The sequence below is a fragment of the Mustela erminea genome, chromosome 1, assembly GCF_009829155.1.
Source record: "Mustela erminea isolate mMusErm1 chromosome 1, mMusErm1.Pri, whole genome shotgun sequence".
Classification (NCBI taxonomy): domain Eukaryota; kingdom Metazoa; phylum Chordata; class Mammalia; order Carnivora; family Mustelidae; genus Mustela; species Mustela erminea.
Window position 1 is genome coordinate 196665982 of NC_045614.1, and position 144179 is coordinate 196810160.

The following is a 144179-nucleotide window of genomic DNA, read 5'->3' on the forward strand; positions in this document are numbered from 1 at the left end:
TTTGGAAGTTGTGGTGCTCAGTGGACAAATATTTCCCCCTAGAAAAGATTCTTATCTACAATGGTTTAAAGACTCTCTCCTCTCATACCTCCCAACATCTTTGACTTCCCATACCACTAAACCAACAGGAATAAAAAAGGGTCATTGTACTTACTGGTCAAGGTGAATAATTCTAATTACTAAGTATGAACTGGAATGCTGTACAAAATGAGAGTAAATAGGACCTCAAGGAATTCACTGGTGTTCTTAATACTCCTTTGCTCAATAGATGTGGCCAATGGAAAATTACTTCTATTAAGATGGTGCAGAATTAGACCTAGATAATTCAGAAAAAAAAAAAAAAAAAACACAGTTTTAGGTCACCCTGGTCCCAGGAAATAGCCTATTTTTTCAGGTTTCCAGCAAAGTATAAAAAGAACATGGAAAAAATCACTGAAAAAAAATCACAACAAAATAAAACTATAGTTATTAAATAAGGAAAAGCAACATATGTGTGGCTCTAGGGAGTAGAAGATTTAAAAACATCAGCTATGTTTTAAGTTAATTTATTATATTTTGTTGAGTCTTAAGTTAATGTTTATTTCTCTCTTTTCCCAAGCACTGGACCCAAAGATTGAGACATAGTCCAGAGCTGAAAAAACTGAGTCAACTCTATAACTAATTTATCAACTCCAACTTCAGCTAACTTATCCTGGAGTTGATAAGTTAGCTATGGTACTTTGTGAATCTTATTTTGGAAAAAGGCACTTTTTTTTTTTTTTTTTTATCTTAAGAAAGGGGTTACACACACACACACACACACACACACATCACTCACGTACACATACAGATGCATTTATTTATATTTAATATATTCTTCATAATATATATTTACTTTTACAGATATTCATAAAGCACAAATATATGTGTATCTGTATATATTTACATATATATATTCCATCTATATTTATATTTTAATTCAAGTTTTAACCTAAAGTCTAGAAATAAACAACAGAATGAGGGCTCTGGGTATTTAATTTTCTTTCTTCATTCTGAAATATTTTATAAAATGCACTCTTTTTTTTTATAATTTTTTATTTTTTATAAACATATATTTTTATCCCCAAGGGTACAGGTCTGTGAATCACCAGGTTTACACACTTCACAGCACTCACCAAAGCACATACCCTCCCCAATGTCCATAATCCCACCCCCTTCTCCCAAACTCCCTCCCCCCAGCAACCCTCAGTTTGTTTTGTGAGATTAAGAGTCACTTATGGTTTGTCTCCCTCCCAATCCCATCTTGTTTCATTTATTCTTCTCCTACCCACTTAAGCCCCCATGTTGCATCACCACTTCCTCATATCAGGGAGATCATATGATAGTTGTCTTTCTCTGCTTGACTTATTTCACTAAGCATGATACGCTCTAGTTCCATCCATGTGGTCGCAAATGGCAAGATTTCATTTCTTTTGATGGCTGCATAGTATTCCATTGTGTATATATACCACATCTTCTTGATCCATTTATCTGTTGATGGACATCTAGGTTCTTTCCATAGTTTGGCTATTGTGGACATTACTGCTATAAACATTCGGGTGCACATGCCCCTTTGGATCACTACGTTTGTATCTTTAGGGTAAATACCCAGTAGTGCAATTGCTGGGTCATAGGGCAGTTCTATTTTCAACATTTTGAGGAACCTCCATGCTGTTTTCCAGAGTGGCTGCACCAGTTTGCATTCTCACCAACAGTGTAGGAGGGTTCCCCTTTCTCCGCATCCTTGCCAGCATCTGTCATTTCCTGACATGTTTATTTTAGCCATTCTGACTGGTGTGAGGTGATATCTCATTGTAGTTTTGATTTGTATTTCCCTGATGCCGAGTGATATGGAGCACTTTTTCATGTGTCTGTTGGCCATCTGGATGTCTTCCTTGCAGAAATGTCTGTTCATGTCCTCTGCCCATTTCTTGATTGGATTATTTGTTCTTTGGGTGTTGAGTTTGCTAAGTTCTTTATAGATTCTGGACACTAGTCCTTTATCTGATATGTCGTTTGCAAATATCTTCTCCCATTCTGTCAGTTGTCTTTTGATTTTGTTAACTGTTTCCTTTGCTGTGCAAAAGCTTTTGATCTTGATGAAATCCCATAGTTCATTTTTGCCCTTGCTTCCCTTGCCTTTGGCGTTGTTCCTAGGAAGATGTTGCTGCGGCTGAGGTCAAAGAGGTTGCTGCCTGTGTTCTCCTCAAGGATTTTGATGGATTCCTTTTGCACATTGAGGTCTTCATCCATTTTGAGTCTATTTTCGTGTGTGGTGTAAGGAAATGGTCCAATTTCATTTTTCTGCATGTGGCTGTCCAATTTTCCCAGCACCATTTATTGAAGAGGCTGTCTTTTTGCCATTGGACATTCTTTCCTGCTTTGTCGAAGATTAGTTGACTGTAGAGTTGAGGGTCTATTTCTGGGCTCTCTATTCTGTTCCATTGATCTATGTGTCTGTTTTTGTGCCAGTACCATGCTGTCTTGATGATGACAGCTTTGTAATAGAGCTGGAAGTCCGGAATTGTGATGCCACCAACGTTGGCTTTCTTTTTCAATATCCCTTTGGCTATTCGAGGTCTTTTCTGGTTCCATATAAATTTTAGAATTATTTGTTCCATTTCTTTGAAAAAGATGGATGGTACTTTGATAGGAATTGCATTACATGTGTAGATTGCTTTAGGTAGCATAGACATTTTCACAATATTTATTCTTCCAATCCAGGAGCATGGAACATTTTTCCATTTCTTTGTGTCTTCCTCAATTTCTTTCATGAGTACTTTATAGTTTTCTGAGTATAGATTCTGTGCCTCTTTGGTTAGGTTTATTCCTAGGTATCTTATGGTTTTGGGTGCAATTGTAAATGGGATGGACTCCTTAATTTCTCTTTCTTCTGTCTTGCTGTTGGTGTAGAGAAATGCAACTGATTTCTGTGCATTGATTTTATATCCTGACACTTTACTGAATTCCTGTATAAGTTCTAGCAGTTTTGGAGTGGAGTCTTTTGGGTTTTCCACATATAGTATCATATCATCTGCGAAGAGTGATAATTTGACTTCTTCTTTGCCGATTTGGATGCCTTTAATTTCCTTTTGTTGTCTGATTGCTGAGGCTAGGACCTCTAGTACTATGTTGAATAGCAGTGGTGATAATGGACATCCCTGCCGTGTTCCTGACCTTAGCGGAAAAGCTTTCAGTTTTTCTCCATTGAGAATGATATTTGCAGTGGGCTTTTTATAGATGGCTTTGATGATATTGAGGTATGTGCCCTCTATCCCTACACTTTGAAGAGTTTTGATCAGGAAGGGATGCTGTACTTTGTCAAATGCTTTTTCAGCATCTACGGAGAGTATCATATGGTTCTTGTTCTTTCTTTTATTGATGTGTTGTATCACATTGACTGATTTGCGGATGTTGAACCAACCTTGCAGCCCTGGAATAAATCCCACTTGGTCGTGGTGAATAATCCTTTTATTGTACTGTTGAATCCTATTGGCTAGTATTTTGTTGAGTATTTTCGCATCTGTGTTCATCAAGGATATTGGTCTATAGCTCTCTTTTTTGATGGGATCCTTGTCTGGTTTTGGGATCAAGGTGATGCTGGCCTCATAAAATGAGTTTAGAAGTTTTCCTTCCATTTCTCTTTTTTGGAACAGTTTCAAGAGAATAGGAATTAGTTCTTCTTTAAACGTTTGGTAGAATTCCCCCGGGAAGCCATCTGGCCCTGGGCTTTTGTTTGTTTGGAGATTTTTAATGACTGTTTCAATCTCCTTACTGGTTATGGGTCTGTTCAGGCTTTCTACTTCTTCCTGGTTCAGTTGTGGTAGTTTATATGTTTCTAGGAATGCATCCATTTCTTCCAGATTGTCAAATTTGTTGGCGTAGAGTTGCTCATAGTATGTTCTTATAATAGTTTGTATTTCTTTGGTGTTAGTTGTGATCTCTCCTCTTTCATTCATGATTTTATTTATTTGCGTCCTTTCTCTTTTCTTTTTGATAAGTCTGGCCAGGGGTTTATCAATTTTATTAATTCTTTCAAAGAACCAGCTCCTAGTTTCGTTGATTTGTTCTATTGTTTTTTTGGTTTCTATTTCATTGATTTTTGCTCTGATCTTTATGATTTCTCTTCTCCTGCTGGGCTTAGGGTTTCTTTCTTGTTCTTTCTCCAGCTCCCTTAGGTGTAGGGTTAGGTTGTGTACCTGAGACCTTTCTTGTTTCTTGAGAAAGGCTTGTACCACTATATATTTTCCTCTCAGGACTGCCTTTGTTGTGTCCCACAGATTTTGAACCGTTATATTTTCATTGTCATTTGTTTCCATGATTTTTTTCAATTCTTCTTTAATTTCCCGATTGACCCATTCATTCTTTAGAAGGATGCTGTTTAGTCTCCATGTATTTGGGTTCTTTTCGAACTTCCTTTTGTGGTTGAGTTCTAGCTTTAGAACATTGTTGGCTGAAAATATGCAGGGAATGATCCCAATCTTTTGATACCGGTTGAGTCCTGATTTAGGACCGAGGATGTGATCTATTCTGGAGAATGTTCCATGTGCACTAGAGAAGAATGTGTATTCTGTTGCTTTGGGATGAAATGTTCTAAATATATCTGTGATGTCCATCTGGTCCAGTGTGTCGTTTAAGGCCTTTATTTCCTTGCTGATCTTTTGCTTGGATGAACTGTCCATTTCAGTGACGGAAGTGATAAAGTCCCCTACTATTATTGTATTATTGTTGATGTGTTTCTTTGATTTTGTTATTAATTGGTTTATGTAGTTGGCTGCTCCCACGTTGGGCGCATAGATATTTAAAAGTGTTAAATCTTCTTGTTGGATTACCCTTTGAGTATCATATAGTGTCCTTCCTCATCTCTTATTATAGTCTTTGGTTTAAAATCTAATTGATCTAATATAAGGATTGCCACTCCTGCTTTCTTCTGATGTCCATTAGCATGGTAAATTCTTTTCCACCCCCTCACTTTAAATCTGGAGGTGTCTTCGGGCTTAAAATGAGTTTCTTGGAGGCAACCTAGAGATGGGTTTTGTTTTTTTATCCATTCTGATACCCTGTGTCTTTTGACAGGGGCATTTAGCCCATTAACATTCAGGGTAACTATTGAGAGATATGAATTTAGTGCCATTGTATTGCCTGTAAGGTGACTGTTACTGTATATGGTCTCTGTTCCTTTCTGATCTACCACTTGTAGGCTCTCTCTTTGCTTAGAGGACCCCTTTCAAGATTTCCTGTAGAGCTGGTTTGGTGTTTGCAAATTCTTTCAGTTTTTGTTTGTCCTGGAAGCTTTTAATATCTCCTTCTATTTTCAATGATAGCCTAGCTGGATATAGTATTCTGGGCTGCATGTTTTTCTCGTTTAGTGCTCTGAAAATATCATGCCAGCTCTTTCTGGCCTGCCAGGTCTCTGTGGATAAGTCAGCTGCCAATCTAATATTTTTACCATTGTATGCTACAGACTCCTTTTCCCAGGCTGCTTTCAGGGTTTCTCTTTGTCACTGAGACTTGTAAATTTTACTGTTAGGTGACGGGGTGTGGGCCTATTCTTATTGATTTTGAGGGGCGTTCTCTGAACCTCCTGAATTTTGATGCTCGTTCCCTTTGCCATATTGGGGAAATTCTCCCCAATAATTCTCTCCAGTATACCTTCTGCTCCCCTCTCTCTTTCTTCTTCTTCTGGAATCCCAATTATTCTAATATTGTTTCGTCTTATGGTGTCACTTATCTCTCGAATTCTCCCCTCATGGTCCAGTAGCTGTTTGTCCCTCTTTTGCTCAGCTTCTTTATTCTCTGTCATTTGGTCTTCTATATCACTCATTCTTTCTTCTGCCTCATTTATCCTAGCAGTGAGAGCCTCCATTTTTGATTGCACCTCATTAATAGCTTTTTTGATTTCAACTTGGTTAGATTTTAGTTCTTTTATTTCTCCAGAAAGGGCTTTTATATCTCTCGAGAGGGTTTCTCTAATATCTTCCATGCCTTTTTCAAGCGCGGCTAGAACCTTGAGAATTGTCATTCTGAACTCTAGATCTGACATATTACCAATGTCTGTATTGATTAGGTCCCTAGCCTTCGGTACTGCCTCTTGTTCTTTTTTTTGTGTTGAATTTTTCCTTCTTGTCATTTTGTCCAGATAAGAGTATAAGAAGGAGCAAGTAAAATACTAAAAGGGTGGCAATAACCTCAGGAAAATATGCTTTAACCAAATTAGAAGAGATCCCAAATCGTGAGGGGGGAGAAAGGGGATAAAAAGAGGTTCAAAAAGGAAGAAAGAAAAAAAAAGAGAGAGAAAAAAAGAAAAGAAAAGAATTAAAAAAAGAAAACAAATAAGAAAAATATAAAAAAGAAAAAAATATATATATTGGATAAAGTGGTTAAAAAACGTTAAAAAAGAAAAAGGTAAATGTTAGAAAAAAAAATTTACCTGAAGGCGAGAAAAAGAACAAAAAATGAAAAAGAAAAAAATTGAATTAACTGCAAGACTAAAAAAAAATCACAGGGAAAAAGCCATGAGTTCCGTGCTTTGCTTTCTCCTCCTCTGGAATTCTGCTGCTCTCCTTGGTATTGAAACCGCACTCCTTGGTAGGTGAACTTGGTCTCGGCTGAATTTCTTGTTGATCTTCTGGGGGAAAGGCCTGGTGTAGTGATTCTCAAGTGTGTTTGCCCCAGGCGGATTTGCACTGCCCTTACCCAGGGCCGGGGTGAGTAATCCGCTCGGATTTGCTTTCAGGACCTTTTTTTCCCTGAGCGCTTTCCGTAGAGTTCCAGAGGACGGGAATACAAATGGCGGCCTCCTGGTCTCCGGCCCGGAGGAGCCGAGAGCCCAGGGCCCCACTCCTCAGTGCGCCCTCAGAGAACAGCGCCCAGTTACTCCCATCTGCCTGACCTCCGGTCGCGCTCCGAGCTCACTGAGCCTGCGACCGGTTCAAGGTAACACCGAGCTGTGAGCTTACTGTCGGCTCTGTCTCTGTAGCCGGCTTTCCCGTTCCAATACCCGCAAGCTCTGCGACACTCAGACACCCCCGATCCTTCTGTGACCCTGCGGGACCTGAGGCCACGCTGACCCCGTGTGGGCTTCGCTCCGGTTTAGCCTCTGGAGCAATGTCCCTCAGCGGAACAGACTTTTAAAAGTCCTGATTTTGTGCTCCGTTGCTCCGCTGCTTGCCGGGAGCTGGCCCTTCCCCCCGGGGTCTGTCTTCCCGTCGCTTTGGATTCACTTCTCCGCCGGTCCTACCTTTCAGAAAGTGGTTGTTTTTCTGTTTCCAGAATTGCTGTTCTTCTTCTCTTCGATCTGCCGATGGATTTTCAGGTGTTTGCAATCTTTAGATAAGCTATCTAGCTGATCTCCGGCTAGCTGAAGTAGTCTCAGCCTGCTACTTCTCCGCCATCTTGACTCCTCCCCCCTAAAATGCACTCTTTATAACACTTTAGGTAAACAATATAAGACTACAAATGATTTTGGGGCACCTGGGTGGCTCAGTGGGTTAAAGCCTTTGTCTTCGGCTCAGGTCATGATCTCAGGGTCCTGGAATGGAGGCCTGCATCAAGCTCTCTGCTCAGCAGGGAGCCTGCTTTCCTTCCTCTCTCTCTCTCTGCCTGTCTCTCTGCCTACTTGTGATCTCTGTCTGTCAAATAAGTAAATAAAATCTTTAAAAAAGAAGACTACAAAAGATTTTAAACACCAGACTAAAATATATATACTAATCATATTTTACTGAAATTAGATAAAACTTAAAATAATATCTGTTCATCAATTTTTCTTAAGTTTGAAGTAAATAATGTTTTCACCTAAATGTCAACTCTGAATTTTCAGTATTTATTTGTACAGTATTGTGTTAAGAAAGTTTCTGATATCACAACCAGGCTCATCATCAAAATATAAAAAAAAAATCATTATTTGTCATAGGTTATGAAAGAAACAAGAGGATATTTTTCCAGGTACTTATGATTCTTGTATATATTGCTATTTTTTATAAGTATATTGCTATTTTTTATAATTATATAACATTTTTTAACCCCAAACTGATGTTAAATGTAAATAATGTACAACCAGTTCTGAGTATACTTTTGTTTCCTCAAATAGTGGGAAATTTTTATTAAAGTTAAATAATAATTATATGCGGTGCATTTAAGGTGTAATAAGTAAATTGGAACTTTGAACTTTCTTTCAAATGGATTAGTTAGTAAGACAAAATTTCGTTAAAGCTAAGGTCCCATTGTTCAGAAAGTATATTTATAATAATAAAATTATATTTTAAAAGTTTCTATGGGTGAGATCATAATTTATAGTGATAGTTCGTATAGTTATGAAACATACAAGAAAACTTCTGGATATTTTACTTGTTAACCTCAATGATTTATATTTGTGGTTTTTTTCTTCCTAAACAGTTTGAACAACTTTCAAATAAACTATGTTAAAATACAATAGGTGGTTAAGAGGTAATAAGTAAATGAATAAATGAATGAATAAATAAATAAACAACAACAAAAAACCTCATCAATGAGTCCAAAGTTTTATTTGAAACTTAAATATTCTTTCCTATCATCTAAGAGTCAGAGGGAGTTTTCAATGAATATTTATATTGAGTACATACACTGAGTTTAATAATATACTTTTACTAAAATGAATATATGTTATTTTTCCCAATACTTAGTATATACAAATACTGACATGTATAAATATATAAATATATATCATACATATATAAATATGTATATAAGTGTGTATACACACACACACACACATATTGTTAAGGGGTTGTTTTTAGCTTTTATCTATTTCAAGCAGTGCTACTACAAATATACTGAGAATGGAATTACTGACTACTTAATTCAAGTAGAGAAAGCCAAAGGGTTTCCCAAGCCATTTGTACTGATATTTTTAACTGTCATTAGTATATAAGATTTCCAGTTACTTCACATCTTGGGCAACAAGCTATTGTCAGTCTTTTTCATTTTGTTTGTTCTAGTGGTTCTGAAATTTATATCCCACACGTTCCTGTAGACTCATGTATAAGCTGATAGATTTCGTACAAGTTTCTTTCAGTTTCTTCTGAAAAGTTTCTTTCTTTTTTTCATGTTTCAGTCTGTTGGGTTATTTACCTGCTATGTGTTGAATTGTGTCCCACAAAAATTCATATAAAGTCCTAAGCCCTAGTACCTAATAATATATTCTTATTTGGAAATAAGTTCTTACATATATAATTAGGTAAGATAAGTTCCTACTGGCTTAGGATGTACCTTAACTTATTGTGCCTGGGCCTAATAAAAAGGGAAGTACTTGGACAGAGATGAGTACACTAAGGGGAAGACTTGCAAGTGAAAATGAAGACAGAGATCAATTTGATACAGAAAAAGCCAAGGAACACTAAAGATAGCTAAGAAACCACCAGAATCTAGAGAAGAAACAGGGGACAGCTTCCTCCCTCACAACCCTCAGAAGAAACCAATACTGCTGCCATAGGCTTTCTAGCTTCCAGAACTGGGAAACAACACATTTCTCAGTTTACAGTATTTTGTTTCAACAGTCCAAGCAGACTAATACACTTGTACCTATTGATTTATAAGAACACTGTATATATGCTAGCTATGAGTTCTTTATCAGTAATATGAATTCCAAATTAGTCTGTGACTTCCCTATTCATTCTCTTAATGGTATCTGTTGATGAATAAAGTTTGTTTAAACTAATAGTTCAAATTACCACTTTTGTCTTCATGTCCTGTTTAAAAAAATATTTGCTTACCTCACTATCATGAAGATCATAAATATCAAGATATATTTTTTCTAGATGGTATTGTTATATCTTTCATATTTAAGTGTACACTATACCTGGAATTAATTTTTGTGAATGCAGTGCTTTAATTCAGTATGCTTAATCCAGGTTATTAAACTGATTTTATTTCTTTTATATATTCTTCATTCAGAATATTTTCCCACTACGTCTCATTCATTAGATTGAAAATACAGAATAAATGCATCTGTTGAAGGTGACTTAAAATATTTTAAAAGCAATCTTTTGCTAGTGGTTACTGAACTGTCCTAGGGATGAATACTATTCACTAAAATCTCTGTGATATAGTGTACACTTGATTGTTATAAAATAGTTACATAGGGTTGCATTTGTCATTTTTATTTGGTAAAGTCATTCAGTGTGAAAATCAACAAACATTTATTAGGTGCCTTCTGTTTGCCATGTACCTTAACCAAATTATTTTCATGTAATAGAAATGCTAAAATGCGATTTTTTAATACTACAAATTTTAATAGACATTGAGTTTTATATTTTTAAGGGATCAAATCTAATATAATAAATAGGTTGACTGAAAGACAAAACAGGAGATACATCCAAAGAATGATGCTCCTCATCATCAACACCTGACCCCCACAGCCCTGACAGAACACAGAGACCGAGAATCCAGACTACGTATACCCTTTAGGTTTTGTTTCCTTCATTTTAAGGGATTTTACAATGCTAACCCCATACCTGGGCTGTGCAACACTTTCAGCGGCACTTCTGGCTCAGCATCCTCTGTTTTCTCATGACCTGGGGCTCGCTCCTGCACTCCACCGTTCAGCATGCATTTGATCACACAGGAAGGTGAAGGAAGGCTTTGAACCCACCTGTAAGGCACTGGTTATCCTGGGCGCAGCTGGTGAGTCCATGGTGTGGGTTGGCCTGCTGGAGCCCCTGAGCCCAAAGAGGAGCTGAGGTTCATGCCGACCATGGTTGGGCTCCCTCTGGAGCCATGTCTGGTAAACCCAGATTTTGAGGTCCTCTACTGAGATAGTCTCGTGCTTTCTGATTTTCTTTAATTCTCCATGAGTCAAGGAAATAAGTCACAAAACATTTTGTCTTTGAGTGAAGTGCTAACCCTTGGGCTGAAATCTCTCTACTGGCCAAGGTGGGGCCCTCCTCAGTCATGAAGCTAAGGTGGTGGAGACCAGCCAGGCCAGGTTCCACGTGTCTGCGTGGAAATCTGTGATGGAATGACACAGCTCATATTGCACTTAAATCTTGATCAAGTGTTGTATAAATTCTAGGAGGTTTAAAAAGATATCCTCTGGGAGGGCACCTGGGTGGCTCAGTGGGTTAAAGCCTCTGCCTTCATCTCAGGTCATGATCCAGGGTCCTGGGATCAAGTCCCACATCAGGCTCTCTGCTCAGCAGGGAGCCTCCTTCTTCCTCTCTCTCTGCCTGCCTCTCTGCCCACGAGAGATCTCTGTCTGTCAAATAAATAAATAAAATCTTAAAAAAAAAAAAAAGATATCCTCTGGGAAAAATCAGTCATCTACACTCATGAGGAGTCAATCATCTCAGGGCCTCGGACCACTTAAGTGCCATCCAAGAATTTGGGAAGGTGGCTCTCAGAATGCGCATAAGGCACCAGGTCTCTCTTAGTTCGAAGGCAGTCCTACTTCAGTCTCTAGGTCGCTGTCGTTGGAGCTCTCTGACTGTTAGTGTTGCTTGTCTCTCCTGGTTGTAGTGTGTGGCCGTTGCCTTGCTCAGGCTGCTCAGGGTGATAGATGCGGGGACTGACTGCAGGAGACTGGAGTGGGTGCAGGAGGTGCGCTGCACCTGCACCAGCCCCCTAACCACCACCGCCTCAGCAGTGGAGCCTCAAGATTCATATTTTTGCAAGTGGCTATCCAACTGGCCCACTCCCAAAAGCAAATTACTCTCCACTTCACTGCATATTAACTTTTTAATGACAGATTATTGGGTACTTTATTGTATTCCTCTTGTTTATTTCTTAACTAATGGTATACCATCATATTTATTACATATTTATTATTCATCTTTATACCTGGGAATAAAGGTTCTTCAGCTTTTTTATTCTTCTGCAAGATAACACAAGCTCTTCCTGAATATTTTTCATATAAATTTTGGAAACAGCTAATTTTGCTAACATACCTGCTGTGATTTTTATTGGGATTGCTTTGAATCAATATATTAATTAGGAGAAAATTTTTATGTTTACCATATGGATTTTCCCAAACCTTGAACCTGGATTAGCATATTTATTGAGATCTTTAATTAATGTTATTCACATTTTGTAGATCTTAAGGGAGGATTGCTTCTCCTCTTCTGTTAGATTTATTACTATGCACTTTGTTTCTTTTGCAGGAAATATTGTCTTGTATATTTTATTTCCTTGTTGTTATTCCTCATATATAGAACTTGATTTTAGTATATTGCCATTGCTATGTTCCATTGTTATGATTTGCATATAATTTGTTCACTTACATATATACATATATAGTTACATATACACATATACACAATCAAATTATTTGTGAATGAAATAGTTTCATTAATTGCCTTTCAATCTTTATTCCACATTAAAAAGTTTGTCTTATTGCACTGGCTATCCCTTCAGTATGATGTTGGTAAACAACAATATCATTCTTTAGCCTTAAAATGTTCTCAGATCAGAATCCATGTAATTCTTTTTAAGTAAGCATCCTCTCATTTTCTTTCGTCACAGTGCAGTCACTCAGAATAGCAGTTAGTATCCCTCGTTCCTTACTTCTCAATCATTTTACCACCACACACGTAAGGACTTTATCCTATCTCAGTGACACTGCCAAATACCATCCATCATTCCCTCCAATAGTATAATTTTCGTTTCACTTCTCTGTTGTATCTGTAATCCTTTTGAGAATCTTTATTGCCTTCTGTGAAGTCATGCTCTTACAATGTTTATGAGTTTTAGTTCTTAGGAGAAGAATTTCAGAATGAGGAAAGGCTTATGATGCTTCTGGCCATGTTAACTTACCTAAGCCTAATTTCTTTATCCTGATATGAGATTGTATCTTCCTAAAAGATTTTTTTAAGAACGTTGTGTGAAGGGCCTATTAGATGGCCAGGCACGTGATAGATGAGTACTTTCAGTTCTTTGAAGTGTCTACTTCTATTTTTGTACACCTTAAAACTAGAGTTTTCTATAGTTTCATTGAGAGCTTGGTTCTCATTCTAATCATTGCTCTTGAGTGATAGGGTTTTGTTAATGTCTTTTAAATTTCAGCTTGAGCTTATCCTCCTTCACACTTCCTAAGCAAATCTAACTTATATTTTCTTTGTGCTCTCATGCTATTCTCACATATTATGCTTATATTTTAATAACATATATTTCTTATTTTCTCAAGCTTATTAATTTGTTTTTTGAAAGGAAAAATCACATTTCTTTTTTTACCTGAGTATTTTGGGACTTGAGGATTTATCAAGCCATTCAGTCTTTCATTTTCAGATTACTTATTTTTTATTAAATTTTTCAGATTATCAGTTATGTATATGGCTGCTTACCTTTATACAAGACTTTCACTGTTATAATATAACAGTATATTGTAATATTTCCTGATATATTAGGGAACACATAAGTTATCCAGAAAATTTTAGAAGAAGAATAGTATATATACGGACTATGGAATTATCATTTATGTGATTTTCCTGCTCTGTGTTTTTCCATTTCTTTCTCTTTTTTTTTTTTTAAGATTTTATTTATATTTGACAGAGAGAGATTACAAGTAGGAAGAGAGGTGGGCAGAGAGAAAGGGGGAAGCAGGCTCCCTGCTGAGCAGAGAACCTGATGCGGGGCTCGATCCCAGGACCCTGAGACCATGACCTGAGTTAAGGCAGAGGCTTAACCCACTGAGCCACCCAAGTACCCCATGTTCCTCCATTTCTAATGAGAATTCTTTCCAACTTTGCTTTCAAACAATGCTACATTGAATCTTTGTTTCCCTATGGCACTCTTAATGGGTTTCGGCAGTGAGCACTTTAAATCATACCAGTTATTCAGGAAATTATCTCTTAAATATTTAGGAAATTTATGATCCCACCAGTAGTTTATTATTACTTCTTTCCTATTAACCCACATGCTGGCCAAAACATGGAATTTTGAGAGTACCTAATATATACTAATTTAATAGAATAAACTGTATCACTGTTGTAGTTAATTCATATATTCATTAGCTTCCGGTTTTTCCTCTTATGCTACTTCTTTTTTGTTGTTTGTTGTCCTTATTTATATATTTTTTTAAAGATATATGGTTGTTTTCAAATTTTGTATTTAAATTAGCTACTTGTTGTCTTATATATAACTATCTTTCAGCAGTTCTTTATTTTTTGACTTTACTCATTATGCTTTGGACATCACAGAGATCTAGAAATTTTAATAAAGCTTAATTTTGATACAGAATGCAGTGTAGCAAAGTTTTTCTTTAATTTTTGAAAAGTTTTTGTAGAATCACAAAATGTGTTATCTGCTATATTAAATGATACTTTTTCATGTTTTTTTATATATAAATTCTTTGTTATTGTTGATTTATTTGAATGCAATATTTTTATATTTGAAACAGTTACTCCGCTAAGTAGATTTTAACTGTCTCCACAGTGCATACTGATTTTCTTAAATTTTTACATCATTATATAATTTTTAAGAAAATCATCTTTTCCTTTCTTTTCTTGCTTTTTGGTCCTCAACTTTTTGTTTATTTTCTTTGGTGAGTAGTTTTAGTACTTTGCTGATTTATAATAGTGAACAAGCTGGCATTTTGCTTACTGTAAAGGAAATGACTGCATTTTCCCCCTTGAGTATGATGTTGCTTTGATTTTTGGCAGAGAAGTTTATCAAGTTGATAGGATTTATCATAATCGGTACATTTTTATCAGATGTCTTTTCTGGATCTACTCTGAGTTTTTCTTTTTTGTCTTCAGTTAATGTGGTGATTTACAATGATAACTTTTAAATACCAACCCATTCTTGTAATTCTAAGGCATATTATACTAGGTAATGAATTTAACAACTTGCAATTTTTATTATTTGTCCAAATTATTTGTATAATACATAGTCTTATCTCTGTCCATGGTATTTTCTTAAAATTAAAATTTGATAATTTGTGGAATACCTCTGTTTTCAGAGGGAAGGCTTTTGACTATTGATTTGATTTACAAAAGGCTATTTTTTTTTTTTAGAGTTTCTTATTATTCTTAAATCACTCCTGTACTCTTGGGTAATTGTCTTACTTTTCTGTTTCTGCCTAGCAATTTAGCACAAATTTATTAGACGTTTTTATCTCTGTTTCCATTGGTCAAGAATCTGGGTAGAGCTCACCTGGGGTCTCTGCTCAAGGAATCCAAAGGCTGCAGTTAAGGAGTCTGCAGAGTTGTATTCTCATTAGGGGCTTCTCCAGTTGGGAGACTATCTCCCACCTCAGGGAAAAACCCTATCCCTTCTTTAAGAACTTTAACATGTAAATCAGGTCAATCCAAGATAAACTTTTGATTTAACTCAAAGTCAACAGATTTGGGACATTAATTACACCTGCAAACATTTCCTTTTTCTGTATTTTTCTGTATACAAGCAAGTCCCAGGTTGCACTTGCACTTAAGGGGAGGAGACTGTATAAGGGTCTGGCTTATTATAGGTAACCTTAGGATGTGTCCACCATAAAATATGCCCTTATAAAAATGATTTTCTAGGGCTTGTGGAGAAGTGTCCCATTTTTATATGCCTAATATAATTGAACTCTACTTTCCTTTGTTTTCCATTGGTCTTGCTACTGGTTGGTGTATTTATTAAGAGTATTTATTGGTGTATTTATTAAGTCCTGGATTTTTGGCTTAGTTGATATGGTCATTTGTACAAGTAAACTGGAACATAATTATGAGTGTCCCAAGTTCAACTCACGTAGAACATTTTAGCTCGTGATTCAGATAAATTTTAACAGAATTTTATTTTTTAACAGAATTTATTTTTAGGTTCACAGAAAAATTGAGCAGGAAGAACAGAGAATTCCTAGATATACCCGGCCCCCATGTCCAAGCAAACTCCCCCCACTATCAACTCCTGAGCTACTGTGTACATTTGTTTTAGTTGATGCACTTGCATTAACATGTTATCACCGAAAGTAAATAGTTTACATTAGGGTCCACTCTTGGTGTTGTACATTCTGTGGGTTTGACAAATGTATAATGACATTTATCTACCATTATAATATCATAAAGAATGGTTACATTGCCCCAGAAATTCTTTGTGCTCCCTGTCTTTGTCTCTCTGGAAACCACTGGTCTTATTACTGTATCCATAGTCTTGTCTTTCTCAGAATGTCCTACAGCGGGAATTATATAGTATGTAACATGTTCAGATTGGCATCTTTCATTTAGTAATATGCCTTTAAATTTCCTCCATGTCTTTTCATGGCTGGTAGTTCATGTCTTTTGAGCAGTGAGAAATGTCTGCTGTGTGGATGTACAAGTTTATTTATCTCTGTGTATTTACTTGCTAAAGGACATCTTTGTTGCTTTCCAGTTTCAGCAACTACGTAAACATTTGCCTGCAGGTTTTTGTGTGGGCATAAGTTTTCAGTTCCTTTGGATAAATATCAAGGAGTGTGATTACTGGACTATAGGGTAAGAATTTGTTTGGTTTTGTAAGAAACCACTGTCTTCCAAAGAGGGTGTACCATTTTGCATTGCCACTAGTAATGGATAAGAGTTCCTCTTGTTCCACATCCTCACCAACATTCAGTGTTGTGAATGTTACAGATTTTGGTTATTCTAATAGCTCTGTAGAGGTATCTCATTGTTATATGGATTTGCATTTATCTGATGACAAATGGTGTGGAACATCTTTTCTTATGCTTATTTGCCATCTGTAGGTCTTTTGTGAGATGTCTCTTCAGGGTTTTTAGTATTTTATAAATGAGGATGTTCATTTTCCTATTGTTGAGTTTTAAGATTTTCTTGGATATTTTGGATAAAAGTCCTTTATCCAAATATATCTTTCGAACACTTTTTTTTTTTTTTTTCCCCAGAACGTGGCTTGTCGTCACTCTCTCTTGACAATCAATGTCTTTCTTAGAGCAGAAGTTTTGATTTTAATGAAGTCCCGCTTATCAATTATTTCTGTCATGGATCATGTCTTTGGTATTATATGAAAAAGTCATCATCATGCTTGAGGTCACTAATTTTCTACATTATCTTTAGGGGTTCTAGAGTTTCATGTTTTATATTTACAAGTGAGGTCTAGTTCAGAGTAATGTTTGTGGAAGGTTTAAATTCTGTGTCTAGAACATTCTTTTGTTTGTAGAGGTCCAGTTGTTTCAGCACCATTTTTTTTTCCTTTTTCTTTCTTTTTTTTTCTTTTTTTTTTTTTTCTTTTGTTTTATTTTTTCTGTGTTCCAAGTTTCATTGCTTATGTACCACACCCAGTCCAGGACCATTTTTTGAAGTGACTCTTTTCTCCATTGTATTATCTTTGCTCCTTTGCAAAGATTAGTTGACTATATATATGTGGGTCTATTTCTGGGTTCTCTGTTCTGTTCCATTGATATATTTATGTATTCTTTCACTGGTACTATAATGTTTTGATTACTATAGCTTTATAGTAAGTGAGTCTGAAAGTCAGATAGTGTCAGCCCTCCAACTTCATTCTCCTCCTTCAATGTTGAGTTGGCTATTCTGAGTCTTTTGCTATTCAAATATTTTCCCCTCAACTTTATTGAGATAAAATTGACATATAACATTGTGCAAATTTAAGATTTACACCACTATGGATTTGATACACTTTTATATTACAATATGATTGCCACCTTAATGACAAAACTAATACCTCCATCAGGTCACATAATTACCATTTCTTTTTTGTGGTAAGAATATTTAAGATCTACTCTCTGAGGAACTTTCAAATATATAGTATGATATTGTTACCTGTGATCACAATGTTGTGCTTTAGATCGTCCGAATTTATTCATCTTCTAACAAGTAGTTTGTCCTTTTTGACCAGTACCAGTAGTTTGTACTCTTTTCCCCCAACTATTCTACTGTCTTTTTTCTAGGAGTGTGTTTTTTTGGATTCCACATATAAGTGATACCTTACAGTATTTTTCTTTCTCTGGCTGACCTATTTCACTTAGCATAATGTCCTCAAGGTATCATCTATGTTGTCACAAATAACAGGATTTTATTCTTTCTCATGATTGGATAATATTCCACTGTATACAGTGGTTCCCCCCCACCTTATCTGGGGGAGAATATGTTCCCAAACTCCCAGTGGATGTCTGAAACCACAAAGCATATCAAATTCTATATATCTTATGTTATTTTCTATACATATGTACCTATAATAAAGTTTTATTTATACATTAGGCATAGTAAGGGGTTAATGACAATAACAACAGTAAAATAGAACAATTATACCAATGTACTATAATAAGATGTGGTCTTTTCTCTCTCTCCCTCCCAAACATCTTATTGTACTGTGTTCACCCTTCCTTTGGTGGTGATGTGAGATGATAAAATGCCTATGTGATGAGATGAAGTTAGATGAGTGATACAGGCATTGTGATGTTGTGTTAAGCCACTATTGGCTTTCTGACAGTACATCAGAAGAAAGATCATCTGCTTCCGAACTGCAGTCAACTGTAGGAAACTGTAACTGCACAAAGTGAAACTGGTTGGAAGGGGAACTACTGTATATACACATCTCTATCCATTTACCCAGACACTCAGTTTGGTTGGTTCCATCTTGGCTATTATGAATAATGCTATAATTAAATGTGGACATGAAGATATCTCTTCAATATCCTGTTTTCACTTCTTGTATGTATACCCAGAAGTTTAATTGCTAGATCGTCTGGTAGTTTTATTTTTACTCTGTGAAGAACCACCATACTATGTTCCATAGTGGCTATACCAATATACATTCCCACCAACAATGATCAGGAGTTCCCTTTTCTCCACCCCCTTGCAAACATTTGTTATATATCGTCTTTTTACTCATAGTCACTCTAACAGATGTGACATGCTATCTCATTGTGATTTTAATTTGCATTCCCCTCAGGATTAATGATGTTCAGCATTATTTTCATGTACCTGTTGGCCATTTGGATGTCTTCAGAAAAATTCTTCAGTTTCTCTGCCCATTTTTAATTGGATCATTTAAGAGTTCTATTGTTTTTGTTAGTTATTTTTATGAGTTCTTCATATTTTGGATATTAATCCCTTATCAGATGTAAGATTTGCAAATATTTTCTCCCATTGAATGGGTTGCCTTTTCATTAAGCCCAGTTTCTCTTGTTGTGCAGAGCCCGTTTAGTTTGATTTGGTCCTATTTATTTATTTATTTATTTTACCTTTGTTCTTGTGTTTTTGGTGTTATATCGAAAAAACCTTTGCCAAGATATATGTCAAGGAGGTTTTTCCCTATATTTTAGGAATTTTACAATATTATGTCTTACCAAGTAAATTTTAAAATAATGTTTACACATATTTACAATATTTCAAAATAGTGCCAATTTTTAAGAGAAAAAAAGGGTTCAGAGTCATTTAAGTCACAGCTATTAGACATACTATATCTATCATTATTAACTCAAAACCCTCCTTATATAAATTTTGAACTTCTTGTATGGAGAGTGTGTATTCTGTGAACACATAAACTTTTACTAGATTTTTTAAAATATCTGGGTGAAATATTTGCTTAAGAAAATTCTAATGACATAAGAATATACCATAATGTAACTTTTAAAAACCTAATATAAAGTATTTTTTGATCTCTGACTTAACTATAGCCTATAAGGTATATTATATGAAAGAAAGTAGTTTAGATGCCCTAAAAGATTTAAGAGTCATTGTGTTCAACTGCATTACTTTATTTTTGTAATATGCATCATAGGGGGTTTTTTTCTGTTTTCAGAGTACTTGAAATAACAATTTGGTTTCACAGTTTTTACTACTATGATCTATAACTGAATCTTATAATTGCAAGACAGTTATACATATAATTGGCAAGACAGGAGGTCAGTTGTACATATAATTGGGTTGATCTGAAGTCTTAAAAGTAAAGGCTAAGTTATGTCTTATTTAAATGTTTTTTTTCTTAAAACTTGTTCAAAGATATGGCATTGATGTTTCAAAGGGTAAAATAAATATGAATTTTATTTCTTTCTTTAATCCTTCAAATTAACAGTGGAAATATTTATATGATGCAAAGTATCTTTGCTTCTTAAGTTATAAATATATACTCAAGGTAAACCTATAGTCAAAAGATACCTCTGGAACTTACAGTTTTTCCATTTTAAAATCCTGTTTCTTACTTATATGTATTTTCAAAAGTTGTTCTACTTGAGGACTTCACAAAAATAATTTTCCAAGAAATGAATTATGATAATTTAAAATGCTGGATTTTTATCTTTTATTTTCACCCATGACTCAAGTAGTTAGTAAAAATATTTTACTGAACTGTGTGGCATACCTAACATCATCCATGTTAGATCATAGATCAATATGATTACAAAGTCTTATCTTTAAAAAATAAGTAAAGAACAAAGGAAAATAAATATAAAATAAAATATTACTGATAGTTTATGCCAACTGTAAGTTAAAGTTTAACATTATAACTTTTGTCAATGTTTGAATCAAGTTTTGTTATTAAGTTCAGCTAAAGAACCTATTGCGTACCATCTTGTTGATTTTGGCCATTCTAACTGGTGTAAGGCAGTATCTCAATGTGGTTTTGGTTTGAATCTCCCTGATGGCTGATGATGTAGAACAGTTTTTCATGTGTCTGTTAGCCATTTTCATGTCTTCTTTACAGAAGTGTCTGTTCATGTCTTCTGCCCATTTTTTGACATGATTATCTGTTTTGTGTGGGTTGAGTTTGAGGAGTTCTTTATAGATCCTGGATATCAGCCCTTTGTGTTAGTGTCATTTGTGAATATCTTCTCCCATTCTGTGGGTTGCCTCTTTGTTTTGTTGACTATTTCCTATGCTGTGCAGAAGCTTTTGATCTTCAGATGGAGTCCCAAAAGTTCGTTTTCACTTTTGTTTCTTTTGCTTTTGGAGACATGTCTTGAAAAAAGTTGTTGTGGCTGATGTTGAAGAGGTTACTGCCTATATTCTCCTCTAGGATTTTGGTAGATTCATGTCTCACATTGAGATCTTTTATCCATTTTGAGTATATCTTTGTGTACGGTGTAAGAGAATGCTTGAGTTTCATTTTTCTATGCATAGCTGTCCAATTTTCTCAGCACCATTCATTGAAGAGACTGTCTTTTTTTCCACTGTATATTTTTCCTGCTTGGTTGAAGATTAGTTGACCATAGAGTTGAGGGTCCATATCAGGGCTCTCTACTCTCTTCCACTGGTCTATATGTCTGTTTTTGTGCTGGTACCATGCTGTCTTGGTGATCACAACTTTGTAGTAAAACTTGAAATGAGGCAATGTGATGCCCCCAGTTTTGTTTTTTCTTTTTCAACATTTCCTTACCAATTTGGGGTCTCTTCTGGTTCCATACGAATTTTAGGACTGTTTTTTCCAGCTCTTTGAAAGTAAACAACAAGTGTTGGAGAGTATGTGGAGAAAGGGGAATCCTCTTACACTGTTGGTGGGATGAAATTCAGTGCAGCCACTTTGGAAAACAGTGTGGAGATTCCTTAAGAAATTAAAAATAGAGCTACTCTATGACCCTACAATTGCACTACTGGGTATTTACCCCAAAGACACAGATGTAGTAAAAAGAAGGGCCATCTATACCCCAATGTTCATAGTAGCAATGGCCACAGTCACCAAACTGGAAAGAGCCAAGATGTTCTTCAACATATGAATGATAAAGAAGATATGGTCCATATATACAATGGAGTATTATGTCTCCATCAGAAAGGATGAATACCCAACTTTTGTATCAACATGGATAGGACTGGAGGAGATTATGCTGAGTGAAATAAATCAAGCAGAGAGGGTCAATTATCTTATGATTTCGCTTACTTGTGGAGCATAAGATTAGGAGATGGAGAGGAGAAGTGAGTTGGGGGTAATCAAAGGAAGAGACAAGCCAGGAGAGACTGTGGACTCTGAGAAACAAATTGAGGGTTTTTGAAGGGAGGTGGATGGGGTTTGGGTGAGCCTGGTGGTGGGTATTAAGGAGGACAGGATACATGTTGCAGGGAACATAGGGTGTGGTGCATAAACAATCAATCTTGGAACACTGAAAAAAATAAATAAATAAAATTACAAAAAAAAAAAAAAAAAGAAACTATCACATTCTCTCTGATCATAACTCTTCCATGAGCAATAGTTTTTAGTACTTTTAGAAATGCTGATATATATTCTGTTTATAGTGTTAAAATTCACTTGGTTTAAATAATAATAGCTAATGTATGTTTAGCTTTTATAACATAACAGATATACTTCTAAATTCTTTGTATATACTATATAATCATTTAAAATAATACACATTTTTATTACAATGAGAAAAATGAATGAATGAAGGGGATTAATTAATTTATCTGCATGGTAGATTCTGGCTTCAATATCATGATATTCTGCTTCTTGCTTAAAGGGAAAATGTGTTGTTTGTACAGTTTAGTAACCATGAACCAGCTCCCCCATTTGAGAGCCTGCTGACCCATCTGTGATGTATACACTACACCATTTAAAGTAACTTTATTTACCATAAATTACCATGGTCTCTAATGAAGTTCTTTAATTTTAATCATAGTACCTACATGAAAATTTATAGTGTTTGATGAAGGAACAGAAGGCAAGTTGAGGACAAAGCAGAAGCTGAAACCCCGCAATCCCCCCCACCCCCCCCCCCGCAACACCATGGGATATATGTGACATTCCTCAGGCACTCTTGACTGTGCTAAAGCCAAGAAAAGGAAAAACAAATAGTTAATTTATAGAGATCACAATCCTGCAAGACATGAATCTCCCTCAGTTTATAAATGTTTTAGCAATCTACAAGAACAAAGCATTTCTATCAATAACATAGCTTCCAATTGAATAGATTGGATTGTAGATTGTAGATACCAATTGAATGTCCTTATAACCTGCATCCTACTGACAGATACTTGAAGCAGGCAGAGTGTAATCCTCTTCCAGGAAGTTCCCAACTATCTTCATGTTGATGTTTTGCTAGAGGGAAAACAAACAAACAACAAACAAACAAATAAAAAAAAACTTAACTTTACAATGGCAAGACCTTTGGTATCCTGTGAGTCTTCTTTAACATATGAAAATCATTTTGAAAACCTCCCTTTTCCTTACCTACCCAACACCATATTATATAATCAGCCACGCCTCACAGTCCGGATTCAGCAGCACTTTCTGCCCATGAAGTCCTGTCTATATGCTTTAATAAAACCACCATTTTAAACCAAAAACATCTCAAGAATTTTTTCTTGGTCATTGGCCCCAGACCTCACCCCACCTACCTCATATTTATTCCAAAACCCCATCAGTATTGTCTTAGAGAATGTTACAATCCTCTGCTAGATTTCTCTTTTTCCCTTTTATCTAAGGCTACATAAGCCTTATGTTTGTGTTTAGATTTGATTCCTAATACTCCATAGCACTTCCTCACCATGCGTTAATTGAACAAGATAAATTTGTCCATGAACAGAGGAAACATTGTTGTGGCTCTTCTAGATGTGGTCCTCATTTGAGCTGGCATAGCATTGTATCCAGGTTTAAATCTGAGGTCAGGAATGCAGTCCTGAAATATCCACATATTTGGTGCTTAATGTCCTGAAGTCTATAACCTCCACTGCCCAAGTACTATAAAATAGACTCCCCCTTCCCCTGTGCTGCCTGTCTCCACTCTTACGCTTTACTCTTTTCTCCTCAGCACTTATCAAAATCTAACATACTATGTATTTCATTTTGTTTCTTTTCTGATGTTCTTTGGATTAGTCTGTTTCCTCTGAGATACAGATCACAGGACAGAATTTGTCATGTAAGAGAACTAAAAGGGACAAAACTTACAAGGAAAAAATAAAAGGGAGCTGTGGTTTGACAAAAAGTTGTCAAACCTTGGTGGCACTTGGTTCTGAGTAAAGGAAAGAGGAAAGGAAGGAAGGAGGGGTGAAACGTCTTAGGCTGCTGTATGAACGTAATAGAAGGGCTGTGGTAGAGTCCATGACCAAAATGTCCCATCAGAGTAGCATCACATCTCCCAGGAATGGGCCCGTCTGAGTACCTCAGCTTCACTCAGTGATTGGCAGGGAGATACTCACAGAAAGCAGGGCCTCAAGTGTCACAAAAGCAGTGACAGATTTCAGAGTGCAACAGCTGTAGCTGGCAATCCATTATACTCTTCACAAATGGAATTCTGAGTGAGGTATGAGAGGCACATTTCAGGCCGCCTCTGCATATTCAAGCACAGGAGTTTTGCATATTGTTCTATGCCCATTACCTCCAGCAGTGCCTGGGTCATAGAAGCGGTCCATAAATATGTATGAACAAATGAAATTTTCCTCTGGAAAATAGATGTGTATATCTCCTGAAGTGTTTTTCGTGCACATTAGTGTTCTGCCAAGAGCTACTGGCAAGCTAGATCTAGAGACTAATTGCCTGGGAGAATGCCTGAATTCCAACCTAGACTTAACAAAAGGGAAAGTAAAATGTGTTAAAGGCACTATTTGTCAACGAATCCGAGGAGTGTCCTCTTAGTGGGTACACAGCTTATCCTTATCACTAGTTCCTGAAAAGTAGCTTCATGGAATTTCAATGGCAAGAATCAATATTGTTTATTTTCAGAATGGGGTGTGGGCCGTCTGAAGTTCAGAATCCTTGTGGTACCTGTGGTCTCCTTCATTAAACATAGCCGTAGTCTCAAACAATTTTATTACTGGAGTGCAATGTTTGTTTGCTCTATTGTTGAACACTGTTCACTTCTGCTAAAGATGATAAAAAACAAAAAAGAATGGTTGAAACTTAGAGAATGTGATAAGCCTAGAGTGAGTAATCAAGTAGCTTATGAGACAAAGAAAGAATTCATAATTGTGTTATGAATAGAAAGTAATGCAAAGTAAAAGATGGAATAAGTGGTCTATATAAAGGCATCAAGAAGAATGTCATAAATAAAAGGGGATTAAAGGAACAAGTAAATCTGAAATATTAATAAGGACAAATCCTGCCACCTCCTGTTTGACAGCAATCATTCTTACTTTAGACACCCATTCTTGACAGTCATTGTGACCCAATTTGGGACTCAATGTGTGCTCTATCTCAAGAAGATAGTAGATAAGCACAGCTGCTCAACAAAACATAGGAAAAGTGTAGTTAATTGGTGAGGTGTACTTGTCTCACATCTCCGTAAGAACTAGTGCACCTGGCTCCAGGATTTTTTTTTTTTTCCTGAGACTTTTTTCTTTATGCTCAAAATTCAGTTTTGATTCTTTTAAACTTGTCATTTTCAGGAAATAATTTTATAACAGATAACATAAATTGCTAGTTACACTTCGTGTCTTTGATTAATGAAGTAAAAATTTACTTGCAAGTAAAAGGTAACATTATCTAAAGTAGTTTGTAGAATAGAAGTTCTTGGCCCAAGGAGGATTGATAATGGTAGAGATGGTGTTAAAGATGTGTAGAGGTGTTGATTTCCTAAGCAGATAAGGGAACTGGTTTGGGACCGAGTGACCCAGAGATCTTTGTTCTGGCACCTCTACCTAGGAGCAACCTTTTACACACTGGTTTATATAAAATATTATTATTTTCTATTAGAGCTGTGATATGAAAAGTTTAAGATTCACTGGGTTGTGATAATATATTGGAAGGTATCTATGGCAGTAAGAGCCCAATACATAACAATAGGGTCCATTGTATCGATGTGTCATAAACTATTAGGCTGTGGGGGACCCTCTTAGCTACCGTCTTACTCTGCAATACTCCCAAAATGACCTTTGACATTTTTCCACTTATCATAGATATTAACTTTTAGAAATAGAGTCTATTATATTACTAATGTTACAAATCAGTAAACAGGTTATTCAAAGACTGCTAAATATCCTTTCTCCCCTTCTTTCTTAGAAGCAGCCTAACCATAATTCTTAAAATTTAGTAATGAATTATAATTGACAAACAATGTTATATTAGTTTCAGGTGCACAACATATTGATTCAATAATTCTGTACATTATTCTGTGCTCACCAGGATAAGTGTAGTTACCATGTGTCAACATACAACATTATTACAATATCATTGGCTGTATTCCTTCTGCTGAAATTTTTTATCATTGTGACTTACTTATTTTACAAATGCAACCTTGTAGCTCTTAATCCCCTTGATCTATTTTGGCAATCCCCCACCCAGCTCCCCTCTGGTAACCACCACTTTGTTCTCTATATCTAAGAATAAGTTTGAGTTTTTTGTTTTTTGTTTACTTGCTGTTGTTGGTTTGGTTTTGTTTGTTTGTTTGTTTTACATTCCTCATATAAGTGAAATTGTATGGCACCTGTCTTTCTTTGAATTATTGCACTTCACTTAGCGTAGTACCTTTCAGGTCCATTCATGTTGTCACAAATGGCAAGATTTCATTCTTTTTAAGGCTGAATAAGATTCCTCTGTGTGTGTGTGTGTGTGTGTGTCTCTGTGTGTGTGTGGTACATCACATATTCTTTATCCATTCATCTATCAATGACCACTTGGGTTGCTTCCATGTCTTGGCTATTGTAAATAATGGTGCAGTAAACCTAAGAGTGTATGTCATTTTGAATTAGTATTTGCACTTTCTTTGGGATAACCCACAATTTTTGCAAAGGTAAAATGCCCTCAAAGTATTGGATTTTTCCATGAGAGACTATGGACTCTGAAAAAGAATCTGAGGGTTTTGAAGGGGTGGGGGGTGGGAGGTCGAGGTACCAGGTGGTGGGTATTAGAGAGGGCACAGATTGCATGGAGCACTGGGTGTGGTGCAAAAATAATGAACACTGTTATGCTGAAAATAAAAAATAAATTTAAAAAAATGCAAAAAAAAGTATTGGATTTTTCTGAGATTCAAGAGTAAAAGCAGGAGATTGAATTTTCCAAAAATAAGAAAAATTATTTCCCACAATATGTAGTTTTCTACAAATGGGCCACTGCTCCACTTAGAGTGAAGTCTAATTCTGTTCTTCTTTATTGTGGGAAGGAAAGTTTTGGTATGTATACAGGAAAAGGTTGCATTCAGATGACACTGTGATACCCAAATCTAGATTAGAGAAGAATATACAGCTTCTTCCTGTTTTACATTAAATGCTTACTCTAGGATTCCAAACCATTTTCTAAGGAAGCCCGAGGCCCCCATGGAGATGACACAAGTAGATGTCCTCGATAATGTCTCAGTCGTCAGTGATTATCAGCTTCCAGATATGTTAGTGATGTCCCTCAAGATTATACCAGTCTACAGTCATCAAGTTGCTCCTAGGTTTTAATTCTCACTAGGTGAGGCAACAAACATTGTGGAGCAAAGACAAGTAATTCTTCCTATGCCCTTTGTAGATTCCTAACTCATGAAAACCATCAATGTAATAAAATAGTTGTTCCTGTATTCCACTTAGTTTGAGGTAAATGGAATAGTGGCTGATGATGTTCTGGTGAATAAGTTTGAGCCAATAAAATGTAAGTGAAAGATTGAAATCACATAAAGGTCCCCAAAGGAAAGAAATTGCTAGGTTAGGCAGTACAATTTGTCTTTCCCTTTTCCCACCTTTTTGCTTCCTGAAATAAAAATATAAATGCTGGAGCTTTAGCAGCTATCTTGCAGCTTTGAAGATGTAAGCTTGAGGATGGCAGTAGATGTAGAGAGATAGAAGGTGCCTGGTTTCCTTATGATTTAATGAAGTCATTCTAGCAATTCGAGATCTCTGGGCACTATAATTAAACTATTTGCAAGGTAAATAGCTATTTATGCATTTAGGACTTTATTGTAATGGGTTTTTTTGTATGTGTTGCTGGTCCTAAACCTGATTCATGCATCTAAAAAGACTGTGATTTGCCCAAATTAGCAAGTGGCACGAAAAGATTTATACTGCAAATGTCTGATTTAGGATATATGGTTTCATTGATGTAGTATACTGTTCTAAGGGCAAAAGTGCAATTGTAAAAAATGACAAAGAACATAAATATTTTTTAAGATCAAAAAGTGTAAAATACATCAGAAACAAAATTCTAAAAATATACAGGATATGGAATACCATAGAAGAAGAATATACAGCAGTATATTGGGTTCTCTGCCACCTGTACTTGCCATGCTCATTATTAGTCCCAAAAAGAAATCTTTAATATACTTCAAAACCTAGACTAGACAAAGCTTTTGGTATTCTATTCCATGGGTGCTCAGGAAACCTAAGTTTTATGTGTTAATGTAGTACTACTTATGGGAAATATCTTAAAACTTATTTAAAAGGAATATATATATGTGTGTATATATATATATACATATTTATATATAAAGGAATATATATATAATATATATATATATATTTCGATCAAATCTGTTTTGTTTTGTTTCATCTAAACACATTAAATATAGTTAAACATACAATCCAAAAGTCCTGGTTGTAATATCTAATTCTAAAATGAGAAACTTCCTTATGGCCCTGGGTCACAAATAATTAAAGAAACATCCAATTCTGTATAAGTGAAAAGTTCATTCTTTCTGATTTTCTGTGCACTTGCACATTTGTAGCTCATTAGTTTCATTTGCAGCAGAGACACTGAAAACACACTTCAAGTGCTCGTACTGATTTAAGAAATTTATTGTGCCTTAAGGGCTGTCAGAGGAAATTTGCGAATTACTTGCCCAAGTTATTTCAACAAGAAAACATAGTGTTATGTTCAGGTAATGGAAAGGGGAAAAAGATTAACATAAGTATCATAAAAAAGCTATTGTGCTGCATAAATCACAGGTAGTCAAAGATGTTTTGTAAGAAAGATGCTGTGCTAAAATGTGAAAAAGAATGTCTCTTGTATACTCTCTCTGATTCAACAGAGATGTTCTTTTGATTTCAGTGTTGAAATAGGCAATTATCTTTTTTGTCCCATGAAGAGGACTTTAAGTAAGTCATTTCTTTCTTCTTTGAAATACTATCTGGTGAATGAAAAAAAAACATTGTCTTTCACCTAAGTACCTATGGATGTATTTCTATATACATGAAAATCTTAATTAAAATATTTGAAGATTCAGTAAACCCAGGAGAGTCTATTAAAGTAGGCATTCTGTGTAACCTGTAATAGCAGAGTTTAAATTCGTTGTATTTTAAAGAAATAAGTTATATGATAATACTTTCTTTACAAATCCCGGTAGGAACAATATATATAATTCATCATTGACATGGTCACATATAAAATGTACTTTCAACACATACAATTGAGAAAAATGTTTTTAAAGTATTTTAAAAGTTGGCACCTATTAGTGGCAGGACCATTACTGAGTTAGGAGAACACCTGCAAGCCTATTTAAATGTTGAAACAATTAGACCTTGGCAATGTGTGAAAGGCAAGGGTGAAGGAAAAGCATTTCCGTAAGAACTGAGTTACTTTGCTTATAAAATAGGAAACTTTCTCTTCATTTCTATTTAGTTGAGCATTTTTTTAAAAGAAATTTCTTTAGGGGAAATGCCACTGGTGGTAGTGACAATGGAGATGTTGGGATGGTGGTAGTGACAATGGAGATGTTGGGATGGTGGTAGTGACTTGGAAGTAGGAAGATGGAAATAGAATCAAAAGGACTGTGGGCTGTCAAAACATGCAACTTTATTTTATGTTTTCCATGTTATAATTTAAATTTCCATCATCCATGATTTTAGTAATGTTTCCACAGAACAAAAGCTTAACTATTTATGATATGTTCCAGTGAAGGATGTACTTATTCGCCTTTCACATATTTAATTTTAAAGAATCCAAGCAAAGTGACTGAGTTCCATATGCAAACAGAAGCAAGGAGAAGATACCAACCAAATTGAGCAGAAGAAAGAATGTTGATTTGGAGGTGATTTAAACAGCTATGAAATTATCATCCAAGTCTCTCAGAGATTAGCAGGGAAGTGGTGCTCTCATGAAGCATTAGATAATCCTTGACTCCTGTACATTTCAAAGGAAGTGTTGTTATCTGGATTATAAAATACCCCCTACTGAAGAAACTTCAAAATCTTTGTGTTTGTATCTGTGTATATGTTTAACTAAAGAACCTTGAACTTTGGCAGATGTTTGATTCATTCAAAAGATATATATATTTTTTTAAATGGATCTATTTCACTAAGGCCACCATATTTAAAGTTGTCATGTTTCTTAAAATTTTCCAAGCAAACTTTTCTCTTTAATTAGGAAAAAAGTTTACATTGTTTTTCCCAGTTGAGAGTGATGATAAAGGTCTACAGCGTATTTCAGTTTTTAATTCATTTGAGTAATTTTTTGGTAGTGTCTAGATGCATGTATGTAGCAATTTCGAATGCATTATTTGGTGAGCCCTCATTGAGGCAGGCTGAGTAATTTCAACGAGATACTTAGAATTATCTTGGTCAAAATATATTCATAGGCCAGTCTATCTGAAGCACAGACCCAATTTGTTGAAAAGAATTTTATCAGAAAGGACAAATACCCAACTTTTGTAGCAACATGGACGTGACTGGAAGAGATTATGCTGAGTGAAATAAGTCAAGCAGAGAGAGTCAATTATCATATGGTTTCACTTATTTGTGGAGCATAACAAATAACATGGAGGATATGAGGAGATGGAGAGGAGATGGGAGTTGGGGAAAATTGGAAGGGGAGGTGAACCATGAGAGACTACGGACTCTGAAAAGCAATCTGAGGGTTTTGAAGGGGTGGGGGGTGGGAGGTTGGGGTACCAGGTGGTGGATATTATAGAGGGCACAGATTGCATGGAGCACTGGGTGTGGTGTAAAAATAATGAATACTGTTATGCTGAAAATAAAAAAAAAAAAGAATTTTAATAGTGGTTGTGATATATTATTGGCACTAGATGAAAGCAGCTCCAACTTACACTCAGTGCACTCCTCAAGGAAAAAATGAAATACTGGTGAAATACTGTCTATTAAATTATTATTCCTAATTTCTTATAATTAATAGTATTGTTAGAGTTATTAAACTATATGCATTTTAAAGAGAACAAAAGCACATTAAGACATATTTTACCTAAATAAGACCTTTAAATAATATCAAAACCTAATATGATTGAGGAAATAATATTTTGTTCTTAAAGTAATTGTTTGTTTCCAGAAACTAATGCATAGTATATTTGAAATAATTTTTGCAAGTTTAAACCAGAAACTTAAGATTGCTTCCTATTCCCAAAGTATTATTTTGCACTGATAAGCTTCCATGTACAGAAACACTCCTAAGTGCTAGAGGAAGTAAAAGACTAGTAACATTGGCCCACATCTTCTTGAATGTACCAAACTCATAAAAACAATGCCTCTATGACAATTAATTTGAATAATACATGGAAAGTTACTGTAAATACACTGTTGAGTAATATCATGAATTAGTGCTCTAGGAAGTCATTTTTAGTTGGAGGACAGGAGTAGGGGAAATTTATATAGGTCATAGAGAAGTTAATTTGGTGATTGTTAAAGGAGTTGTAATAGGAATTCCAAATGAATGAAATATTATGACAAAGTAACAAAGTGAGAGTGTTGCATCATGGTTGAAATGAGATTTGGGTTAAATTGTTGTCCATAGTTCATAATGTTTATACTCAGTATGTTAATCATATTGTTTGAATTTCACTATTCTTATTTCTATGCAGTCTAGTTGATCTCCTTAATATCTCAATATAAGAAAAATTACATCTCTATCCAAATAAACTTGTAATTAAGCTTTAAGCCTCTCATCTACTGGTTTGGTAAGATGGCTACTACAAGGTATTTTGTTGTATTCTTTCTCTTCGAATAAAATAGACTCAAGCCTAATTTCTTCTTCTGTTCTTATAGAATACTAGTTATTTAAACCCTTAAGTCTCAGTAATATTATCTGGAAAATGGAGATAATACTAGCTACTTCCTAGGATTTTTGTGATTTTTAATACAGGAAGTAGAAACAGACTGCTTATAGAGCATCTATTATATGGTAAATGTTTGATATATTTTAATTAAATTTTTGGAGAGTAAGGTTTTTATTATGTCATTTCATCAAGAAAGGAGAATTCCTCTAATTTATTCTCAATTTGAAGTTTTGAAAAAAAAACACTTAAAAGTGATTTTTAAGATAAAGTGCTTTTTCCTTCTCTTTGTTAGAGATTGCTAGATTGTAATACAAAAGCATCATACAGGATCCTTCACTTTTCTTTCAAAGATCAGAAAAATAGTTCTGAATTAACCTTGCCTCAGATATATTTCCTTTTTCATAGGTCATCCAAATGTGTAACAGCCTTGACGTTATACAAAGAGAAAATTATATAAATAGTTTGACTCTTATCTTGTATATTTAATGCTGTTTTAACTAGATGGTCTTTAATTTGGCTGGTTAAAGTTTTGTTGTAGCAGGGTTCTATTTTCCGGTGATATGCTCTCATAAGCCAATAGTTCTGTGACATTGGTAAAACATTTACTGTAGTATGTAGTAATGGGCATTCCAGGAAATCTTTTACAGAAACATCAGACAAACCCCCCCTGGCCAGGGAGCCGTAAGATTCTTCCACTCCATTTCCTGTCATCCTTTCCTGGTCCTGTGTAATTCAGTGCTGGTCACTGACTCATAAATTTTGAGTGGTCTTATTTTAAAATGGTGTTTTTCCTGTCTTATACTCTCTCAAAGTCATAAAGGAATAATTTCTCTTATTGTAGATAGTATACCTTATGTTAAGCTGTAGAATGATCATTGATAGTCATTTGAATTGGATTCAAGAAGAAAGGGAAGGTGGTTGAGGAAAAGGTTGAAGAAAGAGTTGGAGCAGATACTCAGAGAGAAGCAGTGAACCACAGACCTTGTGACTTCAGAAAAGATAGTGAGAGACATTGATGAATAATCAGACGGTAGAGGTATGTGTATATGCTTAAAAAAAGTGGACATCTTGCCATTGAGAAGGAGGATCATGGGCATAAGCATGGGCAGATGCTTAACTGCTATGACTATAACAAGGTGTGGCAGAAACAATGCTGTGTGTCTTTTGAGGATGAATAATAAAACCAATGAATGTTTCTCCCCAGCCACTGAAATGTTTAGACAGGGAGCCCTGAACCTCCACATAGGAAATATGAACATCCTAAGATCACCATGATGTGAGGAACTAGAACTAAGCAGTTAGTCAACTAGAGGTGTTCTGGTTGGCAGTCTTTGTCTTCAGGTCATTCCATTTCAGGTGCCAGACTTCTGAGTGAAAGAGCTTCTATTAATATCAGCCTTCAGCCACTATGGTACCTCTGGTCTTCAAATCATGTAAGCTGAAGACACATATGCTGTGGACCAGTGACTATCAACCTCTGCTATATCCTACCCAAATTCCTTATCCACAAGTACAAGAATATTATAAGAAAAAAAGACTGCTATTTTAACTCATTTTATTTTAGAGTAGTTTTCTCCTGAAGATACATTAATTGCTTTGAGGTATTCAGTTCACAATATCATTGGTAGGGCTTGTTTTCCTATTTTAGAATCATGGACTCTAGAGGTTTATAAAATTCTGTCTAAAATTGAGTTTCTATGTGATGAACTTCCTTTAACATATCTCATATAGCAGGTCTGCTGGTGATGAATATTCTTTACATTTTTTCTTTTTTGTTTTCAAAAAAAAATTATTTTGCCTACATTCTTAAAAAATAGTTTATCTGATACAGAATTTTAGGTTTTTGGTTATTTGTTTTGCATGACTTCAAAGAGTCACTTCGTTATCTTCTGACATGCACAGTGTTTGACAAGAGTTGGCTATAATTCTTTTTTGGAATTCCTGTGTGTGATGTGTCATTTTTCTGTGGCTGCTGTTAATACATTTTATCACTGTTTTTCAGAATCAGATTATCATGTTTCTTGTAGTTTGTTCTATTCATATTTCTTTTGCTTGGAGATCATTGAGATTTTGGATACGTAATAAGATTTAAGATTTAAGATTTTTCTCTTTATCACTATTTTTCAGGAATATGTTTATGTTATCCTTTGGTGTTTTTTCCTTTGTCTTAATTCCATATTTGCTGAGAGGTTTGTTAAGCTTTTTATTATTTATTTTTTTAAAATGTGAGGTTGGATATTTTCCTTCAAAATTTGAAAAATGTTAGCTATTCTTCAAATATATTTTCTTTCTACTTCTCCCTTATATCAAAGACCACTGATATTGTCCATCTGGTCATTTAGTATAAGGATTTATGTTAATGTGGCTAGGATCTAGGGTACCTTTAATGTTTGCTCTGTCTATACAGATGCCAGAGATATCACATTCTTCTAATGTCCTCATGTTTGTCTTTTTGCTTTTGTTCTTTCTTGAGCACAGCTCCCTAGAGACAGTCTGTGTTTTATATGCCCTTCAGCTGTAATCCACTGTTGTTATATAGCCAATTCATATTATTGACCATAGTCTGTGTCCTGTAGGAGTTATCAGGAATGCTGAATTAATGAATACTGAACTTTTACTACTGGGTTCATACAGGGTTAGGTTCCTATGCATTTCTGATCAGAACTTTTATACCAACTGAAATGCTCTTTGTGTTATGTTGGTCCATTTGCCACCATCTTTAAAGACAAGCCAGTTCTACAATACTGAAAACCTCCTTGTTTATGTAACCCCTTTACTATATAACATTTACCAGATAAATATTTTCTAAATGTTTTCCTACAGCTTCAGGGTTGCAGTAACATGTTTATGTTACAATTGGCTTTTGAAATGTGTGAACTAGCCAGCATTAACTGTGAAGGGCTTAACGTCTTCCTGAGCCTGGATTGTAACTTTTCTGTTGTTTTTCTCATGAATTCGAAAATTTAGCCACTTTTCCATATTTGTAAAAGTTTATCACACAGTGTAGATGTTACTTGAGCTTTAGAGGAGCAGCCTCATGCACAGATTGGTGAAATTCCTCTCCTTTTTTCACAAAGGTATCATTGTGATTCATTAGCAATGAATTCACAACCTACGGCATTACAACTCATGCCTGAATAAAGCTGATCTAACAATCATGTTTTTGTTTTTGTTCTTTTTTTGTTTTGTTTTTTGTTTTTGTTTTGTTGTTGTTTGTTTTGTTTTGTTTTTGTTTTTGTTTTTGGAAAGGCACATCACAGTCTCCTTGCATTTAGAAGCAGGAAGATCCCATTTTAGCACTTATCTTGGTAGCTATTTTATACAGCAAAGTCACCAAAACCAGCATAGCACTTTTTAAAGGGTAGCTTGAATAGACGTCCTCCCAAAAGGGGGGCATATTTACAGGATGAACAAAATGAGAAGGTAGAGCATCTCCTTGTTCCACTTCAGCATGGACACTCGTCTCAAGAAACTAAAATTCTTCACCATTCTGTGTATATCTGTAAAGAATCACACAGTCTCCGTGAGTCTTGATTTTAAGGTTACAAATAAATTTTAAGAAGTAGGTAAGTATACAAATACAGAATCCACAAGTAATTTTTTTCACATACAGAAAAGTATACACATCTTATGTGTTGGCCAATAAGTTGTCATGAACTGAACACACTTGTGTTCAAACAATTGACTGTACTTTTTTCCCATTGGTGTCATAGTAAGATGTGTGAGAAAAGAATCTTAAGATTAAATATCAGTCTTTTGTTGGGCTTGTGTCTCTGGGGTGTGACCTTCACAAGTCTTTTCTGCAGTGGTATAGTTTTTTTATACTTTAGTTGAGATAGGAAGGTAAAAGGAAGATATGGTTGGTGGAGAGCTCTTCCTCCGTGAGATAAGACTTGAGTAAAGACTTTCCTGATGAAAAATATGTCTTTGTTATTCATAAATTTCTGAAAGGATTTAAAAATGATTATTTGTCCCCTCCCTCTGTCAGAGACAAGAGGGAATCTTTCTGAGATCTTCATCTTAAGAACCTGGTGTGATTCCTGGAAGTTAAAGCCCATGCAATAGTGCATCAGCTTGACTGTCAACAGGGTGCTCAATTAAACATTATTTATGAATGTGTCTAGAAGGATATTTCTAAAAGAGATTAGCATTTGAATCAGTAGTCTCAGTAAAGTAGATTGCCTTCTGCAGTTGGGGATACAGTTCCTTTACATCTCACGTTCAGGTCCCAGCACACTTATTTCATCCCCATGGAGGGCTGGGAAGGGAGTGTAGAGTTAGCTTGAAGCACCAGCATTGAGACCCCCATATAGGTAGGAACTGACCTTTCAAGACCCCATCCTTGTAAGGGACTAAAACACAGGTGCACTGCCTGCCAGTCTCCCACAAAAGTACCCGCATGTCCTCATAACATAAGTGGACCAGGGATACTGAAATCACCTGTATGAAAGATCATATGGTAGCCTTCTGGATATTGGATACCAGAGCCAACCCTGCCCAGGCTGGGGGAAGGGGAGCAGCAGATTCTTCAGCTGCTATGTTAGCTCCCTTGCCCATCGGAGAGTCCACTTGCTCCCAGGACTAAAATCAAAAATTCCTGGAATATAGATCTGAGCTGGGCTGGGTTGAGAGAGGAACCCTGGGTCCTCAGAGGCCAGCAGATGCCAGCAGATCCTGCCCCATGCTGCATTTGCATTTGGTACTTGCCCAGAGCAGGTCCCTGCTGCACACAACCATAATTCTCAGCTGCAGACTGCATTGAACCCTATGCCAATGGCTGAGAAGGAAGGATAAGGCCAGAGGCCTGGTGGTGCAGCCTCCACACTGCCCAGGCCTTCAGCTGGTGGTGTACAGGTAACATGGTCCTTTCAGATGGCTCTCCAGAGTGCAGGGAGTATAGGACCAGTGACAGAGCCCCATCCAAGAGGCCTGCAGCACTCACATCCATGGGCCCAGCTTGCTTGCTCTGTGTCACATGTGTACATACATGCACATAAATACGTGAATCTCATTTGTGTAAGTATTTACATTTAAAATTTAAAATTTATTTTTTAGGGAACTGAAATACATCTTTATTATGTTCTTCTAATTATAAAAATACACATTTTGTGTAAAATTTCCGAATAGTACAAAAATAATAGCCTCAACTTACAGGCATGCCACAGTAAGGAAAGCACTGATGATGGTACTTATAATAGTATCTTAAACCTAATATAACAAAGAGGTAACTTTAAAATAGAAATTTGTTATGAGAAAATGAAAGAGGTATGCAACATAGTTAATTTGATTAGTGGTAAAGAATTATTCCAAACCGGGCGCCTGGGTGGCTCAGTGGGTTAAGCCGCTGCCTTCGGCTCAGGTCATGATCTCAGGGTCCGGGGATCAAGTCCCATATCGGGCTCTCTGTTCAGCGGGGAGCCTGCTTCCCTCTCTCTCTCTCTGCCTGCCTCTCTGCCTACTTGTGATCTCTCTCTGTCAAATAAATAAATAAAATCTTAAAAAAAAAAAAAAGAATTATTCCAAACCAAGGATGAATAATTGACATTGAATGATAAGGGATGTATAAATAACTTAAAAATCACTATGTCATTTTCAAAGCATCCTAACCACTTTCATGCAGGCATAATAACAGATGGGTATCTATTCTTAAGTGACAGATCTTCAGTAAGAGATATAAAACTTGATTTGGTAAAACTTTAAAAAATTATAATTTTTAATGAATTTAACTTATGATAATCATAATGAATTAACTTATCTTACATATGATATTTTTCTTCCTTCTTCTTCCAAAAGAAGCTTATTGTTTTAACTCACAGAACACATACAATGAAATGCATTAAAACGTGTAAATTTGTGCAACTACTTTAGAAAGTTGATTGACACTATCTACAAAAATAAAATATTCATGTAACTAGCCTAGCAATCATAATCCCAAATTATGCCAAAATATATAGGATTAAAAGTGGGGGGGTATGAATTGTCATTGAATAGCAAAAAAGTATTTGATTGTGGTATCTCATGCATAAATTTCAAAAGAAGTGATTGAAAGAGCCAGACACAAAGTAAATTGTGAATGATGTCACTTATATACATTACAAAAATAAGCGACACTCTATGAAGGTTGTAGTAGTATAATGGTTACCTTGAAGAAAAAGGACAGACTAGTGATTAAGAAGGGACAATAGGGGTACTTATGGGATACTGTACAAATTCTATAACTGAGTCACATTTACATAAATGTAATTACTTCATAATTATCAGTGAGATACACATTCATAATCTGTGTTTATCTTGGATTTCGTATAAAGCTACAATTTAATAATTTATTTAGAGAAATAATAGGACTTTAGTTTCACTTCTAATATGTAAAGATCTTGGAAGTCACCACTCTCATCCTTAAAAGAAAAACAAAACAAAACAAAAAAAACATAAACTGGATAAACTGAAAATAAATATTTTTCTTGGCTCATAGAGAACTGAAGTTGCAGGGTAAACATATATATAAGAAAAGATTTACTATAAGGAATTGGCTCACACAATTGTGAACAGTGGAAATTCCTACAATTTACTGTCTGTGAACTGCAGACCCAGGAGAAACAGTGGTATAATTCAGACCAAGCCTGAGAAGTCGGATCACGAAGGCAGAGATCAATGTTGGCAGCTGAAGTAATCAGGCAGAAATAAAAAGAGGCAAATTTCCCTTTATTGCATGCGTGTATACATATTTTTTCCATTGTGTTACATATAGCTGCATTCTTCAATAAACGTACTCAGTTATTGGCCATCATATACTAATCATCTATAGAACATGAGGTCAATTGCTTATAAGACATCACTGAAGAAATAGATCATGTTAAAAGTAAATTTCCATGACAAATTAAACACCAGAAGGCCTGAAGTATTTATATAACCTTTGTTCTAAGTGAGCAATACGTATATATGCATATTTCTCTAGGATGAGTTTATTTTTAAGTTTAAAAGTTTTAATATTCATAGAATGCATAAAATGCTAAAAGCCATTGCATTATATAGATTATATAGATTAATCACAAATACGTATTACTAACTTATTAATTTGGCAACTAATCCAAAGCTTGGCAATACCCTTGGCTAACAATGCTGTGGGGAAATAGGCATTCTGATACCTTGCTTGTGGCAGTGCAGACACACAGGCTTCTTTGGCAAGGTATTAAAACTGAATCACTAGGATATACCCATTTAGTCTTTGACCCAGCTAATCTTCTGAAAAGTTACCCAGGTAATGTCCCTCTAACATTACAAAAATATGTATGATGTCCATTGGGTCATTATTTATTATTGGGGAATAAGGAAAAAAAAAAACCTTACTTGACCATATATGAAATTGATTTAATAAATTATGGTGAATAAACTGTGAACTGATATGGAGTGATTTTAGAATATATTAAGTGAAAAAGTGAAAAAGAAAACAGGAAAATGCAGCATGCATAGCTTTTGAGGATTGTTTTTTGGAAAAATACCAAAAACTTATGAAATCTGTAAAGAAGTAGATAGGTAGAAATGGAGAGGAAGTTATGGGGTCAGTGTTCCTGTTCACCAGCATGGAGGAACGTTCATCTCATACCTGCCTTCTAAGCACAGGAAAACTCTAACTTAACTTCCTTTCTTTGCTTTTTTTTTTTTTTTTTTAAAGATTTTATTTATTTATTTGACAGGCAGAGATTACAAGTAGGCAGAGAGGCACGCAGAGAGAGAGGAGGAAGTAGGCTCCCCACTGAGCAGAGAGCCCAACGTGGGGCTTGATCCCAGGACCCTGGGATCATGACCTGAGCCAAAGGCAGAGGCTTTAACCCACTGAGCCACCCAGGTGCTCCCCTTTCTTTGCTCTTAAGCCACTTTGAAACCTTCTGGGAAGGCTTCCTTCCCCTCCCCGGAAAGCTTCATTAGGTGAGTAATAATAATGTTTTCCTTTCCCTCCTCATTTGTGTGTGTGATGACATCAGTTTGAACATCTGAACCAATATGAGGTGTGGGAATATATTCCATGACTATGTGGGGTAACCACAACAGTTTCTAAAATACCAGGCTTTTAAGAATTTATTGAATGCTCTTATATTTGCAGTTCAGATTATATTTGAATATTATGACTATCATTTTTAAGGTCCTTGAAGAAGGAATTCATCAGTTGTTAAATCTAAATGTAATGATAAAGTGAGGATTGGGATCGAACTGATTGTGTTGTTTCTGCAGAATCACTTAATTATCCTTATATAATCGTTAAATATCTATAAGTCAATCTAAAAGCACTATCTTGCTTAGACATATTATGCACTTTAATTTTAGCCTTTGGAAAATATGATTTATCTTTGGATGGTTTGAATCAGGAACTTTATTTAGGACAGTTAAAAGCATTTTGAAATTACATTCTTAAAACTAAAACCATATGCTGACTTACAAGCTCTGTCTTTGAACTTACCTATAAATTTAGAATTTTGTAGACGAAAATTTATTTCTTCCACATGGGACATATTTTTCTGTTAGCTGTGCCTGGTGAGCCACAAAGTCAAAGATTTGAACTAAAGCCACTATATTTTTGAAATACACTAAGCTAAAGTTATTAAGGTTGACTCAAACTCTAATCCTTATTTTCTCAACTTTCTCTTCTGTTATAAAAATTACCCTTTCTCTCTTGAAATGGATATATCTTCTCAGTAATGTATGAAATACAGACTTTTCACACATTTATACACTATTAAAAATCTTTATTATAAACTATTCTTGTGGTGATAGGCAAACCAACAAATCATTTAAAAAATACTACCATTTTTGTTCTTTAATAACTCTTACATGCATATAAATCAGTATTAAGGAAGGCTTTAGCCCACTAAGCTAGAATAGCTTGTTTGACTCTCTTATGATCCGTTTTGTCCATAAGGTCCTTTGAGATCTTCGAACTTGTGCTTATATGGTGTCAAAAACAAAGCTTTGCATATTGAACAAAATAAGGCAGAAAGATGACTTCATGGCAAGGTTTTTAACTTGTAAGTTGGAAAACTCAAGGTTGTAGGAGCAATCAATTCCGAGTTGCTCACAGACTAAGGGTTTTGACGTACATTTTTATGTAAATGTAGAAGTTATCAGGTGATTGTTTGCTGTTCTTTGCTATTTGGATCAGGGTAGCTCAGTCAAGAGAACCGTAAGTCCTGAGATAGCATGAACAAACTTGGTGTTTAGCAATTAGACGGTGTTCTCTGCTAAATTCTGAGATAAGCTGTAAATCTGTGAGGTTAGTTTAAGTTTCTTTTATTCAGTTGTGTCAGCTGTTTCCATTTTGTCCTTGACATAGGTAACTCCATTTTAGTCTGGTTCTACAATGGCTATTGGATATACACATTACACATATATTTTGAATTACTGTTTACAGCATGTAGGTGAAAAAGAAAAAAAAAAAAGAAACTTCTGTAATCTTTTAAGTCAGTTCATCTTAATATGCTAAATTTGCTAATACCAGTATTATTTTTAATAATATGAAAATATATTAATAAACACACCTTATTCTCTAGATCTTAACGCACTTTTAAAATATTTTCTAGCATATGGGACCTCTTAATACAGCATCTTCACTCTACAAATGTCATGTTACCTTGTAATCAGGAGATTTTATCTGTTTGTTAAAAGTTTAATCAGGTATCTTTGATACCTGCAGACAACATACAATGTGAGTTTAAAAGGTATTTATGAATAACATTTAGGTATAACATATTTCACTTTAAAGCTGATGGAAACAAAGATCCAACATTCTTAAGTGATTAAAAACAAGGATGCAAGTCCAAATTTCTCCTGATCCAATTTCTTTTCACATCTTTTTAAAAAATGGATGATTTCATTTATTTTAATAGGTTATTAATTTGTTAGATATATTTATGAAATCTTAACTCTTTATTATATTTCTATGTAATTGATATATTAAATAATATCAAATAATTTTTATTCATCTAATCATTAATTTTTTATCTATAAAATAAATACTTTTTTGACCTCCAGTATTGCAAAATATTATACTAGACAGCTAAAAATACAGACCAATAAGAAATGACTTTTTATTTTCTTCTCCATGTAGCATATTATTTTGTAGATGAGGTAGAACATGAAAGCAAATAATTACAATGGAGAAGTTGCCTAACTGAGACGTGAGCAGCACAGCCAGCATTGATAAAAGAGTAGAGAGGATAACACAAGTCTTTGTAAGGTAACACCTGATTTGAAAATTTAAAAACATTAATATAGGTGAAGAATCAGGAATCAAAAATATTCCATGCCAAAGACAAAAATGTTTAATTAATCTCTGGTGTTGTTTGATGAAAATGTTAAAATTCTAACTGGATTTTTTGATATCAAGGATAATTTGTATCCTGATACCCATGTGTACAGGGCATTTTTAATATCGGCAGGTGTTTTGATATCCTTAAACTTTGGTTTTATGTTTATGAAATAAAGATAATACTTTACATAGATTTTACTTAGATTAAGCAAGTTTGGATTAAGATAAAGTATGCAATGAGTGATGTATAGAAAAAAATAAGCTGATTCAAGGCAATCTTCTCAAGGGAAGCTATTTGCTTGGAAGTTACTATTATTGTTATTATTAAGCTATAATAGACATACAACATTGTGTAAGTTTAAGGTGTACAATGTCCTGATTTCATATATTTTATATATTGCCCTATGATTACCACCACTGTATTAACTAGGATCTCTATCAGGATACACAATTACCACTTCTTTTTTGTGGTGGGAACAGTTAAGGTCTAGTCTCTTAGCAACTTTGAAGTATTTGGTTGTGTGTGTGTGTGTGTGTGCGTGTGTGTGTGTACTCATTTGGGTGTATCTTTATTTTCTGAGATTTTGATAATCCTCTTCAAGTTGCAAAAGGTAGATCATTTAAGCCATTTTACTGTGAAAAGCCAGTATTTGATTGGGATGTGCTTTGAAATCAATTGGGTAGTGTCAAAAAAAAATGAATTATCTTGCAATGCCTTTCTGGTATTTCCTGTCTGCTTTGCATATATTAAAGTTAAGTTGGACAAACTGCTCAGTGATTAGTATTTCTGCCCAAAACTTCCTCAGAATCCTCTACATAACTTGGAAAATCCTCTGGGGCAAGTTTATAAAAAACTTTTTGCACATGTTTTTAGATACTTCTGCTTTTGACTTCAGAATCTGGAAGAAGAAATTATTGGCAGGGTTGACTGTCTGGAAAAGTTGTTGACATAATGGGTAATGTAAGCTTGAATACATTGTTTTGATGGTTCCCTTTGATTAAATTCATTTAATAATTCAATACCACAGTAACACATATTAGTGATAGAGAAGTCAATCATGGCACCATAGGACTTGCATGTACCATACACTTCAAGCACTACTTTTCCTGTAGTAGTACCTTGAACTTGAGTAAATCAGCTTATTTAAACTTAAGTTTTCCAATCAATACAATGCATATAATGACAATTCCTACTTCACTGGCTTGTTGGAATGATTAATACTGACATGAGATCTCATGGTAAGCACTAAGCCTAGTGTTGAACATACTTACTAATAAGTATGAACTTTTATTAAGTATTGCTGAAAATGAATGTTTTTCATCTTTGGGAGTTGCAGAGCATGTGGAAATAATGACAAGTTTTTGTTTTGTTTTGGTTTTTTTAGAGAGAGTGCATGTGAGTGGAGCAGGGGGTGGGGCAGAGGGAGAGAAGAGAATGTCAAGAGGCTCCCCACTGAGTGTGAAGTTCCACATGAGGCTGGATCTCATGCCCATGAGCTCATGAGCTGAGCCGAAATAAAAAGTTGGACACTTAACTGACAGAGCCACTCAGGTATCTCAATAACGACAAGGTTTGAGGAATCATTCTCTAGATTATTTGGAGCAAATTTATCTTAGACTCTGAGATATACCAATTAGTCAATTAATTGTGTACTAGTTAAGCACTTGTGGACTACAATAATTAGGTAGAAAAATTTCTCTCCATTTCACTAAACACTATGCTCCAGAAAGCTAATTTTACCAAAACAGTTAATTATAAGCTGTATTTACACCTCTAGATCACTAAATCTTTAGATTTTGAGAAGCTGAGGAAAAAAGAACAGATAATTCCTTCTCTTAGAAAAGTACTCCTGATCACTTAAACACTCTTTTCTCTAGAATGACTATAACTTACAAGATTCTAGAAGGATCAGTTTTACATTTCAGCCATAAAACCCAGTGTCTTTTTTCCTCCCTGTCCCTCTCTGGCTTTCTCTGTCTCTATCTCTGTCCCTCTCTGTGTGTCTTTCTTTCTTTCTTTCTTTCTTTCTTTCTTTCTTTCTTTCTTTCTTTCTTTCTTTCTTTCTCTCTTACAACAGACACAAAGACACACAACCTTTTTCCTGATTCTAGACTTCGTACTTATTGTTTCTTGTGTGATGGAAAACACTTTTTTTAACTTTTGAGTAATGCTAATGGCTACCCTTAATATCTTCTTTGACATCAAGAAATGTATTTATTGAGAGGCATCTGAGGAATAGTTTCCCTCTACCTGATATTATTAATTAATATTATAGCATTAATCAGACTTGGTGGTGACATTTCCTTCCGTAAGCAATGACTTTAAGATTCAATGTATTATCCCAAAACTAGGTATATAAGAAGACTTACAGATACTTTAGGTTAAAGAGGATTCTAGGTAATATTAAAAGAGAAATCAGGAAATCCAAAAGAAATATTATATGTTTATCAAATAAATTTATTCACAGTCATTGTTATACAGCTATGTTATTTAGTTAAACAGCAAATATATTTAAATTCATATCTCTGTTTAACCATGATACTTTATTGACTATTTTTATATATAGTAACAAAAATTAGGAGCTTTGACTTAAATTGATATTGATTTTTCATTGATTTCAGAAGCAAATAATTTAGCTATTTTATCCTTACATGGTTTACATCATTTTTACCTCATGCCATTTATCCCATCTTCAAACGGTCATTTTTAGAAAGAATACTACAAACATTAAAATGTTTTAAATCAAGGAATCCTCATGCATAGAAAGACCTTTTTATCAACACAATTTTCCATGGAAGTAGTACTTCCATGTATACACTTTTTTTTTTTTAAATAAATTCTAGGTACTTAGGAATTTCCAAGAAGGGAAAAATAGAAAAATAACCTTATGTTATGACTGAATGCATTGATAACTATGTACTATTAGGTTCAAGGATTTACATTTCTTTATCAAGTTTTCAGTTTGTGTTATTGCATAACACAAAGAAGCTAGTGTTTTATATTTAACTTCATCAGTTATAGAAGTATCCACTTCTAGTTACAGTGCTTTATTCTTCATTGCACCTAACACATAAATGGCGTATGTAGCTTGAATTCAGTCCAGTCATTTTAATGATGTTTTCTGTGTAATGGGTGCTACATGGTTAAATGGAGTTTTTTGAAAGCTGTATCACTAATAAGTTAGCAAGGGTGTCACTTACAAGTTAGATAAGACAGCTCAAGCTTCTAAGGTATTTTACTAGTTAAAAGTTACAAAAATGTATAAATTAAAAAAAAAAGACTCAACCACACATAATATCTGGTTTATAACTATAGTAATAGTATAATTTCTCTGATGCTTCTTTTGCTTGTTGTTGTCCAAAGCAGATGTAGATTTTGTGCAGTTGAAGCTTATACAATTTGAGAGGAGGGGTCTTTAAGTATGTGATTCACAAATGGGGACCATCCTCCCCCATCCTCTGGCTGGGGAGTTTAGAGCTATTTGGATATGTTTTTATTTTCATAGTTCCCAGAATCTTGTGGGTAGAATATATGGATGCTGCTATCATGCACAGAACAGCCCCCCACAAAACAGAATTATCCATCCAAAACTGATAATAGTGCTCCTGTTGAGAAATGCTGCTTGATATTACAGAATGAAATTTTTAAATAAAAAATTAGACACAGGAATAAGTAAGGGATTCTGAAGAATAAGCTGTTTTCATTTCATAAGTAAAAGTGTTTCAGCTATGGCTCCAGTACAAAATCCCAAATCAAATGTCTTTCTTTTTGGGTATGGCGTTAGACCTTATAAATTTCCACCTCTGGCTAAAGGTTTCGGAAGAGTGGAAGAACTAATGTGCTTTAAATGGAAGGTCTCTGTCTAATGAATTTAAAAGACAACTACATGATACATGATAATGAGTTTGGCAAGCACCAAGTTACAATGATTTGATTAAGTTAATGGAGTCTAGGGGGGGAAATCAAACAAAAACTTCACATATTGAAGGTAACATTTTCCTAGAAGTAGCAAATTAATGAAAGTAAGAAGTATTTTTAAATTAATTCTTTAATTTATTCTATAACTTCTGCACTTCACTGTCATTCAATAGTTTTGCACAACTTTATTAAGGTATATCGTAAGTCAAAGATTCACTCCTTATTGGTGACAGATAGCAATGAAAAAAAGCATGTGCCGGGTAGCCTTGGTACCTGTGGACTAACTCAGGTAGTTAGTCTAACTAAACTAACTTAGTCTACTTCCCCTCATGTACACACACACACACACACACACACACTCACACACACATTTGTCTCAGGCTTTCTAAAAATAGTTTCAAACTACCAGAATGTTAAAAACAAACAATAAACTTCCAACTATGTAATTTTCCATATTGGTTATAGTAAATGTAATACTGCTTACATGTAGATTACCTCCAAACACCAGGGGAACTGAAGGGTGTTAGTGTCTAGTCTAGCCAAACACAGGCTCTGCTCTATACCATTTACACTGAATGCCATTTAAGAGGCTCATCACTTAGGATTTTGTGGAATCACTAATTATTAACTTATATCCTGGTGTAACATTACACTGTCCACAGAAACACTGTCAGAAATACTGATACACGTCACTTTAAAGTTTTCCTGCAGTATGTGTTATTTTGTTATTAAATTCAGCTGATTTTAACCTTTCAGAAAGTTAAAAATATAAATAGATATTGCTTTGGTTATTTGAGAGTTTAAATTTAATAAGGAGGAAAGAAACTCGAAATACAGGCTTATAGATATATGAAATATATTAAATATCTAAAGCAATATTCGCTTTACCTAAAAATAAAACTAATATTAGCTTCCATACCCATACTTATTTAAATCTTTATCTTTTTCCTTTTCTTCAACAACAGGTTTCTCAAAAGAATACTCTGTATTTTATCTCTCAGGGTCCCTGCTATATACAGAGTGCTTAATATATTCTGCAACCAACCCTGCTCCCTGCCCACAAACTAAATCAGAAATGCTTTCAGAAGGAACATCATTGAGCTCCTGGGTTCACATATAGTTTTAAGTGTGTCATTAAGTTCATTTTCTTGGCATCTCTGTCAACTGACAAATCCTTCTTACCATTACTATTTTCCATAATTTATTTATTCAAATAATGTTTTCATGTATTTCATGTATTCAAATAAGGTTTTAATGTATTAGATTAAAATAAAAAATCAAAACATAAGTATTGGTGAAGATGTGAGAAGAGTGGAACTCATGTCCACTGTTGGTGGGAATATAAAATGGTGTAGCCACTATAGAAAACAGTATGGCGTCTCCTCAGAAAAACTAAAATATGAACTACCATATGATACAAATATGCCAGTTCTGAGTATGTATCCAAAGAATTAAAATCAGGATCTCAAGACATATCTACACTCCTGTGTCCATTGCAAGATTATTCATAATCACCAAGATATGCAAATAATCTGTGTCTTTTAATGATTTGATAAATAAATTGTGGGTACATATACAACTGATTTCATTTTTCTTAGCTAAGATACCATCTCTTTAAGCAAATAATCTTTTAAACTCTAATGAGTACATATCTATGTGAAGCTGCCATAAAGGGAGCACCATATGTTTGCAGTTAGGACTTATATCTTCCTATGTTATCACTGCCCATAATGTAAAGGGTCTAGGTACTCTCTTTCTGTTTTTTGTTTTGTTTTGTTGTATCCTTGTTTCTTCTCTGCTTTTCTTGACCATCTACAAACTAAAATGTCAAGCATTGGATTCATTTCATTTTTTACACTTCTGACTTTCCTCTTGCCACATTTTCACTTATTATTAATGTTCAGCTGGTGAAAGGATTGCATTTTTAGTCCCAAGATCGAATGCTATATTTCAGGCTGACTGTATATAAACTAGGATACACTTGGCAGCTAAGATTTTCTTCTCATTATCACCATTTCCCATGAAGCTTTCCTTTGCAGCTTTTGTATTATCTGTACTTTGTATTTTCTTTTTATATTTTGCATTTTTCTTTATTAAAACTCCAAAGAAATGAATCTAAAACTTTAGATGCATGTTTTAACATTCGATTTTCATATTCCTCCATATCATTTAAATTATTAACAGCTATTAACTGTCACTCCCCCCCTTCTCTGAGTTTTCACTTCTGTGGCTGTTTTCCTAGCATGTTGTCATTGCCATCAAAACAAAACAAAAGCTGCCACTCTGTTGTCTAGTTAATATTTCTCGTTCTTCTAGATTTGATTCTCACCTTCTCAAACATTTTCTTGAGTCCCTGACAATCATTATAATTTACCCACGCAAACTCCATCTCAGACAGGAGCCTTAGTAACTGAGAACAGGCTTTAAGTTACATTTGGGTGATTATGTACCTTGATACATATTCATTTGGCAACAACCATTCAATAACATGAGCTCTATGCCAACTTTGGTTAATGACATATAATCATAAGTCTACTTGAAATTTGTGGGAAAGTTTTAAATTTCCTGATAAAATGAGAGTGATGTACCTGATGTCACCATTCTACACTTCTCCTTGATTGTAGGAATGTAATGGGTAGAACTGCAGCACCTTGCATCTTGATTCCAAAGGCAGCAAGAATGAAGACAAAGCCAATATGCCTAAAGATAGCACAGAATATGTTAATTGCTGGAGTCCTGCTGACATTTTTAAGTAACTGAATCAATGGCAGTGAAGTCTTACTCTACAACTTCATGGTATGCAAGAATAAAAAACTCTCTTTAGATATCCTTGGTTTGTTTGTTTGTCTGTTTGGTTTTTGTTTGTTTGTTTGTTTTTTAAATATCTTATTTATTTGTTTGACAGAGATCACAAGTAGGCAGAGAGGCAGGCAGAGAGACAGAGAGAGGAGGAAGCAAGCTCCCGCTGAGCAGAAAGCCTGATGCGGGCCTCCATCCCAGGACCCTGGGATCATGACCTGAGCTGAAGGCAGAGACTTTAACCCACTGAGCCACCCAGGCACCCCTGTTTGCTTTTTTAAACAGATGACCATACTCACAATGCCTTCATCTAAAGCCCCTGACATTCAAAACCATTTCTGGCCCTGAATCTCAGTTTTATATATTTTCCTTTAATTACTATATACACATATTATGATTCCAGAAGCCAAGATTCTCAATGTTCTGGAAAACCTCATCTAAACTTAATTGCACAAGAATTAAAGCCAATTGGTTATAGACAAATAGACAAAAATATAAAAAAAAATAAGAAAACATTATTCATATTCCTTCCTGAAATCTGGTAATGAAGATCATCATGGTAATGAAGTGGATATTTCTATATTACTTAACAACAACAGGGAGTTATAATGATTTGGAGTTCTAGGCTATTTAGTGACATTTCTGGATAATTCAATCATTATAATAACCCAGAATAACATTTTTTATAAAGATTCATTTCACAGACTTGAGACCTCCAATCTTTTTAGGTCCTTTTTAATTCTTGTTAAATATTTTGAAATACAAGTTTAGAGGAATAATATCTCTTGTGTAATGACAGCTGCTAGGTAACTGGAGTGGTCTTTTATATATTTAAAGCCAAAATAGACAAGTAAAGCTTCAAAAATCCTGCAAGAGAAAATTGGTATTGTCAGCTCACTTTATCCGTATCTGATATTTCGCGTGTGTGAAATTAATTCAGGCTTTGCCACACATAGCTGTTAAAGAGATAAGTATAGTTAATTTCAGTTATTTTGTGATCAAAGACATGATAATTTAATTCCTCATATGTGAGTAGCTATGCCTTACTGGAAATGCGGAACAAGCAACCAATGACAATATAAAAGATTACAGTATCAAGTCAAAAGTTGTTGTCCATTGTCTTTCTTATTTAATATGTCATACCAATATTGACCATCTGATCTTCCTCACATTATAATTCTTCTTCTTTTATTTTATTTTATTTTTTAGATTTTATTTATTTGTTTGAGAGAGAGAAAAAGAAAGCATGAGCAGGGGAAGGGGCAGAGGGGGAGGCAGGGTCCCACTGAGCAGGGATCCCAATTGCAGGGATCTATTCCAGGATCCTGGGATCATGACCTGAGCCAAAGGCAGAGCTTAACTGACTAAGCTACTCAGGTGCCCCTGTAATTCTTTTTTAAAAAAATGTAATTAATTAGGATATCATTTGAGGATATTTCCCCTTACTAATATTCATTTTTATGCCCAAATATAATCCAAATGAACTCAGATCTAAATTAATAGGAAGACTGCTGAATGGAAAATAAGAATTATATGACTGTGTTGGGGGAATGAGAAATGGGAATTGAGAAAGGTAGCCAATCCTAGGTATTTGGCAAACCTAAGCCATTACAATTTCCACAGCCATGTTTTTTTCCCAAAGGACTTGTTAGAACAAGTTAGAACTTGGTCCGGGGGTATAGGTAGATGACAGCATTAGTGTTAACAAAAATAACAATGGCATTAGAAACAAGAAGTTCCTCTACTGTGAGGGAACAAGCACATTCTTGACTATTTTGCCACTTTAAAGTAGAAAGGATGGTGGACATATATTATTGTTTTTTAACTTGGAGATCATATGAAGCATTTGTGTATGATTTGAAGGTCAAGTGCCTTTTTGTTTAATAGCTCTGCATTTAAGATTTTAAAAAACCCAATCAATAAAGGCCTTTTAAAGGCTTTTTTTTGGACAAATATTTGAAATATACAAGAATATATATGGGATATACATCTAAGTCATAAAGCATTGTAGAACTGAACATTTATGGAGCACAAAACCACTCCAACCCTATTATTAATCACATCGAGGTAATGTCTGTGTTTCTTCCATGTCCCTTGTTGTCACCATCCCTGCATTACCACATGCAGAAAACCACTGATGAGAATTTTATCAGTTTCTTTTCTCCTTAATAATTTTATCGATGTATCTTATAAATAATATACTAGTTAGTTTTGCTTATGTTTATTCATTATAAAAATGGCTTCAGGGTTGCCTGGATGACTCAGTCAGTTAAATGTTCAACTTTTGATTTCTACTCAGGTCATGATCTCAGGGTTGAGAGATGGAGCCCTGTCTAAGGTATTGTGCTGGGTGTGGAGAATTGCTTCAGATTCTTTCCTTCTTCTTCCTCTACCCCTCCCCTCCCCCACCTCAAATTACTAAATAATTAACTAACTAACTAACTAAATAAATAAATAAATAAATAAATAAAAATGGCTTCATATTCTAAAGGGAGTTCTAGGGCTGACTTTTTTTTCTTGTTAAACTACATTTGTTAAGATTCATGAAACCATAGTTAATTTTTTTTTTTAATATATTAACCTCATGGTGGACACATGTAAGAATTTCTAAGGTATATAGCTACGAAAAGATATTTTGGATCATTGGATTACTTTCATAATAAAATGATTGGTTTGGACATTTCTACTCTAAAGTTCTATCTGAGTTTTTCAAAGTGCAAAACAAACATATTAACATAGTAAGTCATTGAAAAAAGTACTGAATAACATGTTAGGCAGTATAAAAATTCTACCACAGTAAGACAAAATATCTGATTCAAAGGTTCATCTTAACCTAAACAGCAGGAATATCTTGTCTGCCTATTTAGAAATCCATAGGAAGAGTCATTATTTGCTATGATTTTTTAATTAACATAGTAATTATATGTACTAATTAATGCTTTGATGGAACTCAGAACTATACTCAATATAAATGGCAATCTACCAGACTGATTCTTCATCAGGAAAGATCATTTTAAGTTATTAAAATCTGCCTTAAAATCACATCTCTTTATACCTTAGAGAAGGATACAAGAAAACAAAAGTTTGTGTTTTTATTCACATTTCTTTTTTAAATGTTCTGTTATGCTTAAAAGATGTGCATATGGATAATAATTTTTAAGAAATAAAATTTAGAAAAATCTGTTCTTCATTAGGATTTTAAGGAACTGTTTTCTTTGCTATGACCAATGTGACTTGTACTTATTGATGAGAGTGGTTTTTAAGTACACAGCTATGATGGAAAGTACAAAAGTCATCCATCTAGAAACACTTTCTCAACAGAAAAGATGAATGGTGACGGTGATTTCTTTTTTGAAAGATATAGCAACCATGCTTTGACAAAACTAAACAAAATGAACTTTTAAATCATCATTGAAATTCCATTTGCAACTCTGGACTTCAGAGAACATGCGAATGTTGATTTGTTTGATTATGAATATTAAAGTGAATTCAAGTAAGTTGTTAAAATCTCTAAAATGCATTAAAAAAAAGCCCACAAAATCTTCAGAAAGGTTGTACTTTCCTTCTAGCTGCTGGCCGACTTATGCGCTAAGGAACTTGATCTCTGATTGAACGGGTTAGAAAACGAGACTGGCAGTGCTGTCACTGGATATTCTCTATCTCTGTGAAAGAAATCTCCTGGGGCTACTGTTAATCTGCACTTCTGTGTGTTCTGCATCTGCAGACAGTCTTTTTTTTTTTTTTTTTTTTTGACCACCTTTTATTGCAGTGAAACATTGTATACAATTTCTGCCTTCTTTCTAAATGGCTAAAGACTCTCTGTGCTCCGTGGTGTAGTCCCAGCACTAGTCTCTCTTTATCTGAGGTTAAGAAAATACACACAAGGAGCATGCTTTGGGATGGGGATGTTTTAGCTGAACAATTAAGGGGAATTTTTCTAAACTCCTTAAAAAAAAAAAAAAAGACAGATAGAGAGAGAGATCAAGAAAGAGAGAGAAATTAAAAAAAAAAAAAAAGATGGCAAGAATCCTATAGGAAGAAACAGAAAGGAGGTTCTGAAGTGCTCTGGACTACTCAGCAATAACATGATTGGGTTCAAGAAAATTTAGATCATGCAGAATTCCTGCTTAGATGTGCTGTGAACACAAGTCAGACATTAGCACCTTAAAAAGCTCATCTTCATATAGTTGACGAAAGAAGGCACCGCAATTATAATACCCATGGAATCTCAAAGCAAATTTCATGTTACTTAAGTGCCAAAATTCTTTATTTCAAAGGTAATTTCTTTTTAAAAATCTGTTGTTCCTTTACATATACCTATACTTTTATCTTTTTTATAATTTGCAAGATATGGATGCACGGAAAATGAGTTTTGAAGAGATGTGAGGTTTACTCTCCCTATGTTTAAAATTTTTACTTTGCAATACTTTCATGTTTATACAAACTTTGTCAAGATACAACAGAGTTTTTCATATACCCTTGACCTAGTTTCTCTTAATACTAACATGAGGGGACGCCTGGGTGGCTCAGTTGGTTAAGTGGCTGCCTTTGGCTCAGATATTGATCCCAGCATCCTGGGATTGAGTCCCACATCGGGCTCCTTGCTTGGCAGGGAGCCTGCTTCTCCCTCTCCCTCTGCCTGCCTCTCTGTCTGCTTGTGCTCACTTTCGCTCCTCTCTCTCTCTGACAAATAAATACATAAAATCTTAAAAAAAAAAAAAAAAAGTAACATGAGACTTTGGGACTCGTGTCAAACGGGCAGACTAACCTGAGCATCTTCCTTTTGACTACACTCAGGTTTTATTTTGACATCACCAGTTTTCTCGCTGTATACATTTTCTGTTCCAGGATCCAGTTAATGTTTCCACATTGCATTTAGCCATCTATGTCTCCGTGGTCTCCCTGGATGATGACAGTTTATCAGTTTCCTTGCCTTTCATGACCTTGACAGTTTGGTAGGAAACCAGTAAGGTATTTTGATAAATGCTCCTCAATTGGAATATGTCTCATGTCTTCCTTATATTTGGTCTGGGGTGATTGGATTTTAGGAGGACTACCACAGAGGTGAAATGCCTTTTTCATCCTGTCACATGAAGGGATTCATCAGTGATAGAATGGGTCATATGATATCAACATGACTCTCACTGGTGGTGTTTAACTTGATCACTTGTTTGAAAAATTGTCTGCCAGGTCTGCCCATTCTGAAGTTTCTATTTTTTTTCTCTCCCCTTTCTGTACTCACTAAGAATATTCCATACTTGAGAATGGGTAGGAGGATTAAAATCTACCTCCTGAAGAGGGCAGTATCTACATATTATACAGAATTCTTTAAGGAAACGTTGTCACTTCTTCTTTGTTTATTTTTAATCATTTATATCAGTGTCTTGTTTATTTTTATTATTTTTTATTAAATCCAATACTACATCATTTATTTTGTTCAGATTTTTCTAAATCTACCCCTTAGGAGTTTTTTGTGTTTTTTGTTTTTGTTTTTGTTTTTTTAGCTTAGCTTCTGTGTCCCCTGTGTCTCCTTTGACACTTGTCTTTTCTTTTGGCTTTTGAATGCTCCCTCATTCTCCAAGACAATGAGATATTCCACGCCCATCTTACACGTTTCTGTCCTTGCACTATAATCAGTAATTTCCCCAAGGAGGCATATATCCATTTGTTAGAGAATAGTATGTAGAAATGATGATCTCTTGGGATGGTACCCCTTCTAGGTCCAATCAGCAAACCTAATTATAGGAAATGTATGTTTGTAGCCTAGCCCATTTATATCTATGTATCTACAATTATCTGTCTGTCCTTCCGTCTTTCTGTCCTTTCATCTACCTTCCTACCTATTAAAAACATTAAATGTTGCCAACTCGTCCAGTGGTTTATTCTAGCCTCTTTTTGCTTATTTGTAGCTTTTTTTTTCCTGACAGCAAGAATTCTAGCTTCAATTACCTGACATTCATTTACCTTTTGTTTTCAATTCTAGTACAGATATAATGTTCCTTCAGAATTTTTAATCCATTCCCTTGTGAGACTCAAATTTACAGACCACAGTGCAGTGTTTATATACAGTTGTAATAGTCTTAACAGTTTCCAGTTTAAACCCTGTTACCCACAGTTACTTAGTAGTTAGGTCATCTGTTTTTTTGTTTGTTTTTTGTTTTGGTTTTTGTTTGTTTGTTTTCCCAACTCTTTTCATGAGGTTCTATCATATCTTTATAACCTAGACTAATTTAGCACAGTCTACATTCCATTCCAGCCTAAGATTCTCCAACATCCTGATTGGTTGTTTTATTTGCCTGTATTGAAGTTCAGTTTTTATGATGTACAGTATTACGGATTTTGACAAATACATAAAGTATCTACTACACAAGTACCATACAGAGCACCTTCTGCTTTTACTGACAAAAACTTATAATTTACACAAGTTACTTCCATCTGGAATACTGTCTTTCAGTTCTCTTTGCCAGGTAAATATATGTTCTCCTTCCAAGATTTATCACAAACATTACCTTCTTGTTGAGGTTTCTCTGACTCAGGAAGTTTTAGGATCTTCTGCTTCTGGGCTCCATTCAGCTGTGTGCAGCCTGAATGTCCGTCTATCTTCAGATTTTCACACTTAGCTTTTCATTTCTGCACAACAGTGCAAAGAGCAGAACCTCGAGGAATTATAGCTGATGCCCAGACATGCTACTTAAATAAGTTTCCTCCAATTAGGGAAAAATCGTGGCCATGCCTTAGTTTTCCTCTGGTTCTGCCCCATTTTTTTATTTTTTATATTTGTACAAGATACTCTTGTATTCTTCCTTTTTTTTTTTTTTTTAAACATTCATCACTTGATGATCTTAAATTTTTTTTTTAAGGTTTTATTTATTTATTTGACACACAGAAAGAGCAAACACAGCAGGGGGAGCAGCAGAGGGAGAGGGAGTAGCAGGTTCTCCACTAAGCAAGGAGCCCGATGTGGGGCTCAATCCCAGGACCCTGGGATCACGACCTGAGTGGAAGGTAGATGCTTAACCATGTGCCCTGACTTAATGTTCTTAAATGACCCTGCTTAATGCCAGCTTTTCTCCCACTTTCAGACCATCTCTTCTATCATATTGTTGATTACTTTTCCTCACGCACTTAAGTGTTGATATAGGTATTTTGTCCTTAGTTTTCAGAGAACATAGTCTCCCTGGGAATTCTCCATCTTACCTAAAAATCACACTGCAAAAGAATAATAACCAATAAAAATATGTCTCTATCCCAAACTGAAGTAATCATCTGTACATTTTCATATTCAACTATGTACAGGGAAGCTCTATTACACAAATAATTTAAACTCATCATTAACTAAGGGCAATTTTCCCCAGATCTGCTCATCCTATTCTATTGACCATACTAATTAATGGCATTGCCATTTATTTATTCTCCTAAGTCAGAAATCTGGGCAGTTATTTTAAAATTCAAATATAGATTTTTAGTAATTCCTTTCCAATTATCATCTTTCTGTATAGTCTACTTTCACCATGAATCATTTAATCCCTGCTGAAATTGTTCATATATTGATTTTATCAACTTTATATATTTCTTATCCCCCACTTGCCAACACCCACACTTTCTTCCTTATTCAGAATAAATTTCATGGATGAGGATTAAAGTTTTTTCCTTGTTTTCACCCTGACCCTCCCTTGTCACTTCCTTGCACTGGTTTTCTCATTTGGAAGAAAAATAAACAGTCAGTTAATTGAACACAACATCACATTAACTGATTCCTCCTTAATTTCAGGACATCTCCAAGTGCTGCTGAAATGCCAATAGAGTATTACCCCCACCTTAAAAGACCACCAGAGACATGAGTCAAAGCCAATCAGCAAGGGTCGTTTATTGCAGGTTCGAACCTGGACCTCTGTGCCGCTCGTTGCCGATAACGCGGAGAGGTCCAGAGCTGGGTTGGTGCAGGATTTTTATAGACAGATACAAACAAGTTTCGGGTGGGGCTGAGCTGATTGATTGATAGTTTGAACAGGCATACTTGGCGTCAGTGGATTGGGTCAGGGGACCCCGCGAAAGCAGACAAAGCAATCTTACAGAAGCAGAACTGGCCAGTTAGCCCACGCATGCGAAAAAAGCACTATCAGGATATTGAAGGCCTGGTTACTATCAAGTAAAGACAATTGGGAGTCTCCTGGTGGAATGTTACATTCCTGCTATCAAGCATCCTTGTTAATGAGATTTAGGTTTAGAAGAAATTTAACTTTATTTACTTTTCCTTCTACCTCCACCTCCTTCGGTTTTTCATGGAGGGGAGGGTGACATTAGGGCTATTGATAAGGTAACTTCTTTGTTGTAAATCTCAAGGACATTTGCAAACCAAGGGAGACTCCTACCTTGCCAGGACTGTGATCTCTGCAAGTTAACTATTTATCGTTTTATGGCAGTCAGGGGTGCCCAAGGAATGCTACACATATGGAGGGGAGCGGGTGAAGGGGGGGGTGCAAGGCGCCAGCTTTTGCTTTGTCCTCAGCCAACCTCCTGCTCCTTCACTGCTACTACTTTTAAATTTTGTTTTCCTATTAGGCTATTCTCCTCTATGGAATGTATAACTTGTTTTCTGATGAGTACTCATCCAGTATTACCTTAGAATCACAGGTTATCATATTTGCTCATATTTTTCTTTGAAGCTCTTTCTAACTTGTCAAGAAATCATCTTTAATTATATAAGTTGAATGAAGAGGGAGTCCCTTCTATTAATAAGAAGTTTTAAGCATTGATTTATATGCTTATGTGGTAACTGGGAATGTTGCTTCTTATTACTGTGAAATTTTTTGGTAACTCATTTCTCTAAGTGGTTTGTGAGACTTCTTTATCCAATTATCATTCTTATTATTATTATTATTTGCAGAAGTATCATCTTTGGAGGGGGTAGATGACTTGTAACTGATGAGGGAAAACGAGGCTGGCTGAAGACAAAGCAAAAGCTGGCGCCTTGCACCCCCCTCTCCATCCGCTCCCCCTCAGTCATTTGTGTAGCATCCCTCAGGCAGCCCTGACTGCCATGAACAATAAGCAAATAGTTAACTTGCAGAGCTCACAATCCTGCTAGACAGGAGTCTCCCTTGGCTTACAAATGTCCTAAATCTTACTAACAAAGACGATTGATAGCAGGATTGTGACACCCCACCAAAAAGTCTCCCAAATATCTTAATGTTAATGGCTAGTCTAAAGACAACATTGATCAAGCCCCGAGGGCAAGGCCTCCGGGAGGCCTCGGACATCCTGGCACCTTGTAGGCCCTCTTTAGCATATGAAAACTCTGTTGAAACCTCCCTTCCCCTCACCTTCCCCCAACCCCAGGGTACATAACCTGCCATCCCTCACAATCCGGGGCAGCAGCTCTTCTGCCCACGAGTCCTGTCCCCGTGCTTTAATAAACCACCATTTTGCACCAAAGATGTCTCAAGAATTTTTTCTTGGTCATCGGCTCGGACCTCAGCAAACCAAACCTCACCTAGGTTCTAGAACTTCATCATAACCATAGCATGATACAGTATTTTTTACAGATTAAAGATTGTGTCTGAGAAGAACTTTCATGACAAATTCAGAGAAGAGGGGAAACACTTACCCCACAATCAAGAAACAAATATACAAAATATTGGGAACTTCAAGTGGAATAAATTAAGGACATGGCCAGTGCCATGTGGAGTTTTATCAACACTCAAGGAGAAAGGGAAAATGTGTGTCCTGATATACATGTTTTCATTTATATTTATGAAACTTCACTTTTAAAAACAGCTTTATATTTACAAAAAAAAATCAAGAATATAGCACACAAGGTTTCCACATCCAGTTTCTACTATTATTAATATTTTTCATTAATATGGCTTATTTATTATAATTAATGAACCAAATTTCATACTTTTTTATTTACTAAAGTCTGTAGTTTATTTCGATTTTCTAATTTTTTTACCTACTGTCCCTTTTCTGTTCCCAGATCCCATCAAGGATATCATATTACATTAACTTGCCTTATTTCCTTGAGCTATTCTTGATCCTGGCAGTTTCTTCATTCCTTGGTTTTGTTTTGTTTGTTTATTTGTCTGTTTTTTTATAATTTTGATAAAGTTCAAAGGCTAACTCATTGTGAAAAAATTTCTCTTCCTGATTTGTAGAATCTGATGATATTAAATATCTAGAAAAAATCAGCTCATTTACATGTCAACAGCTTTTCCAAAGAAAAATAAGACAAAAGCCTCTAACAATTCTGTGGTACTTTAGAGCAATGCAATTTATACCTTCTTTACATGGCCTTAACTGACTTTGAATACCATTTAAAAATTTATGCCCAATGACCTCTTTATTTGTTGGATGTACATTCTAGTTTTTATTTTTTTATGAAATGACAAGTATGTTAGCTCATTCAGTATCTTTTCTTTCAAGATATGCAAGTATTTTTTTTTTTTATTTCTTTCTCCTAAACCAAACAAATATTTGAAGGCATAGAGAGCCTGTGAGATCTAAATTCTACTTGCTTTTCCTTCACACCATTTTCCTGTAAGGGATAGTTGAATATTCTTGTTTTTAAATACCTACAGGAAATATTATTTAAAAGAAAATGTATGACATCTTAGAATTATTTCTTTCTACCATAAAAATGGTAGAAAGGGTGACACATAGAACTCTTTTGTCCATCAGCAATGGTAGATGCATAGGTCAAACATAGTATGTGCCCGCAGAGTAAATACAGGAGATGTAAAAATGAATATACCTGGGCCCCTTTCAGAGGCTATTACTGTCCCATGATTCAGTCACATGCATTCCAGCAATACATACAAATTCAGTGCTCATTCTAAGCTAAAGACTGTGACAGGCTTTAAATATTTTAAGAGTTACTGTCTTCAGGAAGCTTGCAACTGGTAGGATGGAGATTATTTCAAGTTTGTATGTTTTATACAAACATATATATTGGTTACTAGAGGAGTAAGGTAGGGTAGAGCTTTAGCCTGCCTAATAAGAAAGGCCTAGTGGACATTCACACCTAACACTCTAATAATACTAAAGAAAGGAAGACCTTTTCCCTTCAAACTCCCACATAAGTCAAATCCGCCTGTCATTTATAGTTTCGTGCCAGAACTTTTCTGGGAATAAAATCAAAGTTGTGTGTATGAATTTTGGCCAAGATGTGATTTTGTAATGTAGATGGCACACCTGTGCAGTAGCCTGGTGTTCCTCTCATTGCCATCCTGAAAAATGAGCACAGAAAGAGCAAATGGAATCTGATTAGCAAGTCTTCTTTTTTTAAACAGATGTTGTGCCTGGTATAAATTATTCTTTTAGAATTTCTAACATATGCCAAAGTATTTATCACAGATCAACTGCATGAACTTGCATGCGATTGCTAGGCTTTCTGAGTGTGAAGTAACTAAATGCAATTTTCACAATTCTGATCCAAAACTATATGAGATTATCTAATTGTAATTCAGGTGAGAAAAATGATTATTTAAAATCCGAATAAAATATTGTATGCAAAAAAGTGAAGCATCTTCTAACTTTCCCCCCCCTACTTAAAGTAATTGATGTTGAAAAATTCTGGTAGAATTATTGTACCGTGTGTTACAAATGCACTTTAAAATTAAACATTTCCTCAGAATTGCTCGAAATATTTATATCTGTTCTTCTCTTATTTTTAATTGTCCATCTCCTTCACAAATGAGGTCATTTGTCTCAGAAATTACACATTACATTTTATTTCAATTCATTAATTTGTATCCTTGGCTTGTTGGAAATTGTCAAATATGTATTTCCAAAGCAAGCTTACTATGCATCAGGTATTTTGAAACATGGCAATGAAAATAGTGTTTTAAAAATTAATTTATTTGCTTTTGGGATTGTTTTTACATCTCATTTAAGAGACTGTGTGTGGGAAAAATGTGCAATTTCCTTATAATCATGATTAATATTTTCCCATGTTACTATTAAAATGAACTTATATTAAATTTACAGTTTCAAAATATAAGCACTAAGGGATCTGTATCATTAGAGAGAAATGGGCTAGCTATTCACATTAGATACTACTTGCTTTGTTGCTCTGACATCTAAGATAACTTCCGATTTCTTGGCTCAGACCACCACAGGATAATACAGAGAGGAGTTATATTTTCTCATTAATTTGTTCTTTAGTGATTTTCTTCAAAAACTAAAGATAATCAAACTGGAAAAAATCAATGTCAGTATTCTATTGCTTCCATATAATCTCTGGATTGAGCCTTGTGAAGTTATAGTTGCTATGGTAACAGAAGTATGCTCTTTAAACAGTTTCTATCCTAACTACTCTGCTACTTATACTGAGTGATTTCTTCAAAAATAGGACTCGTGGGGGCGTAGTTATGAGAAATTGTATTCTCTGTAAGGATACATATCCATATAATTTGTTGGGAGTAACTCCAGCATATGGAGGTTAATTAGATATAAATGTGGCCAACATGAATTTTAAAACCACAGTGTTCCCCTAGTAAGTAGCCAAGTGTGAGGAAATGTAAAATCAAGAGGTATCCAAAAAAGAGAATTCAGATGATATAGGAATTGATACAGACATCTTTTAGATTTACGAATCAATATGGAAATATCTTTCAGAAAGTGTGAAGACATTAACGGAAATTTGTATGTTAGATTTTTGCAGGTCAAAATGGGTGCAGCATGTTTAGCAAATTGCTTCAAAAAGACATAAAGCAGTGATTTTCCTTTCGGAGTGTTTCAATGTATTGAAGTCAGTAAAGCTTAAATCTGTACCATCTTCAGGGTGGTAACTTTCATATCATTTCATTACCTTCCATTTTTTTTTTAAATATTGACAGACTATATTACAGCTGTACATTTTGATATTTTTATTTTGCTCTAATTTCAAGGAAAAGTTTCTTTCAAAATATTTTCTCTCACATATGAAAATGCCATTGTTGAGTCACCCAGGTATGGCTATTTTCCACTTGTAGTTTCTTACTGGGCTGACTGGTAAAATATTAAGTTTTTCTATATGAAAAGGAATGGGTCTTGAATCATAAATCCATCATTACTACCTAGGTGATTTGAGGCAAATCACTCAAACTTTCTGACACTTAATTTCCTTACCTCCACTATTGACAAAACAATAATAGTTAGACATTTTGCTTTATTATTATGCCAAATAAAAATAAATACGACAGTTGTATTAGCCTGGCTCATACAGATTTTCAGAATTAATGGCTTCAACAAAAGAAATTAATTTCCTCAGAGTTCTAGAGGCTACAGGTCCAAGTTCAAGGTCACTATCAGGCTTCAGTGTCTGGTGAGGCTTCTGTAGCTTGCAAACAACCACCTTCTAGCTGTGTCCTCATAGGGTCTTTATTCTGTGTGTGTGGAGAGAGATCTTGGGTTCTCTTCCCCTTCTTATCAGGATACCAGTCCCATCAGATTAAGACCTCATCCTTGTGACCTCATTTACCCTTTATTACCATCTTGTAAGCCTTATTTCCAAATTTAGCCATACTGAAGTGGGGTCTTCAACATAAGAATTTGGGAGGTGTCACAATTCAGTGCCCAGCAACAGTGCTTTGCAAACTGTAACTTACAGACTAAACCCTGATGATTTGTTTCTTTTGTGACTACCATTACAGCTCGAGCCAAACTAGTCCACCACGCTAAGAAACTCTATGCACATTCTTTGTTTTTAATGAATGTTTAACTAACTTAGCTGACTAGACCACTTTAAACAAACAAACAAAATGGTGAGTCTCACACTTTAAAAAAAACATCTCTTTAAAAACAGTGGATCTTTATCAATTTTGACTTATGGTTATTTCTGGTTATTATTTCTTCTCTTGGTTTTAGTAGAGCTCTATTCAATAACTTTTTTTAAAGATTTTATTTATTTGAGAGAGAGACAGAGAGACAGGGCATGAGTGGGGGTAGAGGCAGAGGGTGAAGGAGAAGCAAACTCCCTGCTGAGCAAGGAGCCTAACACTGAGCTAGATCCCAAGACTCCAGGATCATGACCTGAGCTGAAGGCAGATGTTTAATCTACTGAACCACCCAGGTTCACTCAATTAAAAAAACCACCAAGGCCCCCTCTTTTCAGTAGCTTTAACTGCTTATATCATCATTGGCTCCTTTCCTCCAGCTCAGGTGATATTCTTGTGTTCCATATTTATTTTGTAGTTTGCATTCATTGCTCTTTCTTTTGACCAATCTTCTGGTACAAGGTGGCTTATGAAACAGAAAATAATTTGCTTTTTGGTACAGGTAGAGAAGGTATGTGTCAGAGGAAATAAAAGAGCCCAAAGCGATCCCTGTGAGGTCTATGCTAGCACTCAGGTGCCTGTATCACTGAAACATAAACAGTGCCTGCCAGGGAATTCCAGGCCTGGATGGTTCTCGTTCCCACAACAGTCCAGACCCACAGACATGAGGTTGTCATTTTGGGGTATATTAGGGTTCCATTATCAATGGGACTCAGAATTCTACACTAAGCACAACTTTCTTACTCCCCACTTTCCATCTCTATAAATATGCTTTAAAGCAAGCCAAATCATTCCTATGCATATAAATGCATGCTGGGTAGAGTGGCATTGTTTTAACTATCTGGAGGATAATGTGACCTTGAGAAAATGCATGTCTTGTCATTGAGAAGTCAATCTATGGAGGATGCAGCAATTGCCATGACACGACTAACCTGACACAGGATAGAAACTTGATGACGATAAATGACTGTAGAAAAAATTAATTTGGAGGGTAATGAATCATCCTAAGTTTTACATTAGAAGGTGAAGACCATATCCTTATAACTCCCTTGTAAAGTTATGAGTACAAGTTAAAATACACCTGAACTTTTTTGTTAGCAAATGGAGAAGCATCAATTAATAAGTAAAATATGCAAGATAGAGTTTATGCATAGTATCAAAGTGATAATATTAAAGTTTTTCTACCTAATGTTTTATTTAAAAAGAATGTACTATCCTAAAAATAAATCACATTGCTGTTGTTACTGTTTTTTCTAACTTTATTTTATTTCTTTATGGCTTATTGAGAAACAACATATTAAAACATGATAGAAAGTGGTAAGAAGATACGTGTAGTTTGTAAATCTGAAAGCATTCTTCAGAACTAAACCTGTAACTGAAAGAGCAGTAAGTTCTCTTCTGTTTTGTACCATATTGACACATCTTTTATTTCAATTTTCCTCCTCTTTAGTTGTTTGCACCATGCACTGCTCTCTCCATGTGGTATTTGTAACACTTGGGATGTTTAACCTGTTCTGTGTCTGTCTATAAATGCAGCTTTCTACTGAAACCATTGTTCTTTTATAACATTTGGATTATGTATTTTAAAACATTTTGGGGTGTTTCATTATTTAGTCATCAGGTTGATAGGGAAAAAATGAGCCATATGTTCCTTAAATTGAGAGAACATTTTGTAAGAAATCAAAATATAAAAAAACTGTATATTTTAAATTGACTAAGTTGTGATGTCTTTTGAAATGAACATTAAAAACTCCCCAAAGTAACAAATCCTGTGGCAAATGTATATTTAGAAATTAGAGGTAGCTGTTAGTCACACATTTGAAAAAAATAACAATTTTTGGACCAAGTTTTGTATCTATACAGTCTTTTAACTCATGGGGTAATAATCATATCGATATATATTAAATCATAATTCTGACAGTCAATTGTATGGAAATAAAATATTTTTAGGACTGAAAAGTAATTTATATGCAAAATCATTTCAACCATGGAAAAAAGTGTATTTATTGATAATTTTGTCTACAACTATGAAATAATATAAGTCATCAGGATTATTTTTGTGCTAAACTTAAATATTCAGCATCTAAACTTGAGAAGTATATTTAAGTACTGCATCATTATTTAGATTTTTAAAAACTATTTTGAAAATACAAATATAAATACATGTGTTGAAATAATGGATATATATTTTCTAATCTGGTGTTTTAAAAGATGTAAGTATCTTTTAAAATGGTTCAGCCATTGCATGTTCTTTTCTTACATCTTCTAAGTTTATTACATCAAATACCAAAACACTGGGTTTCTTCTGACTAAAATTTGGAAGGATATTAAAAGTTTTGTTTCCATTAGCAGAGCATCCTAGAATCAGTTCTCCTGTTCACTGTGATCTTTAGCTATGTACAGGGTTAACTTTTATGCACTAACCTTATGACTTCACCTTAATATATCTCTGTAGATCCAGTACAAAAAAGGTACATTACCTTAGGGTTTATTTTTATTTTTATTTTTTTAAGATTTTATTTATTTATTTGACAGAGAGAGATCACACGTAGGCAGAGAGGCAGGCAGAGAGAGAGAGAGGAGGAAGCAGGCTCCCCGTTGAGCAGAGAGCCCCATTCGGGACTCGATCCCAGGACCCTGAAATCATGACCTGAGCTGAAGGCAGCGGCTTAACCCACTGAGCCACCCAGGCGCCCTTACCTTAGGGTTTATTAATGAAGATTCCAATTCTCCACTGGGACTGGGAATAGTCCCAGAAATCTACCTCAATAAGGACCCTGACATCATTTTAGAGCCTTCTCCCAGAACACACAACTTCTCTTAAAATCAAATTCTTATTAGACACTGGTGAGGGAACTGCTTTAAATTGCTTGACTAGCCTGAAGAGAGAGCCCTAGGTAGAGCACTCCTTAGAGACAGACCACTTTTATCTAAGGATGTTTTAATGTAATAATTTGGGTATCTGTTACCAGATGGTTGTGTTACAGGTGGATAATGGATATCCAGCGTTCACCCTAGCCAGGGATATATAGAAAAGCTTAAACAGTTTACTGACATACTCACTCATAAATTAGTATATAGGGGCGCCTGGGTGGCTCAGTGGGTCAAAGCCTCTGCTTTCAGCTCGGGTCGTGGTCCCAGGGTCCTGGGATCAAGCCCCACAACGGGCTCTCTGCTCGGCAGGGAGCCTGCTTTCCTCTCTCTTTGCCTGCCTCTCTGCCTGTTTGTGATCTCTGTCAAATAAATAAAATCTTTTAAAAAAATAAATAAATAAATAAATAAATTAGTATATAATTAAGTAACTGTTCCCATGTCTGAGTCATTATCTTAGTGTCGATATCTCTAACATCTTGAGTACTGGCTAAGGTATAATAATAGTCCATTTGAATGACTATCAAAGGTATTAAGCAAGATTAAGAAAATAAAATAATTCTTGAAGTAAAACATGAAAAAACAAAAATAATGTGGTAGTTCATTTCAAGGTGTCAACTTGACCATGTATAAGATGCCCAGATATTTGATGAAACATTTTCTGTGTGTGTATGAGAAGAACCTCTAGAATTTAACTTGTTCAGAAAAATGGATTTTACATATTCAATTAAAAAATATTTATCACATGAAGTTATAGGATCAGCTCCTCAGGATTTTCCTTTATAATTTTTATATTTGTAAATAATATCATAGACTTTGATCTGATTTTCTCAGCTTCCAATTTTATAAATTGTCTCTAATTAAATCACTCGGATATCTACTGATCAAGATTAATTTAGCTTACCTTAGTTAAATAGTCCTTGTTTCTTTGTGCTTTGTTACATTTTGTGTTAAAATAGAGAAAAATGTATTGTAATTACTGGAAATTTTAATAGTATTATATTAATTTAAATATATATATATATGTTTTTTTCATTCCCAGGAATTTTTTGACTGATCTTATTATTTCAACACGTTTGAGAAATACTCAGAATATATTACATATGATATATTTTTGTAAGTTATAGACAAAAATTATTGAGGAACATAAATGAGAAAATGAGGATCCAGCCCTCACAGACTAGGTAAAACAGAGACAAACTTTTTAAGTTAAACATTAATTTGGAGGGTGTGGGGAATCCACCCAATCTGTGCTTATCAAGAAACCAAAAAAATGACAAATTTAGATACAGGATCACCTGGCTCTCTGTCAGGATAAAGTGGAATCTAAGCAGAGTACTGTTGGGAAGGCAAAAATTATAGTTTGAGATGGCTAATTTGCTAGTATTCTTAGGTCAGGATGCTGGAGAGGATGGATTAAGTCAGAGTGGGGGATGGCATTCTGTTTGGTCCCCTGCTGGTCCTTGTGCACATTTAGTGCAAGATTCACAACACGTAACAGAAAGCAGTTGCTGTGAAATTTAGAGGTGAATGATCAGGTATTTCAGATAAATGCTGGAGTTCTAGACTATCCGGAATGGAGAGAACTCATTACTCATCTAGGAAATTCAGTTGAGCCTCTAGAAAACCCATGCTTTAGGAGAAAGGAAAATAAATAAATCTTACATAGTAGGAATGAATTTACAAAGGAAAGAAGACCTGCTCTAAAAATAAAATCAAGCCCTGTAAGATATGAAAATTCTGTAGTAATTTAACTGTCTGGCAGAATAAATCTCAATACCCTTTAAAGGAAGACAGATGTATACGATGTAAAATCACCATGTTCATTATACAGACAAGACATTAAAAAAAAAAAAAAAAACAGATACTGGTCACCAGATATGGTAATTTTTATTTATTTTCTAATGATTTTCCATATACATAATTATGCAATTTGAAAATAAGACTGTTTTATCTCTCCCTCACTGTACTTTTTATAACCTTTTTTCCATGCGTTATTGAATGGGTCAGATAAAGTAGTACACTATTCTCTTTCTTTAAATTGAGTTTTTTTTTTAAAAAACACATATTGTAATCACTGAAGCAACCATTAAACCCAATCAAAAAAATATATAGGTAAAAAGCCCTGAAATAAATATAATAGTATATCTCTATCTATCTATCTATCTATCTGTTTATTCAGATATCAGAAAGGAATTTCTAAAAAGTCAGAGGGAGGAGAGGAAGGAAAAGAAGATGAAGAAAATAGAAAAAGAGCAAATAGTTGCTTTAAAATATAAACACTATGTATATGTTGTCTACAAGAGGTACACTTTAAATATGGGCATACAGGAGGGTTGAAAGTAAAAATGTAGGAAAAGATACATCACAAAATCATTAAAAATGAAAAAATTAGTGACTATTATATTGAATAATATAGATGTCAAGATAAGCAGTACTAATCAAGATTTAAAAAACGGCATTTCATAAAAGTAAAATGAAAAAATAATAAAGAAAGATGTAAGAATCCTAACAAAGATTCTTTCAGTGAGAGAGCTTTAAAATATATGAAACAGGACTGCTGGGTGGCTCATTTGGTTAAGTGTCTGAGTCTTGATTTCCTTGAGGTCAGCTCAGGTCAAGATCTCAGGGTTGTGAGATTGAGTCCCAAGTCAGGCTCTATGCTAGGTATGGAGCCTACTTCAGGTTCTCTCTCCCCCACTCTCTGCCCCTCCTCCCATTTTACATGTTTCCTCTCTCTCTTTCTCTGTGAAAAAAGAATTAAAAAAAAAAAGAAAGAAAAAGAAAGTAAAATAAATGAAACAAAATCATATGATATTAAAGGTAAGAAAAAAAATAAACCTGTAATCACAGAGATTTGTTAGCACTATAATAATGATTAATACAATAGGTAAACTAAATAATCACTAAGGAAATAAAAGATTTGAACAAAAACTGTCTCTCAGATTTACTAATCAACATTTATTAAACGCTATACCCAACAGCTATAGAGCCTATTCAACAAAATAAATAATATTTTGTGCCATAGAAAATGTTACAAGGACTTTTAAATAAGTGGAATGTACAGATAGGTTAAGAAGGTCATAGAATACAAACTCAACATACAAAAATCTGTTTTATTCCTAAATAGTTAGTTGCAGCCCCAAACTGGAAAATAAAAATTCAATTTTTGAAATAATCAAAATACGTAACAATAAGGATGAATGACAAATCTTCCACTGAAAATTATAAAACATTGGAGACAAAATTTAAAAATAAATACATAAACACAACACCATCATTATTAATTGAATTTAAGGTGGTTGACCTCAAATTGATTTATAGGTGTAATACAATTCCAATCAGAATCCCAACACTTTCATACCAATTAAAAAGTTGATTCTAAACTTTACAGAGAAAATGAAATAAGACTAAGCAAAACAATCATGAGAAAAAGTACAAAGTTGGAGGGATCAAACCAGGATGGGTTTGAGACAAAAGCTACAAATGGTATCTTATACAGTACATAAATTAATGCATAAAGATTTATAGTCCAAATTTATGGTCTTCATTAGTCTAAATAGTTTAAATATGGGCAAAAGCTATATAGCTTCTAGGAGAAAATATAGAATATATTCATAACCTTGGATAGGGATATTCAACAAATATAAAAGAAACCCTTCAAATCAATGACAAGACATTTAAGGCAATAAAATGTTAACAAAGGACATGAACAGATATCCCACAAAGAAAAATATGCAAAGGCCTCAAAAGTGTATGAAAATGTATTCAGCATCATTATTCATCATCAGTCAGCAGGGATGTAATAGATTCAACTCAGCATTGACCAGAGGTGCTAAAATTTAAATAGATTGGCAAGAACAAATTTTGGTGACTGTGGGCAAGAAGCAATACTCCCATTCATATACTGCCAGGAGGTAGGGCAAGTTAGTGCAAACACTTTATGTTTTTTGGTCTTGTTTTTTAAAGTTAAGTGTTTATCGACCCTATGATGTGACAATTTCACTTTTAGGTATTTTCCCAAGAGAATGTTTTTTTTTTTTTAAATGTCAGTAGAAGATTTGTACAAGAATGTTTACAGAAGCTTTATTAAACACATAAAAGGGTCATATTAAAGCACCTGTCCAATAAACAAAGCACCTGTCCAATAAACATAACAAAGGGACACAATTTAATGTAATAAAAAGAAGAGTAAAATTATAGAAGAAAATGCTGTCTATGGAAAGTTGCAGAAGCAGAAAGCAAAGTTAACTCCAAAGTTTCTAGTAGCCAGGGCAAAAGTGAATATGAGCTACATTGTTATTATTATTTATTAAAAGGAAGGATGTTTAAAAACCATATAATGCAAATTATTTCCTGGAATCAAATTATACATTAAGCAATATAAGAAATTAAAACTTAAATGATTTTTGCACCAAGTCCAGAGTCAGTACTCTTAAAACTGCTTCTTAAATTTTCATCAACCAAAGATGAAAACATCATTTTAAGTCATAATTCGCCAATGCAATTCAATATGGATTCAAAATCCTCTGGTTTAAGATTTTACTGTGATTTTACTTAGTAGAAGAATAATCTTGTATTTGCTGACATGTTACCTCCTATTAACAACTCTTAGATCCCACCCTGCCAGCAAGAAAATAACCCACTTTAATAAGGGCATCCAATGGCATACATGTACTCACTTGTATATATGCCACTGCTGCACTAATAGCTTTTTTTTTTCTTTTTTTTTTTTTTTTTGCACTAAAGACTTTTATGTGTCTTTTAGACTTTCCTGTAGTCACAGACGTATTTAACTAAACTCCAGCTCAATAGTAATCCCATGGAATATCCTTGTCTATATGATTCTTCCATGTCTGTTTCATAACTTTCTAGATATTCCCCTTTATTTTATTTTATTTTTTAAGATTTTATTTAAGAGACAGTGAGAGCACAAGCAGGGAGAGGGGCAGGGAGAGTTGGAAAAACAGACTCCTCAATGAGCCAGGAGCCTGACATGGGGGATCCCTGCCGGACTCAATCCCAGGACCCTGGGATCATGACCTGAGCTGAAGGCAGATGCTTAACTGATTGAGTCACCCAGGTGCCCCTAGATATTTCCCTGTAAACCTTGGTGTTGTCCAGTGGTACATTCTTGGAACCTGTCAATCTCTTTGCCCTTATTGGCCCATCACGTGGAGCTCACCTGTGTTTAGATTTGTACATGTATTCAAACCTTACTTTTCCAACTAGTCTCAAACACAGAACTGCGAACTCAAAACACTACAAAATACATTTGGGATCAAGTCAATGCCTAAAACTCAAGATTTCCAATGTCAAAGTACCTCAGGTACCTGCATGAAAATATTAATACATCTTATATCAGAGAACTGCAAACTCATAATAACCAAAGTGAAAATCATCACAATGTGTTTATTAACTTCCTTTATCCACTCCACAGTAAATGATATTGCATTATTTTTTCAAACAATAGTTTTGTTAGAAAAGTCTAGTTCAAACAAGAACTATTAGGACTCTGTAGATTTTGTTTAAAAAAAAAAAGTTATTTACTCACTTTATTGGTTCTCCTACTGTCCTTAATCAGACTTTTGTTATAGGAATGATCTAAGAACATGGCTTTTGGGCCAAACATGAGAAACAGACAGGATCTAATATGTGACATTCTCTTGTATAGGAAGAATATGGTAAAATTCAGAATAGAAAGAAGTGATCAACAGTTGAATTCAAAACAATGATAAAGGAACTTGGGTAAGGAGCTGTATTCTCAAGACGGAAATGAGCATTAAGAATTTTGATACTTGAGCATAGAACTTGGGTTGTGGGACTCCTACACTTAGGGAGCAAGGGTTGGCAGCTCCCTTACATTCTGTAAAGGAAGACTCAGCCTCGACTCTTATAATCATTGGAAATACGTCCTTGAATTTCTACAGACCCAAATTTTGTATCCTGATCAAATTCTCAGGACTATAAAGAATTTCAGCTCACCAGGAAAGTTACCCTAATTCAATTTTGGGAGACTTGTAAAACATTGTTTAGGATTATAAAATAATTTTCTTAGTGCAATATTTTCTTTAAGACTGCAGAATTTAAAGTTAAATATAAATATAAATAATGCATTTTAATAAAATATAGGAATTATCTCTACATTTAAGCGTGTAGTATCTTTAAGAGACCCAAGTGTAATAGAGTATCAAATAAATTACTCTTATGAATAAAATTTAAAAATATTGAGTAATAGGGGCGCCTGGGTGGTTCGGGGGCTAAGCTTCTGCCTTTGGCTCAGGTCATGATCTCAGGGTCCTGGGATTGACCCTCCACATCGGGCTCTCTGCTCAGCGGGGAGCCTGCTTCTCATCTCTGTCTATCAAATAAAATCTTGAAAAAAAAATATTGAATAACAGTTTCAAAATTCAGATTTAAAGATAAAAGAGAATTGTGAATTGTTAAATACCACTGACATGTTTAGAAAGCATGTTTAATTTATTAGATTTATTCATGGGAAGACTTTGTTTATTGGTGCTTATAAATCTAATATATTACCATTATAAATGTTTTTCAAATTATTTAATTCAATTTAATTCTAGAAACTGTATAAACTCTTAAATCTGCTTGGTCCCATTTGCTAGAGTTATATATAGGTGATAGGTTTGTCAAAGTGCACATATAATATATATAAAATGAACTACCTGGTTTTCCCATTTAATTTTTCAATTAAATATTTTAACTCATAATTTTTATGTCACAAACCATGTTTTTATGTGCAACTAACAAGTTGAGTTCAACATTACTGTTTAGACAGGTAGCTCTTTTTTGTCATTTGAATTATTGGTATTGACTTCATGATGTTTTCCACATCTAGTTTTGTAGCTATCAAATTTCTTTCTCAATTCAGTAGACAGGAACAGTCTTCTGCTTAAAACAATGACAATCTCTTGTCTCCACGTAAGGAGCTGGAGATGGTGGTTATGAGTGAGTTTAAATACACCATCTGTGGACTCAAGTAAACATAGTGTTTTTATATATACAATTGACCCTTGAGCAGCACAGCAGGTGGGGATGTCATCCCCTTACATGATCAAAAATCTGCATATAGCTTTGACTCCCCCAAAATTATGTTAATAGCTTCCTGTTGACCAGAGGCCTTACTCATAACACAATTAACACATATTTTATATATTATATGTATTATCTACTATAGTCTTACAATAAAGTAAGCTAGAGAAAAATGTTACTAAACAAATCATAAGGAAGAAAGCAGATGTTTGCTGTACTGTCCTATAAAAGATCTACATATAAATGAACCCAAATAGTTCGAACTTGTTTTTCTAGTTAACCAACGATAACTATTCTTTATATATCTATATATAGTCAATTAAATACACATACATACATATTCATCTGGGTGTATAAGTAAAAATAGAGATTTTTCTAGGAAAGGAGACCAAAACTTTAATGAGATTCTCAAAGGAAAAGAACAAAAATGTAAAAATAACTGATCTTTAAGATCAAATTATGAGTCTTTACTCTTCTTAAAAGACCCTCTAAGAGTTCATGCTCCCAAATGTCTTTATCTTATTCCAGGACACTTTCCCTACCAACTTTTGACACCCAGAATTACCATATTTTCTTCCCACACTGTGCTACTACACAACTCTGCTACTTTACTTGTATTTTTTAAAAATTTCTCACCATTTCTTAGGATTCATTGTCTTGTTAACACTTTTTCAGTCATCTTATAGACCAATTTCAGAGGCAATGTCCTTGAGAAAATTCCTTCTTGAATCTCAAGATGAATCAATTGGTCCTCATTATGCTTTCAAAGCACTTTGTAAGTACCTCAATGTTAAGATTTTCTACATGTCACTATAATTACTTCTTTATATTTCTACATATCACTATGTAGCAGTATATATTACCATGTACTTTAAGCCCCTTGAGTGTTTTTTTTTTAAATGGTATTTAGCTTAATTACTAACATAGAGCACATTGAACGTCCTCCCTAACATGTCTTTTATTTGAATAAAAGGACTCTTGAATACCAGTCTTCTTATTTAGCTATGTTAATAAAAACCAACAGGAGACTAATGAGAATTTACTTCAAATTGTTAATGAAAGAAATTTCCTATTGCCAAGAAATTTGTTTCAAAACTATTGATGTATTTTATTGAATCCTTGCCTTTATCCACTCACCTTTCCCCCATACCTAGTAAGGACCAAAACTTCAGAAAGAGCAAGTCAGACAACAAACTAATCAGTTCCTCTGAACCCCGGGACAGTCTTCAAATCCAGAGAGGCAGTAGGTACAAAAACAAATCAGCTGGATAAGGATAAGGGAATTGATTTCAGCAATGAGCCTGACTGATCAGCAGAATGAAGGATGGGCCAGGGGCACCTGGGTGGCTCAGTTACCTTCATGATTATATAGTCCTTCTAAACTATTTCCCTGCCTTCCTACAAAGGCAGAAAAGATAAACTACTCCATGTTTCTACCTAATGGAGACTGTATTTGCCTAAGATTGTTCCAGTTATCATTAGAGGAATTTAAGCCACAGTGAGTAGCACTGTACACCTATTAGAATAGCAAAGGAAAACCAAAAACAACAACAACAACAACAAAATTTACCATGTAAAGTACTGATAAGGATGCCGTAACTCATATATTGCAGGTGGAAATGCAAAAATTATAGCTACCTTCGAAAATGTTTCTTAATAAATTTAAAAATGCACTTATCAGATGACCCAAAATCCCATACCTAGGTATTTACCTAGAAGAGAGAAAAGCACCTTCACCCAAAAGCTTAGAAGCTAATATTTGTAGTGGTAGTGTTCATTTGGTAATCTATAAATGCTGAAAACTGAAAACAAATGAAATGTCCATTAATTAGTTAGTAGATAAAATCTATGCTGTACACACACTGTGAATGACTACTTAGGCATTAAAATAAATGGACTAATGATACATGCAACAACGTAGATGAATCTCAAATGCATTATGCAAAGTGAAAGAAGTTTGAAGTAAAGGTGATAAGCTATATCTTTCCACTTATATGACATCTGGGAAAAGATGATATTCATTCTAGATTACTTTTTCTTCCCCCAAAATCTATGCTCCCATTTACTTCTGGTTCTTTGCAAATTCTATTCCTTTTATTTAGGCATTTTTTACTCCTTCTGGCTCATCCAGTTCTCTTTATATAACTTGCTAAAATGTTTTCATTTTTCAAATGTCCATGTATACATTATTTATTACCTCTTCTAAAAGATATTTTCTGATCATTTCTCACAACCTGTATTGACAATGGCAGAACATGTTTACAATTGCCTGCTTGTCTGCTCTGTTGATTGTAAATATATATCCATATATATGTAATAGATGTAACCAAGATTAAGATGTCCTTTGTAATTTATGTTTTAACAACAGACTCTCTCTCTCTCTTTCTCTCTCTCTCTATATATATAGATATATATTTAGAATATGCAGTCAATTAATTGGAATGATTTTTTAAATGTTCCTTAAAATTCCTGTGAATAACACACGAAGTGGGGTTGAGAAGCTTTTTGTATAAACTATGTCATACTGTTCTTCATAAGAGGGAACAAAGTATCGAGTGAAATTGTATCTAATAGACACATTACCATTTACCACTATAGTTGCTCTTAGCATTGCAATGGGGTGCACAACAAAATAATAGATTACAAGACATACTCAGTGAGAATAGATTTTGGGAACTTCGTGGCAAAGCTATGGTCTCTCTGACATTGTACAACTGACTGTATTGAAACTGTGAAATAGAAGAGATATGGAAGAATAGTTGAACTGATGAAGCAATAAAATATCCAGGCTTTAACCTAAATGTAACTTTTACTTCTAACTTTTATAAAATATGGTCCTTATGGTGTATTTCTTCATTTGTTCTAGTGATTTCTATAATTTTTTAAGTTTTTCATCCTTAGTCATTTTAATGCACATATGACATTAAAAAAAAGTAACATATGACCCACTGGGTTTCTATTTCCAGTAAAATAAAATAGAATATTTCAAAAAACAATTAAAAAATGTAAATCTGAAGAAATCTATGAACAATGGGCTAATTAAAATTTTTTCAGAATGTTTTATTCTTTGAATAAGAAGGCAAAGAAATATTTGAGATTTGTAAGAAATAATGAGTTTGGATCTCAAAGATTGTACCCTACAACCCTTGCAACACATACCAACATGATGCATATGTGCAAAATAATTGCCGCGTGTGACATCTCAGGTATAATTAAAACAATTACTGATAAATGAGCTAAGATTTAAACATCTTAAATTTCACAAATAGTAATGTGCACTTTGATTCTACACCAAGTATTTCAAGTTTAAAGGAAACTTTTGAATGCACTTTTGATTCCTAATTATTTGTAATAAGTAGTTTTTGTCATCTTTCACACTTAATGTTTTTTTAATTTTCTTTTTGATAGATCTTCCATTCATGGATTATTTTAATTTCCAATTATTTGAAGTTGTCCTAGGTAGCTTATGTTGTTTATTTTTATCTTAATTCCTATTTGATCAGACAATATACTCTACAGTGTTTCAATCTTTTGGATTTATTTGTTTATTCTATGATTAAGATAATGGTCGAGTTTGGGTGAGTGTTATTTGTGCTTTTGAAAAAAGTGTTCTCAGTGAGTTCTGTGTTCTGTAAATGTCAATTTGGTCAAAATAATTGATAGTATACTCCAAATCATATGTGGGTTTTCAGATTTTTTTGTTTAATTCTATCAAATTCTTAGAGAAGGGTATTAAAAATCTTTAATGAGGATAATGGCTTTGTCTATTTTTTTTAAGTTGGTAAATATTGCTTAATTTATTATTAAGCTCTGTATTAGGCACAGTTTATGATTCTTAACGTCATCATGATGTCTTGACACTTTTATAAATGTTCTTCTATTTCTGATAGCACTTTTGTCTAGAAATCTTCTATATTCCATAAAACTGTAACCATTTCACTGTTTTTATATTTACTCACTGCATGATATAATTCTCTCTTTTTATTTTCAAATTATCTGTATTTTATCTTTAAAACTTGTCCTTGCAGACAGCATGCACTTAGGTTTTACAACTTCATTCATTTTTTTCACTCTTTGTTTTTTAATGAGAGTGTTTAGTCATTAACATTTGAAATTACAATCCTTTTGGTTGTATTATGTCTAGAATTTTTTTTTCTTTCTCTCTTTTTGTTTTCTACTTTTTCTTTTTGGTTTCTTTTTTTTTATTTAAACTTTCAGACACTTAATTAGAATCATCTTTTCTCTCGACATTTTAGCATTTATCTCCTTGCATTATTTTATTATTATTTTATTTATTGCTCTAGGATTATAATCTACCTTTATAACTTTTAACAGTCTACTTAGAATTAATACTGTACAACTTCATTTAAAATGTAGAAAATGTAAACTGCTGTACAATAGTTTATTACCTCTGCCATTCTGTATGCCATTGTTAGCATGTGTTTTATGCCTCTGTTCCTCACAAGTGTTATAAGACAATCTTACAATTTTTACTTTAGTTGTATTTATTTTTAAGAAACATAGATGAAAAACATAGTTTTTTATTTTTACTAAAACATTTTTTTATTTCCTGTCCTCTTTATTCTTTCCTTAAAATCCAGTTATATTTGTAACATATATTTATCATATATAATGTAATATTTAATTGTGAAATATTAAAAACTTTCTCAAAAGATCAAGAATAATAAAAGTGTCTGTTCTTTCACTGCAACTAACCCTAACCCTTTTGTTTGAAATACTTCTTTTAATATTTTTTATTATGTAAATTTTCCTTATATTTGGAAAGTCTTTTATTTAACCTACATATTAAAGTGATTTTCAGTGAATGTAAAATTCCTTTATTGTTTTCTTTTGATTTGGATTTGTTTGCTTTTTTTCTTTCTAGCAGTTTTTAGATATCATTCCACCATCTTCTGATATTCACTTTTTTGATAAAAATCAACCAGTTATACAAATTGCTTTAGTCTTTTATACATTGGGTTATTTTTCTCTGCCCCGTTTTAAGATACTGTCTTTATTTTTGGAGTTCAGAAACTTGCCTATAATGTGGTTGGTGTAACTTTCTTTCTTGATTGTGCCTTTCTAATCCCTTTCACAATTTAATTTCCATCTTTCAATAATCTGAGGTAAATGCCTGGCCATTGTCTCTTAAAATAGTTTCCTTGAATATTTGATTTTTCCTCCTCTTCTTGGTCACCAGTTAAGACTAGGCCAAGTATTTTTGTATTGCCTTATAAGTCCTTGGTATTATGCTCATTATTTTTTCCCCATCTTATTTCTTTTTATATTTCACATTGGATAACTATTTTATTGATATCATTTCACTCTTAATTTTCTGTCATCTCCAATCTTATGTTAGGCTCACATAGTGTTTTGTTTGTTTGTTTTAATTTAATAATTTAATTTAATAATTTCCTATATTGTACTTTTCAGTTCTTATTTTACTTTTATAACAAAGATATTTTCATTTATATATTTGAGAACAGATATAATAGTTTATGGTGTATTAATCCCAACATCTAAATTACTTCTGATTTTGTCTTCATTTATTAAATTGAGTCACATTTACTATTTTTGAATAAACAGTTTACTATTTTTGAACATTAAAAAAATGTTTTTTTAAAAAAACATTTTGAGTCAGTTTGAGTCACATTTACTATTTTTCTTATATGCCTGGAGACCTTGGATTCTAACAGATATTATGGGGGTATCTGGGTAACTCAGTCAGTTGGGTATCTGATTCTTGATTTCTGCTGGGGTCATGATACCCGGGTCATGGGATAGAACCCTAGTGGGGAGCCTGCTTCTGTCCTTTTCCCCCTCCCTTGGCCCCTCCCTCCCTTGTGCTCTCTCTAAAATAAACTAAATTTAAAAAAAAGATTATGAATAATACAGTTTGTAGACTTTGGACTTTGTTATGTTTCTCAAAGATAATTTTCTTTTTTGCTGTTTTGATCAGGCAACAAGTAGGCTTTACTCAACTCAGTAATTTCAGCCTTACCTGACTTCTTGGATTGTGTCTTTACATGCATTCTACAGAGATCAGCCAGAGATCTGGTCAGAATCTATACAAAGATTTGGGTTCTCTCTGTATGTTCCTTCTTTCCAAGATTTTCCTTTTTTGTGTACTTCCAAAACAGTCTTTTATTTCTTTAAAGGCTGTACGACTTCTGCTTTGGATTTGACTAGCCCACTGGGTACAGTTGGAGCCTGCCCTTGAGGAAAACAAAAAGAGTAAGTAACTCAGTATATTTTCCTTCTGACAAGGGACAAAACTCCTCCAGTATCTTCTGGCTTTTGTTTATTCTCTAATGCTGTCAATTAGTTGTGTGACTATTTTTTTTTTAATAACTTAGTTATTTAGAAGAAGGACTGGTCAATTAGAAGGTATTCAACCATTACAGCAAAAATGATTTTTAATTGTATGGCAGGAGTGAAGTGTTTGTTTGTATTTTTTAATGTGCAAAAATAGTCTTAATTTGTTATTCTATAAACACACTTAGAAAGCTATGTTATTGTTCCCAATATCCTATTTGGGGGGTTGAGACTATTTATTGAATGCCTTAGTGATAATTGGCCAAAATATCCTGAACTTGCAGTGTTTTAATCTCATTTTATTTGAACCCTGTAGGCACAACACAATACAGATATGACTGCATTTTTTTCATTTCTCCATTAACTTATGTTGTAAAATTCAACTGCTTCAAGGTGAAGCTGTTGCTATAATATTTATGAAAGTCATATTATTGCAGAGTCCATTACAAGAAGGGATGCAGCTGGATCACAGGTTTTGAGATATAACTTTCACTGCCTGAGGCTGTTATTTAAACTCCAGGACTTACTAAAGTGATGAGAACACCATTTTTAAGACATACATACTATTTTCTGTGAATATTTATTGTGAAGCCAGGACCAAAACATGAGATAACTGCATTAATATGTGTATCCATTTGATATTCAAGATTCTAGTATTATTTTATTTTTGTAAAAGTGACAGAAGTCTTAAGAGTGTTCATTTTGTGATTTGGTAAGAAACATTAAATATTTTGATGGGCAAGTGTTTTCCTAGTTGACTATCACCAACAATAGATGTCCTTTAAGAGAATATTATGAAAATCATTTAGTTCACATGTGTAATATAAGATATGATATTTTGCAGACTACATAGAAAGAAAGTTGAAGGGGAAAAAGCAGGCAAAATGGAATTTTTAAAAAATTCTTGTTTATTATAATGTTGAGCAAGACTTTTTTGCAGCTACCTGATCATTGTAGGCTTTTAGGGTGTTCTAATTGCTTTCTTGACTAAACTACCATGTTTTTACTTTCAGTCTTTTTTTATTTTTAATACAATAAGCTATACTATAGGCATTACAACATTAATTTGATTACTTTTTCAAAATGTAAACAATCTCTCTCTCTCTCTCTATATATATATATATATATACACACACACACACTTATAATATATTTCATTGCATTAATCTTTGAAGTCACACTGTGAAATCATGAGGACAGAGTTTGAAAGGACTGGTGAATATGAGCAGCTTCATGGATCTACATTATAGTGGAAAAACCATACCTGGTGAAAATCAAAAGAAAAAAAGTTTCTGGAAATTTTCCTGAGGGAAAAAAGCAAATTAATAGACATGCTTAATGAAAATATACTAAATAATGATAAGAAGAGGAAAAGTCTGTGACACTTGAGCCATAGGGCATGACTCCCTGCCTTCCTCTATCCCTCAGGTTGGCATGATGGAAGCTTTATTCTGGGTGTTTGTGGCCATGAAAATGAAGCTATCTTTCCACAGCTTCTAGTCAGCAATAACTGAAAGCCAACATATCTCATCCCTCAGCTTTTCATAAAGAGACCAAATTCTAGGCAAGTGAACTGAGAAGTCTAGGGTTTCATCCCTCCAACCAGTCCTTGGATTAGGGTAGAATCTCAACCTCGGGCACTGCAGATTGAATACTGGGGCCCAAATTATCTCTACACAGCTCACTTGTGAAGATATGATTTCATACTAGGGTGAAAAGAGGCTACCACCATTGCCAAACATCATGCTTGTAAATCAGAAGTGTCACACTGAGAGAAGCAGACCATTTTTTGACTTTTTTTACTATTTACTTTGTAAATAGCTTGGAGATGTTGTCCAGGAGCAGAGACAGTCCATAAGAACAAAGACCTGCAGAGCTGTCCTCAAATTAATTTATTTTAATTAATTAGTTGGAATACAGTGTGGGAAAATTTAAATCTGAAGGATTTCATATAACAGTGGAGATTTAGGTGATAAACAATTATGGGGGAACTCCTCGCTCCGTGAAAGCAACCACCTTCCTTAAGCCAGCTACTTTTCTAGAGAAATTCAGGGAAAGTAATCATGGAGTTAGAACAAACATTAATATCTGGCCTCAAAATCTACACTAACAAAGTGGTCAGAATTTATTTGGTTCAGTTTGTGGAGCAATTTATACAACAGGACATTTTGAAAAAAGTAGAGAAAATAACCTGCAATTAGGGGAACCTAACAGCTGGATGATGCAGACGACCTAACAGAGAGATTAGAGAAAGAGAAAGTCCAAGAAAGTCCTGCTAAAATCATTGTCATCCAAGAATGAAAAGGGAACAATGATTATAATCAGAAATTATAAATAAGAGGTAAATATAACAAATTCAATAACTATGTACTTACTTTTTTCTTATTTCAGTTTTTAAAATAGTGAATTTTATAAAGTAATGATTATATGAATACATTATTGGATTTGTAATATATATTTTATATATATAATATATATATACACACACACAGGTGTAACATACAGAGCAATGATAGGACAAAAGGGAGGAAGAAAGAATAGAGCTACATATGAGTAATGCTTATACATGTTGACTTCTCACTGAAATTAAGTTAGCAGAAATCTGAATTATACCGTTAAGACATATGGTAAGCCCTAGACAAACCACTGTAAAAACAATTCAGGAGAATATAATGAAAAAATCATTAAGGCATTATGATGTTATACTAGAAAATACCCATTTATACTAAGAAAAGTAGTGAAAAATATGGAAAAAAATGATAGAACATATAGGAAAGTTAATCAACAGATATAAAGCCAGTTGTATGAATAATGACACTAATGTAGATGGATAAGAAAATTCAATGCAAAGACAAAGGTTGCCAGACTGGGTAAAGAAGTTGACAACTTCTAACACTTTTTCTGAATAAAATTACTCAACATACTAGGGCAGAAAGGAAGTTTACTAATCTAGTGAAGGGCATTTATACAAAAACAACAGAATACATCATATTTAATTGTGAAATATTGAAAACTTTCTTATAAAATCAAGAAAAATATAAGTATGTTTTCATCCACCACTACTATTTGGCATTATATAGTAAGTACTAGTCAGGACAGTTAGGCAAAGGAAAAAAATAAAAAACATCCAGACTGAAATAGAAGAAATAAAATTATCACTACTGGAAGGAAACAATGTTATACATAGGAAACCCTAGGGCATACACACACATACACACACACACACAACCTCTCATTAGTACTTTAATGAACATATTTGTCAAGGTTTTAGGACAAAAGATGAATGTACAAAAATAAATTATATTACTAATAAAAGATTAAAAATGAAATTGAAAAAATAATCCCATTTACAATAACATCAAAAGGAATCAAATACCTAGCAATAAATTTAACCAAGATGGTGAAAGAGTTGGGCATTTATAAATAAGAAACATCACTATGAAAGAACTTTAAAAATAAACACACACACAAAAGAAAACCATTCTATATTCATGGATTGGAAAAGTTAATACTGTGAAGACGACAATACTACTTGAAGTGATCTACTGATTTAATGCAATTCCTATGAATATTCTAACAGCTGTTTTTCAGAAATGTAAATGTACACACTCACTTTAAGTGGAATTCCAAGGGGATTCCAGTTGAGAGAACAACATTAAAATAGATAAAGTTGGAAGGGTCACACTTTCCATTTCAGTGCTACTACAAAGGTATGGTATTGCACAACAATGTAGTATTAAATAAGTGAACAAGTAAATCAAAAAGACAAAAAAAGGTACAGTAGTCTGCACAGTTTAGTACTGGAAAAGGTTAAGCATATATATAAAAGGAATAGGACTGAGAGTTTATATATCAATTCTTACACTGACAGTCAATAAATTGATTTGACAAGGTTTCCAAGAAAATTCCATCAGGAAAAAAATAAATGAAATTGGGACAATTAGATATGCACATGTAATAGAAGGAATTTGAACCATTCTTTACACTTTATACAAGAATTATTTCAAAATGTACTATAGACCTAAATGTGGGGACGGAAAGTATAAAAGTCTAAGAAAAATACATAAAAGAAATAATTCATGGCCTGGGGTCAGGCAGTCTTTTCATCTATCATGCCAAAAACACAAATGAAAAGAGGGTGATACAAGGAAATTAAGCAACATCAAAATTAAAAACATTTGTTTTTCAAAGGATACCATCAAGATAGTGCAAAAACAATAAAATTTGAGAAATACGATATGATATTTGCATATCATGTGTTTGATAAGGGACTTGCCTCCTGAACTCTAGCAACTCAGTAATCAAAAGGTAGATGATCCAGTTTAAAAATGGGTACATATTCGGAATAGACATTTTTTCCAAATACACACAAAAGACTGACAAGCACAAGGAAAAATGCTCAACATATTTGCAAATCAAAGCCATAATGAGATATCACCTCATAACTATGTATGACTATAGTGGAATATAGATTTAAAAAGATAGAAAAGACAGATGTTAGCAAGGAGTAGAAAGATATGAATCCTCCTTGCTGTTGGTGGAAAAGCAAAATGGTAAAGACACTTTGGAAAACAGTCTGGTCATCTGTTAAAAGGCTAAACACAGAGATACCGTACAGTCAGCAATTCCATTTCTAGATGTACATCCAAGAGACAATAAAACATGTGCTCACAAAAAACTTGCACATGAATACCTATAACAGTATTATTAAGAATAGATAAAAGTGGAAATAATCCAAATAACCATGAGAAAATGGATGAGCACAATGTGGCATATCCATACAGTGTAATACTCGTCAGCAATTCTAAGGAAAAAATACTGATATATTACTACAATATGGTGAATTTTGAAAACATTATGCTAAGTGAAAGAAGCCAGTCACAGAATACTTCATGTTGCATTATTAATTTACATGAAACACAGAATAGGGAAATCTATAGAAATACAATATAGATTTGTAGTTATCTAGACCAAGGATGGTTGAGGGAGAAATGGAGACTGACAGTTTGACTACTCAGGGATTTAGGGTGTTTTTGGTTTTGGTTTTGGTTTTTAGAGTAATAAAAACATTCTAAATGTGGTCATGGTCATAATTCCACAACTCTGTGAATATATTTTAAAAATCATTGAATTATAAACTTAAAGTGGTTGAATTGTATACTCTTTCTTCTTTCAGTCTCAGCCTCTATAATTCATTCTAGAAGTAAAGTGTCTTATTTAAGTGATTGCTGTAGAGCAAAAACCAGCTTAACACTCAGTTATTCAAAACAAAACAAAACAAACAAACAAACAAACAAAACCAAGAGTTTGTTATTTCTCATGATTCTTGGGTTAGCTGGGTTCATCCAGTTGGTTCGTCTGCTGGGTTTCTCCTGTCATCGTTCATGCTGATGTAGTTTGGGATTAGAGATATTAAGGTGTTCATTCACATGTCAGTCATCTTGGTACTGGTTAATGGCTGACCCTTTCACTATGTGATCTTTCATTATTTAACACTCTAGCCCAGGCTACCTTACATGGTGGTGGGAGCATTTCAAGAAATAAAGGTAAAAGTTGCAAGGGTTTTTAACTCTTGGATTCTAGAACTCACACAGTATAACCTTTGCCACAGTTCTATTCATCAAAGCTAATCACATAGCCAGCCCAGACTCAAGGAGAAGGGAAAACTTGACTCTGCCTTTTGATAAAAAAGCTGCAAGGGATTTGTGACTATGTATAATCAACCATATTAAATATGATTAAAATTCTTTTATTAATACCATTTATTTATTTATTTATTTATTTATTTATTTTTTAAGGTTACAGGCAATTTATTTTTTTTTTATTTTTTTATTTTTTATTTCCAGCATAACAGTATTCATTATTTTTGCACCACACCCCATGCTCCATGCAGTCCGTGCCCTCTATAATACCCACCACCTGGTACCCCAACCACCCACCCCCCGTCCCTTCAAAACCCTCAGATTGTTTTTCAGAGTCCATAGTCTCTCATGGTTCACCTCCGCTTCCAATTTCCCCCAACTCCCTTCTCCACTCTAAGTCCCCATGTCCTCCATGCTATTTGTTATGCTCCACAAATAAGTGAAACCATATGATAATTGACTCTCTCTGCTTGACTTATTTCACTCAGCATAATCTCTTCCAGTCCCGTCCATGTTGCTACAAAAGTTGGGTATTCATCCTTTCTGATGGAGGCATAATACTCTATCCCCAGGGGTACAGGTCTGTGAATCACCAGGTTTACACACTTCACAGCACTCACCAAAGCACATACCCTCCCCAATGTCCATAATCCCACCCCCTTCTCCCAAAACCCCTCCCCCCAGCAACCCTCAGTTTGTTTTGTGAGATTAAAAGTCACTTATGGTTTGTCTCCCTCCCAATCCCATCTTGTTTCATTTATTCTTCTCCTACCCACTTAAGCCCCCATGTTGCATCACCACTTCCTCATATCAGGGAGATCATATGATAGTTGTCTTTCTCTGCTTGTCAGGTTCCCTGCTCAGTGTCCTCCCTACTTTTCCCTCTCCCTTAATGTCTCTCTCTCTGTCTATCTCTCTGTCTCTCTCTCAAATAAAATCTTTTACAAATAAATAAATAAATAGAGAGAGACAGAGAGATAGACAGAGAGAGAGACATTAAGGGAGAGGGAAAAGTAGGGAGGACACTGAGCAGGGAACCTGACAAAAGGCTCTATCCCAAGACCCTGGGATCATGACCTAAGCTGAAGGTAAATACCTAACTGAGCCATCCAGGTGCCCTTATTAATACCATTTAATGCTTATCCATGATCTATGCAATCATTATTTTAAAAATAAAATTGATAACTAAATTCAAGATAAGAATGCATTTCATCTGACAAGCAGTGTTAAATAATACAGTTCAATATCATAAGATGGGGAATCATATAATAAGTTGCTGCTTTCTTCTTCATTTTATTTTGTAAAATATTTATATTTCCTGCCTATAGCTGTAGAAAGAGGAACTTGTAATCTTTAAAAATCTAAATACCTAGTGTGGTATAAAAGTTCCCTTTATAACCGATCATTGGCTGACTCTTCAACTAAATATTACCATGCCTCTTAGAATGTATTTTTTTCATTACAAGATAAAAAAAAAAAAAAAAAAAAAAAAAACCCAAAACAAAACAAAAAAACCAAAAAAACCAAAACTCACAAACAAACAAAAAACAGAAATTGATTGATTATAACATTTGTCTTTGTGATGATAATGCATAATTCTTAGAAAAAAGGAAGGTGATGAATATCCAGTTTATTGGAAACAGAACCAGAACAGAGACAAGGATCTTGATGGGAAACATGCGTGCATCAGTTCTTCAAGTTTCTGCCAATAATGGCTAAGTGAATTCCCTGGGCTTTTTAAAAATTTTATATTTCCTGGAGATAGTCTGATGGAATTAGAATGGGTTGAAAATTATCCCTAAACCAAGGAAGTTAAGGCTATTGGGTCTGGCAAATATCAGACCCATCACAGTCAGACTTGGCAAAAATCAGATTTTTCTTTCTTTGTTTTTTTTTTTTTTTTTTTTGAGGAGTGGGAGCAATGTAAAAAGTAAATCAAAATTCTTGGAACTTCTAGGTAACATAGCAGAATAGAAAGATCCTAGGTTCAACTTGTCCCATCATAACACCCACAGCAGGTAAATAACCAAAAAATGACCCAAGGACTGGAAGAATGGACTCTCAGAGTTAAACTAAGAGAAGAGTCCACATTGAAAGCAATAGGAAGTGCAGAGATACAGTCAAGAACCAAGTTCACCCTCTGCATTATCTTCAAGAGGAAAGGACACCACAAGCCTGGGGATGAAAGAGGAGGGGACCCCACCCCAGGCACCCCAAACATGGGAGAATGGCATGGGGAAGATGAATCCCCATAACAATTGGCTTTGAAAACCAGAAGTGCTTAACTTTATCACTAGTTAGTGGGGCTTAACATCTGGAATTTTACATGTTTTTATAAAGATTTTATTTATTTATTTGACAGACAGAAATCACAAGTAGGCAGAGAGGCAGGCAGAGAGAGAGAGAGGGAGAAGCAGGCTCCCTGCTGAGCAGAGAGCCTGATGCAGGGCTTGACCCCAGGACCCTGAGATCATGACTTGAGCCGAACGCAGAGGCTTAACCCACTGAGTCACCCAGGCGCCCCAACATCTGGAATTGTAAAACTCAATGGGCTGGTCTTTGGAAGAACTGTAAGGTAATAGGAAACTGATTCCACATCCTTAAAGCAGCATCATAAAATCAACCTTGCTCAGATAGACCATAGAAGTAGTATTTTGAAAAAAATTCTTAGGGTATATAGTATATGAAATTTATTTGCTATGCATTGTAGGAGAAGGGATCTTTAGGAAATTTCTCTGGGAACAAAGGAGCTGGCAGCTGTTATTAACCTACCTTGCTCCTCCCCCCACCTCCATGAACCAATGCAACCCAAACAACTTCCAACTAGTTTCCTCTGCCCCATGCTGTCCTATAGCTTGCTCTACATGCTCTATCCCATGTTCTCCTGTGGTCATGCCCCTCCAACTACTTTGAGCATGAGTTCTAAGTGGATCATGTCTCTTCTCACAGCAGACTGGCACAAAACTTGTTAACACAATGTTAACTGTGCTGTATTATCCTGTGGATAATTTTCCTCCTACACACCCTCTGCAAGACTCCACATAGAACAGTAGTACAGGCCTGACAGTGGTAAAAGCCCTGACAGGGCCTAGCACCACTGCAAAGTGACATCTGCCCTGGGAAGAGGGAAAGATAAGCATACACACCAGTTTGAATATTGCCCCAACAGTGGGTTGGGATCAGACATCTGATCTCATAGCTGGCCCTGCCCACCAATGAAAGCTCAGGTGGCAATACAAGGGGAATGCCCTATAATCTGGTTCAATAGCAGCTCTGGTAAATATCTAGTCTGACCCAACTCAAACAGAAGCTGGCCTGAAACTGGCCCATTAACAAAAAAGAGACCAAACCCTGCTCATCACAGTCAAAGACAGGCAATGCAGAGGACTGGACAGAAGGCAAATATGTCTCAGCTATAACAGTATGGTACATGCAAACACATAGGAGACACCTCTGAAACTCAAGGTTCTGAACAAGGGACATTACATTGTAGGGCACTACAAGACATCTTATTCATAAGGCCAGTACGTTCAAGAACAGGAGATGGAACTGACTTTCCTAACACATAGGAACACAGAGAGTTAGACAAAATGAGGAGACAAAGGAATATGTCCCAAATAAAAGAATAGGACAGCAAGAGAGCTAAATGAAATAGAGTTAAGTAGTATGCATGAAAGAAAATCTAAAATAATGGTAGTAAAAATAATCCCTAGACTTGAGAAAAAAGTGGATAACCTCAGTAAGACCCTCAAAAAAAAAAAAAAAGAGATAAAAAACATAGAAAAGAACCAGTCAGATATGAAGAACTCAATAACTGAAATTAAAAATATAATAGATGGAATAGATAGATAGACTAAACAAAGAAGAATGGGTCAGTGACCCAGATGACAGAGTAATGGAAAGCAATCAAAATGAATAAAGGAGGGGCACCTGAGTAGCTCAGTGGTTAAAGCCTCTGCTTTTGGCTCATGTCATGATCCCAGGGTCCTGGGATCAAGCGCCACATTGGGCTCTCTGCTTCACGGAGAGTCTGCTTCCTCCTCTCTCTCCATGTCTGCCTCTCTTTCCTACTTGTAATCTCGATCTGTTAAATAAATAAAATCTTAAAAAAAAAGATGAATAAAAGAAAGGAAAAAGAGTAACTAAAAATGAAACTAGATTAAGGGAACTAAGCAAAACTATCAAACATAATAACATTTGCATTATAGAGATCCCAGAAAGAAAAGTGAGATAGTGAGGACAGAAAATTTTTCTGAAGAAATAATGACTGAAAATTCCCCAAATCTGGAAAGAAACAAAAATTCAGATTTAGAAAAAACAGAGAGAGCCCCAAACAAAGTGGGCCAAGAAGTCCACACCTGTCACATAGTAATTAAAATGGGAAAAAGTAGTGATAAAGAAAGGATTTTAATAGCAGCAAGAAAAAAATAAAACATGTGCTAAAAGAAAAGAAAAAAAGAAGAAGAAGAGAAAAGAAAAGAAAGCAAAACAGTCTGTAGTGCAGACTACTCTATCCATCAAGGCTAGCATTCAGGATACGAGGAGGTATTAAGAGTGTCCCAAATAAACAAAAGTTAAGGAATTAATTACCACTAAACTAGCCTTATAAGAAATGTTAAAGGGGATTTTGTGTGGAAAAGAAAGACCATAAGCAAGAGTAAGAAAAGTAGGAAGCACAAAAGCAGAAAAATATATCTATAAAAATCAGTCAAGGGAAACACCAAATAAAATATCACCAAAGAAAGCCAGCAGTCCATGAAAGAAGAGAGCAAGAGAAAAAAATGAACAGAGAAGAGCTACAAAAGCAGCTATGAAACAACTAACAAATAGCAATATATGTATACCTATCAATAATTAGTTCTGCTTCTTTGAAAGAATTAATAAGTTTGATAAACCCCTAACCAGACTTATCAAAAACAAATTAAAAAATACTCAAATTAATAAAATCATGCTAGAAAGAGCCAACACCAAGGAAATCACAGCCAACACCAAGGAAATACAGATAATTTTAAGACCATATTATGAGCAACTATATGTCAACATTGGACAATCTGGAAGAAATTGATGTATTTCTGAAAAGCTATAAACTACCAAGACTGAAACAGGAAGAGATAGAAAATCTGAACAGACCCATAACCAGTGAGGAAATTGAAACAGTCATCAAAACCACCCCAAAAAAACAAGAGTCCAGGACCAGATGCCTTCCCAGGGGAATTCTACCAAACATTTAAAGAAAAAAGCTGTTTCAAAAAAATGGAAACAGAAAGAAAGATCCAAACTTGCCCTATGAGGTCATCATCACTTTTATCCTGAAACCAAAGACCTCATCAAAAAGGAGAATTACAAACAATATCACTGATAAACAGGGATGCCAAGATACTCACCAACATTCTAGCCAATAGGATCTAATAGTACATTAAAAGAATTACTCGCCAAGATCAGATGATATTTATTCTTGGGTTACAAGGGTGGTTCAACATTCTCAAATCATTCAGTATGATACATAACATTAATAAAATAAAGGGCAAGAATTATATGATATCAGTTGATTCAGAAAAAGTATTTGGCAAAATGCAGCATCCTTTCTTAATTAAAATTCTCCCATAGTGCTGGGGCACCTGGGTGGCTCAGTGGCTGAGCCTCTGCCTTCGGCTTGGGTCATGATCTCAGGGTCCTGGGATTGAGCCCCTCATCAGGCTCTCTGCTCAGCGGGGAGCCTTCTTCCCTCCTCTCTCTCTGCCTGCCTCTCTAACTACTTGTGATCTCTGTAAAATAAATAAATAAAAAATAAAAAAAAAATTTAAAAAGTTCTCCATAGTTTAGGGATAGAGGGAATATAACTCAATATCATAAAAGCCATCTATAAAAAGTCCAGAGAAAATATCATTCTCAAGAGGGAAAAACTGAGAGCATTTCTCCTAAAGCCAGGGACACAACAGAAATGCCCACTCCCACCACTTCAGTTCAATATACTACTAGGAGACCTAGCCTCAACAATCAGACGACAGAAAGAAATAGAAGGCATTCAAATGGGCAAAGAAGTTAAACTCTCACTCTTCACAGATGACATGATACTTTGTGTGAAAAACCCAAAATTGCCAGAGCTCATGCAGTGATTCAGTAACATGGCAGGATAAAAATAATCAAGGCACAGAAATCAGTGTCACTTTTATACACCAACAATGAGACAGAAGAAAGAGAAATTAAGGAACTGATTCCATTTATAATTACACCAAAAGCCATAAGATACCTAGGAATAAACCTAACCAAAGTAAAGGATCTGAACTATAGAAACTACAGAACACTCATGACAGAAACTGAAAAAGACACAGACTTGGAAAACATTCCATGCTCATGGATTGGAAAAAAAAAAAGTTGTTAAAATATCTATGCTGTTGAGAGCAATCTACACATTCAGTGTAATCCCTATTAAAATACCATCAACATTTTTCACAGAGCTGGAAAAAATAATCCTGAAATTTGTATGGAACCAGAAAAGACCCCAAATCACTAGGGAAATGTTGAAATAGAAAGCCAAAGTTGCGGGCATCATAATGCCTGATTTAAAGCTATATTGCAAAGCTGCAATCATCCAGACAGCTTGGTACTGCCACAAAAACAGACACATAGATCATTGCATCTGAATAGAGACCCCAGAAATGGATCTTCAACTATATGGTCTACTAATCTTTGACAAAGAAGGAAACAATATCCAATGGAAAAAAGACAGTCTCTTCAATAAATAGTTCTGGGAAAGTTGGACAGCCACACTTAGAAGAATGAAACTGGACCATTGTCTTTCACCATACACAAAGAAAAATTCGAAAGGAATGAAAGACTTCAATGTGAGAAAGGAATCCATCAAAATCCTAGCAGAGAACACAGACAGTAGCTTCTTCGACCTTGGCCACAGCAACGTCTTGCAAGATATGTCTCCAAAGGCAAGGGAAACAAAAGCAAAAATGAACTATTGGGACTTGATCAAGATAAAAAACTTCTGCACAGCAAAGGAAACAGTCAACAAAATTAAAAGGCAACCTACAGAATGGGAGAACATATTTGCAAATATTATAACAGATAAAGTGATAACACCCAGAAAACAAATAAAAAATGGGCAGAAGACACGAACAGACATTTCTCCAAAGAAGACATACAAATGACTAAGAGACACATGAAAAAAAAATGTTCAGCATCACTCGGCATCAGGGAAATACTAATCAAAACCAAAAGTAGATACCACCAACACCAGTGAGATTGGCTAAAATTTAACAATACAGGAAAAAAAATGTTGGTGAGGACATAGAGAAAGAGGAGCCCACTCTCACTGTTGGCAGGAATGGAAGTTGCTGCAGCCACTCTGGAAAACAGTATGGAGGTTCCTCAGGGAACTGAATATACAGCTAACTTTTGATCTAGTAATTGAATTACTGGATATTTACCCTGAAGATACAATTGTAGTGGTCTGAAGCGACACCTATACCCCAATGTTCATATCAACAATGTTCACAATAGCCAGTCTGTGGATAGAGCCAAGATGTCTGCCGACAGAAGAATGGATAAAGAAGTAGTTATACATACATACATAAATGGTGGAATATTACTCAGCCATCAGAAAGGATGAATATTTACCATTTAACTGGAGGGTATTATGCTGAGTGTAATAACTCAATCAGAGGAAAACAATTATCAAATTGTCTCATTCATATGTGAAATATAAGAAACAGCATAGAGGATCATAGCATAAAGGCAGGGGTGGGGAGGGACTGAAGAGGAAATCATCAGAGAGGGAGAAAAACCATAAGAGACTCCTAACTATAGGAAACAAACTAAGGGTTACTGGAGGAGAATCAGGTAGAGGGAATGAGGAAATTGGGTGATGGGAATTAAGTAAGGCACGTGATGTGATGAGCACTGGGTGTTATATGTAATTGATAAATTATTGAACATTATATTTGAAGCTAGTGATGTACTATATATTGGCTAATTGAAATAAATAATTACTCTTATTAAAATAAATAATTACTTCAAATGTAAATAGAGTAAAGGCTCCAATCAAAAGATGTGGGGTGATAAAATGGATAAAAAAGAAGACCCATCTATATAATGCCTACAGGAGACTCATTTCATTCATAAAGATACATGCAGACTGAAAAGGAAAGGATGGAAAGACATTTATCTTGCGAATGGAAGTGGAAACATAGCTGAGATAATGATACTTTCACCAGATAAAATAGATTATAAAACAAAGACTGTAACAAGCAACAAAGAAGGACACATACGTAATCATAAAGGGAACAATCCAACAAGAAGATATAACAACTCTAAATATTTATGAACCTAACATGGAAGCACATAAATACATAAGATAGCTATTAACAAATACAAATCAATAGTAACAAAATAATAGTTGGGAACTTCAACACCTCACTTATGTCAATGGATGGATCATCCAAATAGAAAATCAACAAGGAAACAGTGGCTTTGAATGACATTTTGGACCAGATGGATGTAACAAATATATCCAGAACACTCCAACCTATAACAGCAGGAAAGATTCTTCTCAAGAGCAGATGAAACATTCTCCATAATAGGTCACAAAATAGTCCACAAAGAAGTCTGAACAAATTCAAAAACTTTATGTCATACCATGCATCTTTTTAAACAATAATCCTATGTAATTAGAAATCAAATACAAGAAAAAAAAAATCCACTAAGAACACAAGTACATGGAAGAGAAACAGCATGCTACTAAACAATGAATGGGTCAACCAAGAAATCAAAAAGAAAATCAAAAAAGTACATACAGATGAAAGAAAATGAAGACAACAGTCCAAAGTCTCTGAGATGTGGCAAAGCTGTTCTAAGAGAGAATTTTATAGCAGTACAGGCCTACCTCAAGAAGTAAGAAAAATCTCAAGCAATCTAAGCTTACAACTAAAGGAACTAGAAAAAGTAGAACAAATAAAACCAAAAACTAGTAGAAGGAGAAAAATAAGGAAGATTATAGAAGACATAAATGAAATAGAAACTGAAATAAACAGTAGAACAGATCAATGAAACCAGGATCTGGTCTTTTGTAAATATCAAACAAAATTGATAAACCTATAACCAGACTCATCAAAAGAAAAAGAAAAAAGGAGAGAGAGAGAGAGAGAGAGAAATCAAATAAACAAAATCAAAAATGAAAAAGGAGAAATACTGACCAACACAACAGAGATACAAAAGACAACAGGATAATATTATGAAAAATTATATGACAAAAAATTGAAGAAACTAAAAGAAATGAATAAATTCCTAGAAACATATAACCTTCTAAATTGAATCAAAGAGAATTTGAAGAGACCAATTTACCAGCAATGAAATTGAATCAGTATTCAGAAAACTTCCAACAAACAAAAGTATAGTACCAGATGGCTTCACAAGTGATTTCTACCAAACATTTAAAGAAGAATAAATACCTATCTTTCTTAAACTATTCCAAAAAATAGAAAGAAGAAAGAAATCTTCCACATTCATTTTATGAGGTCCTATTACTTTGATACCAAAACCAGATAAAGACACCAAAAAAAGAAAATTACAGGCCAGTATCTCTGATGAACATAGATGTAAAAATTTTTAACAAAATGCTAGCAAACTGAGTCTAACAATACGTTAAAAAAAAAAAAATCACTCAACACGATCAACTGGGATTTATTTCTGGGTTGCAAGGTAACTTTTACTTAACATAATACTGGATGTCCTAACAACATAATCAGACAAGAAAATATAATCAAAATCATCTAAATCAGTAAGGAAGAAGTAAAACTTTCACTATTTGGAGATAACATGATTCTATAGATAGAAAGTCTGGAAGACCCCACCAAAAAACTACTAGAACTGATAAACATATTCAGTAAGTTCACAGAATATAAAATAATTATACAGAAATCTGTTGCATTTCTATACACTAATGAAGCTGTGGGAAAAGAAATTAAAGAAAATAATCCCATTTATAATTGCACCAAATATAATAAAATACCTAGGAATAAACTTAACCAAGGAAATGAAAGACCTAAACTCTGCAAATTATAAAATATTGATGAAATATTTTGAAAATACAAATAAATGGAGAGCTATTCTGTACTCATGGATTGGAAGAAGAAATGTCATTAAAATATCCATACTACCAAAAGCAATCCATAGGGAAAAACAAAACAAAACAAAGCAATCCATAGATTTAATGCAATACCTATTAAAATAACAACAGCATTTTTCACAAAACTAGAACAAATAATCTTAAAAATAATATGGAACCACAAAGACCTCAAATAGCAAAAGCAATCATGAAAAGGAAACAAAGTTGGAGGCCTCATATTTCCTGATTTCAAAATATGTTATGAAGCTGTAATAATTAAGATGTATGGTTCTGACACAAAAATAAATCAATAGATCAATGTATCAGAATAGAGAGCCCAGAAATAAACCTATGATTAATTAATGTCAATTAATCTCTGCCAAAGGGAGCAAGATATGCAATGGGGAAAAAGTCTCTTCAACAAATGATGTTAAGAAAACTGAACAACAACATGCAAAAGAATGAAACTGGACAGCTTTCTTACACCATACACAAAAATAAACTCAAAATGGATTAACAACTTAAATGTGAAACCTGAAACCATAAAAATCCTAGAAGATAGCAGAGGCAATAACTTCTCTGACATCAACAGTAGCAACATTTTTCTAGACATGTCTCCTGAGATGAGGGAAACAAAAGAAAAAATAAACTACTGGGAATATATAAAAATAAAAAGCTTCTGCAAAAGAAAGCAATCAACAAAACTAAAATCAACCCATTGAATGGAAGAAGAAATTTGCAAATGACATATCTATTTTAAGGGTTAGTATCCAAAATATATAAAGAGCTTATACAACTCAACACCAAAGAAACGAAATAATCTAATTCAAACAATGGGCAGAAGACTTGAACAGACTTTTCTCTAAAGAATACATACAGATGGATAACAGACACCTGAAAGGATGCTCAGTATCACAAATCATCAGGGAAATGCAAATCAAAACCACAATGAAATATTACTTCATTCCTTTTAGAATGACTGAGGTCAAAAGTACAAGATACAACCATTGTTGGTGAGGATATGGAGAAAAAGCAAACCTCATGCAGTGTTGCTGGTAACACAAATTGGTACTGTCACTGTGGAAAAGAAAAAAGAGGTTACTCAAAAAAAAAAAAAAAAAAAGTAGAATTACCATATGATCCAGCAACACCACCTCTGTATATTTACCCAAAGAATACAAAAATGCTAATTTGCACATTATTTTTTAAAATATTTTATTTATTTATTTGAAAGAGACAGAGAGAGAGAGAGCATGAGCAGAGAAAGGGAGAAGCAGGGAGCCCAATGCAGGGTTAAATCCGAGGACCCCAAGATCATGACCCAAGCTGAGGCAGATACTTAACCAACTGAGACACCAGGTGTCCCCCGAAAACACTAATTTGAAAAGATATATGTAACTGTGTGTTTATTGCAGCATTATTTATAATAACCAAGATATGGAAGCAACCCAACTGTTCACTGATAGATGAATGGATAAAGACAATGTGGTATATACACTACTCAGCCATAGAGAACGTACAAAATCTTGCCATTTATGACAACATGGTTGCATCCTGAGGGTATAATGCTAAGTGAAATAAGTCAAAAAGAGAAAGATAAATATTACACGATTTCACTCATGCGTTGAAATTAAGAAATAAAACAAATGAACAGAGGAAAAAGGAGGGAACCAAAAAAAAACAGACTCATGAATATAGAGAACCAATTAGTAGTTACAAGAGAGGAGGTGGTGGTGGGGCATGTATGAGACAGGTGAAGAAGATTAAGAGTGTTATTGTACACCTTAACTTAATATAACAATGTGTATTAATTATACAGGAATTAGAGGTATCTGGGTGGTTTAGGTGGTTAAGCATCTGCCTTCAGCTTGGATCATGAACTTGGGGTCCTGGGATCCAGCACATATCGGGCTCCAAGATCAGTGGGGGTCTGCTTCTCCCTCTCCTTCGGCCTCTGCCTCTCCAGCTTGTGTGCTCTCTCGCTCTCTCTCTTTCTCTCTCTCTCTCTTTCAAATGAATAAGTAAATATTTTTAAAAATTATACTGGAACTAAAAAAAAATTAAACGTGAAAATAAGTGAAAGAAAGAAAGAAAAGGATGAAAGAAGAAAAAGTTCTGCATTCCTCTGAAATTTGTATGTTTTTTCAAAATGTTTCTCTGACACAGTTACATCTGTTGTTTCTTCTGCCCAGAGCCAATTTCCACTATAATCTTCAACACCTTCTTGAATTGGTTAAATCCTGCTTACCAAAAACTTCCACACAACTCAGAAAATGAATTAGGTCATATGCTCATTATTCCTCCAACTTCTACAATAGTACTTCCAATGAAGGTATTTGTCCAATAATATTTTAACAACCCAGTGACCTACCAAAAGCAGGAATAAGATGGAAAAAGATGAATCTTGTAAGAAATCACTGAACTGGATGCAATTAAAAAGGTCAAAGGAGCTGGCTATGGGGAGGTCATTTAGTGGAGATATGGGGGAAGAGTAATAATCAACTAACTGATGGTAGATGGGTCTGAGAGGGGGATGTTTTGGACACAAGGACAAAGATGTGTAAGGCTTTCTGTCTGAAGAGAACATATACCCCTAACGGAAAATGAATATAAAGGTTGGATAAAGTACATAAAACAATTGATGAAGGTTACCAGAAAAAGACTAGGTAAGTTTAGTGGCAATAAATGAAAATTATTATAGGCAAGGGATAAGAAAGGGATCCTCAGATTTGCTTCTGTGGTATCCTTCAGCTTATTTACTAGTTCACAGTACAGGCAATAATGGTTAAGGTAAATCTGAGGCTGGTAACATAGGAGTCTTGCTGAGATTGGGGAGAGAGGTTGGAATTTTGGCTGAATTTTGGAATTTCAATTGAGAATTGAAGTTCATTAAATAAACCCAAAATTCTGTGTGCAGTATTCATTTAACATATGTCAGAAATCCTAAACTCTCAATGCTCAGGTAGAGATGCCCAGACCCAAAACAAAATATAAACAAATTGCGTGGATAAAAAGCTGACAAAAGTTTTAAAAATCTCTATTTTAGGGAGAAACATGTTTGACTTTAGAACTCAAAACCCAGCGTAACACTGGTAAAAATTCCAGACTCACATTGACTTCCAGGAAGCTTAGCATCTGGGAACTGTTGATTAGTTGACACCTCTGATTATAGAACAATCTATAATAACCTGGATCAATAATATTATTTATGAGTATAATTATAAAATATGCATGCATGTACTTAATTAATGATATGATAAAATGATATTTAAACATTTATTTATTTTTATTTATTTTAGAAAGCACGCACTTGATTGGTGTGGGGTGGGAGTAAACAAAGGGAGAGGGAGAGAATCTCAAGCGGATTCCCTACTGAGTGGGAGGCCAACAAGGATCTCAATCTCAAGACTCTGAGATCATGACTTGAGCTGAAACCACGAGTAGGACACTCAATGAACAGAGCTATCCAGGTGCTCCCAAAATGATGATTTTTAATAGAATTACAGGAAAAGTGAAAGTTGTAGGGTTTATTTTATTAATTATCATATCTTAGCTGTAATTCAAATTGCTTTTCAGAGAAAATAGTGGAAAACAACAAACATAACAAAGTTAGCATGATTCAGAGAAAAGTTAATCTGATTTTTTTGTTTAAAAATTAAATATACATACTTTGAAATACAATTCAAATATTGTATAAGTATTATAGTATACTCTGTATTATAATACACATACTTTGAAACACAATTCAGATATTGTGTATTACAGTATACTCTGTATTATAAATTCAATTTTTATATTAGAAACATAGTGAAATGAAGTTTTAAGTATACTTATGTTGACAGAAGCAGTAGAAAAATCATACCAAATACCTAATGCTGACATAAACATTATGTTCATAAATGCTTAGATGAGTAAAATCAGAGTGACCATTCAAAATAATAAATGACACAGAAAGTCTAGGAAAACTGGCTAAGAATATGAAATAACATTTATTGTTAAATTTTATTTTCAACTATTGATTATCTCTAGGCATGTGGAACTGGAAGTTCATCCAAAAAAATACTCCACCAACATTGCCAACAATCATTTATCCAATAAAGATCTCTCCTGACAAATATTTTACAAGGACTACTGACATTTGCAAAATGGACTATAATTATTCTGTTAGTTAGTCTTGTGATACAGTTTGAAGTTACTTAATGAAATTGCCAGGATATAAAAAGCCACATTTAATAATGCAAAAGTGTGAAAGTAATTAGTATAGTAATATAAACAAGTAAAATTATTCATCTCATTATATGTAAGTCACATTTTACCTAACTGTGAACTATATAGGACATGGGAAACAATAGGAACTCAGTAGGAAAGATTCAAAATGTTAGGTCATGGGCTTGTGTTCTAAAGCAAATTAAATGAAATAAGGATGAATAACTATGTAAGAAATAAGGTGAAAAAGTCCGTGTTTAAAAACATGTATAGTTCACTGCAGTGACACTTTTTTTTTTATATTACAGAAGTGTTAGATATTTTTTAAAAAGTCCTTCAAAGTAGAGAATTTGAGAAGTCCTGACATACAACCCAAATGATGGCAACAGTAGAAAATAATAGAACTGGGGGATAGAACGAGGAATGGTTGAAATACTTCTACTAAAAATATATTTATAACTGCGTTTACAATACTCGTCATTGTGGCAAGAAATTTATACGGATTGATACTTCTATTATGGTTGAAAGAATCAGCCTTTTGTGTGAATGGAGGTCTAAGTCTTAGGATTCCCCACAAAAAGTGGAGATCTGTGCTCAGAATAAAGACAGTCAGAAGGAAAGTAGCAAATACAGAGCTGTTTATTATAGGGAAACTACACTTTCAAGGTGGGAGAGCAGGCAGGTTCTGAGAGGTGGAAACCGGACCCTAGGGGGATTTGGGATTGGATATTACTCTCTGGGCTGTGAGGAGCTGTAATGTCCAGTGGGGTGATCTCTAACAGAAGGCACTTCCAATTATATGGGAAACTCCTCCCACAGAATGGGAGGGGGAGTTTTTGGCACTACAAGGTTTGTACAGGAGCCATCAGGGCAGCCTTTCTCCATAGGGGTGGGGAGCTGTATCCACAATGCAAATGAATTATAATGAGTCTGGGGGTGACCCTGGGGCAGAGGTGGAGAAGAAGAATGCATCTTCTGCACCTGTGGCTCTTTGGTCTGTCAGCCCCTAGGTCTTGGAAACAAGGTCAGGAAGGTGTACTCTCGGGTTTTAACGTATAACTTATATAACTCCAGCTTATCTCCATCTCATGTCCCTAACATTTCCCTTGAAGGACTTGGGACTCTGCCTCAAGGTGTTCCTTCCACTGCTCTTGTTTAGCATCTACTTAACACTTTTATTGTTAAAACAGTGTTAGCAAGTATTACCATTATTATTATAATTTATAGATGCAGAAACTGAGGTTCTAAAATATTAAATAATTCAACTTGGATCTTAAAAGTAATACATAGACCCCTACACTGAATCCAGATCTAACCCAAAATCTGATAGGTAATCACTTTTCCATTGTGTCTTTCCCAAGAGCAACAAGACACATTCCAATGACATCTCAGATGATATTTCAAAGTACAATATTACCTACTACAAATTTTACATAATTTTATCTGGAATAGAATATTCTGGGGCACCTGGGTGGCTCAGTTGGTTAAGTGACTGTCTTCAGTTCAGGTCATAATCCCAGAGTCCTGGGATAGAGTTCACATCAGACTCTCAGCACCGCAGGGAGTCTGCTTCTCCCTCTGACCTCTCCCTCTCATGCTCTCTTTCACTTTCTCTCTCTCTCTCTCAGATAAATAAATAAAATCGTTTACAAAAAAAAAGAATAAATTCAACTGTGACATGAGGAGAAAAATAAGAGCCAAACTCTTATTTCTTCAGTTCTTACTGTGTGTCAGACAATGAGCCAGATGTTTTTACAAATATTATTTAATTTAAGTGGTAGTTAACTGTAAACTCAATTTAAATGTTGAGGGGAGATTACTGGCACAAATTAAATCTGCCTTAAAGGCATTGTGTGTTAGAGTTAACAGTTCACTGCTTCAGATTTGGATACAGGATTCCTTCTATGAAATCAATTTAAAATATGAAAGCATGGAGTTAGGAATGGATTTATTGAAATCAGAGTATATTCATTATAGGCATAAAGAAAATTCCAGCACTTAACAGGTACCTTGATCTTGGACTTCCCAGCCTCCAGAAGTGGGAAAAATTAGTTTCTATTGTTTAAGCTACCCAGTCTGTAGGACTCAATTACTGTAGCCAGAACTAAGACAATTACAGATGACATTTTTCAAGCTCATCCAAAATATGGCAAAGGTCTTATGGTCAGTAGATGACATTTGTTTATTCTTTTAGCTTAAAATCAGTTCTTTAGTAATTTGAAAACTGCATCTTTTGCTTTTAGTAATTATAAAACACTTCCTCTATAATTTGATCCAAGGTATCAGTATCCAAGAGAAGAATTAAATCAAACTCTGTAGTTTTAATACAAGTAAAATTCCTTTATGTTTCCAACATGTGTTTCTAAACATCCGTTAGGTATAAGAAGAGTCCATGGTTTTATCTTTATAACATTGGATAAGAAGGTAAAAGTTTAAAAATCTATGGTAAACACTGCGAAATATTCTTTTCAAACTATGAAAGGCTATAGTTTGTTATATTTTTTTTCTCAAATGTTATCAAAATCTGAAGATAATAGCTATTTTACAGGGCTCAATTACTCTAGGAGAAAAAAGAAGCACAATTTATTCTATCAAATATATCATAGATATATTGTAAACCATTTAATTTTTTTTAAGATTTTATTTATTTATTTGACAGAGATCACAAGTAGGCAGAGAGGCAGGCAGAGAGAGAGAGGAAGGGAAGCAGGCTTCCTGCTGAGCAGAGAGCCCAATGCGGGGCTCTATCCCAGGACCCTGAGACCATGACCTGAGCTGAAGGCAGAGGCTTAACCCACTGAGCCACCCAGGTGCCCCATAAACTATTTAATTTTGCTTATGTCATATTTAAACATTAATGGTAGCACTCCTTAAAATTTAGTATTTTTAAGGTTTTAATATAGCAGATAGTTTTATTTTGACAAAATGGAGATGTATAGTGTTTTGATTGTGTCACAGATTTCCAAGTTGAAGAATATATCCTTATATATTTAGAGGCTTGGAAATTTTGACAAGTATAAAATTCTAAGTATGATTTTATACAATGCAGTATACAAAATGATGTAATTCATTTCATAAGTAAAATTTCATTAAAAAAATCAGTATCCAAGTATTCAGTATCCATGATACTCTTGAAGTAATAATTCTTACGACTATAGGTAATGTAAATATCAAGAAGCAGGCCATATAATATGTTCAAAATATGTCATTTAAATTGGTTTTTTGGTATGTTAATGAAAATTCATGCAGGACTTTATTTTCTGCATTATACAGTATTATATATGTATATCTCAGGTACATTTACAGATATACAAACTGAAAACAAGCAAAATTTTCTTTTTCTTATTTTGACATATGACTAGGAAGATTAAAAAGAGAGAACAATATGTTTGTGTGTTTTTTTAATCAAATGTGGGAATAGCTTACACAGATCTGAATTAATTACAACCCCAGAGGTAATATCAAGCTAGGTAACAATAGCAAACCAATTCAGGTGGTTCATAGTCTTTGACAACTGTAATAAAGCATACCAAAAATAAGCTCTATAGAGAATTAGTTATGCCTAGGAAAATAGTTTTTGGTGTATCTTCAATAAAAGAATTGCACCACAGAGACTCTACTCATTGTGATTAAAATGTAATGTTTTATGTTAAGTATGTGTAGGGACAGTTTAAGGGAGGACTTTAATTAAATGTTTGGAAAGTGAGAGAAAGTATGTATGCTTGGAAAGCAAAATGGAAACTATAAGAAATGAGGGATAAAATGCTTTATAATATTTTATTTTATTTATTTATTTATTTATTTATTTATTTATTTTTATTTCCAGCATAACAGTATTCATTATTTTTGCACCACACCCCGTGCTCCATGCAATCCGTGCCCTCTATAATACCCACCACCTGGTACCCCAACCTCCCACCCCCCGTCCCTTCAAAACCCTCAGATTGTTTTTCAGAGTCCATAGTCTCTCATGGTTCACCTCCCCTTCCAATTTCCCCCAACTCCCTTCTCCACTCTAAGTCCCCATGTCCTCCATGCTATTTGTTATGCTCCACAAATAAGTGAAACCATATGATAATTGACTCTCTCTGCTTGACTTATTTCACTCAGCATAATCTCTTGCATAGGTATTTTAACAATGTTTATTCTTCCAATCCATGAGCATGGAATGTTTTCCAAGTCTTTGTGTCTTTTTCAGTTTCTGTCATGAGTGTTCTGTAGTTTCTATAGTTCAGATCCTTTACTTTGGTTAGGTTTATTCCTAGGTATCTTACGGCTTTATCCTATTCCCTCAGATAAACACACAGATGAGAATTCAATGGCCGAAAAAATTATCTTACCTTTCAGTGATATAACAGTTTCAAAAATAAGACAGCCTTAGTCTTCATAATAGTGCAAAGCTACTGTGATTGGATAGATAATTATGACATTATTTCCACAAAAGTTTTGTAAAATTTACAGGTAGATTTGCCTAAAGAATATGTGTGTGTAATATATATAGATATAGATAGATAGATAGATCATATATAAAATATATTATAATACACATATATATAGGTTTTTTTTTAAGGTTTATTGTCTAACCACAGAACTGAAAGTACAAAAACTTGATTTTTTTTTAAAGATTTTATTTATTTATTTGACAGAGATCACAAGTAGGCAGAGAGGCAGGCAGAGAGAGAGGGGGGAGGGGAAGCAGGCTTGCTGCTGAGCAGAGAGCCCGATGTGGGGCTTGATCCCTGGGACCCTGGGATCATGACCTGAGCTGAAGGCAGAGTCTTTAACGCACTGAGCCACCCAGGTGCCCCCAAAAGCTTGATTTTTAAGTGAAATTTGTAATAAAATTATTTGAAATTTTAGAGACTTTCACTATGTTTAAAATATATTGGAGATTTTATTTTATTTTTTACATGTACATGAGAGTTTATATTAAATATTCACAGGTATAATTTTTAGAATTGTTTTATTCTGCCAAGGCAAAATATAGAATGAGTCTTATCAGAAGTAGACAAAAGGCCAGTTTTGGTTAGGAGGAATGAAATAATTTCACCACATAGGAAAGTATTATAAACTGGTATCATTCTTTTAGAAATCCTTTTAACAGTATATCTCAAGATGCTTTAAAATGTTTGTGTCTATAGACCCAAAATTCCTGCTTCTAGAAATCTATCTAAAGGAAATAAGCCTACATATGCAAAATTTTATACAGAAAAAAGTTCACTATGGTGTTACCCATTATCATAAAAAAGAATGTTATCTAGATTTAAAATATATCTGCTTTAGTAATTATATTAAATCCATTAAAATAAACATCAGACAGCAATTGAAACTATATTTACAGTAACAATCACTAGCAAAATCACTAATTTTCTTTTGTTAAGTTAAAAACAAGATACACATTTGCATACAATATATTGCTAACACTAATAATGAAAATCATCTACACTTAGAATAGAAATTGGCAAGAAATTTATTAATTTATAGCACCATCAGTTGTCTATGTAATAATTTTATCATTGTCTTTCTGATACTTGTCATTTTAAGACTTATAAATTTTGTTAATGTGAAAATTATAACATATTCTATTATAGTCTATGTACACATCTACCTAACAATTAGAAAATTTGGAAATCATTTTACTTCTTATAAACTACTTGTATTACTCTTCTTGTATTCAGTTTGACTTAGAAGTCCCCATCTCTAAGTACAGTTACATTATGAGGCACTGCGGGTTAGGGTTTCAACATAATGAATTTTGGGGGTACACAATTCAGCTCCTAATACCAGTGATAGTTTCTCTTCGGAGAATCAGGAAGATTTTTCAGGAAGCAGGAAGTATCTGTTCTACTTTATTATTCATCTTCTTAATGGTTCTGCATAAGACTATTTTAAAGTATTTCAGCAATTTTTATTTGCATAAAGTGTTCAGTTTTTCATATGCACAGAATTTTTTTTGTCTCTCAGTTCTTTAAAGTGCTGTTCTTTCCAGTACTTTTATTCTTCATGATAGAAGCAGAGCGGTAACTAAAAGTGTGGTTTCTGAAATTAGACTGCGTAGGCTTGGGTACAGCTTTTTCATTTTGGGGAAGTCCCTTTTGGCTCAGTTTCTTCATCTTTAAAGGGAATATAGGACCAACGTCAAAGAATTGTCAGAATTAAATGACATAATATAGACGAAGCACTTAGAACAGTTCCTAACCCAATGTTCAGTGCTCAATTAAGGTTAGTGATTATAATTATTTTGAGGAATTCCATTGAAAGTAAATGCAAAAGTATGAACACTATTTCTTTTTTAGAGATTTAATCATATTTTTGAAGAAAAGCTCCAACCACCAAGAAATGATTTGCCTTTTAGCATAAGACCATATATATCTGTAAACATACATTATTTTTGTATTTACATAAACAACCACCAAACATAAGAATTGTAGTTTAATATAACAGAACACTGTATTGCATACATTATGTCTTTATTTTACAGTATAGCTTTAATGATAGATTGAACCAGAATATAAATGGAATTTAAGCATCTTAAAGTGTTCCACCTCCCTACTAATCAGTTTTATAAATAAAAACAATGAGATTAGTTTAAAAAAAGAAAAGAAAAAAAAATCCATTTCAATGTGCTATTAAGTGTTAAATGTTAAAATATTAGGGTTATCCAAGCATTAAAGAACACAAGAAATTTGTCGTATACTGATCCTGACACAGTTTTTTTTTTTTTTTTTTTTTTAGATTCTAACTACTACTGTTTCTAACTAACTACTGATTCTAACTACAACTGTTGTTGCTTTTGGTTTCTTTATATACCCTGAATGTCTTCTACCAGCTCATGCTTTTCTTCACTAATTCCTCAGAGTTGGTCTGCTGATCCTATGAACCACACACAACAAATCACTTTCCTTTCCTTTCCTTTTGTTCTCTTGACTGCTATCGCAAACTTGTGCACATACACATATCTTGCTAAGATTTTACCAGGAAGGAGAATCTTGTCTGATTTTTAATTAAAAAAAAATGACTAACATTTAAAAATGGCTCCTTTAAATACCTCTCTTGTCATTACAGGGAAATCATACAAAAAAGATAATGTTACCATTTGAAATATGAACAAAACAAAAGACAAAACAAAAGACAGACAAAACATATCATATGTATTTCTGTATATATAATGTATATTTCTGTAAGAAAGCAGCAAGCAGAGGAAAATACATTGAACTTTGCAGTAAAAATTGACACTAAATGTTTTAGCTGTGCAAGTTTAGAAAAATGACTTCTCTCTTAGGTCCAGTTCTAGCCTATAAAAACTAGAGGAATGTTAATTCTTCTCAAGACAGTTCTTGGAACAGACTTAAAACAACAACAACAACAACAAAAATAGAATTAACCTTCTAGTCTCTACTTTAGGATATCAGTGAATCCAAAATTTTTCTCTAGAACTGTGAAGTTCAAATTTATTCATAGTCTATTAACAGATTTACTTTGCTGCCATGTGTTCCTGTCCAAGACTTTATAAACCTCCAAATGTATCCTGAGCCATGTGGTGGCCACTTGCCATGCCTTTGTGCTCAGGAGCTGGGAAGCAATTATATATGTTCACTAAAATCTGAATCCTCAACTATTTATTTGCAGAAACATGGTCAACCTAAACTAATGGCACAGGACTACAAAAACCCACCATCTTCTTCCTCACAGAAGCAAGATATCTCTATTCACTTTTAACTGAATCTTCATAACCATATAAAGGGGAAAGATTGACAAAAATAGACTCACTCGCTTTAAATAGCCCCACAAATAACTCTTTGCAAAAAAAAAACCCAAAAAACAAAACTAGTAATTCGAGATAATTTAAACGTAAAATTTGGTCCTATCTATTTCAGATAGAATTTGACAACTCATGTACCAATAGACTGAATTTTATGAAGATTTCAGCATAAAGTTTATATCTTCGGATGGAATAAAATTATGTTTTACACTCAGAAGAATAGCAGCTGCCTATTGGGCAGACAGTGGTGAAGCTCCCCTGTCCTTGAAAAATTTAAGGAAATAATTGAATAGTGTGATTTGCTGTCAAAAAGAAAAAATATATATTTAAAGAAGAGATAATATCCTACATCAAGTTTTACAGGGATACAAGGAGAATACAGATTGAGAACAGATAAATAAACTTGGCTGTCATAAATTTACAGTAGAACAGAAAAATTATAGAACTCTATAGCTTGTGAAGGAATGGAGACATCAGGATGATTGACATGGAAATAACATATTTACTAAACTAACTAGTGAAATATTTTTATTTTTCATAATTATAATTAATGCTTTATTTTACAAATTGCTGAAACAAATACAGATGGTATCACCTGTTTTTGTATTTCCCATCCTATGTAATCCTGCTGACCTCTAGGAGGTTATTTAGGAGGCTGACCTCTATGAATTGCATGCAGAATTTTTTTAGACCTTTGGCTTCTAGGTGGCCTTGGCCAGTCAGAAGCACTCATGGATTAGAGGGTGTGATGAACTAAACTTGTATCCTCACAAAATTACTATGTTGAAACCACCACTTCTAGTGGCTCAGAATGTGACTGTAGTCAGGGATAGGTTCTTTAAAGAGATTTTTAATGGGGTGCCTGGTTGGATGAGTCGGTTGTGTTGAACTCTCAGTTTCAGCTCATGTCATGACCTCTGGGTCATGGGATTAAACTCTGTATTGGGCTCTGTGCTTAGCAGAGAAGTTTGCCTGAGATTCTCTTCTCCTTTTCTCTCTTCTCCTCCTGCTCACTCATGCTCTCTCTCTCTCTCTTTCTCAAATAAGTAAATAAATCTTAAAAAAAAAAAACAAAAACAGAGAGGTTATTAACTTAAAGTGAGGCCTAGACTGGGCCCTAATCCAATCTGACTGGTGTCCTTCTAAGAAAAAGAAACTAAAACATACAGGGAGAGACTCCAGGAATGTACATGCACAGACCAAAAGGCCTAGTAGAGGTCTCAGAAGAAACCAATTCTGCCAACACCTTGACCTCACACTTCTAGGCTCGAGAACTATAAGAGAATTAATTTCTTTCGTTTCTATTGTTAAGTTACCTCATCTGGGGTTTTTGTTATGGCAGCCCTAGCTGACTGATACAAAGGGTGCAAAAAGGCTTTGTTTGTTTGTTTGTTTGTTTTTTCCCACTCCTCTTGATTCTCCCTTAATGTAGGGTGCATTTTGGTAGTAACTGAATACCAAGGGCACAGCTTCTTTTGGGTGGCCTTCTCCTACAGACACAGCTCTTGTTGAACCAGTTCTCGTTAGCTTATGAAAGTTGATAGAGTCCTCTGTTTTTTGTTTGCTTCTCTTAACTTTAAGCCTTTAAAATGTTCCTTCTTTAAATTCTCTTCACCTGAATCTTTGGAAATGTGGTCTGTTTCCTACCATAATCCTGATAAATCATCAGGTTATAAAATGACCATTAATGAAAGAAGTAAACTATATAGATAAATTATATAGGGCATAGTTTTACATTCAGGTGGCATGACTTGGATTTATTATATATTACATATTATATGCTATATATCATTTATGCATTATTTTTATATTTATATACTATAATTTATGTAGTATATGCAATACATACTTTATATATGACAGTTAATGGCAAATTTATCTCTATTTTTATAATGTTAAGTCAGATCACCAAAGTTTTTAAAAAGATCTGTTTTGTTTAGTTATCCTATAGGTTTTCATATACTGAGGGAGATAATCTGTTGAATCAATAGATCTACATATTCAATGACCTTTCTAACAAAGTATAGTTATAAAATATGAATTCTCAGAAACTATCAGGTATAATGATGGAACAGACTACATTGAATGATTAAGTCTCCTTAATCATTTCTATTATGTTCCATAAAATATACAATTTTATATATTATCCAGGCTTTTCTTATTGTTAGAAGGAAAGTAATTTTGTCTTCTGTATATGTTAAATGGAAGAGGATTTTATTTGTTTTCTTTTATTCCATTTGAAAACCAACTTTTAGAAAATATGGCTTACTTAGTATCTTTGAACATGCACCTACCTTCTGCCTTCTTTGGGAGTCAGTCTGATCTCCATTTACCTTTCTTAATCCTTCTGAGCAACTGGGGTGTGTAGAGATAAAAAGAGTTAGTGTTTCCCCAGAGTTAATATTATTATAATGATTTCACCACTCTTTTATGGAACTACTACCATGTGCCTATACTGTGTCAAGTTCTTAGGAAACTGTAGGGAGCAGAAAAATGCAAGTTCTTGGTGTCGTGGAGAGGACAACCATCAAACAAATTATTTCATGGATCATATAAAATGACACATTCAGTGGATACTGGTGGGAGAAGAGGCAAATATCTTCTGTTCAAGATACTAATAATCAACACTAGAGATTCAAAGAACATTCTGTCAGATGGGGAGAAGACAGGTGGGTGATATGGTGAAGTCTTGTCAGACAGTATTTGAAATTTGGCATTTGTCCCAGGAGACATTACCAAGTGCCATGCTAAGATAGAGAGTTAGGGTTCTAGCCATTGGGAAAGGAGAAGATCTTGATTCCACATGGGAAATGTTCCACATTCATGAAAAAAACAGAACATTAATTTAGTTACTGATGCAGTTATTCAAGTGGAGGTGAAAAAATAAACCTGAGTCCAAAGTAAGGATTAAGGGACCCTCAGATGAGGTTAGAAGCTGAGGTAGGGCAGGACTGAGGCTGATGCAACAGAAGACGCATCTGCTTTTCCACTGTTATACTACATCTTGGGGGCACTAGTTATCCCTGGAGTCCTGTGTCTGAAGTCAGGATAATAGAAGGGAAGATGCAGTAATGACCTGCCCTGAGAAAGGGAAATAAGCCTGAAAATGACCAGGAATGAGATAGCCCCTTGCTTGGCAGACAAAGAAATCAGTGCACATAGAGGAGGAGGTGTGAAGAGGCGTGAAGACTGAGGTTCAAAAAGTGACACTAGGTACTGATAAGTGATAAGATTTTGTGGAACACAAAATCATCCTCTGAAGGTCATTCTCACTCTCCAACAATCATAATTCAGCTGGGGACCATTCCTTATCTAAGAGACTCACAAAATTTATGGCAAAAGCCTTCAGTCTCACAAGAATGTTGAAAATTTGTAGCAGTGTTTAAAAAAAAAAAGTGTGCTTACACTGATCTAGTTTGAACAATTGTGTTTAGTAGTCAAAACAAACAATCAAACAAAAAACATTTTGATTTCTGAGCAGCACCATCTGGTATCCTGTTGATGGTATCTTTAATAATAGATTGTACTTGTTTTTAGATATAAATTTATGGACATAGTATGAGCATTGATATTGTTTACTTTGACTTTACATTGCTTCAGGTTTACAAATCCTGGAAACAAATCATTTCTGGGAAATACAGGAAACTACATTTTGTGTTATGTCACTGTTGGGCACGATACTGAATAAAGAATGACGGCAATGCATTTGGGAGTTGCTTTCAGCATATCAAATCATCGTCTTATCAACTGTCTGGGAACAGTTATTTGGTGTTTTCCTCAGGGTGGCTTAATAATTTCAAGTGGTTCATAGAGTATAAATTAGGTTTCAAAATAATTAAACATGTACTATGCAAATTTTGCCTTCCTACTGTCAGGTTTCCCATTCTAAATTGTAACAAATCAAATAATCTCACAAAAATATGAACCTACCTGTAAATAATATATGAAAAAGTAATAAATAATAAATGCCATCTTATAGTATCTCAAGTTAATGCCAAGTTCAGTTTATTCTGTGAAATTTGTAATTTATGTTTCAGTAAAAATCCCTCTTTTCCAGGTATTTTACAAGAGTCTATCTGTCAAATCCTGTGTGTGTTAGAGCTCAGCCAGGATCCATAAAATAAAAACAAAGTTAAACAACTTCACAAGAGACAGAAATAGCCTTTTAAGATTCACAGGAGTGTGCCTCCCTGTCTAATCTGAGCAGCCATCATGGCGAGATTGATGTGCTTTGGCTGAGAAGTGTTTCATGAGGTGGCTGTCTGCTCAGTGGTACCAGAATGGAGCTATCTGTCTTCATTGTACTGCATTAACATGCCCCTCAGATCTATCAGGCAAATGTCTATATACCTACTTTATAAATTATTACCAGTGACAGTTAAATATTTCAGAACTTGTTTGGGAATATCACTTACCTTATAGTCCTTAATTTATACACACTCACATTTTTAAGCGTTTCAAGTTTCAAGGATTCCTTAGATCTATTTTATATTCCTGCTTTAGATGAGTTTCTTCTGCTAGTAGTAATCCATTAGGCTCACAGTTCATTGAGGTAAATCAAAAAGGAGAATGCACATTTATTCACTAACAATGAATTGTTAGTGAATTTCCTTTTAGAATTAAGTAGGCAGTATTTCCTATCAGTTTGACCAGAAGAATGAAATCTTATTTGACCCCTTTCAATACAAATAATTCTAAACTAAAAAGAATGCTTTCAAGCTAACTGTACTTATTTGGAATTTATCTTTTATAATTACTTTTATTTAGTCCATTTCCTTTTTATACACTGACAGCATTTATGTTTGTAATATGTATGTAATTTATTTGTAATTAACAAATAAAGCTGCTATATAAGTATACTTGTCCATTCTTCATATAAACATATAATTTTACTCCTGTGAGTGTGGGATCATAAGATAAATGAATGCTTAATTTTTTTAAAGAGATGGCCAAACTCCAGAATGGTTGTACCATCTTACACTCACACAAGCAATGAATCTGTAAGTGTTTCATTCCCACCAAATTCTTGTCTATTATTTGGTATGCTCAGTTTGTTGTTGTTTTTTTTCTTTGTTTGTTTTTTGGGGTTTTGTTTGTTTGTTTGTTTTTGGTGGGTGATAGAAATCAATTGTCTTAATAAGTGTAGGTATATTTCTGGACTTCTTCTCTGTCCCATTGATCTTTACACCACTACTATTCTGTCTTGACTACTTACTGCATTTTTATATTAAATATTGGAATCCAGTATTGTTAGCCTTCCAACGTTGTTCATCTTTTTAGGGTTGCTTGTCTTAGATGATAAACTTTGCATTTCCATACAAATTTTAGAAAAGACTTCTGCTAAAAAAAATACTATTTTTATTGAGATTACATGAACCAAAGATAAATTTGGGAAGAATTGACATCTTAATATTAAAATATGCAATCTATGAACACGGTGTATTACTCCATTTATGTAGGTTTATTATTTTTTTTAAGGTTTTATTTAATTATTTGACAGATTGAGACGCCGCAAGAAAGGGAACACAAGCAGGGGTAGATGGTGAGAGAGGGAGAAGCAGGCTTCCCACTTAACAGGGAGCCTGATGTGGAGCTTGATCCCAGAACCCTGGTATCATGACCTGACTGGAAGCCAGATGCTTAACAACTGAACTACCCAGGTGCCTCATGTAGTTTTCTTAAATACTTTCAGAAATAGTTTTCCATATACAGATACTGTACATTTGTATCTCAAATATAGCCCTAATTCAAATTTTGTTATTTTAAATACTGATTTTTAGAATTTAAATTGTTGTTTGTAGATACCATATAAAAATACAACCAATTTTGGCATATTGACCTTGTATCCTTAAACCTGCTAACTCAGTTGCAGCCTTTTAGTCTAGTAGCCTTTTTTATATACTTGTCTACTAAAACAATTCTCCTACCTATATCTTAGTTTTCTTTCTTCCCAAGTAGGATGTTTTTTTTTCTCCTTTATCTTTTCAATAACTTGATTTAGGAGCAAAATGTTTAGTTTTTCACCTTTGCATATATTTCCCTTTTTACGACTATTTTAATGAGAGTTTTTAACAGAATGAATGTTAATATTGTCAGATATATTTTTTTTTACAGCTACTAAAGTGATTATACGGTTTTTGACTTTTAATTTGTGAATATTGTGAATTGTATTTTTTTTAATTTTTTAATATTAAATCAACCTTATATTCCTGGTGTAAAAAAACTAGGTTATGAAATATTATCCTATCGGTATAATTTTATAGTAACTTTGGCATGTATATTTAACCATATCCTCTTTTAATGTCTTTGGTTTTGTTATCAGAATCTGTTGATCTTTTTTCTTAAATTTTCTGGAATAATTTAGAGGTAACTGGTATTCTTTTTTCTTGGGGCACCTGACTGGCTCAGGCCATAGAGGGTGCAACTCTTGATCTCTTGATCTCAGGGTCGGGTCACATGATCAAGCTCCATGCTGAGCATGGAGTCAGCTTAAAAAAAAAATGCTTAAGGTATTATTATTATTATCTTTAACTTTAAAAGAATTCACTAGTGAAACCAGTATGTTTTTGTTGTTGTTTTAAGGTTTATAACTACCAATTTCTTTAATAGAAACAAAGATATCCAGACTATGGATTTCTTCTTGAATGAACTTTGGAAGATTATATCTTAAAAACCATTTGCACATTTCCCTAAGATGTAAATTAATTTTATCTATTTTTATTTTTATTTTATTAACTTTGCCTTGATATTATTTATTTCCTGCTTATCTGGAGTTTAACTTGCTCTTCTTTTTCTACCTTCTTTGGTGGTAAGATGAAATAATTGGTCTGTACCCTTTTGTTCTTTTCTAATATTGATCTTAATTGTTATGAATTTAACTCAAAACACTTCTTTACTGGATCCCACTAATTGCTAAGTAGGTAGATAAATTGAGAGATGATAAGTAGATTGATTCTGTTTATTGAGACTTGTTTTATGGTTCATAGTGCTGTCTGTTGACATATATTCACTCTGCATTTATTTATCTTGCTGCTGTTTTGGTTTAATAATATTGTGCATTCCTATCACCTTGCTAATTTTTTCTATTTGTGTCATCTGTTTCTTATTCTCCCCCTCTTTTTCTTTTTCCGTGAGAAATAAAAATGTAAGTTTAAAAATTCTTCTTCAAGATAAAGGTCTTCCAAAAATGAAAGTTCTATAAAGACTTTATAAAGACATACTGCCTTGAGTATTAAGCCTAAGATTTAAAAAGTTTTCTAATTTTTCGGTGGGAGGAGTCAAGATGGCAGAGAAGTAGCAGGCTGGGACTACTTCAGCTACCAGCAGATAAGCTAGATAGCTTATCTAAAAATTGCAAACACCTGCAAATCCATCGGCAGATGGAAGAGAAGAACAGCAATTCTGGAAACAGAAAAACAACCACTTTCTGAAAGGTAGGACTGGCGGAGAAGTGAATCCAAAGCGACGGGAAAATAGACCCTGGGGGGAGGGGCCGGGTCCCGGCAAGCGGCGAAGCAACGGAGCACAAAATCAGAACTTTTAAAAGTCTGTTCCGCTGAGGGACATTGCTCCAGAGGCTAAACCGGGGCGAAGCCCACGCGGGGTCAGCGTGGCCTTAGGTCCCGCAGGGTCACAGAAGAATCGGGGGTGTCTGAGTGTCACAGAGCTTGTGGGTACTGGAACGGGAAAGCCGGCTACCAAGACAGAGCCGACAGTGAGCTCACAGCTCGGTGTTACCTTGAACCGTTCGCAGGCTCGGTGAGCTCGGAGCGCGGCCGGAGGTCAGGCAGACGGGAGTAACTGGGCGCTGTTCTCTGAGGGCGCACTGAGGAGTGGGGCCCCGGGCTCTCGGCTCCTCCGGGCCGGAGACCAGGAGGCCGCCATTTGTATTCCCGTCGTCCAGAACTCTACGGAAAGCACTCAGGGAACAAAAGCTCCTGAAAGCAAACCTGAGCGGATTACTCACCCCGGCCCCTGATAAGGGCAGTGCAATTCCGCCTGGGGCAAAGACACTTGAGAATCACGACAACAGGCCCCTCCCCCACAAGGTCAACAAGAAATCCAGCCGAGACCAAGTTCACCTACCAAGGAGTGCGGTTTCAATACCAAGGAGAGCAGCAGAATTCCAGAGGAGGAGAAAGCAAAGCACGAAACTCATGGCTTTCTCCCTGTGATTTTTTTTAGTCTTGCAGTTAATTTAATTTTTTTTCTTTTTCATTTTTTGTTTTTTTTCTCACCTTCTGGTAAAAATTTTTTTTAACTTTTTCTTTTTTATATTTTTCTTTATTCGTTTTCTTTTTTTTTTAATTCTTTTCTTTTTTTTTCCTTTTTTCTTTTTTTTTTTTTTCTTTCTCCCTTTTTGAACCTCTTTTTATTCCCTTTCTCCCCACTCACGATTTGGGATCTCTTCTGATTTGGTTAAAGCATATTTTCCTGGGGTTGTTGCCACCCTTTTAGTATTTTACTTGCTCCTTCATATACTCTTATCTGGATAAAATGACAAGACGGAAAAATTCACTACAAAAAAAAGAACAAGAAGCAGTACCAAATGCTAGGGACCTAATCAATACAGACATTGGTAATATGTCAGATCTAGAGTTCAGAATGACAATTCTTAAGGTTCTAGCAGGGCTCGAAAAAGGCATGGAAGATATTAGAGAAACCTTCTCAGGAGATATAAAAGCCCTTTCTGGAGAAATAAAAGAACTAAAATCTAAAGTTGAAATCAAAAAAGCTATTAATGAGGTGCAATCAAAAATGGAGGCTCTCACTGCTAGGATAAGTGAGGCAGAAGAAAGAATTAGTGATATAGAAGACCAAATGACAGAGAATAAAGAAGCTGAGCAAAAGAGGGACAAACAGCTACTGGACCACGAAGGGAGAATTCGAGAGATAAGTGACACCATAAGACAAAACAACATTAGAATAATTGGGATTCCAGAAGAAGAAGAAAGAGAGAGGGGAGCAGAAGGTATACTGGAGAGAATTACTGGGGAGAATTTCCCCAATATGGCAAAGGGAACGAGCATCAAAATTCAGGAGGTTCAGAGAACGCCCCTCAAAATCAATAAGAATAGGCCCACACCCCGTCACCTAATAGTAAAATTTACAAGTCTCAGTGACAAAGAGAAAATCCTGAAAGCAGCCCGGGAAAAGAAGTCTGTAACATACAATAGTAAAAATATTAGATTGGAAGCTGACTTATCCACAGAGACCTGGCAGGCCAGAAAGAGCTGGCATGATATTTTCAGAGCACTAAACGAGAAAAACATGCAGCCAAGAATACTATATCCAGCTAGGCTATCATTGAAAATAGAAGGAGAGATTAAAAGCTTCCAGGACAAACAAAAACTGAAAGAATTTGCAAACACCAAACCAGCTCTACAGGAAATCTTGAAAGGGGTCCTCTAAGCAAAGAGAGAGCTTACAAGTGGTAGATCAGAAAGGAACAGAGACCATATACAGTAACATTCACCTTACAGGCAATACAATGGCACTAAATTCATATCTCTCAATAGTTACCATGAATGTTAATGGGCTAAATGCCCCTGTCAAAAGACACAGGGTATCAGAATGGATAAAAAAACAAAACCCATCTATATGTTGCCTCCAAGAAACTAATTTTAAGCCCGAAGACACCTCCAGATTTAAAGTGAGGGGGTGGAAAGGAATTTACTATGCTAGTGGACATCAGAAGAAAGCAGGAGTGGCAATCCTTATATCAGATCAATTAGATTTTAAGCCAAAGACTATAATAAGAGATGAGGAAGGACACTATATCATACTCAAAGGGTCTGTCCAACAAGATGATCTAATAATTTTAAATATCTATGCCCCCAAGGTGGGAGCAGCCAACTATATAAACCAATTAATAACAAAATCAAAGAAACACATCAACAACAATACAATAATAGTAGGGGACTTTAACACTCCCTTCACTAAAATGGACAGATCATCCAAGCAAAAGGTCAGCAAGGAAATAAAGGCCTTAAACGACACACTGGACCAGATGGACATCACAGATATATTCAGAACATTTCATCCCAAAGCAACAGAATACACATTCTTTCTAGTGCACATGGAACATTCTCCAGAATGGATCACATCCTCGGTCCTAAATCAGGACTCAACCGGTATCAAAAGATTGGGATCATTCCCTGCATATTTTCAGACCACAATGCTCTGAAGCTAGAACTCAACCGCAAAAGGAAGTTTGGAAAGAACCCAAATACATGGAGACTAAACAGCATCCTTCTAAAGAATGAATGGGTCAACCGGGAAATTAAAGAAGAATTGAAAAAAATCATGGAAACAAATGATAATGAAAATACAACGGTTCAAAATCTGTGGGACACAACAAAGGCAGTCCTGAGAGGAAAATATATAGTGGTACAAGCCTTTCTCAAGAAACAAGAAAGGTCTCAGGTACACAACCTAACCCTATACCTAAAGGAGCTGGAGAAAGAACAAGAAAGAAACCCTAAGCCCGGCAGGAGAAGAGAAATCATAAAGATCAGAGCAGAAATCAATGAAATAGAAACCAAAAAAACAATAGAACAAATCAACAAAACTAGGAGCTGGTTCTTTGAAAGAATTAATAAAATTGATAAACCCCTGGCCTGACTTATCAAAAAGAAAAGAGAAAGGGCCCAAATAAATAAAATCATGAATGAAAGAGGAGAGATCACAACTAACACCAAAGAAATGCAAACTATTATAGGAACATAGTATGAGCAACTCTACGCCAATAAATTTGACAATCTGGAAGAAACGGATGCATTCCTAGAAACATATAAACTACCACAACTGAACCAGGAAGAAATAGAAAGCCTGAACAGACCCATAACCAGTAAGGAGATTGAAACAGTCATTAAAAATCTCCAAACAAACAAAAGCCCAGGGCCAGATGGCTTCCCGGGGGGAATTCTACCAAACATTTAAAGAAGAACTAATTCCTATTCTCCTGAAACTGTTCCAAAAAATAGAAATGGAAGGAAAACTTCCAAACTCATTTTATGAAGCCAGCATCACCTTGATCCCAAAACCAGAAAAGGATCCCATCAAAACGAGAGCTATAGACCAATATCCTTGATGAACACAGATGCGAAAATACTCAACAAAATACTAGCCAATAGGATTCAACAGTACATTAAGAGGATTATTCACCACGACCAAGTGGGATTTATTCCAGGGCTGCAAGGTTGGTTCAACATCCGCAAATCAGTCAATGTGATACAACACATCAATAAAAGAAAGAACAAGAACCATATGATACTCTCAATAGATGCTGAAAAAGTATTTGACAAAGTACAGCATCCCTTCCTGATCAAAACTCTTCAAAGTGTAGGTATAGAGGGCGCATACCTCAATATCATCAAAGCCATCTATGAAAAGCCCACCACAAATATCATTCTCAATGGAGAAAAACTGAAAGCTTTTCCGCTAAGGTCAGGAACACGGCAGGGATGTCCATTATCACCACTGCTATTCAACATAGTACTAGAGGTCCTAGCCTCAGCAATCAGACAACAAAAGGAAATTAAAGGCATCCAAATCGGCAAAGAAGAAGTCAAATTATCACTCTTCACAGATGACATGATACAATATGTGGAAAACCCAAAAGACTCCACTCCAAAACTGCTAGAACTTATACAGGAATTCAGTAAAGTGTCAGGATATAAAATCAATGCACAGAAATCAGTTGCATTTCTCTACACCAACAACAAGACAGAAGAAAGGGAAATTAAGGAGTCAGTCCCATTTACAATTGCATCCAAAACCATAAGATACCTAGGAATAAACCTAACCAAAGAGGCACAGAATCTATACTCAGAAAACTATAAAGTACTCATGAAAGAAATTGAGGAAGACACAGAGAAATGGAAAAATGTTCCATGCTCCTGGATTGGAAGAATAAATATTGTGAAAATGTCTATGCTACCTAAAGCAATCTACACATTTAATGCAATTCCTATCAAAGTACCATCCATCTTTTTCAAAGAAATGGAACAAATAATTCTAAAATTTATATGGAACCAGAAAAGACCTCGAATAGCCAAAGGGATATTGAAAAAGAAAGCCAAAGTTGGTGGCATCACAATTCCGGACTTCAAGCTCTATTACAAAGCTGTCATTATCAAGACAGCATGGTACTGGCACAAAAACAGACACATAGATCAATGGAACAGAATAGAGAGCCCAGAAATAGACCCTAACTCTATGGTCAACTAATCTGCGACAAAGCAGGAAAGAATGTCCAATGGAAAAAAGACAGCCTCTTCAATAAATGGTGCTGGGAAAATTGGACAGCCACATGCAGAAAAATGAAATTGGACCATTTCCTTACACCACACACAAAAATAGACTCAAAATGGATGAAGGACCTCAATGTGCGAAATGAATCCATCAAAATCCTTGAGGAGAACACAGGCAGCAACCTCTTCGACCTCAGCCGCAGCAACATCTTCCTAGGAACAACGCCAAAGGCAAGGGAAGCAAGGGCAAAAATGAACTATTGGGATTTCATCAAGATCAAAAGCTTTTGCACAGCAAAGGAAAGAGTTAACAAAATCAAAAGACAACTGACAGAATGGGAGAAGATATTTGCAAACGTCATATCAGATAAAGGACTAGTGTCCAGAATCTATAAAGAACTTAGCAAACTCAACACCCAAAGAACAAATAATCCAATCAAGAAATGGGCAGAGGACATGAACAGACATTTCTGCAAAGAAGACATCCAGATGGCCAACAGACACATGAAAAAGTGCTCCATATCACTCGGCATCAGGGAAATACAAATCAAAACCACAATGAGATATCACCTCACACCAGTCAGAATGGCTAAAATCAATAAGTCAGGAAATGACAGATGCTGGCGAGGATGCAGAGAAAGGGGAACCCTCCTACACTGTTGGTGGGAATGCAAGCTGGTGCAGCCACTCTGGAAAACAGCATGGAGGTTCCTCAAAATGTTGAAAATAGAACTGCCCTATGACCCTGCAATTGCACTATTGGGTATTTACCCTAAAGATACAAACGTAGTGATCCAAAGGGGCACGTGCACCCGAATGTTTATAGCAACAATGTCCACAATAGCCAAACTATGGAAAGAACCTAGTTGTCCATCAACAGATGAATGGATCAAGAAGGTGTGGTATATATACACAATGGAATTCTATGCAGCCATCAAAAGAAATGAAATCTTGCCATTTGCGACGACGTGGATGGAACTAGAGCGTATCATGCTTAGCGAAATAAGTCAAGCAGAGAAAGACAACTATCATATGATCTCCCTGATATGTGGAAGTGTTGATGCAACATGGGGGCTTAAGTGGGTAGAAGAATAATCAATGAAACAAGATGGAATTGGGAGGGAGACAAACCATAAGTGACTCTTAATCTCACAAAACAAACTGAGGGTTGCTGGGGGGAGGGGGGTTGGGAGAAGGGGGTGGGATTATGGACATTGGGGAGGGTATGTGCTTTGGTGAGTGCTGTGAGTGCTGTGAAGTGTGTAAAACTGGTAATTCACAGACCTGTACCCCTGGGGATAAAAATATATGTTTATAAAAAATAAAAAATTAAATAAATTAAATAAATAAATAAAAATAATTAAAAAAAAGTTTTTTAATTTTTCAATTTAAATTCAATTTAATTAACATATACTATATTACTAGTTTCAGGGGTAAAATTTAGTGATTCATCTGTTGCATATAACACCCATTTTAATATGCCCTTTTTAATGTCCATCACCCAATTCCCATTTCCCTACTTACCATCCCTCCAGCAACCCTGGTTTGTTTCCTTTAGTTACAAGTCTTTTATGATTTGCCTCTCTCTGTGTTTTCATCCTATTTATTTTTCCTTCCCTTCTCCTATGTTCATCTATTTTGTTTCTCAGGTTCCACATATTAGTGAAATCATATGGTATTTTTACGGACTTATTTCACTTAGCATAATACCTTCTAGTTCCTCATTGCATATATATATATATATATATATATCTAAGACTTAAATCTTAAATATTTTCAAAGATTATCACACATCAAATGGTTAAAATAATTCATCACCTGAAAAGGAACACTATAAGAAATGTTAATGGAAAGGCTTCAGGCAGGAAAATAATACTAAATGAAAACCCAAAATTGGTTAAATATGTAAGTATATATAAAATATTTTTCTTATTTTTGTCTCCATAAAAATTATCAAATGTTTAAAGCAAAAATTATGGCAATGTATTGTTGAGAAACTCAAAAATTGCCTTATGAGAAAAAGGTTCATCTCTGACCATACACCAAGCTCAGAAAACATAGTATCATGAATCTCGTCATCAAATAAGACCTTTTCTGCTTTATATTGATCTTCATTTCCAAAACAACCTGGACTTCTCTCCTTCATGAATGTTCAAAAATCAATTAAATTTTCTGAAATTTGGGCGCCTGGGTGGCTCAGTGGGTTAAGCCTCTGCCAGCTGCCCCGGTCATGATCTCAGGGTCCTGGGGTGGAGTCCCACATCAGGCTCTCTGCTCAGAGGGAAGTCTACTTCCTCCCCTCTCTCTGCTTACTTGTGCTCTCTCTGTCAAATAAATAAAATCTTAAAATTTTTTTTTCTGAAATTTGATTGAGTGATAAGGTAGAAATAAATCCATAAAAACAGTGATTGATGGGAAATTTTAAGTTGTTTTGGATATGTCCTTTTCAGTATAATCAATACAACAGAATTATTTTATAGACATTGGAATGTTTTATAAGGCTACATAATGGAGAATTAAAAATAAGTATTACTGGAGCAAGATAAGGCATTAGTTTTCTATTGTACTTTATATATTTAGCTATTTGCTTATTTTTAAAAAACTTATCACTGTCATAATAATAAGAGATATTTCAATCATGAAAAAATTCTAATGTTTTTAACTTTTTCTGATATTTACTGATATAAAACCATTGGGAGAATGGTGCCTTTAACTATCTATTGATTAACTATAAAGCAGTGGTTCTCAAAATGTACTGTCCATTAGAATCCGGAGAGTTTCCTCAAAGCAAAGATTGCTGTATCACATCCCCCAAGTTTCTGATTGAGTAGTTCTTGGATGGGACCTGAATATTTGCAATTCTAGGAAACCATCCAGTAATGCTGAGCTGATCTGGGAGTTATACTTCTTGAGCCAGTAGATTAGATTATGCACTGAATGTTTCTTCTGTCAAGAAAAACTCAAGAGTAGGAATGCCTGGGTGGCTCAGTCGGTAAAGGGTCTGATTCTTTCTTGATCTCAGCTCAGGTCTTGATCTCAGAGTTGTGAGCTCAAGCCCTGCATTAGGCTCCATGCCTAGCATGGAGTCTACTTAAAAAAAAATAATCAATAATAGTAATTTGAGTGGTATTTATCTAAACATATCTCAGTTTTGTCATTGTACAAATACCATCACTTGACTGAACATACAAATTTTGAATTAAATTTTATTTCTATTCTTATTACATGATTTATTTAGATATCCATTGCTTTAATGTTTCTGCATCCTATCACTATTTCCCTGGTATAAACTGCTGGTTTTCCTAGAGCAAATGTCCCTTGCTTATTTTCTTTTGGGTCCTATGGATAGATTTAGTTCCACTCTCAAGTTCCAGGAATTAAATATGTGCCCTAGGCCAATGCAATCTAGTAGTAGTATGCCATCAAACCAAGTGTACTTGGTTTGTGGATTGAAAAATATTCCAGTCCAGGTCCATACCACTACAAGCTTTCTCTTACAGATACTAAAAATGTAAGAGGAAATACAAATGGGATTACTAAAAATGGAACTATAACAAAGGAAAGCAGAGTAGGAAAATCAAGTTGTGTGTGTGCACAAGCAGAGTCCAAATATTCTCTCTCTTTTTCCATTTAAAAAAAGCAGGCTATCATTTTCAGTGAAAGAATGCTAACTGATACAGATTGACTCTAGCTTGTATTGTTTGAAGTAGTGATCTGTTTGTTAAATCTTTCCAAAACACATTTTAGGGGCATCTGGGTGGCTCAGTCTTTAAATGTCTGCCTTCAGCTCAAGTCATGATCCCAAGGTCCTGGGATAGAGTCCCACATGGAGCTCCTTCCTCATTGGGGTGTCTACTTCTCCCTCTCCTTCTACCCCAGACCCAACCCATGCTTTCTCTCTCTCACTATCTTTCTATCAAATAAAGAAAATCTTTTCTATTTTTTTTTAATTTTTTAAGATTATATTTATTTATTTGATAGGCAGAGATTATAAGTAGGCTGAGAGGCAGACAGGGAGAGGTGGAAGCAGCCTCCCTGCTGAGCAGAAAGCCTGATACAGGGCTCAATCCCAGAACCCTGAGATCATGACCTGAGCTGAAGGGAGAGGCTCAACCCACTGAGCCACCCAGGGACCCCTAAAATCTTTTTTAAAAAACCCACACATTTTAGGAAGAATTTAAATAATATTTAATTAAAACCATTGTTTGCATGAGAGATGTTTTCATACTGCATTATTGTACAGTTTGGTTTTTTTTTAAGATTTTACTTACTTATCTGATAGAGAGGGAGCACAGGCAGGGAAAGCAGCAGAGGGAGAAGGAGAAGCAGATCTCTGCCTGCCTAGCAGGGAGCCTGATGTGGGGCTCAATTCCAGGACCCTGAGATCATGACCTGAGCCGACTGACCCATTTGGGTGCCCCCCGTTATTGACTTTCCTTTGTTACTCCTTTTATTATTCTTTCTTTCATTTTTCTGAATTTTTCTTAAGGAATTTCTATGGCAATTATATAGAATGCATTTTTCTTATTTTCATGTATCTCATATTCTCTCTCATTATTTTACATGTAATCACTTTATTTTGAAAATTTTCTCATGTTTCTTTTAACTATTGTGGTTTTCACATCAATAAACATTGGAACACACACAAAAAATGAATTAAATTAAAATATACCTAAAAAATAAACAAAGACAAATAAATAAATAGATGAGCTAGAAAAAAAAAAAATTCTGATTCCAAACATGATTTTAACTTTGATATTTCATTTAGTCTTTTTTGTATTTTATCTTATTATTAATGATAGTAATCATTTTCTAAAATGTTTTGATTCCTAAAGAAAAATATTTTTGACAAAAATGTTTATGCAGCAAATTTTTTATATGCTGCAGAATAATTTTCTCTCATTTGATCCCTAAAAATATATAAATTGTGTCTTACCTCAAGGAAATTCATTACAGGAAAATGTCCATATTCTGAGGAACTTAATTTCTATCAATAATCTACAAGTTGCCTTTATGAGGTACCCTCCAAATTTAAGATGGAGCTTGGTGTATGGGCATCCATCATTTTACTATTTTTCCATATTATGTGTATACTGTATTTAAGTTAATAGCAATATAGATCACAAATAAATTATCTCTCTGTATCACACTTATTTCACTTCATTATATACTAAAATATGGATATGAAACAGTAATATCTGCATCTTGGTTTATCGCATATAAGTGGATAAAAATAAAATTAAATATTTAATATATTTTCTTGTATAAGTTAAAAACATCTATTTTATTTTAATTTTTCTCTTCCATTCCTGGAAACAAATGGTAAGATAATAGGAATAAGTATAATATATTATCCATCATTTATATTTGTACCCAATTTAATATTGAAATAGTATGAACAACTAAATAATTGTATTATTAATGTATCATTAATTACTATATTTTAGAATGCTGGTATCAACCTTACCTTGTTCATGGGTCTCTCTAATAATTTTTCTCAGGAAAAGTTATTGGAATTAGGGAATGAACCCCTTGCATGTTTCATAATTGTACCTATATACATTCCATTGAATGAGTCATCTTGCTACAATACAATGTGTATAGAAATATGTGTTGTGATATTATTTTGAGGGGTTCAGTTTGATATTTTACTCTAAATATATTTACACATATCAGCTTTATTACTTAAATACATTAGGAAGGACAAAACTGTAGCAATTATTTCCTTTATAAAAATGTTTTCTCCAATAAAATGATTCATAAATGCTATTTTAAAGTAATTTATAATCTTTTGGGTATCTATGAAAAATGAAAAAAAAGAAAATTATGCAAGTTCCTCAATTTCACTGTCCTGAAAAAGCACAATGGAAATAGATCTGATATGATTAATGAATTGGGCAACTGAGAACTTAATAAAGATGCTGGTCTTTTCTGACACATCTCTTTTCTTGGAAAAGATATTATCAGAAACAGTCCAACATGACATATGAACACTAGTATTTAAAAAGCAAAATAATATAAATGTTGCATTAACATATATAATTCTGACATACTATTTTAATGTGAATTTTAATAAATCATACATGAAAGAGAAGGTTTTAAAGTGATTCCCTCAGCCATGTAATTGAATATTTTATAGTATTTATCTTACATATTGGCAATCTAATGAACATATGAAAGTGATTATAACACTAATATTTTCATTCTGATCTGACTATCAAAGAGACATATACAGAGAAACTTGGTCTTTTTTCCCATCAAAAATGTGAATTAATCAATAAACGTTAAAAAATACCACAATAGTCAGAGGTAGAATTTAGTGATTCATCAGTCGCATATAACACCAGTGCTCATCACACAATAGATTTTAAAGGTAGAAATACATAATGGTTTCTGGGAGAAAAACAAAAACAAAACCCACTTGGAATGTTTCATAAGCTGAACACAAAATTAGTAATAGTAGTATTTCTTTTTGGTTGAGTAATTGACTTTGGGAAAGGAACAAATTTCCAAATTGTTTATGCCTTATATAGCATTCCCTCTTCTCCATATATATTAGAATAGAATGCTTTAAATGTTTTAATCTATTCCCAGGAGAAGAATTATACTTACTTAAAGTCAGGACTTCAGAGTAGAAAAGAATCTTTGAATATAATTAAAAAATCTTATAGGTAGAAATATGTTATATTTACTTACTCATTTATGTTGCAACATTTGCAACATTACCATTACATTCCTAAATGGTAGTTAATTGGTTCCTTACACATAGCATCCTTTTAATAAAAATTGCTTAACTTTTAATGGAAAAACTGAAAGCAAACACACTTTTATCCATTTAGAGATTTGAAAATGATAAGGTGCTATTATGATTATCATCTACTATTTCTAGTTTGCTTTTTCCCAAATGTTACCACAAGATTAGTATTTTTTTTTTTAACTCAGGCTTTCCATGTATTTTAAATAACACTGTTTTTCAAAGAGCAGAGTTGCTTAATTTTAATGAGGCTCAATTAAAAAAACTTTTTTCTGTATTTTTTATTATATATTATTCTAGACATTATACAATTTTATGCTGTATATTTAGGTCTATGATAACTTTCCACATGGTGTGAAGTTTGTCATTGTTTTTGTAAAGAAAAATCTTAATTTAATTTACAGGAAAAGAGTGCTGTCATTTCCGTTAATGCTTTACTCATTTTGGGTTAAATTATATTTGAAATATATTTGAAATATTTTAATTACAAATATTTAATTTTTTATTTAGGTAGTATATAAAATATTTAAAGGAATTCAAATGAAACAAATGTAGAATGTTCATAATAGAAATTAATTAAGTTCATTTCTTAAAGTATCTTCTGTCTTTACTTCCTGATGCTATACTTAACTGAAGAAAAAAATGACAGTTAATGACAAAACCAAACTGATAATTAAGATTTACAATGACATGAGTTTGCTTTATGTATAGATCTATTATTTAAATTGAATATAATTTATTTAAAAACCTTCAGACTATATCTGATGTTTATTTAAATCTTCATATTATAGCAACATAATAGAAACCAAATGAAAATAAAATACTAAACATAAATAACCTTTCCTAACCTAACCAATTAGTGAGTATTTTATCTTGTTGGATGCACTTGAATTTTCATCCTCTAAACCATCCTATGACATGGGGACATCATTGAGAAATCTTGCTAGGAAAACGTTAATTAATAGCAACAAAATATTTATCCTGATTTAAAATCCTTATTTATGAAAGATGTTTTTATCATTTTAGATCCTACAACCATTTGACATCATAATACAACATTCCCTACAGTAATGCAAATCTAAAAAAAATTATGAATTTCCCCAATTTTATTATAGGAATAATAATTAAGTATATTCAGTTAATTTAATTCATAAGATAAATATTTTTTTAAAAGATTTTATTTATTTATTTGACAGAGAGAGATCACAAGTAGGCAGAGAGGCAGGCAGGGAGAGAGAAGGAAGCAGGCTCCCCGCTGAGCAGAGAGCCCGATGTGGGGCTCGATCCCAGGACCCTGAGATCATGACCTGAGCCGAAGGCAGCAGCTTAACCCACTGAGCCACCCAGGCACCCCAAGATAAATATTTTTATCCTAAAAGAAATTAGGTCAAAATGTGGGTAATGTGCCAAATCCTAAATTAAAAAAAATAACTTATTTACACTTTTCTTTATTTGATGCAGTTGCTTAATTTTTAAAAATAATATTAGAACTACACATCTGTGCCTGATACATCAGGATGTTAATCATTATTGAATTTTGAGGGTAGTTCACTTAGAAATATCATATTTTATTCATAGATTGAGATATAAACATAGAAATCATGCAGAGGAAGATCAAATGTCAGAATTATTATAGTTACAACACATTGCGGTACTCATGTATATACCTTTAGCCTAAAAGTCTCTCCCACACTTCTCTTCGAATTACCACAACTTGTTCTCTTATTCAGCCAGTGTAGCAGACATGTGCAGGCATACAACAAAAGGGTAAAACCCAAATCTGATGAAGGCTGCTTTCTGGAGAACCAGGTATAAAAATGTGAGGAGAAAGAGACTGATGCACTGAAGAAATGAGTCATTTCTCCTTTTCTGGGTGATAGTGAGTCAAGTTAAGGGTGAGAGAATTTAAATATTGTGATATTGAATAAATCCATAGATGGCATCTTCTTCAATCGGTCTTCATCCCACCATGGCTAATAGCTTTGAAAAACCTATCAGACTTTAGGCAATCCTGAGGATTTGGGACAATTTCTGCTCTAAATTCTATCTCCAGAAATCAATGTGGTAAGAAAATGGAGAAAATTATAGTTTGGCCAAAATAATATTTTTACAAATGAAGAAACCAATGAATAATCTTTATTTATTGTTTTTTTAAAGATTTCATTTATTTATTTGAGAGAGAGAGAGACAGAGATAGTGAGAGGGAGCAAGAGTGCTGAGGAGAGGAAGAAGCAGGATCCCCTCTGAGCAAGGGACCAGAAGCAGGGCTGGATCTCAGGACTCTGGGATCACAAAGGGACCCAAAGGCAAATGCTTCGCTGACTGAGCCACAAAGGTACCCCTCCAATAAATAACTTAAAAAAAAAAGAAGCTTTGACATGACCTAATTATTAGGTTGCATAATTTACTTACTTAATGTTAAAAAAGGCTTTTTTATAATAGTGCTGGCATATCTGTGCATGTTAGATATTTAATGTTTTCCCTATTTTAGCTGTCTCTTTTGACTTCTGTTTAGAGACTAGATAGTATCAGAGGAAATCTTCTCTTAATGATTAGACAATATTTCTTCTTTCCTACTAATGGGTGAAAAACATTCCTGCTCTCTCTGGCCTTTCAGCAGAGGCAGAGAATCTCCGTTAAGAGCAGCCCGAAGCAATGACCAAAAAGAAGTTAATGTTCAAATTCTGTAAAGGTTAGATTCTGGTCCTTGAAACTCAATTGTATACTAAACATTAAGAAACACATTATAATATTATAAATACATTTATCTGTATATATTTCTTTCCTCCCTATAACTCAAGAAATGATTTATATATATACTTCCAACTCCATCTCTGACAAGCTACGAGTGAGTGGTCGATGTCCCTTAGCTCTCTAAGCACTGTTTATGTCGTTTTTGAAATGAGTGCTTGAGTATGGGTTTCCTCTAAAGTTTTTTGGAGTTTAATGAATCTAAAAGATAGTTTTGGGGATGGCAAAGTCTATGCATTATATATCAGAAATCATCTACATCTACATCTCTGTGCTAATAAGCAGACATTAACCATTGTTCTGAAGTATATGTTCAAGTGGAACACACAGAATTTATTTTCCTTTCATCAAACTATTTGAATAAAAGTAAAATTAACCTACTTTGTGTGTTGAGTTTATCTCTATAACTGCAGATGCTGATTCATAATTGATAGATCCTTCTTTTAAAAACTGTTAAATCTTAATTTTTTTTTTTTGTAATAGAGAGAGATCACAAGTAGGCAGAGAGGCAGGCAGAGAGAGAGGGGGAAGCAGGCTCCCCGCCAAGCAGAGAGCCCGATGTGGGGCTTGATCCCAGGACCCCGAGAGCATGACCTGAGCTGACGGCAGAGGCTTAAACCACTGAGCCACCCAGGCGCCCTTAAATCTTAATTTTTTAAAAAATATTTTTCAAACTATAATTGTCATTACTCATCCTACATTTTAAATACGCTTCAGGATGCATATCTGCAATAGCTTCTAGAAGTTCATCTCAAAAGTTTAGGAATGAATTACTGATTTTCACGTATATGGATGAGGGACTTCTAGGGTGAGGTGGCACATTGGTTACTAAAGTTTCATCAATGTCAAACAACCTGATTAAAAGATAGGGAAATAGGGAATTGTCAGAATGTCACTAAGAGTGATTAAATAAGAAAACACATTTAACCTCATTCCATAAGCCTCAGGGAAAGTAGAAGGGAAGAAGGCAGATACGAATGAGAATGATAGGCCACAAAAACTACCCTGCCCCGACACAAGATAAAATGAGTGGACAAAAATCATATAACTTTATCCTCCACCCAAGGAAAAAAGGAGAGGTTTTGCAAGCAGTTCCAATAAACGTCTAAGTAATTCCTAAGGAAATGTGCATATGCATCTTGAAAGGCTCTATCAGTGATGGGGAGAGTTCATTGGGTTCCAAATTTTAGGGCACTGTGCTGAATGAAAGACCTAGACAAAGCTTCCCAGAGCTGGATATAAATTCATTATGGGCTGAGGTACTAAATAATTAGTGGGATTTCCTAGAAAAATCTAAGCCTAGGTTTCCAATAAGAGCTAAATGAGTGATGGGTATTAAAGAGGGTACTTGTGATGAGCACTGTCATATATGTGATGAATCACTAAATTCTACTTCTGAAACCAATACTACACTATATGTTAACTAACTAGAATTTAAATAAAAACTTAAAAAAATAAAAAATACATAAATAAAATAAAAAGAGATTTACATGTACCACAAGACAAATTTTATTCTTTCTTCAAATTAAGCTACATAAAAGTGAATAAAAAGTAGTTCTCAAATTTCACCTTAACGAGAAAGACAATTTAGATTCAGATAAAATGTTCACAGATTGACGGAGAATCAGAAGCTCCAAGCAGTATTAGTCATATGATAAATGAAAAGAAATGACACTGCATCATGTATGAGATAAAGCTGAGAAGGAAGAAAGAAAGAAAAGGAAATTAACAGACACTTCTGTAAAAGAACAAGAAGTCTTCAAAATAATAGAAGAACATGGCCTCAAATATTTTATAGCATAGAATTATGTAATGAAAATATGATCCAATAAAGCAAATGATCCTGAATAAGACTTTTTAAATTCAAAATAAAAGTTTTAGCAAATTTTCTGAGCTAAAGATGTTAAGTAAGGACCAAAATATTATATCCAATTTTAAAATGACATGAAATAACAATGGATGTGGATATAAACTGAATTCCAATCAACAGGAAAAGACCAAAGGTCATCTTTTTACTGAGAAGTTGATAAATATGAAGGGGAAAAAAGTAAATATAGGCCATGTCCCTAAGTGAGAGTCATAACATATGAAAAAGGAAACGTATATATGCAGATGGTCTTCAACTTATGATGGTTTGACCAAGATTTTTCCACTTTAACATAGAACAAAAGCAACATTTTGAGAAACCAAACTGCGAATTTTGACTTCGACTCTTTTCCCGGGCCAGCAGCATGCTGTAGGATCTCATGATGCTGGGTAGTGGTAGCATGCTGTAGCCCCCATTTAGCCACACGATCACAAGGACAAATAACTGATATACTTGTATATTTTTGTATGCATATAGCTACTCAATTTTTCACATTCAATCAGTGTTTAATAAATTACATGAGAAATTCAACACTTTATTATAGAATAGCCTTTGTGTTGGATGATTTTGCCCAACTGTAGGCTAATGTAAGTGTTCTGAGCACACTTAATTTAGGCTAGGCTAAGCTATGATGTTGGAATTGCTGAGATAGTTTGTGATGTTTCCAGCAACTCAGACCATGGTATTTAGCAATGTTATGATGGATGCCAAATATCTACTGGCAACTTACGTGTATTAAATGAATTTCCAATTTGGAATATTTTAAACTTACATTGAATCTATTGGGATGTAGCCCTATCATAAATTAAGGAAGATCTGTATGGTAAATATATTATAGTAGAGTAAGTTTCTATATACTTTCTTCAAATTCTTCAATGTCATTTCCATTTATTTAAAGTGAAATAATGTTAGTACTGCATATTCAATTAGTATATATAAGATAACATTATTATGATTATATTATATATCTATCTTTTTGCTATATATATCCATGGGAAGATGGCTAGAATAGTCACTAACTACTTTTATTATCTTGGCAGATCCAATGCTTTAATATTCATGTTTTATAAAAAGCCACATCAAAACCAATAACTTCAACATTCTGTATCATCTAAACTTGCCTTTTATCCCTTTTTGGTATGGAGTTGGTGACTGGGAAATTTTAGCACATTTTTTTCCTTTTATTTTATAAACTGTACACATAATGAACAATAAATTTGGTGTAAAAATTTGTAGAAGCAATTGGGAAAGATATTATTAAGTAATTCCTCTCTGTATTCTTTAAGGGATGTTACAAAGTTAGATAAAGATTACATTAAGATTATAATTTTTGCCTGTAAACTTTACACCAGGCAAGTGTCTTTTAATTCTTCTGTATTGTAAAAGTTGCCTCAGAATTGAATATTCTAGTTCTGATGGTTCAATATCATTCTGGTTCAATAATAGGCTTCTATATATAAAAGAAAAGTTTTCTTATTCTTAAATAAAAGGGGAAAAGAAAAAGAAAACAAGGCTATATATAGCTTTTGGAAAATTACGCATTAGTTTCAGTCTATCTCAGTAGTTTGGGGAATTAGATAGCAGATGTGTATCCCAGAAAAACAGTATTCTGGAGAACTTAAGGGATCTAAGAAGCAAATGAGGTATATAGAGCCTTCAAAGGCATTCATCATATCATTGCTAAAGACCATGGTCTGAGTTGCTGGAGACATCAAAAAGTATCTGAATAGTTCCTGTCAAGGGGGAGAGGTGCAGGTTTTTTTTCTAGAAATTTATGATGGAAATCCAAGTGGATCCCATTAGTGCCCCCAGATTTTCATGGTGACATGAGAGCTTAGGGAAGCAAATGACTTCTAAATTAAGTATACCTTCCCCACTAGAAACAAAGGGAATTCAGACATCCTTGGATGGAGCTGAAAAATAAAGCACTGCAATTATTTTTCTATTCCTATGATTCTCCAAAATTAAATTTGAAATCTTCCCAATCTGTGAGCTGAGGGTGAGAGACAATATATGTCCTTGAGAAAGAGAGAGTTCTGTTACTATCTGCCGTTTTTCAGCTCCTGCTTGGAAAAAAAAAAAAAAAAAAAAAGAAATCAAGAATACAATATGGAGTAAACAGTTACGGTCTCAACACTTAAAATATTAAAATCTAGGGTATGAAAACAGGATTTGATTTTTTCCCTTCAGATACTAAATCAACCCAGTTTACCTTGAAGAGAGGGAAAAATCTAGAATAGCAACTATATGTTTGGATGGAACAGAAACTTCCTCAGTTTAACATGCAGAGAATAGAAACAAGCTTAAAAGATTTAGGTACAGCCATATGTGTGCCCCTAAAGGAGAGAGTTCTGTCAAGAAATTCAGCCCCTTAGGCTCTTATTTTTCAAAAGCAGAAAATTTAATGTGTCTGATATTCATAAGCACACTCATTATTCTTCTTTGACTTTGTAGAAGGAAGAATCACATTTTGACAAAATAACAAGACGAATGAATCCAGAAAGCGGACTAAATGCATTATATGTCTTAACTCTCTTTAAGAAAGCCCAGGTTGATCTGATTAATATCTGTATTCTATGATATGTAAGTTGAGGCACAAAAAAGTTAAATTGACTGTCCAAAGACATATAATTTCTAAGTGACAAGGATGAGATTTTAATTCATCTATCAAAAAGCAAGAGCCTGAGTACATATCTACAATGTTTATTGGTTTTCTTCATCCTTATCATCTTCTTCATCATTACCTACTGCATTTCTTGTTTTTATTCCTTTTCTTTTTCAATTCTGTTTCATCTTTATGTTTATAAAGAGGAGAGGAGTTATGAAAGGCATTGCATGAAACAGCCTGTTAGCTCTTCCTACACTGATGGTGTGCTTTCAACACTCCTTAAGGCCTGAATGTTTGCCACAGACAATTAAGCAGGTGATAGATGAACTCTTGGTTTTCCTGGGATGTAAAATAAACTACACTCAGTCTGAAAATATCAACATGCAATATGAATGATGCGTCCTTGCAGACTCGTTTGCATTTCTATCAGCCTCAAATTGGTTCTCATTGTTGAGCCATAAACATGTCACAATATTGTTTAACTGTCAACAAAGAGTATTTTTTGCCAACGGAGCTAAATATAAAAATTCAATATTACTGCATAATCATATTTTGTTCATGAGATTGTAAAATGTAGCAATTAATATATTTCAGTGATAAAAACTATATTTACAAAAGTATGGTGAAAAATAAATATATACACACACATTTCAGTATATGCCAATGAACTCTTAATCATATTCCTAGCACTCTTTGGTGCTTACTCAATATTTGTTAGCTGAATTCATGCATACTCAATACATCTTTTTTATTTTAAAATCTAACTTTTTTTTTTCCAATATTGACCTTTTTACCTAATGGAAAAAGAGTTTTCAAAATAAGTTGCGTGAAAAGGGAAAAAATGTACACATTTATCTTGGAAATGCAATACAAAGCAAACAGAGGTCAGATAAAAGTAAAAACATTATCTAATTTAGTCTCTTCTTATAATTTCCTTCACTTTTTTCCATTTTGAAAGGAAAAGGATAGAATTCAGAAATATGCAGTACTACAAAAATTTTATTAATACATACATAATTGACAAAAGGATAAAATGTTCATGGAAAAGAGACACAAATTTGCAAGTTACTCCTATAGGATGTGGGATTTAAAAGAAATGTTGTTTGGGGGTTTAGCTGTAAAGATGTTTTGTTTCAAACAAAACAAACAAAAAAAAGCAATTGAGCAAATGAACACATAACAAAACATGAACTAGTAACTACATAGATGTCTCATTATTTTTGGTGCTTTTCTATAATATTTAATTTTCTTATTTAAAAATCAAACAGGAGTGTCTGGGTGGCTCAGTGGGTTAAGCTTCTGCCTTCAGTCCAGGTCATGATCTCAGGATCCTGGGATCGAGCCCCCGCATTGGGCTCTCTGCTCAGCAGGGAGCCTACTTCCTCCTCTCTTTCTTTCTCTGTCTGCCTCTCTGCCTACTTGTGATTTCTCTCTCTGTCAAAATAAATAAATAAGATCCTTTAAAAAAATCAAACAGTTTAGAAAGATAAGGTAAAAACTCAAGATATTCTAAAAAATATTAGTATCTTTATAAAGTATATTTTAAATATAGAAACAGATTTATTATGTAAGTAGTTTTCAAATGGACAATGCAGAAACTTCTCAAAAAATACCTCTTTGGAAATCTGATGCTAAAAATTAAGTAGAGCTCTGAATCCTTATATGGTCCTTATAAGCATCTTTATTTTTAATAAATAAAGCATCTTTATAAAATCATGTCAAAGTATTTGAAAAAAAGTCATCATGATATGAATATTTATACTTAGAAAGTAAAAAAAGCTCAAGTTGGGCATGATTTTAAGTAAAAATCATAAATTATTTAATCAACATACCTGGAATAACATCTAGAGTGAATGAAATTTTTCTTAAGAACACCATAATTACGAGAGGAGGAGAGACAGAGGATGGAGTTCATGACATTAAAATTGTTAGGAGGCCCATCCATGTCACAATTCTGTTACTAATTTAAATATTGCCATATTGGTTGAGATACTGGATCAGTGCTTCCAAGTTTACCAGAGATGGAGCCAATAGTATAAATTCAGAAATGAGAAATATAAAACCATTCAGAGGGAAAATTTGGGAGAGAGGACTATGCAAAGCAAGAACAGAAAGTATAGTGGGGTTACGAGGGAAGACTATCTGGTGTATAAAACTTCATGGATGGTGGTGCTCTTGAATGGGGAAGAGTGTTTTTGAGAGGAGATGGATGAAGTAGGAAGGGGCCAAATTGTGTTGGCCATGATATTTAGGAGCTTGAATACTTTTCAATTTGGATTGGGGATGTTATTAAAAGACTTTAAGCCAAAGAAGTGCCATAATTTGAAGTATGTTTATGTTAGCTGTAAAAATGGAAGAATGGGTACCAATAGAAGACTACTGCAAGTAGTCCGGATGAAAAATGATGGTACCTTGGACAAAGACTGAATTAACAGAGATGAAAACAAATAGACAGATTGGAGATAAATTTAGGAGCTCCAATATATGAAAGGCAGAGTATCCCTGATGTTGTGTTAAGAAATCTCTATATTCATCAGTCATGCTGCTTTTTAATAGAACACTTACTGTATTTGTTCATTCACTCTACAAATGTTTATTGATCATCCACCAAACGTTGGTCACTTTTCTACATCAGTAATAAAACATACAAGGATCTCTTTTATTCTTTATGAAGAGAGAGAGAATAAGCAAACACAGAAGCAAAACAACATGTTTGCTAAGGAATTGTCACAGAAAGTAAGAAAGTGAGAAATGCCTGGGGTAAGTGGAAAAGTAAAATCCAGTAAGGGAATAGTGATGGCCAGTAGGGAACAGTCCACAGAATGAAGGAGGACTATCAGGATGAGACTTCTTGTGGAGAGGACATTTGGGCACAGAATTATATGAAGCAAAGAAATTAACCATGTAGCTATCAGAGGGAAGCACAATTAGGCAGAGGTATTAAGAAGGAAAAAGACCAGTCGACCAAAGTCTAAAATTTCAATAATAGTTAATCCAAGCAGGGATGCTGTGTCTGAAGCAGAGAAAATGAGAAGAATGAGGTGAAGTCAGAGTGTGCAGAGGGAAGGAACTAAAACTAGGTCCCTTTAGACTATTGTAAGTACTCATCATAACATTTTGAGGAGACAGTGAACTTACTAAACATGTTAAAGAATGTCTGTAGCTAAAAAAAAAAAAAAAAAAAAAAAGAATGTCTGTAGCTTCTGTGTCATGATTACATTTTTAGCAGAGTGAGAAACTAGTCAAATGATACAGTGGGAATTTAAATAATTAAAGAGAGACAAGTTGGTGGTTACCACCAAAGTGGTAGCGGGGATGTGATAATGACTGATCAGACTAAGAATACATTTTTGAAGAGAGAGGCAGTAGTAAGTACTTCCTGATGGGTTTGATGTGGAGGGTAGGAAAGAAAGATATATTAATATGGTGCTATTTATTTTTATTTATTATTGCATTTTGGCTGCCATTAATTTAGATTAGGAAATTCTGATTTTTTTTTTCAAGGGAAGACACACACACACACACACACACACACACACACACACTTCAACTTTAAAGATGCCAAATCAGAGATATTTAAGTGGAGAGGCCCAGTAATTACTTAGATATATAAGTTTGAAGTTTAGAAAGGTTTGGAAAGAAGTAATTTACAAAGTCATTGCATGTAGATAGAAGTTAAAGCCAAGGACCTTGGTGAGAAAATTAAGAAAGTGTAAAGATCAAGTGCTCATAGGAATTATTTGATAATGGATTAAAGTGAAACTACCTACCCTAGGTAATAGAAATTTGGATTTCAACAGAGCTGTGGTATTAGTGAGAAAATATGAGTAAATGATGGCATAGCAAAGTATATGCAAATGTTTCTAGCAATGTTCCATATACTCTTTCCATGCTCCCTTTTCATTATATTTGCTCAGCAATAACAGCACCCCATCCAAATATAACATTCTCTTTATTTGAATGAATGCTGAAATAAACTTGCTTCTCAGGTCTGGATTTTCTAATTTTTTTTCCAAGGGAATATTCTTTATCTCATTTTTTTTCTAATATAGTACACTAATATAAAGTTATAAAGTTAAAGTTAAGTGAAAAGAAAGTATTTGTTCTTCTTTTTAGGTTATCATGTCCACAACCAAGGCTGAGAACAAAACCAAACAAAACGGGACATAAATGAATAAATAAATGCTTGTCTTACTAATAAAAAGCTATATCATATTCTTAAATGCTTGAACAAAATATTTTTGTAAACATTCTGTAACTTATACTCAATAGGAATGGATGAAAGACTATCACTTTTGTTTTGTTGTACTTTGTTTTTAGTACTAAAACAAAATGCTCTGCTCCTGTATTTATTTTAGAAGTTTTTTTTTTATAATAAAAGTAATGCTAGTAAAATTTTACCTCAGTTTCCTTTCATATAGGAAGCCTGTATTTTTTTCTTCTTCACATTTTCCAGTGTTTTTAAAATTTTAATCCCAGTATAGTTAACATAAAATTTTATATTAGTTTCACATATACAGTATTCAACAGTTTTATACATTACTTGGTGCTCATCATGATAAGTATAATATTAATCCACATCACCTCTTTCACCCACCTGTCCTCCCACCTCCCTTCTGGAAACCGTCAGTTTGTTCTCTATGGTTAAGAGTGTGTTTTGTTTTGGTTTTTGGTGTGTCTCTCTTTTATTCTTCATTTAGTCTCTTAAATTCCACATATGAGTGAAATCATATGGTATTTGTCTTTCTCTGACTGACCTCCTTTGCTTAGCACTCTGTAGGTCTATCCATGTGGTTACAACTGACAAAATTTCATTCTTTTTTATGGCTGAGTAATATTCAATTTGTGTGTGCGTGTGTGCGCATGTGCACATACACACACACACACACACACACACATATATATATATGTATGTACACATCTCCTTTATCCATATATCTACCTATGGACACTAGGACTGCTTCCATATCCTGGCTATTGTAACTAATGTTGCAATTAATATAGGTATGCATGTACCCTTTTGAATTAGTGTTTTTGTGCTCTTTGGGTAAATACCCAGTAATGCAATTACTGGGTCATATGGTGATTCTCTGGATGTTTCTCAAAGTATTGTTACTAAATTACTAAGTATAATCACTATATTTTGTTTGTTTGTTTGTATGTTTGTTTATTTATTTATGGTGACATATTTTATTGTTCATACATTTTGCCAAGTATATAGTCCTAATTTATCACTCTTTATTTATTTTTTTCAGTGTTCCAAGATTTATTTTATGTACCACACCCAGTGCTCCATGCAATACATGCCCTCCTTAATACGTACCACCAGGCTCACCCATCTCCCCACCGCCTCCCCTCTAAAACTCACAGTTTGTTTCTCAGAGTCCCCAGTCTTTCATGGTACATCTAACCCTACATTATAAAATCCAGTTTGCATTCCCACAAACAGTGCATAAGGATTCCTTTTTCATCCTCACTAACACTTTCTGTTTTTTGAGTTTTTGATTTTAGCCATTCTGACAGGTGTGAGATGATATATTGTGGTTTTGATTTGCATCTCCCTGGTAATTAGTGATGTTAAGCATCTTTTTATTTGCCTGTTGGAAACTTATCTTTTTTTAAACCTCACTGTATGGTACTTTCTGGATAGGATTTTATTTAAATATTGTTAATGGAAATACTTTATTAGTAAATTTCTATTAAAGTTTGCTAATTTCCTATAAAATTACAGTCTTTTGTTCAATTCATATATAAATCTTAAAAGATACTAAAAATCTATAAAACAAGGAAACTAGCATAGAATTTAAAATCTTTACGTACTTTTATCCACCATACATGTACACACATTTACTTTTTCTTCTCTGAATTTCCAATGGTATTACTGCTGCAACCTGATTCAGAGGACATTTTTATTAAAAGTTGTGCATCCATTGAACTTACCTCATTTATTAAACAGTATGTCATTAAGCCCCAGGGACTATGTATTTCACATAATTGAATCATATCCTTTGTAAGTAATTACTTGTGTCGATTCTTAGTCAATAAATCTTTTCAAATGAGTTAAGAAGCAAATTCAGACATTAATATATGATGTCATCATAGGAAATCATGATGACCCCAATATTTCCTGATCGTGTCCTAGAAATAGAATTTCTCTCACTTATATTATTAATCTACTATTCTAATATTTTTTAGTTGTCATTATAGTAAACTACTCATTCTCATATAAAGCAAACTACAAATTTCCCTACTAATTCTTGGCATGGATAATGCTTCTTCTTTGAATATATTGAGCCAATAGGTTATAAATTGATGCTCTGTAGAAAATAAGCTATTTTGAGGTTGGTATGTGTGATATATGTGAAAACAAGTCAAAACATGGTAACATGGTATTGATTGAAAGTGGACATGATGGACCTTACTGGGTGATGGTAATAATGTAGATCTTCATCTGGATGGTAGTTATATTAACATAAGTGAATATATTTGTTAAACGTATTAAGCTAAGCACTAGGCTTCTGTACTGTGTTGATTTTTATATTTCATTAAAAATAAAATAATACATAAGCATAAACTAAATAACAAGCACAATAAAAACTGTGATCTTATTTTACAAAATGTTTTCATCAGTAAATGGGGAGGTAGCATAAAGGTAAATTTCAATAGCACAGGTTTTTTGTTGTTTTTTTTGGTTAAATCTGTTTGAGACCTGGTTCTGTCACATGCTCCTGATGTAGTTTTGAGAAAGATCACTAATCTCTCTGAGCAATGTTTTACTACCTATAAGATAAGAATAATGACATTTCCTACCTCATAAGGTTGTTGTGATATTCGAATAGATGGCATAGAGCATTCACTGGTTTATGTGACATATAGAAAGAATGCAGTGAAGTCAGTTGCTATCTTTGTCATCAGATAAGAAAATTAGATTTAGCTGAAAATTTTTATTCCTTAAACACCTCAATAATTTTTATTTAAAATTAAGTGAGGTATCCTGACTACTGAACTCAAATAAAAACAATAAAATAGATATATTAGCATAGAATCATAATTGCAAATATAATTGACACAACTTAAAATAATGTCTAAAAACATTAATCTTCTTGAAGTCAATTTCACAATAATGGAAGGCTGCCAAGACCATATTTTATTTCACCCTCATCAAATTTCCAATCTTTTCAGTGTTTTTCATGTCAGTCAAAATGACGGAGTTTGAGTTCTACTTTGTCAAGATGGAGCATAGGGTATATAGTCTCTGTCACTAAGGGAATCTAAAAGTAAAAAGAATCAATGCACCCTTAACACTTCATTATTTTCCACAGAAAATTACATTCCTCAGGGAATTTTCACTTTTCAATATATGAAAAAGTACTCCATATTAAAATTTAAAGAATAATTAAAGTAAAATGTATTAAATCCTTTCCCATATAAGATGCAAAATGAGATAAATAAGCATAATTTTTCAAGCTAGAAACTATCACCATATTTGTTTAATTTTGATCTCCAGGCAAATAAAGTGAAATAATGCAAATTGAAATAATTTGAAAAAGTCCTTAGGTAACTGTTAAAAACAAATGAAAGTTTACCATTTTAGTATGTTGAAAAAATATATTAAATCCATAATATTTTCTTTCAGTTGGTTTGAAAAATAAACTCAAAATATTTTTGTTATTCTTCATAGTTTCAAATACTACATGAATAAGAACTTTAACTTAAAAATACAGAAGTGATCATCAGTCTTCTTTTAGTAAAAGCCTTTAAAGTTTAATGTGAGTATGAATCACATAATATTCAAAATGTTTCTCTCCTTATAAGAACAATGTTATCTTTTAATTTTCATATACAGAAACAATAAAATAGTATATTATTCAGGAGAATCCAGGCAAAAGAATGAGGCAGACAAATAATCTTCCAAAAAGGGTATGATAAATTCACAAATATCAATCTAGGTTTTAGAATGAAACAGCATTTTTCCCCCTTAAAGAAACTTGACAGATAATGGAGACTAGGAGGAACTTGCTAATTTCCAAGAATCTGAAAGTATCTGAGGAGTGATCTCTCCTTAGGTGTTTGTTTAATTGATGGCCTTCCCGAACTCATAATAATCAGGTAAACTATTATTGTAGCTATGCTTATGTTTACATATTAATGTATAAAACATCATTGGCACATTTAACACGTAAGATGTAAACTTTGAATAATAAGCATTATTATGCATTTACTAATGGTAGCTTTATCATTTGAAATATAAGTTTTGCTTCAATTAAAAAGATGTCCTTAAAATCTCTGGTCAACACAATTAAGTTTAATTTCTTGCCCATGATCATGTCAGTTGTAGATTGACCATAGATGTGCTCCATATTGTCTACATCCCAGAATGCAGATGATAAGGCAGTCTCTCTCTGGACATTTTAGAAAAGCAAAAAGAGAGATGAAGAATCACACACTGCAGTTAAAGCTAATACAAACCAAATGTGTCTTTCAGTTCAACATGATAGATATAAACAATCCTCCCACAGAGTGGACAATGAAAGGAAGGAATAGACTATTTGGAGACAATATCATACCCAACACAGTACTTCAGAAATTATTTCACTTTATACCACTTGGATTACAAGTAAGGAAATTAGCCAAGAACAAGAAACTTGTCCAATAATGCAACTATTTAATGACTGTGTCTGTCCTAACATGTGCATATGATCATGTTCTTAATAAACATAAATATAAATGTTATTAGAAATTCTCCACCATTTTTTGTGACACTGGCAGAAAGGAAAAACTGGAATAAAGCAGATTGTACCAAATATCTCTTATGATACCATTATTAAATAAATTATTGATAGCAATATATTCACCTTGAGTTTATTTATTTATTGAGTTAATTGCTTTTACTTATTTTAATGTCTAAAATAATTATTCCTTTGGGAATAATAAATTCTTATGAGACTAAATAATATTCTGTGGGAAACTATATGTTCATGTCCAGAATAATCCCATAAACTCTTTGTAGAAATCTTTCGCTTTTTAAACTATCTAAAATTTATACTTCCTCCAAGGGCAACATGTCTTTTGTGCTTCTCTGTTTTCCCAAACCATTATGAAGTGCCACAATTACTCATATTGTTGTTTAATCTTGTGTGTGTATCTTCCCTGTGTTCATAAATAGATTTCATCCACCTTAAAGAAAAGACCATGGCTCCATTCAGCTGTGAACATAAAATAGACAATGGGTACTCTATAAATATCTATTAGTTTTAAAATAGCATACCTTGCATTCAAACAAAAATAATTTCATACTCTGGCTAACTTAAGCTTAAAAGCCCCATTGATGGATAAGAAAGAAGGAAAAACAGATACTGTCACTCTCAAAATTGCTCATTTTTTTGCGATGACTTTTGATATAAATTATTTGAATTTTTTAGAAAAATTGAATTCAAAGAAAAAGAGAAAGATTAAAATTATTTTTTTTTCACAGAAGTCTAGTAGATTGATGAAGGTATATTGAAACAGGTTCAGAAACATGTATTTGACTCAGTTCTGCCTAATTTAATTATATGAACCTGCCAAGGTCTTTAATGCTCTTGGTTTGGTTTCCTTGTTCATATAATGAAGAAACTACATTACTTCTACAATTAGTAATTAGTAATTACATTACTTCTACAATTACTTCTAAACTTTTACTTCACATATATATAATCTATAACTAAAAAGCTGAGTAGAATCTTATCTTTTTGGGAAAGAAAAGATATACATTGCTAAAAACATAAGTTCACACACTTACTGTTCTCCTAAGCCACATGGCAATAAACTTATTTTGTATTTTAAAAGTGCAAAATAGAGATTCCAACACATATTTCACTCTTGCTATACAAGCAATGCCACTGGAATTGTGTTTTGCAATGAAAACTAAATGCAAAATAAGAAATAATATAATCCAATAGAATGATGAGTTGTGTTTTTATGAGTGCTTATCTTAATTTTATTCTATTTTATAATATAACATTATTAGCTACCCATTAAAACAGATAGTGAAGTAGCCGATGATAATGAATAGTCTCTATATATTTAAGAAATATATATTTTAACCAGAAAGTAGTTGTAGACTAGAACTGTAGGAAATTAAAAATCAATTAAAATCTCTTTGATAGGTATTTTATTCTGCACATCTCCTACAAGAACTTTTACATGCATTACCTGATTTAACACAATGTCGTTAGCATTCCGCACCACTACAAACTGCTCTACTGTGCTCTCTCCTCCTATCTTCCAAGAAATATGTTTTTAATAAGCTCGACTACTTCTGCCAATATCAGTTCAATAAAAAGCTTGCGGGCCAGGTAATAGTCCACAATGAACAACTCAGGTTGCATATTCACTTGATCACCCATGATCTGATTTTCATTTTCTTCTAGATCCTGGTATCATCTGAGGTGCTGTTTCTCAAAAGAATAATAGTTATCTATGGAAGAGTGCATGAGTTTACTTCTAAGCCCGGGATTTTCTGTTCAGATTTACTGACAGTTCTCTAGAACTTATTTGCTACAGGTCCTCTGAGTTCATTGTTGTTTTATAAATTACAAGTGCAGAGGGCTCTTTTTAATTTCTGGATCTGCTGCATAGCTTCCCTGGTTCTAGGCCCTGTGCAAAGATGGCAGCTTTCCTGGGTACGTAGTAAATAAGCCAGAGCACCTCACTCAAACATAGTGTGTGGCCTCCAAAAACCAAAGAGGGCCACAGAGTACTGTCCTTCTGTATTAATGATGATTGATGCAAAATGCAGCAATTTTGTAAAAGATTTTATTTATTTATTTGACAGAGAGAGAGAGAGAGAGGTCACAAGTAGTCAAAGAGGCAGGCAGAGAGAGAGGGGGAAGTAGGCTCCCTGCTAAGCAGAGAGCCTGATGCAGGGCTCAATCTCAGAACCCTGAGACCATGACCTGAGTTGAAGGCAGAGGCTTAGCCCACTGAAGCCACCCAGGTGCCCTGGCATTTTTTTTTTTTCCACGGTAGAGGGGTACCTTGACATACTCTTGATCACAAAACCGATAGAAAGTACTAAGTGGATGGGTCCCTGAATTTCTTTTATGTTTCTTTCTTACCCTCTAAAATAATATTTACTGCTAAAACACCTGAGTTATTTTTGCTTCTCTCATCAAATCCAGTATCAACGAAATAGTGAAACAGTGTGATACTCTGGGGTATCAAAAGGATCAAAATCTCAGCAGCCTAGTCTGTGGCAGATTGCAGGACTGACATAAAGCTGCAGTGTGAACTTGAAGGAATGCTGTTGTCTGCCAGGTAAACGTGAACTGTTTCTGGTCTTTTTTTCCAAATCACCATGGAGACAAATACATTTGCTACATCAATAGCCACACATCTGACCACAGGTTTTTGTTGATTTGCTTCAGCATTTATACCACATTTGGAACAACAGCTTAAAATGGAGTTGCCGTCTGA